Source organism: Trachypithecus francoisi, unplaced genomic scaffold, assembly GCF_009764315.1.
Source record: "Trachypithecus francoisi isolate TF-2019V2 unplaced genomic scaffold, Tfra_2.0 Lachesis_group21, whole genome shotgun sequence".
In the NCBI taxonomy this organism is placed as follows: Eukaryota; Metazoa; Chordata; class Mammalia; order Primates; family Cercopithecidae; genus Trachypithecus; species Trachypithecus francoisi.
In genome coordinates, this window is record NW_022681467.1 from 45232412 (window position 1) to 45376590 (window position 144179).

At 44.9% G+C, this 144179-nt stretch overlaps 1 protein-coding gene across 3 annotated transcripts; it reads right to left on the reverse strand.

Moving 5' to 3' along the window:
- Positions 1-31754: 31754 nt before the first annotated feature.
- On the reverse strand, positions 31755-117939 carry B4GALT5 (beta-1,4-galactosyltransferase 5). 3 transcript variants are annotated; one of them, XM_033186699.1, is made up of 9 exons: positions 117593-117939; positions 55750-55884; positions 46060-46173; positions 42314-42438; positions 41378-41494; positions 39356-39543; positions 38536-38658; positions 35904-36005; positions 31755-34735 (listed from the first exon to the last, which is right to left on the reverse strand). In XM_033186699.1, exons 1-9 carry the CDS (start codon positions 117705-117707, stop codon positions 34588-34590), a joined length of 1167 nt encoding a protein of 388 aa, XP_033042590.1. In that variant the 5' UTR covers positions 117708-117939; the 3' UTR covers positions 31755-34587. The 3 variants fall into 3 exon arrangements, with proteins under 3 accessions (XP_033042590.1, XP_033042592.1, XP_033042591.1); XM_033186701.1 differs by lacking the exon at positions 117593-117939 and adding an exon at positions 110040-110738 and having other exon boundaries at positions 34588-34735; XM_033186700.1 differs by lacking the exon at positions 117593-117939 and adding an exon at positions 70949-70968 and having other exon boundaries at positions 34588-34735.
- Between the last annotated feature and the right edge of the window lie 26240 nt (positions 117940-144179).

Consider the following 144179-nt stretch of genomic DNA (forward strand, 5'->3'; position numbering starts at 1 on the left):
TGTGACCACCCTCAGGCCAAGAAATGTAACTTTGCCTGCCACCCCTAGACACCCCTACAGAAACCCAGTCCTCTCAAAGCCCTGCCCTACTCCCAAAAGTCACCGCTACCCTAAGTTTTATGGATATCACTTGTGTTTCTTTCTTGTTTTACCAACACCGTGAGCAGCCCCAGACACTATATTTTATCTTGCCCACTTTTTAAAAACTTGACGTCTCTTCTAGTTTCTATTCCTCCTCTATCCCTTGCTTTTCCTTACAGTTTATCTGCGCAGTACCTGGGCCGTCTAACCTGCACAGATCCCTGGGTCTGGGTTAGGCTGATGACAACACTGTGTCATGGTTTAACATGTTCTGTCCTCGGGATTTCCTGTAAAATGGCAGCTGGATCCTGAGGCTATACCAGGGATGTTTCCAAGCTTCTGCCCTCAGGGGTTGTGGTGAGAATTGAAGGGGGATGGGTGAGTGTCTGATATCAGCAAGCAGTCCCCAGATGCGGCCGCCAAGGTTGTTTGGAGCTAGGATGCAGCCACCAAGGCTGTTCGGAGATGCTCCCGAGGCCTGAACACGCACAGCCCGAGGGACATCCCGTCTCAACAGTCCATCCTGGACTTCTCTCTCCATCCAGACCCACCCACCCCACTTTGGAAAAGGTCCAGGGCTACGGCTGGCTTGTCCCAGTGGTAGCTGGCAGCAGAATGACCTGTAATTTTAGCTGTTTCTCTTCCCTAAAATTATTTCCCATCTGGAAATGGTTTCCCAACCCTGCCCAGGAAAGAGTTGGTGGTGCATGGAACGTTTGTCTATTTAAAAAAAAAAAAAAATAGGGGCCGAGCACTGAGGCAGGAGAATCGCTTGAACCCAGCAGGCGGAGGTTGTGGTGAGCCAAGATCGCGCCACTGCACTCCAGCCTGGGCAACAGAGCAAAACTCTGTCTCAAATAAATAAATAAAACCAGCCACCAAACGCAGAATCTCTGCAGCCCAGGCTCTGGAGGCCTGGCTGAGTGCCAACTGTTACTCCGCCTTGAGGGGCCTCTGCCAGTGAGGAGCAGAGGGTGAGAGGGTATAGTCAGGGCTCTGCTGCCAGGGTCCCCCTATCCACCCAGTGCATGGACAAGGACTCTGATGCAGGGCCTGGGACAGCCCCAGGCGAGCTGAGAAGAGGGATCCGGCCTAGGGCTGAGTGGCCTGCCCAGCTGCTGCCGCACTCAAGGTCTGTGGGTTATTCTAGGCCCCACAAGGAGTGGAATCACAGAGCAGAAGTTCTTCCTACGGGGATTCTCTTGCAGCTGCTCTGAACATTTCAAGAAAAAAAAAATCCCTGCAGCTAACATCTCCCCATTACCTCACTAATTATCTTCTTTCTTTTTTTTTTTTTTTTTTTTTTGAGACGGAGTCTCACTCTGTCCGCCAGGCTGGAGTGCAGTGGCGCGATCTCGGCTCACCGCAAGCTCTGCCTCCCGGGTTCACGCCATTCTCCTGCTTCAGCCTCCCTAGTAGCTGGGACTACAGGCGCCCGCCACCGCGCCTGGTTAATTTTTTGTATTTTTAGTAGAGACGGGGTTTCACCATGGTCTCGATCTCCTGACCTTGTGATCCGCCCGCCTCGGCCTCCCAAAGTGCTGGGATTACAGGCGTGAGCCACCGCGCCAGGCCTAATTATCTTCTTTCTTTCTTTCTTTTTTTTTTTTTTTGAGACAGAGTCTTACTCTGTCACCAGGCTGGAGTGCAGTGGTGCCATCTCAGCTCACTGCAACCTCTGACTCCCTGGTTCAAGCGATTCTCCTGCCTCAGCCTCCCGTGTAGCCAGGATTACAGGCATGAGCCACCACATCCAGCTAATTTTTGTATTTTTGGTAGAGATAGGGTTTCACCATGTTGGCCAGGATGGTCTTGATCTCCGGACCTCGTGATCCGCCCACCTAGGCCTCCCAAAATGCTGGGATTACAGGCGTGAGCCGCCCGAACTCTCTTCTTTCTAACAAAGTTCTCACAGGCCCCTGACTCCAGACTGTGTAAGCAAGAGTATCTGGCAAGAATATCATGATATTTTTAGCACTTCTTGTACTTATTTTCATTATTATTATTATTATTTTTTTGAGACAGAGTCTCACTCTGTCACCCTGGCTTGAGTGCAGTGGCACTATCTCGGCTCAACCTGCAACCTCCGCCTCCTGGGTTCAAGTGATTCACCTGCCTCAGCCTCCTTAGTAGCTGGGATTATAGGTGTGCACCACCATGCCTAGCTAATGTTTGTATTTTTAGTAGAGATAAGGTTTCACCATGTTGGCCAGGCAGTCTTGAACTCCTGACCTCAGGTGATCTGCCTGCCTTTACCTCCCAAAGTGCTGGACAGGTGTGAGCCGCCGTGCCTAGCCTTATTTTCTTTTCCTTTTTTTTTTTTTTTTGAGACAGATTCTCACTCTGTTGCCCAGGCTGGAATGCAGTGGTGTGATCTCAGCTCACCACAACCTCCGCCTCCTGGGTTCAAGCGATTCTCCTGCCTCAGCCTCCCAAGTAGCTGGGACTACAGGCATGTGCCACCATGCCTGGCTAATTTTTTTACTTTTAGTAGAGATGGGGTTTCACTATGTTGGCCAGGCTGGTCTCGAACTCCTGACCTCGTGATCCACCTGCCTCAGCCTCCCAAAACGCTGGGATTACAGTTGTGAGCCACCGTGCCGGGCACCCAGCCTTATTTTCATAATTGTTTTCATGATAAATGATATTGGTTTTCCATGTTTGCTAATGATATAACGTTTCCTCTGCAGAAACAGGTTTAAAGAAAAACGTGGGCAGAAAGTCCATTTAAAATACACATTAAGGAAAATAAAACACAGATGGCACAAAATCCAAAGCTACCTGGAGTTTGGGAGACTCAGGAGCCATGGGGAAGAGGGCAGACTCCAGATCTAAGGGCCCAGGTTTGCATTCTGGCTGTGACTCTGTGGACCCTGTGATTTTAAGCAAGTCACTTGCTTTCTCTGAGCCACGGTGCTTTATCTGTAAAAGAAAGGAAAATAATAACACCTCCTTCCTATGATGATCTCTGAGAATTCAATAAAACAACGCAGAGAAAACACTCAGCCCAGTACCAGGCACATGGGTTGCATTTAATGCTGTCGGAACACAAAGTGCGTGCTATTTTTATTCCTCTTAGGAAGCTGAGGCCCAGAGAGGTCATCTAGCCTATCCAAGGTTGCACAACTTGTAGGTGGTGGAGGTGGAACTAGAACCTCCAAAGTTCTAATGTGAGGCTGAGATCTGTGCTCTTAAACTGCTATGCTGCTATTGGCAGATCCACCTATCCACCCATCCGTCCGTCCGTCCAGCCGTCCGTCCATCCATCCATCCATCAACCCACCCACCCATACATTCATTCAGTCAGTCAGAATTCATGGAATTGTTCTGAGTTCATGGTGTTTTTTCAAAAAGCAGCAAAGTGTAGAGGTTCCCAGAGCAGGCTCAAATCCCAAGCTGCCATGTACAGGCCATCTGGGCACATTGTCCCACCTCTCTGAGCCTCAGCTTGCCTGTCTGGAAGAGGGGAACATTGATAGCCCTTTGAAGATCCCGGAAGAGGTAGAAGACCATTTTCTGGGACTTCACAGTGTCCTGCATGCCCTGCATCTGACCCCATGCTCTTCCTTTGCCTCTAAGTCTCAGTGACTCAAGCCCTGCCATATGTCTGCCTCATCCTGCCTCCTTCCTCCCTTTCACTCCACTTTAGCCAGACTCGGCTACTGGGGTTCCCTGAACAGCCCCAGGGCCTTTGTACACTTGGTTCCTCCAGCCTGAAATGTCCTTCTGCTTCCACCTGGTAACCATGATTCCTCCCTGAAAAATCAGGTGAGCTTCCCTGTCTGCCCCAGGAGCATCCCCTGAGGCTGAGCCAAGCTCTGCCTTTCTGGGCTCCCCCAGCTCCTCGCTTATCTGACATGAAAAGGTCATGGATGTAGTAACTTAGACAAATTCTTATGCTCTGCCACAGTCCACCATCTTAGTCACAAATGTCTGCTTCCCTTCTTTCATGCAGATACATGCACCCATCTGCAGACGAGGCCACACACGTTTAACACAATCATGGCATGTGATCCAAAGGCATGAGATCTGCCTTCGTACATCCAACATGCAATGGTGGAACAGCATTACCTTTGGCTAATGACCTCCCCTGGACTCAGCTACCACGTCTGCAGAAAGGGGGCAGTAACAGGACCTGCCGCACATCTGCTGTCATGAAGACCACATGAGCTAATATATGTGGGAAGCCCTTAGCACAGGGCCTGGGAGAGCATAAGCACTCAATGCAAGGCAGAAGAAAGGCGTGTGCTGGTATGACAGGGCCCTTCCGACCAGGGCTGGTACTAAGGTGAGAGAAGTGAGGTGCCTACAAGTGCAAAATGTAAGGCAGCGTTCACTCTCAGAGCAGTGCACCTGCCGCTGCGTCCTAGGAGTCACAGAGCAGTCCCGCTCTCCCCCTGCTGGTCACTCTGCAGAATGACGTCCCTTCCCTTTGCTCTCAGGGATCCCTGAGCCTTGGTTTCTTCATCTGTAAGGTGGAGTAGGAGAATCTGCCTCTCAGTTTGCGGGGCAAACAGGAGGCATTCCTCAAACATCAGTGTCCTCATCTCAGTGCCAGCACTTAATGAGCACCTACTATGTGCAAAGGAAGATGACTGAGACAGAATCCCTACCCTTCAGGGGTTTAGCGAGTGGAGAGGGCAGGAGGAAGGCTGGGAACTGTGACTAAAGTAAGACACTTGTCCCTATGCAGCACCTACTGTTTACCTCAGAGCAGTCAGAACCACGGCTCTGGCACCTGTTCATCTACATATGTTTACTAAGCACCTACTGTGTGCTTGACCCCAGGCTTGGCTGTGGATTAAGGGATTTAATGCTATCAGAACACAAGATGGGTGATATTTTTATTCCTGTTGGGAAGCTGAGGCCCAGAGAGGTCATCTAGCCCATCCAAGGTTGCACAGCTTGTAGGTGGTGAAGGTGGAACCAGAACCCCCAAAGTTCTAATGTGAGGCTGGGATTTGTGCTCTTAAATTGCTATGCTGCTATTGGCAGATCCATCCATCCACCTATCCATCCACCTACCGATCCATCTATCCATCTTCCCCATCCGTCCATCCATCCACCTATCCATTCATTCAACAAATATTCGTTGAGCACCTACTGTGCCACTGTGCCAGACACAGTGCTGAGTGCTGGAGAGATGCCAGGGACCAGAAAGACACAGCCCGTCCCTGCCCCCAGCAACTGTTCACACAGAGAGGATGGGCAATAAGCAAGACAAATAAGTAAAATATATGGCACTTGGTGATTCTTGCTGTACGTAAACAATAGGGAACAGGCTATGCATGGCGGCTCACACCTGTAATCCCAGTACTTTGGGAGGCCGAGGCAGGAGGATCACCTGATCCCAGGAGCTTGGAACCAGCTTGGGCAAGATAGCATAGTACAGACCCTGTCTCTACTAAAAACACAAAACAATTAGCCAGGCATGGTGGTTCATGCCTGTAGTCCCACCTACTTGGGAGACTGAGGTGGGAGGATTGCTTGAGCCTAGGAGATCAAGGCTGCAGTGAGCCGCGATTGTGTCACTGAACTCCAGCCCGGGAGACTGAGCGAGACCCTGTCTCAAAAAGGTTGGGCACGGTGGTTCACGCCTGTAATCCGAGCATTTTGGGAGGCTGAGGTAGGTGAATCACTTGAGGTCAGGAGTTTGAGATCAGCCTGGCCAGCATGGTTAAATCCTGTCTTTACTAAAAATACAAAAATTAGCTGGGCGTGGTGGTGCGCCTCTCAGGTACTCCGGAGGTTGAGGCACAAGAATCGCTTGAACCTGGGAGATGGAGGTTGCAGTGAGCCGAGATCGCACCACTGCACTCCAGCCTGGGTGACAGAGTGAGACCCTGTCTCAAAAAAAAAAAAAAAAAAAAAAAGCACAGAAGAGTGAGAGGGTGGGGCTGGAGTGTGTTTGCATTTTAAATCATGGGGTGAGGCCTTGAGGGCCGTTTAGAGACCTTGGCTCTCATTGTGAGTGAGCTGGGAGCCATGGAGGGTTCTGAGCAGCGGAGGAGCCTGGCCTGACTTAGGTCCTTACAAGATCACTCCATGAGGAGGCCAGACTGTTAGGACCCAGGGTGGAGGCTGTGAGCCCGGGGAGGAGGTGACCGCACACAGGATGACGGCTGGGCTTGGTGGGGCAGTGGAATGGGGAAACAGAGTCTGGATGTATCCTGACGGTGGAACCGACAGGATTAGCTGGTGGATGGGACATGGAGGTGGCAGACAGAGAGGAGTCCGGGATGGCTCCTTGAGCCTCTGGGGAGGGTGGAGCTGGCTGCCCTTGAGGCCAAGAAGGCTGTGGGCAGAGCAGGTTTCTGCGGGAGATGAGTGGGTTGCGGATGCATTCACCCTGAATTGCCTGGCAGTGTGGACGTGGAGTTTGGGCTTACCCTCGTGTTGACTGGCACACGCTCGCGGTGCGGTTATCACGCCGCCGGTGTCGTCACCACGCGGGCGCTATAGGGACGGACCTTTCCCAAGGCCTGCTCTTCGGGGACTGCTGCGATGCCCCGTGCAGCCGCCAGGGGGCGCCCGAGCCGCACCGGGGACGCGCGGGAACCGAGTCATCCTCCCGGCGGGCTACCTGTCCGGGGCAGGACGCTTAGCCGCACCCTTGGCTTCCGCCCACTCCTAGTCTGTTGCATTCCTTCTACCCTCCGCGCGCCATGTGACAGCCAAAACTGTCTCTAGACATTGCCAGGCGCCCCCTGGAGGGGAAAATCGCCCCCACGGCAGTCAGAGCCATGGCCTGCTCAGCCACGTTCATTTACTGAGCGCCTACTGTGTGCCTGCGCCTGGACTCCGCAGAGGCTCACGGCGGTTCCTCCTTTTCATCCAGGTTTCTGTTAAGATGTCACCACCTCAGAAAGACCCTGTGCTAGACACGCTCCACTCAATGACCTGAAAGGATCTTGTTGAAATGTTAACTTATTACATTTTTGGTTGTTTGTTGTTGTTTTGTTTTGTTTTTGTTCTGAGACAAAGTCTTGCTCTGCCACCCAGGCTGGAGTGCAGTGGCACAATCTTGGCTCACTGCAGCCTCAACCTCCTGGGTTCAGGTGATCTTTCCACCTCAGCCTCCAAGTAGCTGGGACCACAGGTGTGCACCACCACACCTGGCTAATTTCTTTTTTTTTTTTTTCCAGTAGAGACAGAGTCTCACTATGTTGCCCAGGCTAGTCTCAAACTCCTGGGTTCAAGTGCTCCTCCCGCCTCCGCCTCCCAAAGTGCTGGGATTATGCCACTGTGCCTAGCCTTCTTTGTTGTCTGCCTCCCCTACCCAGCAGACAAACCCCTGCCCTCATGGAGTGCACCTTCCAGTGAGCCAGATGGTCACCTGTTTGAAGTGGTGGCATTCGAGTTGTGCCTTGAAGGACAGAAGCTGCTGATCATCGCGGAATTTGAAGAAAGGTCTTTCCTGGCAGAGGGAAAAGTCAGGGCGAAGGCCTAGGGGCTGCTCAGGTCCCTGCCTGAGGGCATTTAGAGCATCCTGCCCCATGGGTGATGGGTCCCCAGGCCACACACAGCTGCTGGCCGAGAGCCCCAAGTCATCGGGAAGCCATGTGGTGTGGACAGGGGCCGGGCAGTCTGGACATACAAAGGCCCATTGACAGCTGCATGGGAAGGGCCCAGGGCACCCAAGCTGGAAGCTGAGGCAGCTCCCTCTTGTCAACTCCCAAGCAGCTTTGGGTGGGGACAATAGAAAAGCTGGAACTTCTCAGGAGACTCAAGTTTCCCGGGGGTGGGGAGAAAATGCGGGTGGCCTGGTCACTGGGACATGCAGGGCCGCTGTGTGAGGCTTTTGCAGTCCCCCAGCCCTGGTTCTAAGTCTAGCCCTGCCCGCTGCTAGCAGAGTGACCTTGGCTGTGTCATGCTCCCTCTCAGAGCCTAAGTGACTTCATCTCTAACATGGGGTGAAAGCCGGGCACAATGGCTTACGCCTGTAATCTCAGCACTTTGGGAGGCCAAAGTGGTTAGATCACTTGAGTCCAGGAGTTTGAGACCAGCTGAGCAACATGGTGAAACCCTGTCTCTACAAAAAAATACAAAAATTAGCTGGGCATGGTGGCACACGCCTGTAGTCGTACTCGGGAGGCTGAGGTGGGACGATCACTTGAGCCAGCGACGTCGAGGCTGCAGTGAGCCAAGATCGCGCCACTGCACTCCAGCCTGGGCAACAGAGCAACACTCAGTCTAAATAAATAAATGAATAAATAAATAAATAAAATGGGGTGAAAAATAGAAGCAGCCTTCCAGCGATGGTGTGAGACTGCCTGGGTAGAGTAGTGAGAACCAGGCCTGACCCAGCAGGTGTTCAATGGCAGGTGGTCAGCTCCAGCAGTCAGCTATAGTGGCTGGCTGGAGCGGCCATCTGTGGTGGTCAGTGGTGGTGGTCAGTCATAGTAGTCAGCTTTCATAGTTGGCTATTATGACACTAAGCATGAGGACCGTCAGGTGAGCACGGCTGGGGTTTTTGGTCAGACAGACAGGGGTTCCACAGGGCGCCTGCTTTCCAGTGTGGGGTAGGTATGATCTCCTTTTCCCAAGCCTCTGTTTCTCCATCTGTAGGATGGGGATAATGAGAGCCCTACACAGAGCACTGGGACTATAGAATGTTCCAGGGCCTTGGAGGGCAGCCTCAGAAGAGCAGGCCAAGGAAAGCGCAGGTCTCCTGACTGAAGGAGGTCTGCGGAGCCAGTAGGTGAGGAGTGGCTGTAAATGAACAGGAGCTGGGCCTCCCTCTGCGGGCAGGGGGGACGCGTGCGGGCATGTTCCCTGCCTGATAGCAGGAAGCATTTCAGGAAAGGCTCAGCTGAATAGTGAAGATAGCAGAGCAGGAATGTGAAGAACACAGACCTGGGGTCAGCTTGCTGGGCTCAAGGCCCCTGTACTAGCTGTGTGTCCTTGGGCAAGTTACTTAACCTCTCTGTGCCTTGGTTTCCCCACCTGTGAAACAGAGATAAGATCAACCCTACTGGGCTATGGGGTTGATTTGAGGTCCTCATGAGAGAATAGTTTTAGAAAGAATGACAGATGGGCTGAAGGCCTTAAATGATGATGCAGGCCAGGCATGGTGGTGCGTGCCTGTAGTCCCAGCTAGTCAGGAGGCTGAGGTAGGAGGATCGCTTGAGCTTGTGAGGTTGAGGCTACAGTGAGCCGAGATTGCACCACTGCACTCCAGCCTGGGTGACAGAGCCAGACCCTGTCTCAAAATAAATAAATGATGTTGGACTGAGAAAGCATCAGCACTCACCCAGGCTCTGCGGGGAAGGTGGATGTGAGCAGGGCCAGGAAGAGCCAGGAGGAATAGTAGGCAACTCCTGCATGTTTGTGTGAGCACAGTCAGGTGTCAGGGTAGGGGGCAGCCCGAGCAGGAACCCTGAGAATATAAAACAACTCGGCAGCAGTGGCAATGGCCTAGGGGACCCTGAGAGCCACTAACGCAGCCACCTGGACGCACACAGGAAAAACAAGCATTCTGAGATCAGAAGTATGGACTTTGGCCGGGGACAATAGGGAGCCACTGAAGGTCTGGTAGTCAAGGGTCAGGTTCCTCTTACCCTGAGAGTTGATATAACTAGGATACTCCACAACTTCATCCCCAGCACCTACCTCGGGGCCTGCCACATAGTAGGTGCTCAGGAAAATGCTTTTTTTTTTTTTTTTGAGGCTGAGTCTCGCTCTGTCGCCCGGACTGGAGTGCAGTGGCCGGATCTCAGCTCACTGCAAGCTCCGCCTCCCGGGTTTACGCTATTCTCCTGCCTCAGCCTCCCGAGGAGCTGGGACTACAGGCGCCCGCCACCTCGCCCGGCTAGTTTTTGTATTTTTTTTTTTTAGTAGAGACGGGGTTTCACCGTGTTAGCCAGGATGGTCTCAATCTCCTGACGTCGTGATCCGCCCGTCTCGGCCTCCCAAAGTGCTGGGATTACAGGCTTGAGCCACCGCGCCCGGCCAGGAAAATGCTTTTAAATGAAGAAATGCATCAATGCGTGAATGAGAAACTAGCTACTAAAAGCTGGCCTTATTTTGCCCTTCTTCACCCACATAGCACTGGGTACCTCCAGGGACTTACACACAGAGGGACTAGCAAAGATAAATGTCCTTAGTGGGAGCCAGCTCAGGGAGACAGACGCACAGTGAGGAGGCCAGAGTGGCTGGAGTAGAGAAAACAAAGGGAGAGCGGGGAGGGGATGCCCCGCGGAGGTGAGCCGGCTGGACCCCTCAGGGCCTTGTGGATAGGGTATAGGGCTTTCTTCCAAGTGCAGTGGGAGCCTCCAGAGGCTTTGGTGGTTTTGCGTGGGGGTTTTTGTGTGTGTGTATTTGTTTTTTCCTTTTTTTTTCAGATGGGGTGTTGCTCTGTCACCCAGGCTGGAGAGCAATGGTGCAATCTCAGCTCACTGCAGCCTCAACCTCACAGGCTCAAGCGATCCTCTTACCTCAGTCTCCTGAGTAGCTGGGACTACAGGCACGCGCCACCTTGCCTGGCTAATTTTTTAATTTTTTGTGGAGATAGGTTCTCACCATGTTGCCAGGGCTGGTCTCAAAATCCTGGATTCAAGCGATCCTCCCACCTTGGCCTCCCAAAGTGCTGGGATTACAGGCATCAGTCACTGTGCCCAGCCAGTTGCATTTTAAATCCTCCTATCAAAGAGCATAGGCATTGGTATCATCCCCATTTCACAGATGAGGAAACTGACGCTCAGAGATCGAATGATTTACCTAAGGTCACACAGCTGCATAGAGACGGTGCTAGGATTCAGCCTCAGCTCATTGGGCTGTGGGATCTGCAGGGCTGGAGGGGATTGAATGATGCCAGCTGGAGCCAGCACAGGTCCCCATCTGCTAAGCTCTGCCCTGCGACCTCTAGGTGACACTGGGTGTCGGCAGGCATGAAGGACCTACATTGTGGGACTGTGGAGAACATGACCAGGCCCTGATCAGTGGGTCTGCTGAGTCACCAGGCCTGGCCCAAAGCTAACCTCTGGCAGCTGGAAGCTGCCCCAGGGTCCATCCTTGGTGCCCTGCCCAGCAGCTGCCAAGCATAGCCACTGCCACCTGAGCTGGATGTCCTACAGAAGCCAGAGTGACAAACTACTCCCAAATCTGCCCTCCTCCGTTTGCTGTGTGGCCTCTGGCAAGTCCCCTGCCCTCCCTGGCTTGCAGTGCACCTGCTATCTGGCCCAAGCCCCAGGCCACAGTGCCCCTCCCTTTGGGTTGGGTAGAATCCTGGCCAATTGCTGATACTGAGTTTAGACCGTAGGGCAGAAAGGCGGGACAGGCAAGTGCAGGCAGTGGGGAAGCCTGTGGGCCTCACAGGACTAGACTCCTGTGGTGTGGCAGAGGCCAAGGCTGCCCATCAGAACCCCAGGGGCCCAGGCTCCACCCAGATAACACGACACAAGAAGAGAGCCTCCTAAGCAGAACTCGGCTTCTATAAGCAAGACAGATAGATAGGGCAAGCCAGCGAGCATTTGCTGAGGACTTAATATGTGCTAGGCATTCTACAGCTATTCTCTTATTTAATCTTCTTAATAGCAGATGATGATCATGACGCATGGTGATTCTTGTTTCGCAGATGAGGAAACCAAGACCTAAAGAGGTAAAGTCTTTGTTCAAGGTCCCCAAGCCAGGAAGTGGCAGAACCAGAGTGAAATCCAAGTCCATGTCATTCCAGAGCCCCTTTGCCTGGACCTGGAAGCCCCTCAGATTCTAAAGCTCTAATCCCCTCACCAGCACCCCCAGCAAAGTGCAACATTCAGGACTGAGCCTCAAGGGACCAGCCAGGCCTGATTGTGAACCTCGGAGCAAGGCAGGATTGTCAGTGTAGTAAAGTGAGACTGGTGGAGCCTGATGGCCTCCTTAGGGACAGCCCGGGACAATCACAAACAGAAGCTGCCTCTGTGCTGGAGCCTGCCCTGTCCTGGGAACCTCTCCCACCCGGGATGAGTTCACCTTAACATACAAATCACCTGCAGCCCGGGTGTCCCATTTTATGGATACAAAGCCTGAGGCCCAGAATGTCCCTGTAAAGTGCCCAAGGTCACATAGTGAGCAGACCGTTGGTGATACTGGAACCTGGTTGCCTCTTTCGTGCAGCCTCAGTTTCTTTTCCTCCCAGGATCTCCTGTGTTTAAAAAAACATACAGTGTGGCCGGGCGCAGTGGCTCATACCTGTAATCCCAGCACTTAGGGAAGCCATGGTGGGCAGATCACCTGAGGTCAGGAGTTCAAGACCAGCCTGGCCAACATAGTGAAACCCTGGCTCTACAAAAATACGAAAATTAGCTGGGTGTGGTGGTGGGTGCCTCTAGTCCCAGCTACTGGGGAGGCTGATGTAGGAGAATCACTTGAACCTGGGAGGCGGAAGTTGCAGTGAGCTGAGATTACGCCACTGCACTCCAGCCTGGGCAACATAGTGAGACTCTGTCTCAAAAAAAAAAAAAAAACCCAACCAAACAAAAACAAAAACAAAAAATACACAGTGCACTCTCTTGACCCTCATCATCTTCCAGCAAGCACCCCAGTCCTCCATCCTGCCTATGGCTGAACTTCTGGTGGAAGCTGTGCATATTCTCCAACCCACTTCCACACCCAGCCCTCTCCTCACCCTTGCCTTCACCCTCTCCACACCAACACCCTCTCCACACCATCACCCTCTCCTCACCATCACCCTCTCCACACCATCACCCTCTCCACACCATCACCCTCTCCACACCAACACCCTCTCCACACCATCACCCTCTCCACACCCCGTCACCCTCTCCACACCGTCACCCTCTCCACACCGTCACCCTCTCCTCACCGTCACCCTCTCCACACCGTCACCCTCTCCTCACCGTCACCCTCTCCACACCGCCACCCTCTCCACACCGCCACCCTCTCCACACCGCCACCCTCTCCACACCGTCACCCTCTCCACACCGTCACCCTCTCCACACCCCACCCTCTCCACACCCCACCCTCTCCACACCATCACCCTCTCCACACCCCACCCTCTCCACACCATCACCCTCTCCTCACTGCAGCCTCTCCTCGTTGCCCTTGAGCAAGCTTCCATCCTCTGTGTCACCAAATGGCTCTTGGTGTTGTGATCCTTTCTGCCAAGTCCCGGCGTGGGATCCCATGCTCATAGCCACTTCTCAGCAATGTTCGACACTACTGACCACCCTCTCCTTCCCAAAACATCCTTCTTGAAACAGCCTCCATTCCTGACACTAGATGCTCCACGGGCCCTGCCTCTTCTCCTCCTCCTCCCTGGCAGCCCCACTCCATGGCTTTAAACAAACGTGTGTTCTGATACATCTCAGACTCCCAACAGCATCCTTGATCTCTCTCCAGGGCTCTGGACTTGAATGTCTAATTACCTACTTGAAATATCCTAAAAACACAGCTTGGTTTCCCACAAAGACTTATTTCATTCTTCCTTCATCATCCCCACACTCTCCAGTCTTTGTTCCTCAGTGACACCACCCTGTAGCTCAAGCATCAAAGTGAGGTATCACTCTCAAATCCTCTGTTTCCCTCCCACCACCTCCAAAATTTGTCCAGAGTTGTCCATTTCTCTGTAACTCCATGGCCACCACCCTGGTCCAGGCTGCTGCTGTCCTCACCCTTGACCTCCTTGTTGTTTTTTTGCTGGTACTTTTGCTTCCCATGCAGCCAGGGGAACTTTCAGAAACAAATCAAAACATGTCACTTGCCTGCTGAAAACATTCCAGTGGCCTTTGGCTGCTTTTCCAAAAACTCCCAAGTCCTCACATTGGCCTACAAGACCCCATCTTCCTCTCCAGTCTTCCCTCCTCCCTTCCTCCTCAGCCACATTGGCTTCCTTTCACGTTCTCCAGCAAGCCAAGTTCTTTCCTGCCTAGGGGCCTTTGCACTTGCTGTTTCTTCTGTCTGTAACTCTCTTCCTTATGCTCTTTCTATAACTGCCTCTTTCTCTCTTTTATAGCCCAGCTCAGCCATCACCTCTCCAGAGGTCACTTCCCTGATCATCTAATTGAAGGACCTCACCTTCCACCCTGGTCACTCTCAACCCCATCACCCTGTTTATTCCTTTCATAACTCAGCACTGTTGGGAGCTCATTTACTTGTTGACTTGTTTACTGTCTATCCACCTCTCATCCCCAGAATGTTGGTCCCATGAAGTCAGGGATTTAATATCTTTCTTGTTCAGTGCTTTAGATGGAAACCAGGTACACATAGCACAGTGCCTGGCACATAAAAAATGCTCAATAAATATTGGATGGATGGATGGATGGATGGATGGATGGGACGGATGAACAAATGGATGGGATGGATAGGATGGATGGATGATGGATGGATGGTATGAATGGATGGATGTGATAAATGGATGGTTGAGATGAACCGATGGATGAGATGGATGGATGAATGGATGTATGGGTAATGAATAGCTGGGATGGGTAGATGGATAGATGGATGATGTATGAGTGGATGGGATGGATGGATAGATGGATGGATGAGGGATGGGATGATGAGATGGATGGATGGATGGATGGGATGAATGGATGGATGGAATGGAGGGATGAGGGTATGGGATGGATAGGATGGATGAATAGATGGATGGATGAACAGGTGGGTGGGGGATGGATGGATAGGGTGGATGGATGGATGAATGGATACATGGATGGATGGATGGATGGATGGATGGATGGATGAATGGGATGGATGGGATGGATGGATGGATGAATGGATATGTGGGTGGGGGATGATGGATGGATGGATGAATGAATGAATGGGATGGATGGATGGGTGGGTAATGGATAGATGGGATGGATAGATGGATAAATGGATGGATGGATAGATGGATGGGAAGGATGGATGGATGGATGAGTGGATGGGATGGATGGATGGATGAATGGATGGATGGATGGACGGATGAGTGGGTAATGGATAGATGGGATGGATGGATGGATAAATGGATGGATGGATAGATGGCTGGGAAGGATGGATGGATGGATGAGTGGATGGGATGGGATGGATGGATGGATGGATGAATGGATGGGTGGATGGACGGATGAGTGGGTAATGGATAGATGGGATGGATGGATGGATGAGAGGATGGGATGGATGGGATAGCTGGATGGATGGATGGATGGATGAATGGATGGGTGGATGGACGGATGAGTGGGTAATGGATAGATGGGATGGATGGATGGATGAGAGGATGGGATGGATGGGATAGCTGGATGGATGGATGGATGGATGGATGGATGGATGGATATGCAACCCAGATAAGCAAACCTAAAGTACACCTTTAATCATGCCACTCTCCTCAAGAACCTAACTTGACTGACCACTGCCTATGGAATAGAGAGCAAACTCTCCTCTGGGACATTCAAAGTGTTCTGAACTGGTTCCAAAGTGGGGGTACAGTGAGTGATAAGTGAGAAGATAAGTCATTCATACTGAAGCATTAGGAAGTAGATCAGTTAACCATCTGTCTCCTCGATCTGGGTATGAGCCATTTGAGGACCGGGTCATCTTCATCTCTCTGTCTAGACATTGAGCCCCGGGTGGGCAAGATCAGAGGTGCCTGATGAATAAATATATGACTGAGTGAGCAAGTGAGCAAGTGAAAGCAGCCCCACTCTGCCCCAAGAAGCCAGCAAGTGAAAAGCAGGAAGGTTCAGACCCAGAGGGCTGAGCAGTTCAAATTTAGAACAGGAGAGTAGTTTCACTGTTTCAGGTCACTGCTCCTGGCCAAGGTTTTGAAAGTATGTAAAGCCGGGGCTCTGCAGGGACAGGGAAATTGAAACTTACCAGAAACTAGACTGGCAGTGTCTCTTGGGCGGGACTGATTTGAATGCCAATGACCTGATCTTCCAATTATAAGAGTGGCACAGTGTCAGACTAAAAAGCATACTCCCATGTAATTGCAATCAAAGCCACAAAGACTCACACCACTAAGAGTGACACTTCTTGAGTGTCCTGTCCTGCTGACACACTTCTGGTTTTTGCAGACCTTGGGCCCTTCCACTGTGACTCTCTTGGTTTGCAGGTGGAAGAGGGGCAGAGCTGTGAAGAGGAGAGCTGGGGGTCACCTCAGCTCTGCCAGAGGTTCTGTGACCTGCCAGAGGCTCTGCGACCTTCCCTGAGTCATCATCTATGGAGAAAGGGCTTGCCACTGAGTGGCACGTTCTATTTGTACCGCTCTTCTGATCAATCAGCATCTTTGGTTGGGTTCCTTGGGAAACAGACTCAGAGAGCTGGCACACAGGCGGTTTATCAGGGAGCGCTCGCACGCACAGCACCTGCGAAGGGGGTAGAGCGGTGTGGGGGGCGATCACGTGGGGCTGGAATGCAGGCACACCAGAGGCCTCAGCAGTGCTCAGAGGCTGGAACAGCCCTTCCGAGTTGCCTACATCAGGGCCATGAAATGGGGTCCTTAGACCCCCATGTCAACCTGACATTGGACGTGGGCTGCCCCTGTGGAGAAGGCAGTCTTAGGCAAGGCGGTTCTTGGCTGAAGGTGAATCCTGGAGCCTCTGTCCTGAAGGGGACTCCAGGTGGCAGACTATAGTCTCCACTGAAGTCCACTCCTCTTCACTTCCACCGCCTGGAGCCACCCCATCACCTCTCACCTGGATGCAGCCTTAAGCTCCTCCCTGGAGCTCAGCATCCATGCTTGGCCCTTCACCAACACACAGTCCGATCTGCACCGGGCACCTAAAGCCACAGGGGCTCTCCCAGCACAGAAATCCGATCACTTCACTTCACTGCTTGGAACCCTCAAATGGCCTCCCAGAACAAAACACACTCAGAATAAAATCCTGAGTGATCCCTGCCTCCGCCTATGACCTCTCCCTTCACTGTGCTTCAGCCCTCTCTCTCTCTCTCTCATAACAATCCATCATGATGTTCAGTGCTCTCTTTCTTGAGGCAACAGCTCTGTTCCACCGCAGGGCCTTTTGCTCTTGCTGTTCCCGCTGCCTGACGTTCTCTCTTCCCTCAGATCCTCCCATGGCTGACTCTATGTCCTTCAAGTCTCATGTGACATGTCACCTCCTCAGAGGGATATTCCGTGGTTGTCTGATCTAAAGTGGTTCCACATTCCTCGCATGTTACCTGTCTTTTAAACCACTTCTCGCTGTCTGAAACTATATTACGACTTTACTGGTTGACTTCCTGTCTCCTTCCATCAGAATAAACTCCATGGGGGTAGGAATCGTGTCTGCCTGTTCGCCTCTGTTACATGCAGCATCTAAACCAGAAACCAGTGCATTGTAGGTGTTATGTATTTGCTGAATGGCTTAATAATGATTTCATGATTCTGTCTCCTTACTTATTGCTAATCTTGCTCTTTTTACTGTTTGTCGTAATCAGATTTGGCAGGATTTATCTATCTTCTGGTGCTTTCTTTTTAAAGAACACCTTTTTCATTTTATTTATCACTTCTATTTTCTTTTTTCTATTTCATTAATTGTATAATTTACCTTTAATTTCTTATTCCTACCCTTTTGGCTTCTTATATTTTCTATTTTCTTTTCCTTTTTTTTTTTTTTTGAGATGGAGTGTCGCCCAGGCTGGAGTGCAGTGGCACGATCTTGGCTCACTGCAACCTCCGCCCCCCAGATTCAAGCGATTCTCCTGGCTCAGCCTCTCGAGTAGCTGGGATTACAGGCACGCTGTAATTTTTGTACTTCTGGTAGAGATGGGGTTTTACCATCTTGGTGAGGCAGGTCTTGAACTTCTGACCTTGTGATCCACCTGCCTCAGCCTCCCAAAGTGCTGGGATTACAGGCGTGAGCCACCGTGTCCGGCCTATTTTCTATTTTCTTAAGTTAAATACTTAATCCATTTTGTTTTCGATTTTTAAAAATAATAAACTTCTTTAAGGCTATACATTTTCTTCTGTGGGCAGCATTAGCTACGTCTCATACTCTTTGGTATGAAAAGTGTCTGCTTTTTAAGACGCTAGATAAGTTTCCATTTTGGTTCTGATTTTCAGGGGCCATTTAGAAATAATAGCTCTTTTTCAAGAAGTTACAAATTTGAGAATTCTTTTGATAATTTATTCTGAATTGTATTGGATTAGGAAATGAGAATGTGGCTTGGAAACATCTCTACCCTGAAATTTCACTTTGCCATTTACAAACTCTTAGTAGACCAGAGTTTACTTGCTAAGCGTGTTTCCTCATCTGTAAAGCGAGCACAATACATAGAGGCTGAAGACTTATGCCAGGCGCATTGGCTCACGCCTGTAATCCCAACACTTTGGGAGGCCAAGGCGGGTGGATCAGTTGAGAGCAGGATTTTGAGACCAGCCTGGCCAACACGGTGAAACCCCATCTCTACTAAAAATACAAAAATTAGCCAGGCGTGGTGGCGTGCACCTGTAATCCCAGCTACTCCGAAGGCTAAAGCAGGAGAATCGCTTGAACCTGAGAGGCAGAGGTTACAGTGAAGCAAGATAGCATCATTGCACTCCAGCCTGGGTGAAAGAGTAAGACTCCACCTCAAAAAGGCAAAAAAAAAAAAAGAGTTTCTATGGCCACCTGGGCTAGGAGGCTTGTCTTGAAGCCACCTTACCCTAATAAACCCATTGTCCTAACTTATGTTGTATTTATATCTGGAGTGGCCTTGACGCTGTCACTGACTGCTAGAACACCCCAGGCCTGACAGAGCTCCTGACACCAACTCAAATGCTAGTTCCGCCAGGCGCGTGGCTCATGTCTGTAATCCCAGCACGGTGGGAGGCCGAGGCAGGCAGATCACCTGAGGTCAGGAGTTCAAGGCCAGCCTGGTCAACATGGTGAAACCCCATCTCTACTAAAAGTACAAAAATTAGCCAGGTGTGGTGGTGTGAACCTTTAATCTCAGCTATTTTGGAGGCTGAGGTAGGAGAATCACTTGAACCTGGAAGGCAGAGGTTGCAGTGAGCTAAGATCACATCACTGAACTCCAGTCTGAGTGACAGAGCAAGACTTTGTCTCAAAAAAAAAAATTCTTTTGCTGACAGAAATTTGGACCGTACATTCCAGCTGTGATGAACTTATGACACTGCAGCTACATTTTTATTTTTATTAGTCAGTGGATCTACAACCAAAAAGTGTGAAAAAAGAAAAATCTCTCAATGATAGGCAAACAAATCTTAATATTTGGTGGTATGATTTTGTATTTGGTTCCACTGATTATTCTTTCAACAGGAATGTTAGTGGCCTTGCCACCAGCAAGGTTAGCAATCTTGGCTCCCAGTTACTTCTCTTGTAGGTCAGTCTTAAGAACAAGGCTTTGGCCGGGCTCAGTGGCTCACACTGTAATCCCAGCACTTTGAGAGGCTGAGGTGGGTGAATCATAAGGTCAGAAGTTTGAGACCAGCCTGGCCAACATGGTGAAATCCTGTCTCTAAAAAAAAAAAAAAAAATTAGCCGGGCACGGTGATGCATGCTTGTAATCCCAGCTACTCAGGAGGCTGAGGCAGGAGAATCACTTGAACCTGGAAGGTGGAGGTTGCTGTGAGCCGAGATGGCACCATTGCACTCCAGTCCTGGTGACAGAGTGAGACTCTGTCTCAAAAAAAAACATTAAGAAGGCTTTAAGGCTTTAGGATTGGATGTGGTGGCTCACGCCTGTAATCTCAGCACTTTGGGAGACTGAGGCAAGGGGATTGCTTGAGGCCAGGAGTTCAAGACCAACCTGGGCAACGTAGGAAGACCTCGTCTCTACAAATAACTTAAAAAGTAGCCAGGTGTGATGGCGCATGCCTGTAGATTCAGCTACTCAGGAGGCTGAAGTAGGAGGATCACTTGAGACCAGGAAGTCGAGCCTGCAGTGAGCTGAGATTGTGACACTGTACTCCAGCCTGGGCAACAGAGCAAGACTTTGTCTCATTAAAAACAAAATAAAACAAACAAAAAAACAGATAACAAGGCTTTAATAGCAAGAATACTTTAGATTTATAGACGGTATTTTGCTGTGAAGCTGCCGGGATGAAAGCTTCCATTGACCGACCATCTATTTACTGTGTGTGAAGCATTGCACTTGGTAACTCACTGCTGCATTTCCTCTTCACATTAACCTCATGCAGAAAGTCTTACCACCTCCCTTCTCCAAATGAGAAAACAGGATCAGAGAAATGTGACTTTACCAAGAGCACCCAGCTCCTGAATGGGTTCAGCCTGGGGGTGTCTGGCTCTTTCTACATCTGGAGTCTTCAGATTGAGAAGGTTCATTTTCATTTACTCAGCAAATATTTGAGCACCTGCCCTTTGCCTTCCGTCCTGCAGTATGCCCAACTCTGGACTAGGTGAGGGAGCAAAACAGGTGATGGAGATGGAACAGGGAGCTGGAGTGTAGTGTCACCATCTCAGCTCACTGCAACCTCCACCTCCCGGGTTCAAGCGATTCTCCTGCCTCAGCCTCCTGAGTAGCTGGGATTAGAGGCACACGCCACCACACCCGGCTAATTTTTGTATTTTTAGTAAAGATAGGGTTTCACCATGTTGGCCAGGCTGATTTCGAACTCCCAACCTCAGGTGATCTGCCTGCCTCAGTCTCCCAAAGTGCTGAGATTATGTGCATGACCCTCTGTGCCTAGCCTCTATTCCATTTCTGATCATCTGTTCAGGCAGATTGACAGACACAAAAATGTAGTGTCTCTATTGCCCTAAATATCCAGTGACTACTCTTTAGCCTTGTCCCAGGACCAAAGAATGTAAAATTTATTTTTTTGTTTGTTTTTGAGACAGGGTCTCACTCTGTTGCACAGGCTAGAGTGCAGTGGTACAATCATAGCTCACTGCATCGCTCACAGCAACCTCAACCTCCTAGGCTCAAGGGATCCTCCCACCTCAGCCTCCCGAGTAGTTGGAACTACAAATGTAACACCATCATGCCCAGCTAATTTTTATATAAATATATTTTGTAGAGACAGGGCCTCGCCATGTTGCCCAGGTTGGCCCTGAACTCCTGGCTTCAAGCGATCCTCCCACCTCGGACTCTCAAAGTGCTGGGATTACAGGCGTGAGCCACCGTGCCCGGCCCAGGGTTCTATTGTAATGAGCACATCCTTCTTGTGGTGTGTCCTTTCTTCACTGACAGTCCTGCCATTTCTTGTTCCTGTGTAATCTGTCACTTTGTGGCCCTTCCTTTTCCTCTGTGTTGACAGAGCCTGGCTTGTTTAGCCACTCTTGTGTCCTCAGGCGGTTTGATTTCCTTCCATGTTACTGCTACTATGTCTTACATAGCGATGAACTAGGCAGAACACATTGTTATTTTTCCCCTGGTTTGCCTCCCTGTTCTGTAATCCTCTATTACCGTTCACATTTCTATTGATTTTTAGCCAAACTCAGGGGTTGGCAAACTACGACCACCCGCCTGTTTTTGTAAATAAAGTTTTATTGGAACGCAGCCAAGCCTGTTTGTTTATATATTGTCTGGGGCTGCTTGAGCTACGAGGGCAGAATTGAGAAGTTGAATAGCTGAGTGACAGAGACTGCATATGGTCGCTATGAGGGTGGAAAAAACCAGTTTTTCCTCTGCTCTCACACTACAACAATCAACACAAAAGACGTGGGGTTTTTTTGGGTTTTTTTTTGTTTGTTTGTTTTTGAGACAGAGTCTCACTCTGTCACCCAGGCTGGAATGCAGTGGCACAATCTCAGCTCACTGCAACCTCTGCCTCCCAGGTCCAAGTGATTCTCCCGCCTCAGCCGCCAGAGTAGTTGGGACTACAGGCACCCACCACCAGGCCCAGCTAATTTTTATATTTTCAGTCAATATAGTTTTTCACCATGTTGGCCAGGCTGGTCTCAAACTTCTGATCTCAGGTGATCTGCCCACCTCAGCCTCCCAAAGTGCTGGGATTATAGGTGTCAGCCAATGCACCTGGCCACAGAATATCTCTATGACCAAATGTGTGTCTGTTTTTCCCCAAGCACCAAGCAGTGGACACCAGCGGGCCATCCCCCAATTCCACTCTGATGCTGTCTACCTGAAGATAGCCTCAGGTCACACAGGTTGAGGGCTCAGTCCCCAAGCCCATCCCCTCCTTCCCACCAGTCACAAGTCCAGGCTTCCAGAACTTCTGGCTGATCATCTCCAAATGGGGGTTCCCACCACCCGCTCTGTGGGTTTAATGTATTTGCTAAAACGGCTCACAGAACTCAGGCAAACTTACTTTTATGTCTTACCGGTTTATGACAAAGCTTCTTTTAAAGGATGCAGATAAACAGCTAGATGAGACACACGCAGTGAGGTCTGGAAGGGTCCTGAGCCTGTCCCAACAGGGTTGGGGCACACCACCCTCCAGCACGTGGATGAGTTATTGTTCACCTTCCTATAAACCTCCGTGTGTTCAGCTATCTGGAAGCTCTCTGACTCTGTCCTCTTGAGGCTTTTTTTTTTTTTTGAGACAGGATCTTGCTCTGTCACCCAGGCTGGAGTGCAGTGGTGCGATCTCGGCTCACTGCAACCTCTGCCTCAAGGGTTCAAGTGATTCTCCTCCCTCAGCCTCCTGAGTGAGCTGAGATTACAGGCGTGTGCCACCATGTACAGCTAATGTTTGTATTTTTAGTAGAGAAGGGCTTTCCTCATGTTAGTTAGGCTGGTCTTGAACTCCTGACCTCAAATGATCCATCCACTTCAGCCTCCCAAAGTGCTGGGATTACGGGTGCGAACCACGGCGCCTGGCCCTCTTGAGCCTTTTATGGGGACTTCACTGGGTAGGCATGACTGACAGTGTAGAAATGTGATCGGATGGAAAGGGGATGGTCTAACACTAATAGGCTGAGCAGGGAACTCCTGCGAGGCTGTCTGTTCAGCGTCTTCTCCACCTCTCTCTGCTGTGTTCCTTCCTTCAGGGTATTGGGCAGGACCTTTCTGAAATGAGGGTTCTTTTTTTTTTTTTTTTTTGAGACAGAGTCTCGCTCTATGGCCCAGGCTGGAGTGCAGTGGCTGGATCTCAGCTCACTGCAAGCTCCGCGTCCCGGGTTTACGCCATTCTCCTGCCTCAGCCTCCCGAGTAGCTGGGACTACAGGCGCCCTCCACCTCGCCCGGCTAGTTTTTTGTATTTTTTAGTAGAGACGGGGTTTCACGGTGTTAGCCAGGATGGTCTCGATCTCCTGACCTCGTGATCCACCCGTCTCGGCCTCCCAAAGTGCTGGGATTACAGGCTTGAGCCACCGCGCCCGGCCAAATGAGGGTTCTTAAGACCCACAATTAGAAAGGCAGGGGAAGAGGAGAGTCCTTCCTTGGGCAGGTAAAAGGAGAAGATCAGAGAGAGAGATATTCTGTGTTCCAAGGCCTAACGCACCCCCATATTATCACAGAAAACTGACAAGGGCTATCTGAGTCGTGATCCAGGAACCACGGATGAAAGCAGACACGTGTATCCCCCTGCCGCCAACGTCTATGATATTTCCCATCTGGCCCTTTATAGAAAAAGTTTGCTGGTCCCTTGCCTAATGAATTCAGTTCACAAGAGGTTAGATTTTGTATTTGAGCCTGGCACGTCTTACGTAGGGTAGTGAGTCAGTAACTGGAGTGTGTTTAAAGCTGACACTGGAGACATTCGCTGTAGGGGAGGGGGTTTTCCTCACTCTTCCCTCTGCTGGGAGCATGTCTTTGATCTCAGATGCCACCTCCTCCAGAGACGTCTTCCCTGAACACCCAGTCTGAACACTCCACCATCCCAGTCGTTCTTCTGTGTGATTTTTCTCTTTTTTTCTTCTTCTTCTTTTTTTTTTTGTAGAGACAGAGTCTTGCTACATTGTCCAGGCTAGTCTTGAAATTCTGGGCTCAAGTGATCTTCCCGCCTTGGCCTCCCAAAGTGCTGGGATTACAAGCTTGAGCCACCATGCTCAGAGGTTTTTTGTTTTATGGGTTTGTTTGTTTGTTTGAGACAGAGTCTCGCTCTGTCACCCATGCCGGAGTGCCGTGGTGTGATCTCGGCTCACTGCAATCTCTGCCTCCCGGGTTCAAGTAATTCCCCTGTCTCAGCCTCCCAAGCAGCTGGGACTACAGGCATGCACCACCACGCCCGGCTAATTTTTTGTATTTTAGTAGAGACGGGGTTTTGCCATGTTGGCCATGGTGGTCTTAATCTCCTGACCTCATGACCCACCTGCCTCGGCCTCCCAAAGTGCTGGGATTACAGGCGTGAGCCACCCTGCTTGGCCTTCTGTGTGATTTTTCTTCACACCACTTACCATGAGGTGAATCTACTTATTTAGTTATTTTTTCACTAGTTTGGTATCTGTCTTCTCCCTCAAAACTGTAAACTCGGCTAAACGCAGTGGCTCATGCCTGTAATTTCAGCACTTTTGGAGGCCAAGGCAGGAGGATCATTTTAGTGCAGGAGTTTGAGACCAGCATGAATAACACAGCTAGAATCTGTCTCTACCAAAAAAAAAAAAAAAATTTAAAGTTTGCCAGGCATGGTGGTGAGTGCCTGCAGTCCCCACTACTCAAGAGGCTGAGGTGGGAGGATCGCCTGAACCCAGGAGGTCGAGGCTTCAGTGAGCCATCATGGCACCGCTGTACTACAGCCTGGGTGACAGATTGAGACTCTCTATCTCTCTCTGTCTCTCTCTCTCTCACACACACACACATGCACATACCAACTGTAAACTCAAGAGCAGGAATCTTGGTTCTCTCTACTATCCAGAGCAGTGGTTCACAATAGTTGGTGCTAAAAGATTTGTTGGATGGCTGGATGGCTGGATGGATGGATGGATGAAATGAGCCTACCAAGATTTTTTCTTTTTTGGAGACAGGGTCTTGCTTTGTCACCCAGCCTGGAGTGCAATGGTGCCATCATGGCTCACTTGCAGCCTCGACCTCCCAGGCTCAAGTGATCCTCCCACCTCAGCATCGCAAGTAGCTAGGACTAGAGTGTGCCACCATGCCTGGCTAATTTTTATTTATTTTTTGTTTGTTTGGTTTGGTTTTTGAGATGGAGTCTCGCTCTATTGCCCAGGCTGGAGTGCAGTGGCTTAATCTCGGCTCACTGCAACCTCCACCTCCCAGGCTAAAGTGATTCTCCTGCCTCAGCCTCCTGAGTAGCTGGGACTACAGGTGCCTGCCACCACGCCCAGCAAATTTTTGTATTTTTAGTAGAGATAGGGTTTCACTATGTTGGCCAGGCTGGTCTCAAACTCCTGGCCTCAAATGATCCACCCACCTCAGCCTCCCCAAAGTGCTGGGATTACAGGCATGAGCCACCGGGCCTGGCCTAATTTTTGTATTTTTTTGTAGAGACAGGGTTTCACCATGTTGCCCAGGCTGATCTCAAATTTCTGAGCTCAAGCAATCCACCCACCTCAGCCTTCCGAAGTGCTGGGATTACAGGTGTGAGCCATCGTGCCCGGCCGCCTGCCCAGATTTCTTTGCTTTTCAATTTGTCTTTCTTAGAAAAATATGGAAACACCCATGGTTCTCTCTAATTTCTCTCCATCTGACTGCAAGGAAATGAAGTTGCAGGGAAGTGAAGTGACTTCCCCAGGCCATGGGGTTGTTAGCTGTACAAGTGCAACCAGTAGAGCATCTCTCCCAGGCCCTGCTCTTCCTAGAATTCAGAGTGGAAGATGGATACCCTACTCCCACCTATTCCTTACCTCTGAGCCTCCCTACACAGCAGAGACCTCTCTCCTACATGACTGCCACCCACCCTTGTCCTGGAAATAAGTCAAACAGTGGCATCTGTCAGTCCCACATCTAGTCGTAGCAGGGTGCTGAGTGGGGCGGGCATGGTGGCAGAGAAAAGGTATGTCTTGGAGCAGTGAGAAAAGGACTCAGGGCTGTGCTTCCTCAAGGAGTCTCATGGCATGTAGTCTGCCTGGGAAGTTTTCTGCCAGCATCTAGCAGGATGCATTTCACAAGTGGCATAAATCCTCCTTAACTGTTTGTCCTTGCAGCTAGTTTGCATGTGATGGTAAATCTGAATTGTTACTCAGTGATTGTGTTTATTAAGAACAGCCCACCTGCAAGGTACTGTGGCATCGAGGGTACCAGGTTAGGAGGGAACTAGCATTTTTTTTTTTTAGATGGAGTCTCGCTCTTGTTGCCCAGGCTGGAGTGCAATGGCGCTATCTCAGCTCACTGCAACCTCCACCTCCCAGGTTCAAGTGATTCTCCTGCCTCAGCCTCCCAAGTAGCTGGGATTACAGGTACCTGCCACCATTCCCGGCTATTTGTGTGTGTGTGTGTGTATTTTTAGTAGAGACGGGATTTCTCCTTGTTGGCCAGGCTAGTCTCAAACTCATGACCTCAGGTGATCTGCCCAAAGTACTGGGATTACAGGCGTGAGCCACCGCGCCTGACCTCAGCAAAAGAATTTGGTAAGTCTAGAGGTAAAGCTTAATACTGTAAAGATGCTAAAGATGCTGTCTTCCCAGATCATTAATTTAGTGCAACGTCAGTCATGATCCTAAATAGATTTTAAAAACAATTTTTTAAAATATAGAGACAGGGTCTCACTTTGCTGCCCAGGCTGGTTTCAAACTCCTGGCTTCAAGTGATCCTCCTACCTTGGCCTCCAAAGTACTGGGATTACAGGCATGAGCCACTATGCCTGACCCTTAAATAGATTTTTAAATATAACTTGACAAAATAAATCTCACTGGATTGAGAAAATACATAAACATAGCCAAGAAAAACAATTTTTTTTTGAGTCAGTCTCATTCTGTGTCACCCAGATTGGAGTACAATGGTGTGATCATGGCTCACTGTAGCCTCACTCTCCTGGGCTCAAGTGATCCTCCAGCCTCAGCCTCCCCAGTAGCTGAGACTACAAGCACACACCACTGCACCTGGCTAATTTTTTCTTAAATTTTTGTAGAGACGAGGTTTCACTATGTTGCCCAGGCTGGTCTTGAACTCCTGGCCTCAAGTGACCCTTCTGCCTCAGCCTCCTAAAGTACTGGGATTACAGCCATGAGCCACTATGCCTGGCTGAAAATTTTGATGAGCATGGGGTTGTGTAAGTATGTTCATCCTGACAATTAAAAGAGCTGTTTGCTTGGGATTTATGGACTTTTCTGTAGGTATATTACACTTCTATAAAAGTTTACAAAATTTGGGGGAGGATATAGAAAGTAGAAATAAACTTGTCTTTTAAAAACATACTACAGGGCTATCATAATTAAAACTGTAAGGCAAATAAGACAAATAGCTCGATGAAATGGAAGAATCTTGCTACAGAATTTAATGTGTAAGACATGGGGAAATTATAGATTGTTCAATAAATACTGTTGAGACAATTAGCAATCCATTTGGAAAAAATAAATTATAGACCTTCCCTCCTGATCATATCATACACAAAATCCCCTTTAATTCCAGGGGATTAAAGATATAAACAGCATGGTCATTCATGGATGCTAGAAGGATTAATTCATACTGCTTTTTTGTAGGACAATTTGGTAGGCTCCTTCAACATTTAAAATGTGCAGGTGGGGTGCGATGGCTGACACCTGTAATCCCAACACTTCGGGAGGACCAGGCGAGTGGATCACTTGAGCCCAAGAATTTGAGACCAGCCTGGGTAACATAGTAAGACCCCGTCGCTACAAAAAATACACTGATTAGCCAGGTGTGGTCTCAGCTACTGAGACCAGCCTGGGTAACATAGTAAGACCCCACTGCTACAAAAAATGCACTAATTAGCCTGTGGTCTCAGCTACTCAGGAAGCTGAGGTGGGAAGATAGCTTGAGTCTGGGAGGTCGAGGCTGCAGTGACCCATGATCACACCACTGCACTCCAGCCTGGGGTGATGGAGTGAGATCTTGTGTCATAAATATATGTATGTATTTGTGTGTGTGTATGTGTGTGTGTGCAGATCCGTTGCTCCAACAATTTCATTTCTTGGACTCTTTCAAGTTGGCCTACACATATATGTGCCATGGATTGATGTCCATCTGTGTTCACTGTGGTGCATATAATGTGATAGTGGAAAACTGGAAACTACCTCCATGTCCATTAGGAGGGGAATGGCTAAATTACATACATCCACATAAGAGATTACCATGTGCCACAATTCAAATGATAAGATAGGTTCAGTCATTCATGCAACAAATATTTATTGAGCGACTACTATGTGCTAAGACCAGTTCTTAGCACTGCAGATAGAGCAGAGAACAAAACAGTCTCTGCCTTCATGGGGATTATATTTTAGTGGGGTTGACAGCCAATTAACGAAGAACAATAAAAATGTAGTATGAGTCAGAGTGAGAATATTGTGAATCAAAATAAAGCAGGGTAAGGGGGGACAGGGAGAGGGAAGTGGCATTTTAGACTGGGTGCTCATCAAATCTTCTCCAAGGAGATAGCATCTGAGCTTTATTTGAGGAAGCTCTTCATTCACAGAAAAGAGGTCTCCAGAAACATTAAGGAAAAAAAAGAAAAAAGTAATTATGACAACTTATGGTTTTTAAACTATGCCTTTGTTTTCCTAAGCATGCATATAGGTATACAAGTATAGATCTGGACATCAGCCAATGACTGGACATGGTGGCTTACACCTGGAATCCCAGCACTTTGTGAGGCCAAGGCAAGAGGACAGCTGGAGCCCAGAAGTTTGAGACCAATCTGGGCAACATGGTGAAATCCCATCTCTACAAGAATTACAAAAATTATAAAAATTAGCTGAGCGTGGTGGTGTGGGTTTCTAGTCCCAGCTACTTAGGAGGCTGAGGCGGGAGGAACACTTGAGCCCAGGAGGTTGAGGCTGTGGTGAGCTACAATCGTGCCACTGCACTCCAGCCTGTGTGACAGAGACTCCGTCTCAAAAAACTAAAAAATGTAGTCAAACTGCTAACATTAAAGGAGAGGTTTTACCACTTACTTTCCAGCAAGCACATATTCACGTGTTCCTTTTAGAATAGACTTTAGAATAGACTTGAATAGAATAGACAAATTCAACTCTTTGTGAACGAAAGCTATTTAGAGCATATATGCAAAGGAGTTGGGTCAGCAGAAGCAGCTTAGGGGTTAAGAGCATCTGCCCTGGGACAAAAACGTCCCCAGATGGCTCAGCTGCTAGCTTTGTGAACTCAGGCAAGCTGTGGCTTCAGCTTGTCCAGAGTAGCTGTTCCATTTGGGTTTGTACCTAGAAAGGGGAGGCCAAGGGTGCTGCTGAACGCCTGACAATGAGCAGGACAGCTCCCCCATTTGTCAACAGCAACGTGGAGAAGCCCTGCTCTAGAACAAGAGTTGAGAATTCACGGTGTGCAATGCACTTGCCATGGGCCCTGGCACATAGCAAGTACTTAATAAATAGGAACAATTTTTATTACTGGACTTCCCCGAAAACTAAAAAAAAAAAAAATGTTGAGAGTGTGGAGGACGTGGTAGTGCCAGGAATCAATTCTGCTGAATCCCAATTCCAGCAGCTGGCTGGAAGGGATCTCTGACCTCCACGGCAACAACGGTCTTCACGAGGTGTGTGTCTGCCAATGGGATGGCCTATACAGAGCTCCTCATTCCTCCTGTTTGGTTTTTCTGATTTGAATCTCATCTCCTGCCAGCAGTTCAGGGACATTCCCACCAGATCACCTGGTCTCTTGCACAGATTCAGCTCTCCTCTCTCAGATATTCCATGTGGTTCAGAAGAAACACACTCAAGCTTCTCTTGTAGGAAAACCAAAACCCAACCCCACCTCATCCCCCACCCCCAGCTTCCCACACTTCCTGCAGCTCTGACCTCCTCTTTCCACCCCTTCCCAGGAAATCCAAGAGACGCCCACTCTGCTGCTATCTCCTTCCACCCCATCAGGTAAGCAAAACAGCTCCTGCCACATTTCCAACACCTGGCCACTGCCAAGTCACTGCTTCTCCCTGTTCCTCTTGTATTGCTTCTCTGCTGCCTTCAGTGCTGCTGATCGCTCTTCCTCTTGGCCTGCTCGGCCTCCCAACCCTCCTGCTGCTCACTCATCCTCCTTTTCTCAACCAGGTTCTCAGAGTCTAGGCCAAGCCCGCTGCCTTCTCTCACCCTATGCTTCCTGTTCTCAATTCCCCAGCAATCTCACCCACTGCTGGGTCCTCACTAACTCCTCCACCCAAAGACTCCCCAGTCCACCTGTAGCCCCCACCCTGCTGTCTCTGCCAGGTTGTCTCAAAACTCCCTGAACTCAGCAGTCACAACTGATCTTGTATCTGCCCCGCCAATCTGGTCTGACTCTAGTGCCCCCATCTCAGGGAATGGCCCTGTCACCTGTGCAAGTGGGAAGCCAGCAGCTTAGGTGGAGTTCTCCATCCCAATCACCCCTGGCACGTCCTGAGAGCACAACCTCAGCATCTCCCAGTTTCCCCTCCTCCATCGTCCCTGTACCCATCTCACTCCCCGCTGCTTCTCTTCTGCTTCTGTACCATTGCCCGTTCTCTCTGACGCCAGAGCCTTCTCTCAAAGTTGCTATGGAATCTGAATCGCATCACATAGCCCTACCTGCTGGAAACTCTTGAATCCATTGCTCTAAGGGTGAAATGCAAACTCCTCACCCTGTGCTCCCCCCGCCCTCTACTACTGCCACGCTGGCTTCCTCCCTGCCCTGCAGCTGTGTGCCCCACGCTCCTTGTATCCCCCTAGCTCACCTGCTTCCACCTTCCCTACATTCCCACTTGGGATGCCCACCCTACCATGCACTCATCACCTGCAGCTTGCTCTTCTGGACCAGGTATTGAGTATACAATTTTAATCATACCCCCCCAGTGGACCGTAAGCTTAATGAGGCCACTGATCCTGTCTCATTTCCTCTATTATGTCCCCCAGCATCTGACACTATTAATACTGTGAGTGGCAAACATTCAACACATAGAAGCCATGATGACAATCTCTGAGCAGAATTGGGCATACAAACCCTAGACTGATCCCAGAGAACCTTCTGGAATCAAACTCCATCAACCCTCACCACCCCCTTCACCCCCAAGTCTCCTCACCCAAGTGTCTTATGCAACTTTCTTGGTACCACCTGGGTGATTCTTGAAAGAAAACGCAAGTGTAGGCGTGCCTGGGCAGCACCGTGGGCACACGGCTGCTGTTACAATATGTAGTTTGCACTCAGCCCATTCACTCGCAGTGCGGGTCAGGCAGTGTTCACCCCAGCAAGACCTAGAGCTCGGCTGAGCTGCCTGTAGTTGAACTCCTGTAGGAAAGGAAAGGAAAAAGGAAAGACTCCCAAGTACCAAACTGTCCTAGACAAAGAGAAACGACCACCAAGGTTTGGTTCTTGAATATGTATTTTTTACTGAAAAAATCATTCATAAATTAACATACAAAAATGTACAAACACATGAGTAAATAATGCAATGACAAAGGACTAGTTTTGTGAAAAGTGTTTTTTAAAACATCTTTAGATTTCAGTGCAAAAATGTACCCCTGGCACCTCTTAAAACGTAAGAGCAAGCTCAAAAACACGTGGTGATGGAAATAAGCTAGCTACGCTCAATGCCATCGTCAATGGTGAGTGGATACAATCAATCCATGTGGCTGCTGCTCAGCTATTAATGTCTGTGGTAGAGCATCTCTGACAAGAGGACCTATTACGTCAAAATGAGTATTCTTGCAAATACCCCCCATCCGCCCAAAACAGCATGAACGAACGGGGACACCTTTCCCTGCACACAGCAATCAAAGACAAGATTAATTTAAGGGGCCACCCATCAGTAGCCTTTAAGACTTTCAGCCACCAACATATACACAAGGTCACATTTGGTTCCTTTTTTTTTTTTTACATAACAATTTCACGCTATTAACAGAACACGGGCCTGGCTGTACATTTTTAACTATGACATGTCCCATATGATATTCGAGGCCTGGTGGACACGACTGACAGTGCACATCCAGAGATTCCACACTCATCAGACACAGACATGACTGCAAGGGTATCAAAGTGACCCCACCTGAAGCAGTGAAAAGAGAGCTCTCCTTTTGTTCTCAGATCAGTATGTTCTTAAGTCAGGTGTCAGCCTTTTGCCAACAGTGTGTACTTGATGGTAATTATGGTAATGTAGAGCTTCAAACAAGATCGCCTTACAACACTGCCGCATACACACATGACACCCATGACTCAGAATCAGTCTGTCCTGACAAATCCGTCCAAATGACATCATAGTGTTGTCACATTGAAAGCAACTCACAGCCTTCAGTGAGGAAAGGGGAGAGAAGAATGAGAAGGGGAGAAAAGCCGAGGCAGGGACGAAGGCCCGGTGGGGGGTGGGAGTTGCAGGGTGGAGGGGTCTTTATTGCTATATGCACCATAAAACAAAGGAAAACCAAATGAACTTCTGTGTGTAATGTTCCCTTGTGAAGGTATTTTAAAGCACGAAATGCTTAAGTCTTAAAAACATACGCTATAGCTTACCAGCATTTTCAAGGGCAGGAGCCTGCTCTCTCATATGAGCCGATAAGAGCTTTGCAATGCAATTTATTTTCTAAATACCACTCTATTCTTCAGAAGAACAAAAACACAAACAAAAAAAACAAGGCCTGGCCAATCACTCCCACGGTTTGTGGGGATCATATGTCCACAGAACCATCACATGCAACGAAAAAAGTCCTAACCCACACACACACACACACACACACACACACCCCTACACACACCCATGTAAACCATGAAAATCAAGGAAGTTGAAGGCAAACAAGGCAATTAAAAAAAAATACGAAGTACTCTTTAGAAATACTCCTCATCACAATATATAAATATGTTTTATGGAAAAGAAGAAGGGGGAGGAAAACTGGCATTTTCCAGAATTCTGCAGAAGCTAACAGAGACTGCAATTTGAGGGCTTTGGTTTGGGGAAAAACAAAGAGGCACAAATTCAAATACAACTTAGAATATGACTTCAAGGCTGGGTGCAATGGCTCACACCTGCCCATAATCCCAGCACTTTGGGAAGTCAAGGTGGGTGGACTGCTTGAGTCCAGGAGTTCAAGACCAGCCTGGGCAACACGGCAACACCCCATCTCTACTAAAAATACAAAAAATTAGCCAGATGTGGTGGTGTGCACCTGTAGTCTCAGCTACTCGGGAGGCTGAGGTGGGAAAATGGCTTGAGCCTGAGAGATGGAGGCTGCAGAGGTGATCGTGCCACTGCACTCCAGCCTAGGCGACAGAGCCAGAGCCTGTCTTAAAACAAAAAAGAATATGACTTCAAAATGCAGGTGGGAGTGTAAGCAGTGCACCTGGGCTCTTGCTGTCTGGAGCTTTGTTAGTCTAATTTCAAAGCTTCAATCCGGTCTTACCTGGATCCCAGCTACCCCACAGCACACAAGTGTCACCAGCTCCCTGGCTCCTGGCTCCCTATTCAAGAGCTCCTTGGTTCTATGTATCAGTTACTAATGTTGACAAAGAATCTTTACGGAAACCAAAAAGGGAAACAGAGGAATCACTGAAGCCAGCTGGTAATGTAGGCACATTGTTCAGAAACTGTGGCCAAGTTCCACAAGAGAAAAAAGGGGGGGGGGGGGATTCTCATACACATCCCCTCCCCCGCCCCCTGCCCCACCATGCTGATGAAAGGACAGAACACGAAGCCTGGAGAGCCAGGGATGTGTGTGCAGCGAGCCCCAGAGGGCCTGCTTTGGGCAGGAAGCAGCCTGCTCTAACAGCAGCCTCTCGCTTAGCGGAGAGTGGGATGAGCACGTGCGTGGCCAACACGGAAGAGTGAATCCAGAGCAGAAGTCAAGGGCAAGACTCGTGGGGGAGGAAGAAAGGGGCAGAAGCCAGCTCCCAGCAATAGGTCAGGTTATTTTGTTCTTTTGTGACATGCCCTATACCCACTCCCTTCCCAAAGTGATAGCAATTCGGGAGATGATATTCTTCAATCGCATTTTAAGTGAGTTCCTGCACTTGCCAACCAAATAACTGGCCTAATATATAAATCCTCGATTTGAATTGGAGCCAGCTAGAAAATTAAATTTTAAAAAGGCATTTTACATGGCTTATTTACAATTATACTTCTTCAAGAAGTGATTGTTATATATTTATGTCTATTTATCTTTCCCAAACACCCTCCCCTCCACCCTCAATCCCCACCCAAAGAAGGTAATTTTTTAAAAAAATGAAACCAAAGAGAACACGATATAGAAGAATGGTGTGGAGTTTCATTTGCTCTTCCTAAAACGCAGCTGCCCTATGGTGGGTTCGCCTCTGCTCTCAAGGCCAAGAGGCTCCAAGGTCATGTGTAGGGACAGGCTCCACGGCAGGACCACGGCAGGACCACGGCAGATCACAGTTTATCACGGGTTCTGGAGACTGTGGCTAAGTAGGAGATAGGGAGAGAGCAGCGGGACAGACGTCTGTCTTGTGAAAACAGAAAGCCAGTACTGACGAAGGAAGTCCCCAAGCTCACTCCCTCAGTCCCAGCGGCTGATCCAGTGAAGGCGTTTGTGCGTGTGCTGTCACATTTTCCCCCTGAACCCTGTGATCCTTCATGAGACATGGTATTTCTGTTCTCTTGCTGTGTAGACCCTCCCCCCACCCAAAAAAATCTCATCAGACTGCTTTCTTGGTGGTGGTGGGTAAAGCAAACGTACAATTCTCTCCTCTCAGTACTCGTTCACCTGAGCCAGCTCGGGTGTCAGGTTGACAGTTATGTTTTTATACAAGGCGTCGTATGTTATGTTTGCAAAGTAGTTCAGGTTGTTGAGGCCATCCAGCCCTTGCCGTTCTTTTGACTTCCTCAGCAGAGCATACCTGTTTAGGGAGGGAACAGAGAAGAGGTGGCTCTGGGTGAGGATCCATGCCTCTGCAGTCAGAGGATGGAGCAGGGCGTCCCACAGCAAAGGACGCAACCCACGGCAGCACTTCCACAGCACGAGGCGGACGCACGGCCATTCTGCTATGCCAGGCTGACTGCTCTCGTTAGAAACACCTCCTGCGTTTCATGCCAGATGCTTTACTTAATTCTTTCATTTAATGCTCACCCCAGCCCCTGCTAGCAAATGAGGAAACCAAGGCTTAGTAATGTGAGGTAACTAGCCAAGGTCAGAGAGTGGGCAAGTGGGAGGTAAAGTGTTAAAAACACAACAGATGAGAAAGTTCATACTCTGTGTTCAGTGCCATTTTACTCCCATGAAAACAGAATTTCAGCAATTAGAATTGGTTGTCTAGAGCACAGTCTTCCACACAATTCAGAAAAGACACACACACAAAAAAAGAAAGAAAAGGTAACACAGCAACTGCAGTCACCCAGACAGAAGCTCAGGACACCATTCGGAACGGGGGCCTCCGGAAAGGGCGCCACTGCTCTGTCACCTCAGGGATCTTCATCCAAGCCGTTTTTTCCCCAAATTCTCCAAAGGCTACTGGGGAGACCATAATGCTCAAGACATAGGATGAGTGATTTCCTTAGAAGAATCTTACTATTGAAATGTTCACCAATGGTCTGATCCCCACACTGGTCTGCCTCAGAGTTAGAATACATGCAGTAGCTATCAAACAGCATCAGAACGGGGCCTCGGGGTGGGGAGTAGGAGGCGGGGTTGTAATATGGTCTAAGACATCCGGACATGAAAGTATAGGGGATACTTCTTTTTTTTGAGACTGAGTCTCGCTCTGTCGCCCAGGCTGGAGTGCAGTGGTGCAATCTCGGCTCACTGCAAGCCACCTCCCGGGTTCACACCATTCTCCTGCCTCAGCCTCCCAAGTAGCTGGGACTACAGGTGCCCGCCACCACGCCTGGCTAATATTTTGTATTTTTAGTAGAGACGGGGTTTCACCATGTTAGCCAGGATGGTCTCGATCTCCTGACCTCGTGATCCACTTGCCTCAGCCTCCCACAGTGCTGGGATTATAGGCCTGAGCCACCGTGCCAGGCCAGTATAAGGGACACTTCTAAGAGACAGAAATAAATTGCACCAACCTTCCAAGAAACTGGACTTCTCCTCGATGGTGATGAGGAATGGACTTGTACTTTCCTGTGTCACCCTCTGGCCGGCTCACAGAATAGCCTGCATTCTGCACTCTGTCCAAGACCAAGAGAACGAACGGGCTTTTAGATACAATGGTAACAGCCCAGGAGCGACCCAAGCCTACAAGACATGTTACAAGCTTACCCTGGAAATCATACACAGCAATGGCTTTCTCACTCAACTCACTCACTGTGTCATTTTTTAAAAACTGAGTTAAAACTCAATTTTAACTGAATTAAAGTTTTCATGTGAATAGAAAAAATAGGCTGGTTGCGGTGGCTCACGCCTGTAATCCCAGAACTTTGGGAGGCTGAGGCGGGCAGATCACTTGAGGTCGGACGAGACCAACCTGGCCAACATGGTGAAATTTCTACTTAAAAAAAAAAAAAAAATTAGCCAGGTGTGGTGGCACAGGTCTGTAATCCCAGCTACTCAGGAGGCTGAGACAGGAGAATCACTTGAACCCAGGAGGTGAAGGTTGCAGGGAGCCGAGATCGCACCAGCCTGGGTGACAAAAAGAAAATCTGTCTCAAAAAAAAAAAAAAAAGGAAAAGTACGGAAAGAAATGGCTACTTCCAGGGAATAGAACAGAATCAAAATGGGGATTAACACTTAGATGCTTGTATAACCTAATTTTTTTTTTTTTTTTTTAAAGAGACAGGGTCCATTGTGTTTCCCTGGCTGGAATGCAGTGAGACAATCATGGTTCAGTGCAGCCTCAACCTCCCAGGCTCAAGTGGTCCTCCCATCTCAGCCTCCTGAGTAGCTGTGTGCCACCACAACTGGCTAATTTTTTTTAATTTTTTGTAGAGACGAGGTCTCACTGTTGCCCAGGCTGGTCTTGAACTCCTGGGCTCAAGTGATCCTCAAGCCTCGGCCTTGCAAAGAGCTGGGATTACAGGTGTGAGCCACAGTGCTCAGCCTATCATTTGAAATTTTATCAGCAAAATATTACTTATAATTAACAACCAACACATACTTTTTAAAAGCCAAGCTACAAAGTAAACAGATACTAGGTAGTATTTTGCATTGGTTCCTTATTAGGTTACTATTTACTTACTCCATAAAAATATTACTTTATTCCACTCACACACAGGACTGTTCACCCAAGTTTGTACAATACAAGCCTTATGTGATGGTGTAGCTAAATCTGTGTAGACGTATCACCAATATTCCACCCTTCAGTTTGGAGTGCTTCCAATGAAATGGGCATTTAGTACACAGAACACTGGTGAAGTGTTGTTAGAAACTTACAGCAGGAGGGGCACTTAGTTATAATATGCCTTAAGAACCCTATTTGCACCCATTAAAGGACAGAGCTTAAAAAAAAGAGCCTTAAAATGACTACATTCACTTACAGGAATTTTTCCTAAATAGGAATAACAGGCAAAAGAATTATCTACCATATCACACTCTAAATAGTAGAAAATGGAAAATATTCTAAATATACAACAGGAAACAGTTACATAAATTACAGTACATCTATATAATCCAATTAAATGGAGCCACTTAAGATCCTGTTTACAGAGTATTTAATGTTGATATAATAGAAGCAGTAACATCTATTGAGAGCTTATCACATATCAGATATGCCAGAGCTCTATACACATTACGTCATTTAATCCTCACAATCCTGAGACTTGTGATTTTAAAAACTGATACACAGAGATTTTAAATTACTGTTCACTTGCCACTTTTTAAACACAAAATAAACTCAATGAAATGGTAACATGTTACTTCTTTTTGTGGGTAATTTATTTTATTTTTATACTCCTCTGTATTTTACAATGAACATATTCTTTATTAGAAGAAAAAATTGCTAAATTATAATTTGTTTATTTTTGCATGTCAAAGGAGAAAAATGAAAATAGCTGCTTTGTTGGGATATACAGTTTATTTTTTAAGATATTTTTATATTAAGATTTAAGGTATTTTCTCTAAAAACTTGTAAGTGTGTGTGTGTGTGTGTATTTTTTTTTTTTTTTTTTTTTTTTTTTGAGACGGAGTATCGCTCTGTTGCCCAGGGTGGAGTGCAGTGGCGCAATCTTGGCTCACTGCAAACTCCGTCTCCTGGGTTCATGCCATTCTCCTGCTTCGGCCTCCCGAGTAGCTGGGACTACAGGCGCCCCCCACCAGGCCCAGCTAATTTTTTGTATTTTTAGTAGAGATAGGGTTTCACAATGTTAGCCAGGATGGTCTCGATCTCCTGACCTCATGATCCGCCAGCCTCGGCCTCCCAAAGTGCTGGGATTACAGGCGTGAGCCACTGTGCCCGGCCTATGTGTGTGTATTTTTTAAGACAGGTCTCACTCTGTCACTCAAGCTAGAGTGCCGTGGCAGCTCTCTGTGGCCTCGAACTCCCGGGCTCAAGTGATCCTCCCACCTCGGCCTCCCAAACTGCTGGGATTACAGGTGTGAGCCGTCACACGTGGTCAATTTCATTTTTTTCCTTAACCTTTTAAAATGTAGCTACTAGAACATTTTAAATTACACACTTGGCTTGCATTATATTCCTATTGGATAGCACTGGTCTGCAGTCTAAGGTAGCATTTCTAGAAGACACCAAAAGAAGGGCAGAGGTACCTGTTCCAGAGGTCATCATCTTCTCCACCCCAACCCCAGAAAGCATTAGGAAAGCCATTGATTTTCCGAAATTGTTCCACTGTTAAGCCACTCACTCCGCCAAAGAACTCGGTATAAGGAAGCCTAGGAGGAGATGTGGGACATCAATCATCTGTGTGTTATTGGGCAGTTGTTTTCCCTAGAAGGTTCTCATCTGAGGACCAAAAACAGTGCTCTCTGTGCTCCTGACCCAATCCATATGTACTTGCTTCCTCATGCTGACGTGTATCAATCAAATGAGCAAAATTAATTTTTGCAAACCGATTTCTAATAGCTTTAGTGAGATATAACTGACATATCCACACATAATTCGCCCATTTAGAGTATATCATTCAATGGTTTTAGTTTATACACTGAATTGTGCAACCATGACCACAATCTATATTAGCATGTTTCATCACTGTCCCCTGCAAAGCTTTGCACCCATAAGCAATCGCCCCTACTCCCCATATCCTTCTTAGCCTTTTACCTACTTTCTGTCGCTATAGATTTGCTTATTCTGGACATTTCAGATACCTGGAATCTTATGATACATATGATACACCATTTGTGTCTGGCTTCTTTAACTTAATGTTTTCGAAGTTCATCCGTGTTTTGGCACATATCAGTACTTCAATCCTTTCTATTGCCCAACAGTACTCCGATTGTATGGATATACACATTTTCTTTATCCCTCCATCAGCTGATGGGCATCTAGGTTGCAGCTAATTAGATTTCCTCTTCACATCGCTCACCATTCTTTCAGATTTAGCCTCTTTAATTAAGAGGAAATGATACTCACAGATACATATACTTATCCAATTTGGTTGCAAAATGCCTCGGCATCTGTCCACATCCATAATAGTTGCGATCACTTTCTGGTATGTGATCTACATCATGAAAAATCAAACAGTCCCAATCCAAGTCCTTCATTGCTTCTTGAAAGCCAACGTTGAAAAGCATGGCTCGATTAAAGGGTTGGGTACCAACCTAAAAGAAACAGAACTTTATTTTTAAAAGAATCTTGAAGCAAAATCTTTGCTATCTTTGCTGTGCCTAAAGAAGAGTTTATTAGAACCAACTGGAAAAGATCACTGGGCTAGTGTAACCAGGTCCAGCACCACACATCAACTCACAGTGTGGCCCAGAAGTTACTGGACCTCTGGCACAGGCACAGTGGCTCACGCCTGTAATCCCAGCACTTTGGGAGGCCAAGGCAGGCAGATCAGGAGTTCAAGACAAGCCAGGCCAACATCGTGAAATCCCGTCTCTACTGAAAATACAAAAACATTAGCTAGGCGTGGTGGCGCATGCCTGTAATCCCAGCTACTTGGGAGGGTGAGGCAGGAGAATCGCTTGAACCCGGGAGGCGGAGGCTGCAGTGAGCCAAGATCGCACCATTGTACTCCAGCCTGGGCGGTAGAGCAAGACTCCATCTCCAAAAAAAAAAAGAAAAAGAAAAAAAGAAAAAAAAAAGTCACTGGATCTCTGGCCCCAGTTTCTTTAAAAATGTAAGTGGTAGCAAACCCAAGCTTCTCTTTCCCAAGGCTACTGAAGGCAGAAATTCAACCATATAACAGCATTTAGAAGAATACCCCGCTCCACAAAGGTAAGAGACAACATTACCATATCTACTCTTTACCACTTGCCAATCATTCTCTTCTGCATATTAACCAATCTCTAACTGTTCATAAACCAAATCTAATACAAAGAGTGGTTTTTGGTTTTGTCTTGTTTTATTTTTAAGATCTAACTAAGACAATAGCCACTGAGCATGCCAGGAACACAAGCCTATGGACAAAGATTTCAGTGGCTCATGAAGAAATCAGTTCAAATCAGTTGACAGCCTAATTAGTATTACAGCTACATTGACTCCCCCTTGCCACTATCAAAATACCCAACTTAGGACCGGCAGATAGACCGTTAACATTTCCCAGATGCCCGGGCTTGCTGAACAGTGGTGCTCAGCCCTTCTTTCTCACTCCAGTACAAGGCAAGCTCCAGGGTTGACACTTAAGAGCAACTCAGACTATGAGACACAAAAATGCGCCCATAGGGAGAGGTAAGCATGCAACAGACCCTCAGGCTGACCATCAGTGTATTCAGGGAAATCTGTCAACCTTTTATCTATGGACATAGCACTTCTAGTTCAAGGATCACATACTTCAAAAAGCCTACAGAGGCCAAGTCAGTAATGTAAACATATAAACTAGGCCAGGCAAGAGAAAACCACAGTAGGACAGTCACGCTCCATCTAAAGGCAAATAAAAAATATGCAGGATCCAAAAAAAAAAAAAAAGATTTACAGACTGAATTTGCCACGTGGTCTTCTTCAGTTTGTGACCTCTATATCTGGTTCACTACCAATATTTTTAAGATTAAAACAAAACCAAACCCTCAGGCTTAGAGAAGTCTGCAAATGTCCCAGGCCACTTGGTTGATTAAAAGCAGACACGACAAGCACTGAGGTCTCTTGACTCCGAGGCCACACCCTCTGTGCTGTACCTTGCTGCAGCTCTTTATCTTAATGGAAACTTCCTGGGTCTGGAGCCTGTATGCACCAACAAAACCACCATACAAGAGGCCTTTGTTCATGAGCAAACAAAGCTCTCTCCTGGATTCAAGTGTGACCACTACTGGGCAACAAACATCTCAAACTAGGAGCACAGAATTGCTCTCTGCTCCCCCTTCAAATGTCAGGCAACTCAATCCTAAGATGTCAGTTTTATTGGCTCTTCACACCAACAGTGGATTAGCTTGCAGCATCCTAAACTGCTGTCTCAGAAGAGAAAGAAGAAAGAAAGGAAAAGAAAGGACCACTCACTTGTTCAACCACATAAAATGCAAACTGTAGGCGCTGGCGCTGGAGCATGGGAATCAGGTGTCTGAACAGGACGGGGAGGTGCTCGTGGCGATTCCGGAAGGGGATAAGGATCGCCACCTGGAGAGGATCATCGCAAAAGAAGCACAGTTAGGACTCTCAGCTTTCACTCCTTAGCAGGACACCCCTGCAGAATTGCTGACCAACCCATGGGAGTTCTGGGAGGCTGATCACATTGTCCTCAGCTTTCTCCAAACAAAGATCTACGTTGGCAAGCTGGCCCTTGGACCTAGATGAATGTTATTCTTACATATACCATACCTTATGGTACATAGTAGGCCTACAATTTATTCTAGGCCATAACTCATAGGAAAACACACATTCTACACTGTGACAAAAACACATCTATAAACTTAAAATTAAAACAAGCTTCACAAAACAGTATTTCCCCTTGCATTTTAATAGATTCTTGCTAAAAGAATGGACTTAAGCCCGGGTCACAGCTTAACGAAAACTACTGATGTCTTCTAACTATGGTCAGGCAGAAAAACACTAAATCTCAGTGTCAAGTCAGGTAACTTTGCTTTTTAATCCACTAATCTTGTAGTAACCAATGGAGGACAGGCATGAAGCACTGACTCTGCAGATGAGTTCTGCAAATGGGTCAGTAGAGACCACCAATGCATCATCCCCTTGCTTTGTTAATATTCCTGGTAGGAAGACCAAAGGGTTTTGCTCGGTCATCAGAATAATGCAAATTTCTGTGTCTACAAAGAAGTCCTTGTGGAAACCCATTCCTCCAACATATTTCTACATATGCATGGGGTGGTAGGATGAAAATGACAAAATATCATTGGTTAGCTAATCCCATGGTGATTCGCACCAAAGGCAAACCCCAGGTGGGTTTCTCAGCATTTTGACTCTGACTTCACACCCTACCTTCCACCGAGGCATGCAATCAGAAGGCTTCCAGTGACCTCCGAGCTTGATGGTTGGGTCTTTGGAGAAGAGTTCATGAATGTAATCCATTCCGATTTCACTCATGTTTATGTCTATTGGGCCCTCTGAACAGAGAGGGGGAAAAGGGATTAAGAGGTCAGAAAATGATAGGTTTCCCTATGCCCGAGGTTTTAGTCTATGGAGAAGTACAATGCTTTTTCAGCTGATTTGTTTTTAGCAAGGATGGGAGTCCCTTCCTCTGCTTTCCATCTCACTGCATTTCAGTTCCTCACTATTATCAAGGTAAAGAGGCAAATCAAGGAATTGAGACTTTAGAGTTCTGCTTCCATCAGGGGCCAATAAGAAATGAAGACTTTAAGTAAAATAGCAGTTGAACTTTTCTTTTCTTTCTTTTGAGACAGTCTTGCTCTGTCACCCAGGGTGGAGTGCAGTGGTGTGATCTCAGCTCACTGCAACCTCTGCCTCTGGGTTCAAGCAATTCTCCTGCCTCAGCCTCCCGAGTAGCTGGGACTACAGGAATATGCCACCACACCCAGCTAATTTTGTATTTTTAGTAGAGAGGGGTTTCACCTTCTTGGCCAGACTGGTCTCGAACTCCTGACCTCAAGGGATCCACCCACCTGGGCCACCCAATGTGTTGGGACTACAGGCATGAGCCACCACGCCCAGCCTTCTTTTCTTTTGTTTTGTTTATTAATATGTTTTAATAAATAGAGACGGGGGGGTCTCACTATGTTGCCCAGGTTGGTCTTGAACTCCTGGTCCCCAGCGATTCTTCCACCTTGGCCTCCCAAAGTGCTGGGATTATAGCTGTGAGCCCCTGCACCTGGCTGCAGCTGAGCTTTTCTGAGAAGAAGGAGAAAAGCAGCTGAGCTTAGAGTCATGTCTGTTTGCTCCTGATGCAAGTGCAGACACACTACCTCTCTCAATCCATTCACCAGTGGGTCAGGACCCTGAGTGATTATGTCCTAACTCAGAATGCTGGTCATCTCTGACTTAAGTCAGGAAGTGGTACAGTAACAATCAATAAATGCTATTGAAACAATGAACTGATAACACTAGTTTCAGGCCTGTCAACGCCTATTTCTGATACACAAATCTTAGCCTTCCCAAACTAAGCTTACATCTAGATGCAGACAAACGCAGATTTTAAAGGGAAAACCTATGTATGTGTGGTGAGACATGCAAATGAAACAGTAAGGCTTCCAACACAACTTACATACTTACAATTAATTATTCATATATGGATGAGAATATGTTCAAATACCATGCATGACTATTTCTAACATTTTCTTCTATTTTCACTATGTTTGAGCACAAAAGTCAACTTTGCAAATGCAAGATTTTCCTTTTCTTGATTTCACTTTTTTTTTTTTTTTGAGACGGAGTCTAGCTCTGTCTCCCGGGCTGGAGTGCAGTGGCCGGATCTCAGCTCACTGCAAGCTCCGCCTCCCGGATTTACGCCATTCTCCTGCCTCAGCCTCCCGAGTAGCTGGGACTACAGGCGCCCGCCACCTTGCCCGGCTAGTTTTTTGTATTTTTTTTAGTAGAGACGGGGTTTCACCATGTTAGCCAGGATGGTCTCGATCTCCTGACCTCGTGATCCGCCCGTCTCGGCCTCCCAAAGTGCTGGGATTACAGGCTTGAGCCACTGCGCCCGGCCAGATTTCACTTTTTTTAAAAAAAAAATTTTTTTAAAGAAGTGGGGAACTATATAAGAAGTCTAAAAGTATAGGAAAAGTGTAAGAGTTTACTGTCCTTGTTTTAGCTTACACAAGATTCAAAAAACAGAACAAAAAGATCTAAGAATTGTTCTAACTAGCACTTTGTTAAAACAGTAACTTGCAAGGCATGGTGGCTCATGCCTGTAGTCCCAGCTGCTCAGGAGGCTGAGGAATGAAGGTTGCTTGAGCACTGAAGTTCGAGACCAGCCTGGGCAACATAGTGAGACCCCCACCTCTAAGATCAAGCACTACAATCAGTGGGAGATTTATACTAAAAAGGCAAAGTTGATTGCCTAGACAGTCATGTGCTTTGACATTGTCACCAGTGATGGATGGCATATAAGGTGGCTGCCTAAGATCACAATGGAGTTGAAAAATTCCTACTGCTTAGTGATGACATAGCTGCCATAACGTTGTGTTACTCAAGTGTTTCTGGTAATGCTGGTATAAACAAATCTACTGCACTGCCAGTCATATAAAAGTATATCACAAGGCTGGGAGCAGTGGCTCACACCTGTAATCCCAGCACCTTGAGAGGCTGAGGCGGGTGGATCACCTCAGGTCAGGAGTTCGAGACCAGCCCCTGGCCAACATGGTGAAACCCCCATCTCTACTAAAAATACAAGAATTAGCCAGGCGTGGTGGCAGGTGCCTATAATCCCAGTTACTCGGGAGGCTGAGGCAGGAGAATCACTTGAACCTGGGAGGCAGAGGTTGCAGTGAGCGGAGACTACACCACTACGCTCCAACCTGGGCAATAAGAGCAAAACTCCATCTCAAAAAAAAAAAAAAAGTATAGCACATACAATTATGTAGAGTACATTATACCAGATAATGATAATAAACTATGCTACTGGTTTCTATATTAATTATACTATATTTTTAAATCGTTATTTTACCCTTTTTTTTGAGACAGGGTCTTGCTTTGTTGCCCGGGCTGGAGTGTAGTGGCGCAATCATGGCACACTGCAGCCTGTGGCCCAGGCCTAAGTGGGAGGGTTGTTTGAGGCCAGGAATTCAAGACCAGTGTGGGCAACACAGTAACACCCCATCTCTTAAAAAGTAATAATAATAATTTTAAAATTAGCCAAGTGTGACAACAGGCATTTGTAGTCCCAGCTCCTCAGGAGGCTGAGGCGGGAGGGTGGCTTGAGCCCAGGAGTTTGAGGCTGCAGTTTTTTTTAAAAACTTTTAATAAACTTTTTAAAAGTTCACAAGTTGATAAAGTAAAAAGGTATAATAGTAAGGTTAATCTATCATTAAAGAAAGAAGACTATTTTCTGAATAAATGTAGTGCAGCCTAAGTGTTTGGTGTTCATAAAGCCTGCAGTAGTGCACGGCCATGTCCCAGGCCTTCACATTCACATTCACTCCCTCACTGACTCGCCAGAGCAAATTCCATTCCTGCAGGCTCCATTCATGGTAAGCGCCCTACACAGCTGTACCGTTTTTTATCTTTTATACCTCATTTTTTACTGTACCTTTTCTATATTTAGATACACAAATACTTACCACTGAGTTACAGTTACTGCATAGCACCATGCTGCACAGGTTTGCAGCCTAGGAGCAACAGGCCATACCACACAGCCTGGGGTGCAGCAGGCTACACCATCTAGATTTGTGGAAGTCTATTCTAGGAGGTTCCCCCAACAATAAAATCACCTCACGATGTACTTCTCAGAAAGCACCCTCATTGTTAAGCTATGAATGACTGTATTCATACCTTCTCTAGGAAGTTCAAACAGAACCCAAGTTACAAAGGACAAGCAAATGCAAAGGAAAGAGTGAAAAAGTAGAAAAGGGAGAAAATGGCACCCAAGAACACAGGCAATCCTGCAGCAGGCTTTGAAGAGGAGCCAGGAGCACAAATGACTTTCAAATCCCTGTTTCCAATGGCAGGGAGGTATTTATATTCTCTCTATAGGCAGACAGAAAGATCAAGAGTGCCCTCCCCTTTACCCATTTTAAAAGCAGAGGAAGGTAGGCTGGAGCTCTACTCACTCATGGAAGGGAGCCTTTCAGGGCAGGTATGGTTTGCAAAGTAGGTGAAGTCTTCAGGAAGAAATGTTGTAGTTTGCAGGAAGGTTTCACTGTGGTTCAAGTCAAGAGGGTAATCTAGGGAGGTAAAGGAAAACAGCCGATCAGACTGGTATATGTAATCAACCGTGCCATTATTAGATGCCTACCAAGTAAGTCTTTTTCTTAGCTATCAACTTGGTGGAAGGAGACAGGACTCTAGACTATCGCTTTGATGTGGCTAAAAATGTGAACCCATCAATAAAAATGTTACCCAAGTGACATATTTTCACCAGTGTTCCTATTCCTATTGACTTTATATGCTTATATGCAGCACTCAGTTTATAGTAAACTGTAATTCAATGTAATTTTTAAAATAGCAGTCTCCCTCCTCTCATTTCTATTTTCTAGAGGAACCACTTGCCCTTCTTTTGGCCAAGTATTTCAGCATTTATATTCAGTATTCACCTCTGTCAGCCTGTATGGCTAGTCATGATGTTTCTGTTTGCAGTCTTACCTACTGACCTCCCACTATGGGAGGTGAAGACATTATCCCCTTCCTTCTGCCGCCCCTGTCACACAATCCCCTTCCTCTCCCCCGTCTCCCATCAGTCACATATCATAGCTGTGGTTAGGACAATCTTCAGTCTTTGTATTATGATGCCGCTGTTAAGTACTAGTCATCGCTGAGAAATGTGGGAAGTTATGCATCTTATTTTTTGTTTGCTCAGTTTTATATGCAATGATTCTAATTCAACACCACGCCTTTCACAAGACATTTCCTCCTAAGACACGCATTAGGTATTCTCTCAACTTCATCCTCCCAGAGGAGGTGTGGCAGCTTCTGGCTTTATTCCATGCCAAATGTGCTTCGTCGGGGAGGTATTCTCTCGGTGATGATTCCTCCCTTCTGTACTCTGTGCTGCCTTTCTGGAGAATACAGAACAGGAGTTGGATGTGGGACCTCCTGGTCCTCTGTCTCATCTTTCTACCCAGTTTTCCATCTTGCCATTTATCTGCCCTACTTTCCAAGAGATTTCCTCAACTTTACTCAACCTTCCTTTAATCATCATCTCTGCTATGATATTTTTAACTTGGAAGAGCTCTTGTTTCCTGAATGTTCATTTCTTACAATATTCTTGTTTCATGTTTGCAGTCATTTTTCTCTTCTCTTATTGATATCTCTGGAGTCAATATCTTTGGGTCTTTTCTCCTGGTCTGACCAGATTCTCCAGAGAAATCCACTCCAATGTCCTGCCAGAGTGGTACAGTCCTGACTATAAACATCCTGAAACCAAGAAAGAAGAGAAAGAGGCTGGGGCATATGTAATCCCCATCTTTTCAAATACTATGGTCATGCCAGGTATCCCCAGGTTGAGGAGCCTCTGTTTTGCCATCTCTGGGGTTAAGTCTCCAGCTCTTGCCAGGATGAGGAAATGCGTCTGGGTATCTGACTGCTTTTTAACAGCTTTCAATCTCCCTTTTAGTTGCCACCTTTGCTCCTACTTTCAATATTGCTAGTTTCAGAGTTTCTGGGGGATCCTGAGGTGGTTGCTGGTTTTCCTATTGCTGCTTTAAGCAGTCAAGTTTTCTTGGGTTTGTTAAGTCTTTTATCAGTGGCTCTTCTGCTTTCTATCTATTAAGATTTTTTGCTGTGGTCTCTTTTCTTGTTCTCATTCTCAAGGGTTTATCATTAAAAAACCCTCATATATGTATGCCCCTTTAGAGTCATGTTAGTGGATATGAAGAGTGTGAAGGTAGATGTCTTTTTCCTAGGGTACTATAGTTGTAGAGTAGGAGGAGGGCCCTCTAACCTCATTTTCTACAGATGAATAACTGGAACAACATACACAGAACTCAGACCGGGGCCCTGGCTAATGCATGACAGAGCTCCAACTAAACTCTGAATTAGAGATCTTTCCAGTATACTGTATTGTTTTTTTTCACAGAATATTAAATCCTTTTGGATTCATGCTGATTCTATGAAAACTAAAACATTCTGTTCAAATTCACTTTGTACCCTAGAATTCTAGAATCTTCAACTAAGATATTTTTGAAAAAGCACTATGAGCAGGCTTCCAAGAATCAAATGGCTAACACATTGAATCCTTTTATATATGCACAGGGCTGCCTACTCTGCGCTGCCTACTCCGCAAGGACTCTGGGGACAAAATTCAATGAGAGGCAACTTGAAAATTTTAAGTGTCTTAACAAGTGAAGGAACAGAATGCTTTCTGTCCTTTTTAGTAGCAGCTTTCCTGAAAAACATGAAGCCTGCATTTATAGAGAATAGTAGAGACTAATTTATATAAAGACATAAACCAGGCTGGGTATGGTGGCTCATGCCTATAATCCCAGGAGGCCAAGACCAGCCTGGGAAACACGCTGAGAACCTGTCTCTACAAATAATCTTAAAAATTAGCCAGGTGTGGTGGTGCGTGCCTATGGCCCCAGCTACTCGGGAGGCTGAGGCAGGAGAATCACCTGAACCTAGGAGGTTGAGGATTCAACCGCAATGATCACACCACTGTACTCTAGCCTGGGCGACAGGGCAAGATCCTATCTTAAAAAACAAACAAACAAACAAACAAAACATGAATCAAGACAGAACCTTAGAGATGAAAGATTCTGGATGAATCTAATAGGCGAAATTATTTTCCTATAGAAAAAAATTAAAAGACCTCACAAGTACTAGAAAATGTGCCTGTGTTTGTGATATGATCGTGTGTGGCAAGAGACACCGGCTGGAAACAGTGGCACAGTCAACACATTCACTAGAAGGCAATGAAATTCCCAAAAGTATTATACTAAGTATATTTTCATAAATCAACAAAAACAAAGATAATAATCATTCTGGTCAATGACTGACCCAAGCCCTAGAGCTAGAACCTAATCAGGAAACTAGAATTTAAAAAACATGAGGCAAGAGACAAGGTATCTCTAACTCTAATGATTCCACTATTTGGAGTTTCTTTGAAGACAGATAAATTCCTTTCCACTTCCTTCAAACAATCATACAATAAGCCTGGTAGCAGCTGCCATGAAACAAAAAAAAGCATTTATTTTTTCTTCTGATTACTAAATTAATAATACGTCACTGTTTTAAGAATCCTCAAATAGGTGATCACTTGAGGTCAGGAGTTCAAGATCAGCCTGGCCAACATGGTGAAACCCCATCTGTGCCAAAAAACACAAAAATTAGCCAGGCGTGGTGACAGGTGCCTGTAACCCCAGCTACTCAGGAGGCTGAGGAAGGAGAATCGCTTGAACCCAGGAGGCAGAGGTTGCAGTGAGCCAAGATCGCACTGCTGCACTCCAGCCTGGGTAACAAGAGCAAAACTCCATCATAAATAAATAAACAAAAAAACAAAGTCTGCTTTTCAGCAGCAATAGAGGCCTTCTAAAATGAAAGAGACAGAGGAAATTAATTGCTCACGACCTGGTAAAACTATGTGCAGTTATCGTGAGGAGACCGGGTTTTTTTCCCCTGCTAGCTGTCCAGCAATGGGTGGGGTTATACTTCAACCCCTTGGAGAGTTCCAAATACAACTTCTTACTCTTCTAAAACATGTACCTACTGAATGAGGAAAATGCTGAGAGAAAAACAAGCCTGTTGAATTTCTTCGGCCACGGTTTTGCTTTTTAATTTAAATCTAATCTATTTCAAATCCAGATATATTCTTCTTGAAGGGCAACGAAGGCAGCCACTTTTACATTTAGAAAATGGGAAAACAAGCCAGGCACCATGGCTCACACCTGTAACCTCAGCATTTTGGAAGGCCAAGGTGGGTGGATCACCTGAGGTCAGGAGTTTGAGAGACCAGCCTGACCAACATGGTGAAACCGTCTCTTACTAAAACTACAAAAAATTAGCCAGGCATGGTGGCACACGCCTGTAGTCCCGGCTACACAGGCGGGACTGAGGCAGGAGAACTGCTTGAATCCAAAAGGTGGCGGTTGCAGTGAGCCGAGATCCCACCACTGCACTCCAGCCTGGGCAACAGAGTGAGACTTCATCTCAAAAAAGAAAATGGGAAAACAGGCCAGACGCAGTGGCTCACACCTGTAATCCAAGCACTTTGAGAGGCCAAGGCAGGTGGATCACCTGAGGTCAGGAGTTTGAGACCAGCCTGGCCAACATGGTGAAACCCTATCTCTACTAAAAATACACAAATTAGCTGGGCATGGTGGTGGGTGCCTGTAATCCCAGCTACTTAGGAGGCTGAGGTAGGAAAATTGCTTGAACCTGGGAGGCGGAGGTTGCAGCAAGACAAGATCACGCCACTACACTCCAGCCTGGGCAACAGAGTGAGACTCCATCTCAAAAAAAAAAATAAAGTGTGAGTCAAAAGATCTCAAAAAAAAAAAAAAAAAAAAAAAAGATAGAAAATGGGAAAAAAAATGGGAAAACAACAAACTCCTACCTACAGGTTCAAATGGCTGCTGATACCATGGGCTTGCAGACCAACATTTCTGTCCAACAGCAGCTGCTTATTCAGCATTGCTTCACACCAGTGGTTCAGCAGCCTTGGCTGCACATTTAGAATCATCTAGGAAGCTTTCAAAAATCCTAACACCAGGCTGGGTGTGGTGGCTCATGCCTGTAATCCCAGCACTTTGGAAGGCCGAGGTGAACAGACCACTTGAAGCCAGGAGTTTGAGACCAGCCTGGGCAACATGGTGAAACCTCATCTCTACTAAAAATACAAAAATTAGCCGGGCATGGTGGCACCCGCCTGGTGTCCCAGCTACTCAGGAGGCTAAGGCAGGAGAATCACTTGAACCTAGGAGGCGGAGGTTACAGTGAGCTGAGATGGTGCCACTGCACTCCAGCCTGGGTGACAGAGCAAGACTGTCTCAAAACAAAAACAAACACACAAACAAAATTCTAACACTCAGGCTACACCTCAGACCAATTAAATAAGAATCTCTAGCAGTCAGGCACAGACATACATCAGTACTTTGGAATGCTCCCTGGGAATTCCAATGTATAGCTAAGCTTGATATTGGCTACCCTAATACCTAGAGGAGGTAAAAAACCTGCCTTCTCCCTTGTGTTACCAAATCCAGTTGAGAAGGAACCGGAAGTGCTGACCAATGGACCCCAGCAAGAATCACCACTTTCCCCTCCCATCTGAGAAAAGACCAAACACTTGCCTCTCTGCTTGAGAAAAACATGGAAATTTATATATACTAGAAAGATGCCACTGGGACAAATAATCTGTGAAATATAAAGAATTAATTCTTCAAGAGTTAGTCCATTTAAGGATGACGACCTACCTACTGGGAGGGTAGCCACATCAAAGACTACAGACTGGACATCTAAAACCATGGAGAAAGAGGTGAAGATGACCTACTCCACTAACAGATTACAAAGGACACCAGCACGACTTTACTCACTCTGCAGATTCACAATCTCACAAACCAATGGCTTTCAGTGACAAAAGGAAGCTTCTCCTGGTCACTACTTCAGGCTTATTTCCAGATTCACAGCCCCCATCCCCAAAAGTCTGTTTTCATTCAATAATCACCACATTGCTTTTAAACTTAAAGAAAACCAGTATTATTTAAATGTCACCCTGGGCTTTTGAGCTATGCTTGGCCTAATGCAGATGCTGAATGTGGGTATGCGCCTCAGCATTATTTCAGGAGGGGATGGTGCGTAGTCCAGGTTACCACCATTAAGCCAACAGTGCTCCAGGCAGAAGTTATCTGGCCAGAGGTGTCAGTCATCTGACTGTCTCAGCAGTCTTGGGCCCAGAATACCCTCTCTGACTGTGCTAGGCAGACACTGTTTTGAAATGAAGAAGAATGATGGGTTTTCATTCAATACACTTTCAGTGAAATGCTGTTTTCTTTTCAGTACAGGTTGAGTATCCCCTTATCTGAAATGCTTAGGACCACAAGTGTTTCAGATTTCTGATTTTTTCAGATTCTGGAATATTTGCATTACACTTACCAGTTATCAACCCAAATCTAAAAATCTGAAATCTGGAATGCTCCATTGCACATTTTCTTTAAGTGTCGTGTTGGCACTCAAGGTTTTATCACATGTGGATTCTGGAGCAGTCTGGAGTTGGTATTTTCTGATGGGGGATGCTCAACCTGTACTTACTCGCCAAAGATGTGCCAGTGACACAGTAGCTCATCAAGATGGTGACTTCCTTAGAAACATGCTACAACACTTAAAATGTGCTTTCTTGTTAAATGCATTCCTGCATGCATATAAAAATAATTTACCAACTGCTTCCTATGTGCTAGGCAGTGTATAAGGTACTAAGAATACAAAGATGACAAAAGGAATGAAGCCATTACTGGGATTCAGGGGACAGGCCCTGGAGTCAGAGAATCAGCAAACTCTACCTAACCCTGCTGCTGCATCAAGTTCTACGACTTCCGTGTGCCTTGTTCCTTTTATCCCTACAATGGGGACATAGTAGCTACCTTCTGGGTTCCTGTGAGGGAGTACATGAAATCATGTGAGTCAAGTATCTAATAAACAGTAAGAGAGTCCCTGATGGCAAAGATTTCCAATCTATTAGAGAAATAAACACATTTAACAAAAAATAGATTGTTCTAACCAGAGCGATGCAAGGAAAAATTATTTGGGTGTATGATAATTTAAGAATAAAAGCACACCAAGTTCAATAATAATGGGTCACTGGACACACCCTCCAAGGGTGAAACTCACTTCTGTACTCAGTTTTCAAAGACAACAACTCCAGAAGTAGCGCAATCCTGTGTTGCCAGACCAGCAGTGGTGTGGAAATGGGGTCCTGTTGCATGCCCCTCTAACTTCTGAGAGAATTGCCAGTACTGCCAAATGTCCAGAGAGACAGACATCCTAGCCTCATCCAACACTGCAGAAGTATGATATCTGGACTAGATAAATGTCATGAGGACACAAATGTCCCCTTACTCAGTGCTATACAGGGGAGAGTGCTCTGGAAGCGCAGTCAGTACTCCCTGGTTTCTTCACCTAACTAGAAGCAGGATTTTGGCAGGGTTAGGGAAAGAGTCACATGATCAAGCTGCACCATCTTCCCCAAGATTATACGTACTATGTATGAAAAATGGAAACAGCATAAAATCCTGCCTTTACTGACAGAGCCACGTATGAGTCAAGTGAGACTCTGTGCGGATTGTGTGCAAAGCCTACCACCACATGCAAGACGGAAACTGCAGGGTTTCCTCTCCCAGGTATGGTTCAGAGCTCAGGCAACTTGATCCAGTGCGACCACAATTTGTCTAAAAGGCTCTGAAACGTCATTCACTTGCTCTTTGCAAACAAGAAAGGAAGTGTCAAAAGTTTACCAGTTTGCTAACTACAGTCCTCTGTTGCTAAAGTGGTCAGCAGAGGAAACTGGTAAATTAGGATGTGGTCAATTCTTTTTTTTTTTGAGACGGAGTCTCGCTCTGTCGCCCAGGCTGGAGTGCAGTGGCCGGATCTCAGCTCACTGCAAGCTCCGCCTCCCGAGTTTACGCCATTCTCCTGCCTCAGCCTCCCGAGTAAGCTGGGACTACAGGTGCCCGCCACCTCGCCCGGCTAGTTTTTTGTATTTTTTAGTAGAGACGGGGTTTCACCATGTTAGCCAGGATGGTCTCGATCTCCTGACCTCGTGATCCGCCTGTCTCGGCCTCCCAAAGTGCTGGGATTACAGGCTTGAGCCACCGCGCCCGGCCTGTGGTCAGTTCTTTTAAAGAGAGGCAATTCTTTTAAGAGAGGCAATGCTTTCCCTTGATTTCCTATGCACCACAGAGTAATTCACATTTGCAACATTTGCAAAGCAATTTCACATTCAACAGTGAACTTCCAAAAATCTTGTAACTTATTAGAGAAGGAGAGAGGACTGATTTAGAGGGAGAATTTTTTTTTTAATGTAAATATTTTAAAATATTGGGCTTAGACGAAATCATTAAGAAGCCACAGGAGGCTGGGTACGGTGGCTCATGCCTGTAATCTTACAGCACTTTGGGAGGCCAAGGCAGGTGGATTGCTTGAGCTCAGGAGTACAAGACCAGCCTGGGCAACATGGCGAAAGCCGTGTCTACAAAAAATACAAAAATTAGCCATGTCTACAAACAATACAAAAAATGAGCCACGGTGCCTCACACCTTTAATCCTAGCACTTTGGGAGGACAAGGCAGGAGAATCACTCGGGCCTGGGAGGTCAAGGCTGCAGTGAGCCAAGATCATGCCACTGCACTCCAGCCTAGGAGACAAAGTGAGATGCTATCTCAAGAAAAGAAAAAAAAAAAAAGCCCGGGCACAGTGGTACACGTCTGTTAATCCCAACACTTTGGGAGGCCGAAGCAGGCAGATCACCTGAGGTCAGGAGTTTGAGACCAGCCTGGGCAACATGGCAAAAGCCCGTCTCTACCAAAAGTACAAAAGTTAGCCAGGCGTGGTGGCGCACACCTGTAACCCCAGCTACTCGGGAGGCTGAGGCAGGAGAATCGGTTGAACCCTGAGGCGGAGGTTACAATGAGCCGAGACAACACCACTGCACTCCAGCCTGGGTGACAAGAGCAAAACTCCATCTCAAAAAAACCCTCACAAACCCAGAAAGCACATCAGTCCTCAGTTAAAGAAATAAGAGGCAAATCCTGAATCCTTAGCAAAATGAAATCCCAGAATCTATTTTTTAAATAAAAACCATCCCTGGCTGGACTACAGAGGCCTCAAGAGAGCCCCATTTAATCACGTGGAAGTATTACTTCCTTCCTGTATTCAGTTTTTGAAAGAGTTAAAAAGAAAGAGGCCTGGTGCAGTGGTTTATGCCTGTAATCCCAGCACTCGGGAGGCCGAGGCAGGCAGATCACTTGAGGTTAGAAGTGCAAGACCAACCTGGCCAACATGGTGAAACCCCATCTCTACTAAAAATACAAAAATTAGCCAGGCATGGTGGCTTGCTCCTGTAATCCCAGTTACTCAGGAGGCTGAGGCACAAGAATTGCTCGAACTGGGGAAGTGGAGGTTGCAGTGAGCCGAAATCACCTGATGCACGCCAGCCTGGACGACAGGAACAAAACTCCAACTCAAAAAAAAAAGAAATAGCAGTCATCCAGTCACTCTTAATGTATTATGCTATAGTTTAAATGTCTGTCCCCCGCAAACCTCATGCTGAAACGATGACCCCAGTGATGGACTTGGGGCCTATAGGAGGTATCTGGGTCACAGGGGCAGATCCCTCATAAATGGCTTGCTGCTGTTGTGGTAATGAGTGAGTTCTCCTCTATTAGCTCCCACAAGAGCTGGTTGTTAAGAAGAGTCTGGCACTGCCCTCCTCTCACTGCCACATTGCTTTCTCTTACCACACACACAGGCTTCCCCTTCCCGTCCACCAAGAGTAGAAGCAGCCTGAGGCCCTCACCAGAAGCAGATGCTGGTGTCACACTTCCTGTATACTCTACAGAACCGTGACCAAATAAATCCTTTTTCTTTGTAAATTACCCAGCCTCAAGTACTCTTTTATAGCAGCACAAACAGACTGAGTCATATTGTTAACAAAAATGAACGAGGATTCATTTGGCAAGAGCTTTTTTAGCAGTGAAGTAAAAGCCAAATCCCTCTTTTACAATGCACTTTTCCCATTGAAAATAATTATTGCAACCGAATTTACCTTTCTGGGGAGGAGACATTCTAATCAGACGACCTCTTTACTAAAAATATACCTGAGTCATTTACACTGCTGTTCCTCTTGGCATAAGCACTCCGAAGCACCTGCTCATAAACCTGAGCACCGATTGTTCTCACGTTGTCCCGGATCAGAATGCCTTGAGCTTGCATCATGAAGAGGTAGGTGTTCACTGCAGAAAGCAAAAAGGAAGGGGAAAAAGAGGTGGATTCAGAAGCAATCGTTTAAAAAAAAACGTACCACATAGCTATGGATTTTTTTTCTTTTTGGACCTTTAAAGCCTCTTTTAGTTCTTTTAAAACCCTATACGACCAGAGCTCTATTTTCCACACCTTTCAGGACACCAACATCCTTTGGGTAGCTAGTAGGGCTTAGAGGAATTTCTGTCAATATCCAGCAGTTCTAGAAAAACCATAAACTTAAAAAAAAAAAAAAAATTCCATCTGGTCTCCAAATACCCAATCTGTTTTCTAGCACTCTGATCATCAGAAAGACCTTTATGAATTAGTTAAAACTTTTTTTTTTTTTTTTAAAGGTTTCTGCTCTCTTTAAGTTCACCTCAGAATTAGTTCATGGTTCTTCACAGAGGAAGAAACCACTGACTCTCTGCCTGCTAGAAGCACTGAAGCCATGGTCCGGTCTTAGCAACCTTTTCAAAGGGGCAGACTGAGGCTCCAATCACTTACCCTTGGGGGATTTGGAAAGAAAAAGGAGTAACTAAAGAGTATTTGCAGTCCTCACTATCTACCCAGCCAGCCCAAAAGTCCAAAGCAATAGGGAAAGAGCACAGTCCAAGGTCAATTAAAACATGCTCTTAACAAATGAGTGTTCAGATTAACCAGCCAATCTTGTCTTCTTTGGAAAGTGATCTTCACTTGCATATTCCTGAAGTCTCTCTATGATACAAAACTAGAAAGTCACAAACACACCAAAATGCAATTCCTATATTCTACTTGCAAACTCCACTGCTATGCCATCTATTTTCAAGAAACAGTGAGATTTTAAAACATAGTTTCTTAACCAGTCACTCTAATTCCCTCAAATTGCCTTTGTCATTGTGGAAGGGGGATGTGTTACAAGGGTGGAACATTTACAAACCTAAACTCCGTGGGTGTTTGGGGGTGGATTCATCTAACCACTTGCCTAACCTTGGGACCAGGTCCCAGTGCCTCCTCCACACTCAATGTATCTGGCCTTGGGATGTGGATTCTGGCTCTTTGACAAGACACGTGGCTGACATTATGTTTCATCACTATTAAAGCGGTATCCTGTATATAATGCACAACAATGACTGAATGGAATAATGGATGAAGTTTAGAAGTCACTGTATTTCAAGCTAGTGCTTTTGGTGCTTTATACTGGAAATGACAGAGGTGGGGTGGGTTAGCATAATGTCAAAAACTCCACGTGGCCAACATTAAATAGGGACATGAAATCTTTCAAAAGATTTCAAATCATCTCTAAGGTATATCCCAAGCCATAAAATAATAAGCAAAAAGGACCAGTGTTCAGAATGCTTTCAGAAATGAGGTATCGCTTTCAAATGCGGCCTTGCATTGGCTGGGAGACAGCCCTACACTTAACTTCTGGCACAATCGAAGAATAGATCAGAGACTGTGTTTAATTCTCTAGTAGCTAGGAAAGATTTTAAGGAAAAAAGACAGATTCCAATTATTAAAAAAGTGTTAACTGTGCGAAATCTCTAAAAGCAGGAGTAACACCTCATTCTACATTTCCAGCAGATAGCACACTGCTGGTCACGGTAGGGGGCAGGCCACAAATACTTGTTAAACCTAAGACTTAAACTTCATCTAATGTCACATTTCTAATTCAGTCCTGCGGTTTTTTTTTAAATCATTTGGGCTGTACAGTAGGTTCCCACTGCCCTGAAATCTTCCTTTCATCCCCAACATATTACTAAACCAGTTGTCTTACTGAAATTTTTGTATAATGCTTTTATTGTGTTTATTGTATTTATTGAGAATCTTGTGTAAAGCTTTTAGTTAGGTGCCGCCAATAATTCACTACCTCCTTTCCTCTGCACTGCAAAGGACACAGTGGCTTAGTCCCTCCTTTAAACACTCTCCCTTTCTTAGCTTTGAATCCCAACTGGAGGATTTCTCTAGGGCCATCATTCTCTAATGTTTCCCACCCATTTGCCAGAGTGCTTTTAAGAAGCCTATTTCCTAGGTCCCACTACCCAGACTGATGCAGCTGGTCTGAGTGGGGCCCATGAATTTGCACTTGTAACAAGCTCGCAGGTGACAAAATGGTGCTGGACTAAGGACCACACTTCTATAACCACTGCTCTAGGGAACTCTGGCCACATAATAAATGTAAGCAACATTTATTGAGCACTTAATTACATAATTCCTTATCACATTTAATCCTCATAATTATCCTAAGAGGCAAGTAATACTATCCAATTTACAAACAACTTGGAGGCTTCAGTTTCTCCAAGTATCTTCACAAAGGTCAACTGAGAGCACTAGGATTTGAACCAGGTGTGTCTGTGCTCTTAACCACTAAGCTTTTATACCTCGCTCATCCATGTTCTAGCCACAACCTCTCTCTGAAAGATTTCAAGCACCCACATGGCTTAAATAATTACTCTTAAAGAGATAGCTCTCACATCTTCATCTCCCGCACAAAGCTGCCAGATGGATCTTTCTTGATCTCTCTTAATTATAGATTTATCCATACAGTTCCTGCTCAAAAGCCTTCTACGTCTCTTGCCTTTATCCTTGAGCTGCTGCTACAGCAATGGGTCTATTCTTTCTGCTGTGCAAATCCTATTAATCCTTCAAACACCAGTTCACAGACTTCTTGAGGAAGCTTTCGGTACCATGTCAGTCTTCCCCATTCTCCAGTTTCTGAGCTGGTCTATTACAGACTGTCAAAACTTGAATTTGTTTCCATGTTGACTTAGTTCACTAACAACTGTCTCGTGTTAGTCTCGTCATTCAACTAATAAATTCACACAAACCACATATTATTATTTTTTTCTAATTAACCAAAGGAACTAGCACAACGCTAAAAAAATAAAAACTGAGGGAGTAAAGATTGCCAAACAAAAGGAAATAATCACAAATCCACAACTTGGAATTGGATGGGATTTTAAGGAACACTTGTCAATATCATCTAATGCTTCCCACTACTGGGGAACTATGACCTCCAAGAACCCAGAGTCAACAGGGAAAATACAGACACCAGCAAAGAAAACCTACTCTGGTTGGGTCCAAAATGTTTCCCAGTCACTTTTTTTTTTTTTTTTTTGAGACAGAGTCTCACTCTGTTGTTCAGGCTGGAGTACAGTGGTGCAATCTTGGCTCACTGCAACCTCCACCTCCTGGGTTCAAGCGATTCTTGTGTCTCAGCCTCCCAAGTAGTAGCTGGGACTACAGGTGCATGCTACCATGCCTGGCTAATTTTTGTATTTTTCATAGAGAAGGGGCTTCAGCCTGTTGGCCAGGCTGGCCCAGTCACTTTTGCCCACTGGTTCTCTCTCAACCCTCCCCAGCCACCCTCTCCTGCTCAGGCCCCTTCTGTGTGTGCCCCTCCCATATCACAACTTCACAACTTCATCATCATAATCTTATCATCACAACTTCACTCCCCATCTAGGTTGAGCTATCTGAATACTGGCCCAGTTGTCTACACACACAAAGGGTGGTGACCACACGAACACAGTGGTCCAGATGCAGTAGGATGAGCCTAGAAACACACAAACCACCAGCAGCCCTGTTCTATCTGTTACCACAGATCTGTCAAAGCACGCCCCTTTTTGGAGATTCACAATGCACAATAACTCAAGGCCCAGAAATTCCCAGAAGAGAGACGTTTAGTTATCTAGCCTGCCGTTTCCCAAACCAGCACATTAAGTGAGTCTCTGCAGAACTTACTTTGGAAAAATCAGCTTTGGATATTTCTATGAATAGACTTTTTAAACTTCCATTACATGGCTAGGTAATCAATCAATCAATCTTTGCTGAATGTGGTTGGTAAACAGCAGTCACATCCTATTACTAATTCATATCAGGCTTGCTAGAGGCAAAATCCCCTTAATCTTATTAGAGATGCTAAATTGCCCTTCTCCTGTGCAGTGCTCATGCAGTTGGTTATACAGATCAAACTGTAGGACCTTTCAGGTGTCTCTATTAAAAGTCTGGTTACTGGCTGGATGCAGTGGCTCACACCTGTAATCCCAGCACTTTGGGAGGCGGAGGCAGGAGGATCGCTTGAGGCCAGGAGTTCAAGACCAGCCTGGGCAATACAGCAAAACCCCGTCTCTACAAAAATAAATTTTAAAAATACTAGCCAAGTGTGGGTAGCATGCACCTGTAGTCCCAGCATCTCACCCTGGAGATCAAGGCTGCAGTGAACCATGATTGTGCCACTGCACTCCAGCCTGGGTGACAATGAGATGCTGTCTGGTTAACAACAACAAAAAAGCAGTCTTGTTAATAAACTTAGGCCATGGCTCTGGCCTAAACTAGGAAGTACATATGCATACAGATGTTGTTTTCAGTCTAAATTATCTCATTCAAAATTCACATCTCTGTGAAGCAGATATCATCTGGAGTGTTTAATAATTTTAGAATAGGAACTCGAGTCCTCCAGGGGTAATTTGCCCATGGTCATATGGTTAGTGAAGTCAAAACCAGAGAGATGAACTGAGGTGCTGCATACATTTTGATGAGCTTTGTGTTTTTTTCTTTTTTTGTTTTGTTTTTTGTTTTTTTTGAGGTGGAGTCTCCTTCTGTCGCCCAGGCTGGAGCGCAGTGCGGCATCTCGGCTCACTGCAACCACCACTTCCCAGGTTGAAGCGATTCTCCTGCCTCAGCCTCCCGAGTAGCTGGGATTACAGGCACCCGCCATCATGCAGCTAATTTTTGTATTTTGGTAGAGACAGCGTTTCACCATGTTGGCCAGACTGGTCTTGAACTCCTGAACTCAGGTGATCCGCCTGCCTTGGCCTCCCTCAAAGTGTTGGGATTACAGATGTGAGCCACGACGCCCAGTTAACTTTGAAAATTCTGAAAGTAGTACTTTCCAGTAACATAGTCCTGAGCAAAAGTGGCTGAATCACAGTTTGAAAAAACAATTTTAGGCCAAGATCATCCTGGCTAACAGAGTGAAACCCCGTCTCTACTGAAAATACAAAAAATACAAAAAATTAGAAGGGCGTGGCGGCAGGCACCTGTAGTCCCAGCAACTCGGGAGGCCGAGGCAGGAGAATGGCGTGAACCCAGGAAGCGGAGCTTGCAGTGAGCCTAGATCACACCACTGCACTCCTGCCTGGGCTACAGAGAGACTCCGTCTCAAAAACAAACAAACAAACAAAAATTTAAGTTGGTGTGCAGTGGTTAAATCCTCCAGTTTCAACAAGTCTCTACTGAGCCCCTCCTTCACTGTGTGCTTTTTAGGCACAGTACGAGGGCACTGGAGGCCAAGCATGCATAAGGCAACACTGAATAGATAAGTAATGTATAGACAAAACTCAACAAATTACAATGCAGTGTGGTAAATGCGAAGACAACATTTAACACAAATTCACACTTACTAATAATTTGTTTTACACTTTCATGAGACAATATAATTATTATCCAGCCTCAGTATCTAGGAGGAAGGATCTCTCATATATAACCATAATTCAGTTGAGAAAAATAAGCCCCACTCAGGTCTACACAATTAGAAATTTCCATCCAGATGCCAGTGCTAGCAGCCTTGGACCATGGCTTAACTGGACAGTTTTCAGGGCAAAGGACTGGGTTTCCTGCCCTTCGGCCATCTCTTGGCCACACAATGGTGCCTTTCTTCCTCTCTGCTTCTGATTCGAACAGGAAAACCTACTCCTTTCTCACTGATCCTTAATGTGTATCCTTAACGTTTGCTGTGGTTGGCTTGGTAAGCTAAAATAGGGTTCAGAACCAGAAAAGAAACCATTCTCTTCTGGAACACTTTTTACAATCTGTGTCTCCTCCCCAACACATGCAAACATACAACACATACATACTCACACCCAAACACCAATCGCCCTCCTCTCCTTTGGTTTTCTACTTAACGTACTACATATTTTAAAATTTATCTTGTTCCGCATGAAAACATGAGCTCCATTAGGGCAAGGCTGTTGCTTACTTCCTTTAATGCTATACCCCCAGTGGCTAGAACAATGCGTCGGGAACACAGAGGATGCACAATAAATATCTGAATTTTTTTTAAAAAGTAAGTTGAGACAATATACAATTGAGTTTTCTGAACTCCAGGAGGCATGGAGATGGATTTCAAGCCCTTCTCTTTATTTTGTATTAGCCCCCTCCTCCTTTCTGAGAGGAACCCAAAATACTGTAAGTTTACCAGTTTCACTGCACTAAACTGTTTCTAAGAAAAACTCAGTAATTCCTTTCCACCAATTGAGCAGCACTGCCAAAAAGATTAGCTTTCCCCCAAAACGTTCTGTTACTCTCATTCCTCATAAAGCTTTTAAAAACTATGTTCCATACTATAATGCACCAATTTATTCAAAACCGTGTGCAATAATATTTGTAGTAGAAAAACACTGGGGAAAAAAGCCTAAATGACCATCCAAAGGAGACTGGTTGAATAAATTTTTATACTCACTCCCATCATGAGACCATAAAAAAGAATGAGAAAACATCTGTTATAGTCCAAAACTAGAAAGAACTCAGAAGTTAATTAAATTATTTGTAGCCTATTCCAATTCTGGAATTCTATACAGCAACAGGAATAAATAAACTAGAACTGCATGCATCCACATAAATAAATCCCACACTTTATGTGACGCGAAGAAGCCAGACACAAAAGAACACATGTGGTATGATTCCATGCAGATAAAATACAAAAACACACCCAGCTAATCTACAATATGAAAGTCAGGAGAACGGCTACCCTTGGGTGCAGGAGAGTTGAAGGTGGCTTCTGGTCATCTGATTTCTTAACCTGGATGCTAGTTATTCAGATATATTCATTTTCTAAACATTCACCAAGCTTTTTGCTTACGTGTACACATTTTACTGTTATATGTCAACAAAATTTACCTCCCCCAAAAATAAGGTGAGCAAAACCCATGAACTGTCTTCCAAGACATATTATGCTACTTAATAAAGGGAAATTGATTTGCACTCACATATTTTTACCAAAAAAAACATAGGAAGAGTAAACCAGAAACTAATAAAAATGTAGGGGTAGGACTGAGGCCTGAGTATACCTATTATATTTTGGACATTTACATATTAAAAAAATTATCTAGCTGGGCATGGTGGCACACACTTATGGTCCCAGCTACTTGGGAGGTTGAGGCAGGAGGATGACTTGAGCCCAGGAGTTTAAGTCCAGCCAGGGCAACATAGTGAGAATTCATCTAAAAAATATATATATGTGTGTGTGTGTGTGTGTGTATAAAATGGGCAAACCCTAAACTAAATACAAACACAAACAAATAATTCTAATAATACATCATACTGAAAACACAACCCACAGAGAAGTATTCTGATACATTCTTTGAGAGATATATTGTAAGGACAAAAAGAACCATAAGGAATCTGGATCTCTGTTTAGCAGGTCTGTTGATTACAGTCATATTTGAGTCATAATCATGACATGGAAATCAACGGATGCTACAACCCTCCGGTGAAAGGGTTGTTGAAGAGGATAGTCAAAACACATCCTCAATGCACCACCCCACAAATTACACGTTGATCACAACTGACAATTGTAATTTTGCTGCATAAGAGGAAGATCTAGCAGGTCATCCCTTTACCAACTGTCTCAACTCAGCAACCCCAATATTAGAACAGCCTACAGTTCCAGGCTCCTAATGCAATGTAAGATATTTACTTACGATATAATATTCTTGTTAATCTACTGAAGAGGAAACAAGAAGATAAATCTAGAATATGGGATATTCTTTTCTTTCTTAAGAGTTGGGATCTCACTCTGTCACCCAGGTTGGAGTGCAGTGGCATGATCATGGCTCAGTGAAGCCTCCAACTCCTGGGCTCAAGTGATCCTCCCAACTCAGCCTCAGGAAGAGCTGGGACCACAGTCAAGTGGCCCCCCGCCCCCCCAACACAGCTAACATTTATATTTTTTTAAAGATGAGGTATCCAAATATACACACACACACACACACTCTTTAGATTCTTCAGGCTGAAAGAATATAGGATATTCTACAAAATAACTGATCTGAACCAAAAAAAGGCAGGGGCTATTCTAGATTAGAGACATAACTAAACACGATACATGAACTTTGACCAAATTCTGAGTAGAAAAATCAGAGTGCTAAAATAGATATTTTTGAGACAAGTGAGAAAAATTAAACATGGAATGTATATCAGATATTACTAAATGTTAAGCTTAAGTGTAAACATAGTGTTGTGATTATGTAGAAAGCATTTATTCTTAGGAGATGTATATTAAAGTATTTAGAGGTTTAACATCATGATGTCCACAACTTTCAAATATTTCTGGAAAAAAAGTGTGCATATGCACATATGCATGTATGAGCTTAAGTATGCATACAAAAAGTTAAAAGGAAATGTGACAAAATGCTAAAAACTGGTGAATTCAGGTGTAGAGCATATATTTATTGTACTATTTTCTCAATGTCTACAGATTTGCAGTTTTTTTCCAAAAGAAAAAGAAAAAGTTGTTAATTAATGTGTTGCGACTGTCAGGTTAAGTGAGTTACTGTTCTGTTGGACTTCAAGCTTTCTCCAAAAGGCGAAAAGTAAAGTGGCCACTTACTCTCCAGGAGTGGCCAAGTTCCCAACTTTATTTAATGAAGAAACAGAGCAGAGCACAGTGGCTCATGCCTGTAATCCCAGCACTTTGGTAGGCCTAAGCAGGAGGATCACTTGAGGCTAGGAGTTTGAGAACAGCCTGGGCTGTTCCTAGTGAGGCTCCATCTCTACAAAAAAAATTTAAAAATCAGCTGGACATGATGGTGTACTCCCAAGCTATTTGGGAGGCTAAGGTAGAAGAATCCTTTGAGCTCAGCAATTTGAGCTGCAGTGAGTTATGACCATGCCACTGCACTCCAGCCCGGGCAACAGAGCAAGACCTTGTCTCTCAAAAAGCAGGGGGGCGGAAGTAGTAATAATAATAACGAAGAAACATCATGTCCCAAGGACTTTTTACTCTTCTATCAAACACCAGCCACAAAGAGATGATGAATTCTTTTATAAATGTTACAAACTGTAATTCAGATATGCATTCATTCAACACTCATTATATACATATGATGTTCCAGGACCGCCCTCTACTCTAAGGATAAAGAGATAAAGTAAGACACAGTCCTTGCCATCACCTTGCAATGGAGGAACAGGGGAGCAGGGGCCAGGAAAATACTCTCAGAAGAGGTAATTCTAGAATATGGTCCTGAAAGAAGAGCACTGAAGCAGGAGAGGGAGCAGCATAAATGAAAACAAACAGCCATCCAGGGGGAAACACATCTGAGGAGTTAAAGAAGTTTTGTATGGCTGGAGCGAAGGTTATATATGACAAGAACATGAGAGGAGGCTAGAAAAATGGGGGGAGCAAGAGCAAAAGGGCTTCATGCACTATATTTGGGGTCTGAACTTGATTCTCAAAGTCATGACATTGCAGAAATGATCCAGGACTGGATTTCCAGTGGACCAATGAGTAGGTATCAATCGGAACAAGTAAATCTAACCTACTCAAAATTCCTGGCTCCAGATTAAGGACTGAACTTTTTAGTATCCACATCTGAATTCTTGGATGAACTACATAAGACTGTGTGTGTAGAATCCCCCAGTTGGTTAATAAAAGTTGGAGGTCCGAATTTTAGCAAACACTGTACTTTCTACATGAAGCAATGCAGAGGAACACCACATCTCCATGGCATGTAGAGTGGAGGGAAAATGTCGAGACATAAAGCCAGGGACAACTGACCAGAGCCAGAAAGAATGACACTCAGCAAAGGTGCTGCTTGGTGCTCAGGGGGGTCTTGTTCGACTGGGTTTTCTTTCCCTGAATTTACTCACATCACCTATCTTTGTTCTCAATACCCCCGCTACAGACTTAACAAAGGTGGGGTTTATAACAGAGTCAAACAAATCCCAGAAAAACACTGGAGCCAATCTATGGACCAGAGGTTCTACCTCTTTAACATGTCCATGCTTTTGACATAAAGAACAGAGAAAATGGAAGAGAATCTAAAGAGAAGAGAAGCAGAAAATGAATAAATAGAACAGGAGGCTCCCTCTCACGCTCATGCTTGCTGGTGCTCTCTTCTTCCCCCATATACAAAATACACAGATAAGGCACAATAAAAATTAAGGAAAAACAAACAAAATGTGTCATAGGAATGCTGAAGTTCAATTTCTGCCATGCTAGAGTATCTGCAAAAACCTGCATTATCGTTTTAGACCAATATTTTGTGGAAAAAGCAAAACCTGAAAAATAATTGAACACTACCCCCAAACAAGCAGATAATCAGTGTTCACTGCTCTGCACAACAGGTAAAGAAAGAATCTGCTTATTCTGCTTATAAAGAGATGGATTCCTATACAAATAATAATGCATTTATTGAGTCCTTATGTGCCAGTACCTTTCCAAATGCCTGTGTTTTATCTCATTTCATCCTCACAATAACTGAGAGGCAGGTTGTTACCATCATTTTAGAGATGAAAAAACTCAGGTCTGAATACGCAATCTGATCATGTGGAGCCAAGATTTCACAGCAGGCTTTGTCTCCAGAGTCCAGGTTTTTAACAAACGTGCTCTATTGCCTCTCAGATGCTCAATCCCCTGAATCCACAGCTGCTATGCTGCCCACACTTTTCTTTGATTCCTTTTACTTCGATCTTTTTGAAGTGCTTTTTTTTGTTTTTGTTGTTGTTGTTGTTTTTGACAGGGTCTTGCTCTGTCACCCAGGCTGGAGTGCAGTGGCACGATCATGGCTCACTGCAGCCTTAACCTCCCTGGCTCAAGCAATCCTCACACTTTGGCCTCCCAAAGTGCTGGGATTACAGGCGTGAGCCACCCCACATGGCCAGTATTACCTGGATCTTTTCTGTCAACATGTCCTATATTTCAGGCTTCCAATATTCCACTCAGGAGTGGGTGCCAATATTCATACTATAATGCATCCCCCTAATTTTGTAAGTTTGAAACTCTAATGTGAATCAAGAATTTTTGCATTTTAAATCTGCTTAAAATGCTGGATACTCATACTATGCATTGGAAGACATTAACATACATTTAAGAGAGAAAACACAGCTTTTTTAAGATACAAGGAATGTTTGGCAGCAAAATTTATACCCATTGTCTTATCTATTTAAATATTTTGGCGCAACTGTGTGACAATTTTCATACGAAAAGTGTTTAAAGAAAACTGGGGTGAGGGGGGACACATATACACACATTAACAAAGTAAATAATCCAAAAATTATTTTGGGGGAAAAAAATTGATTGAGGAATCTTTTGCTTTCCTAATCCTTCTCATTTGAGGCAGAAAAATCACAAAGTCATTCATAGGTTTCATTTTGCACCCTAGTTACTATTCCCAGCTATTAAAAAAAATCCAAGTGGTAAAAATTAACAGCTATGAAGTACCCTATAAACATTTCCACTGACCTATTCGTCTACCATCTGTTAAATTATTAAACTGCACATAAGATTAGACATGAAAATGCTGTCTAAACAGATATTAGCTGGATGGGTAGCCTATGGTAAGCACTTTACTGATCTAAGCTTCAGCTTTGCTTCCCCCAAAATTCTTAACAGCATGACCAGCTAGCTACCAACCCTCAGAAGTACCAATATCTACATGCACAGCCACATAACCTCAGTATAAGCTTGGGTGGGAGAAAACTGTAAATGGTACTATTCGCACTGAACACTTACATTTATCAAAACATCCCTGAGGAGAATGGGTGGGGTTGGGGGGTGCGTCAGGGTATGAAGGATGTTGCTGATTGGAATGTGCTAGAGGCACAAGACCAGCAGTGCCGCACTCCTCTCTGGAACTGAAACCAGAACAAAGACTTGAACAAAGACTTTGCTCCCCTCCCTCCGCACCCCCTCATCCTAATCTCTGCCCTTCACCCTCCACTCCCCCGACCAATCCCTGTCCCTGATTTGCCTTGTGGTTCCAGCCTCCCGCCCCCACTGACACCTCCTCTGTATGAACACACTTTTGTGACGCCTGCTCATACTAAGCTTTTTTTTTTTTTTGAGGCAATGTCTCGTCCTGTCACCCAGGCTGGATTGCAAACACGGCTCACTGCAGCCTCGACTTCCTTGGCTCAAGCAATCCTCCTGCCTCAGCCTCCCGTGTAACTGGGACCACAGGCGCACACCACCATACCTGGTGAATTTTTTGATTTTTGTACAGAATCTCACTTTGTTGCCCAAGCTGGTCTCAAACTCCTGGGCTCAAGCAATGCTCCTGCCTCAGCCTCCCAAACTGCTGGGATTACATGTGAGAGCCATCGTGCCCAGCCAATACTAAGCTTTAATGTCCCTTTCCTAGTTTTTCCTGGTATCATTCCGCCTCCAAGATTAGAACTGCCTACACCTATCTTTGGGCTCTTTCTCAACTGATATACCAACTTCTATTCATGACCTCTACAAATTTGAGCATGTCTCTCTCTTCAACAGGCTGTAAGCTCCTTAAGAATTCAGATAGTCTGATTCATTTTTTCATCAGCGTCTGATGAATAGTAGGTATTTACCTATTTATTAAAGAATTACATAGGCTGGGCATGGTAGCTCACGCCTGTAATCCCAGCACTTTGGGAGGCCGAGGCAGGCGGATCACTTGAGGTAAGGAGTTTCCAATCAACCTGACCAACATGGAGAAATCCTGTCTCTACTGAAAATACAAAATTAGTCGAGCATGGTGGTGCATGCATGTAATCCCAGTTACTCGGGAGGCTGAGGCAGGAGAATCACTTGAACCCGGGAGGCAGAGGTTGCGGTGAGCTGAGATCGCACCATTGCACTCCAGCCTGGGTAACAAGAGCAAGACTCCATCTCAAAAAAAAAAAAAAAGAATTATAGCTTGGCACACAGATGCTGTGATGGCCGGAGGAGTTGCCTTGCTTTTTTAAGGTACAAGTATACTGGTTTTTCTGCAACCACAAAAGAAAAAGTCTATAAGCCAGAAAAGGTCACAGTGAAACTGATACTTCACCAACTGTGCTGGTGTTCATGTAGACTGGTACAACCCTTTGGGAAAACTATCTGCAAATTCAACAGTAGTCATAAAAATGCTCATACCTTCGGCCGGGTGCGGTGGCTCAAGCCTGTAATCCCAGCACTTTGGGAGGCCGAGACGGGCGGATCATGAGGTCAGGAGATCGAGACCCTCCTGGCTAACACGGTGAAACCCCATCTCTACTAAAAATACAAAAACTAGCCGGGCGAGGTGGCGGGCGCCTGTAGTCCCAGCTACTCGGGAGGCTGAGGCAGGAGAATGGCGTAAACCCGGGAGGCGGAGCTTGCAGTGAGCTGAGATCCGGCCACTGCACTCCAGCCTGGGCGACAGAGCGAGACTCCGCCTCAAAAAAAAAAAAAAAAAAAAAAAATGCTCATACCTTCTGAGCTAGCAATTTCAAGGAAAAGTATCCTAAATATGAGGCTATTCTATGCACAAAGTTTTTAATTCCATTATTTCTAAAAGCAAAATCTTGGGAAATAACTCAAAATCAACAATAAAAGCCAACCAGCAGCCCTCAGTGCTGCTCTGCCTACGGAGTAGCCATTGTTTCTTTTCTTCTCTAATAAACTTGCTTTCACTTACTAAAATAACAGCACATAAACTGTGACACAAAACTTGATGGAATCTTACACATCTTTAAAGTGAAAGCTATGCAACCTTATCACCATATACCTTATGTATAATATTTAGCACAGACTATCACATTTTTAACAACATGAAAAAAGTTCTGCTATATCATGACAACTCTTGCTAAGGAATAAGACATGCATCAGGCTAAAAAAGACTTGAGGAAAATTTACCAACCTGATTTGCTGTTAGGGAGTTAACAGTGACGTGAGATGACTTTTTTCCTTCTGTTTTACCAATGTTCTTTACAACAGTAAATTTTTTTTTTTTTTTTTTTTTTTGAGACAGGGTCTTACTATGCTGCCCAGGCTGGTCTCGAATTCCTGAGCTCAAGAGATCTTCATGCCTTAGCTCCCAAGCAGCTGGGACCACAAGCATGTATCATGGTATCTGGTTGAATGAGGGTTTAAAAGATGCAATTCTATAGCAAAAGCTGAATTTCTTCAACACTGAAATGCTATCTGCCTACAACTAAGTTTCTTCTAACCCCTTGCAAACATGTAACATAAAATGTTAAGTTGACACTACAAACTGCTCATCTAAATGAGTCAAAAGACTGATACCTGCTCTGCCAAAGCCTCACCAACATTTAGAGGCTTTGGCGGAACAAGTATCCCATACCTTGTTGATGGAAACAAATTGATATGACCTCTAGACAGGTTGGCAATACAGATCAAAGTGAAATGTTCATACTCTAACCCAACAGCTCCTACTTTAAGGTATAAAGAAATAATTGGATAAATAACAAGTGTGTTCAAGGCTATTTATCTCAGTGTTATTTATAAAAGCAAAACTCCAACCTATCTACGCACCAAAAGGGTCTAGAAAAAAAATTATGGCAAAATCAGACCATGACAAACTAAGCAATCACTGAAATGATTATTGTTTTAGAAGTACTCACTACTTAAAAATCATACCGTGCAGGCCAGGTGTGGTGGTTCACGCCTATAATCCTTGCACTTTGGGAGGCCAAGGTGGGCGGATCACCTGAGGTCAGGAGCTCAAGATCAGCCTGGTCAACATGGCGAAACCCCATCTCTACAAAAAACACAAAAATCAATCGGGTGTGGTGGTGTACGCCTGTAACCCCAGCTACTCAGGAGGCTGAGGCAGGAGGATCACTTGAACTTCGGAGGCAGAGGTTGTGGTGAGTTGAAATCATGCCACTGCACTCCAGCCTAGATGACAGAGTGAGACTCTGTCTCAAAAAATAATAATAATTTTCTGAGATTATGTCTGCATTTGTGCTTATAAATAATTTACACTAGGAGCAGTAATAAAAGCAGAGATGAAGCTATTGATTGAAGACTGTATATACATTTATATATACTACACAGAGTATATCACATTTGTGTTAAAGACACAAAGGAAAATATATGCCTAGAACGGTTTTAGAAATTACTTATCAAGATGTTCAGTGTTTTATCTCTGTGTGGCAGAATTACAGGCCATCTGCGTTGTCTTTTCTTTGTTACAATGCAACATTTCCATGAACATCAGAACCCTGTAAGATAATGAGGTTCTCTGTTCTAGTGAAAAACCATAGTAACCAAATCCGTTTAAATCAACTGACCCAAAATTTCCAAGTTTCTAAAGTTACTGAGACCCCCTTTTCACACAGCATCTACTTTATGAACACACTTTAGGAATGCTGCCTTTGGGCAGGGTCTTTTTCATTTTTTTTAAAACAATAATCAATACATTTTTGCATGGGGGGGAGCACAAAAACACAACCTTCTGCCTTAATAAGAGTTTCCTCCTCTCTTCATTGCATCAGACTCTAATAATTCCCCTAATCTCAAACTGTGATTCTACCCCCAAATTATCCTACCCCAAATGATTCATAATGATCCTAAAGCTCTTGGTGCTTCCAGCTTTAACTTCATCAAGCAAGTTTCCTCTATCTAGCCTACCATCCAAATGTATTCTTCCACATACTGTTCTTTGGTCTCCCTCCTGATCCTCTTTTGGAAAGATTATTCTTCATGTCCTATGGGGATAATATATTTTAATCACATTATTGTTAGCCTGGAAGTTTGTAACAGACTAATGGGGTTATCTACTCGTTGGGAATTTTAAGTGCTTCCAAGAAGGCACCATTCCAACTGATATTAACACCCAAACTGTCAAACACAGGAAATCAGAGCCATGCTTTCCATAAAAAGGCAAAAGATGCCAGAGAAAGCACTTGAAAATTTCTAGCCTCTAAGGCACACACACTTAGCAAAACAAAGTCTTTCCTTAACACCTTGTGGGTAATGAAACTCTTCCTCTCCTCCAGATGGCTTGTCTTTTGCAAATATCAACTTGTAGTCCTAGAAACGGGTTCTCTGGGCCATGCAGAATGCTGGATTATTTTTCTGTCATCTCTTATGACAGACAGACTCTGTCACTTGATCAGACATAAACTTTTCTTTCTTTAGCTAAGTAATGTTCACATTTTAAAGCAATTCAAGACGCAAGTCCACAGAAACAGAAGGGCCAACCTACTCTACAAAGAAACACTGGAAGAGCATGATTGATGGAAACCTCTAAGGAGTCAGGCAAGGTGGCTCACATCTATAATCCAAGCCCTCTGAGAAGCCAAGGTGGGTGGCTTGGCCTCGGCCTCCCCAAGGGCTTGGATTTAAAAAAGAAAACAAACCAGAAAAAAAACAAACAAAAAACAACAAAATCTTGCAAGGCTACACTCTGAAAAGAAAATTAAACACAAATTCTTCCCACAGATCGCATAACTGCAAAGGGGGAAACATCCATTCACAATGGAGAGATCAGACAGGTACCACTTAATCAAGTGCCCAAACTGGGTATCACCAACACCAGAACAAACTAAGATTACCTTCTGAGTATTCTTGCCAAAAACTTTTAATTTAAATCGAGTCAAGCTCTTAGACTTATCTTCTGGTTTGTAAAAATACAGAGGACTGACCAGGCGCAGTGGCTCACACCTGTAATCCCAGCACTTTGGGAGGCCGAGGCAGGCAGATCATGAGGTCAGGAGTTCAAGACCAGCCTGGCCAACATGGTGAAACCCCATCTCTGCTAAAAATACAAAAATCAGCTGCCCGTGGTAGTGGGTGCCTGTAATCCCAGCTACTCAGTAGGCTGAGACAGGAGAATCACTTGAACCCGGGAGGCGGAGGTTGCAGCAGGCTGAGATTGTGCCACTGTACCCCAGTGTGGGCGACAGAGCAAGACTCCAACTCCAAAAAAAGAAAGAAAAAAAAAAGCAAACAAAAAATACAAAAACCAGAAAACTAGGAAACATATCAAAGTGACACGAGGCAATTCCAGAATGTAGGACATGCAATAAAACTGGCCTGAACTTTTTCAAAGAGTTACTACAATGAGCAATGGATGGGGTGACAAAGCTGCTAAAGACTAAGAGACATAACCAAATGTAATATGTTAATTTGGGGATGGGGACAGCTACGAATAACATTCTGAACACCACTGGATGTGGACTGGATACTAGAAAGTATTATGATCACTTATCAGGCTTTTGGCTAAGATCAAGTATTGAAAAGATTATGAAAGTACTGTTAATTTTCTTAGATGCAATAATAGTACTCTGATTAAACAGGAGAATATCATTTTTTAAAGAGATGTGTGCTGAAGTATTTAAAGGTTAACTGCTTGGATAATTATCAACAATTTAACATGGCTCAGCGGAGAAAGCAGAGCCACAGTTCAAACAAAAAAAGCAAAATAGTAACTGTTGAACTCCAGATGGAGGATACTGTTTTTATTGTGTTATCCTTGTAACTTTTTCGTAAGTTTGAATTTTTTCATAATAAAAAGTTGTGGGGGCCGGGCGAGGTGGCTCACGCCTGTAATCCCAGCACTTTGGGAGGCCAAGGAGGGCAGATCACGATGTCAGGAGATCAAGACCATCCTGGCTAACATAGTGAAACCCCGTCTTTACTAAAAATACAAAAAAAAAAAAAAAAATTTCCAGGCGCGGTGGCAGGCACCTGTAGTCCCAGCTACTCAGGAGGCTGAGGCAGGTGAATGGCGTGAACCCGGGAGGCAGAGCTTGCAGTGAGCCAAGGCTGCGCCACTGCACTCCAGCCTGGGCGACAGAGCAAGACTCCATCTCAAAAAAAAATGTGGGAAAAGTTTGGTTTGGGATGTACACAGATTGCCAACTAAACCTAAATCAAAGTATACTAATATTAAAAATCCTGTAAATGGGCCAGGAATTGTTACAAAGGGAATAAAGACCCTGGCAATGTTCACATAAGAAGTTAAAGCATTCCAGGGTTTTTCTATGCCCATGAAATATTATTTACTCTTTGGAATCAAGAACTGCACTTAGGGCCGGGCGTTGTGGCTCATGCCTGTAATCCCAACACTTTGGAATTACAAAATCCTAGGAATTAGCAACTTTTTTTGGTGAGTCTGCAAATGTTACTGAACAAGCCAGCCACGGGACTGCTCATGGAAGGGGAAGGGAGGCACAGGAGACCAAGGTGGGAGGGTCACTTCAGCCCACTAGTTTAGACAGACCAGCCTGGACAACACAGCGAGACCTCATCCCTATTTAAAAAAAAAAAAAAAGAAGAAGAATTGCATTTAGTCTATACCTATAATGTCATAGGTGAGCTAAAAGAAGTGATAAACATATCCTCCTGTTGTCTCTCAATGGATTTCCACCACTTTCAAGGTCCAAATTCCTCATGCTTGGCATGACTCAGAAAAGTCCATTAAACCTGGCTCCCGCCTCTGGAATTTCAGTTCTTGCCACTCCCAACTCTACCCACAATGGACCGTTCTCTGGAACCGGCTAAGATCTCAGACAATGCTGCTCCTAATGGCTAGGTGCAAAGACACAAAACCTAAGATTTCAAAAGCAAAAATTCCTGGGAAAAATAATCGATCACAACAAAAGCATGAGCTCAGGAAGAAAAGGGAGGGGAGGGGATAAGAGGAGGGATGGGGACCAAACCCAGCTGTGCCTCACTTCCCCTTCCATGAGCAGCCCGGTGGCTGGCTTGTTCCGTGTGCTCAGTAAAATTTGCAGGGACCAAAAAAATCACTAATTCCTAAGATTGCTATTAACTCTCAAACAGAAGTCAATTCCCACGCCCGCACACCCCACAGTCAAGTTGAGAGTTAAAACTCAGAAAACTCAAAGGCCTTAGGATACTGACCCTATGCTGGCAACCCCATAGCTCAGAAATGCAACAAAAATTAAATTACGGTGTCCTGTAATAGATTTACACTTTATTTTTAAATATTAACAAGACTGCCAGAGGGAGTAAGTTTATCAAGGGATAAGAATCCTAACAGTACCTCCTAGTTCACTCAGAGGCCAATTAACATTCCCCACCGCGCCCAACAAGGCTCCTGGGGGTGTTCAAAGTTGCTCATGACCCTGTGGAGCTATCACAGCAGGTACCTCTGCCCCAGAACCTATTATGAGCAATACACTAGGGGCTCAGTGCACAGGGAAACAACACCTGAACTACAACTACCCAAGCAAATATGGTATCTTCGTAGGTTGTCGGGTTTCTTTGGCTGTCTGAAGATGCAAAACCTCATGTGACTATTTGATTTTTAGTCTCTTCTCACCTTGGTCTTCCTTTCTCACTGTTATTTTTAAAATCAGCAACTGGCTAATATTTGAAAACTGTCAGTAGCCAACTGTGCATTTCACAATTAGATCACTGTTCAAAAGGAGCAGAATTTTCAACTCTAGACTTTAGTTCAATAAGCTAGCAAATGGTTACAGGAATGAGTGACTTCATCTTTACAGCTGGGTCGCTGCACTATGAGGCTACACTAAAATATACCTAATTGCTGAATTCCAACATGTCTGGTAGGCCCTCCCGGCACCTTCAAGGTTAGAGTTTTTATTACTGCATCCTCCCCCAACCTAACCCCCAAAGCCAAAGCTTGGCATTTTCGGAATCCCTACACATGAAGTCCACTGATGGAGCATCAGTCCACTGATGGAGCAACTGACAAATCCTTAAGGGATTAAGATATTATCAGGTAAACAGTGACTTTTAAAAATGTACATACATGTATGTGTGTGTGTGTGTGTGTAGAGAGAGAGAGAGAGAGTTATAGGAAAGCTATTAACTATACTATGAATAAAAGAAAACCTCACTGAAAAGTGATCAGGCAACACTGACTACAACCTTCTAAATTCCCCCTAAATGAATCCACAGAAAGACTTTCTTGAAGGGTCTTTTGCTAATTTGCGGTTAGAACACCACACACTCAAAAAAATGATGCTCACAGCAGGACACTAATACTAAGTAATTTTCTGAGATTATGTCTGCATTTGTGCTAAATAATTTATGCTAGGAGCAGTAATAAAAGCAGAGATAAAGTTAAGCTATTGATTGAAGACTGTGCTAACCCCATCAAAAATAGAGAGAGGGATGAATGTGTGCCTTCACAACTCAGCTCAGGATATACTTGCCAACTGAGCTCCTCCTTCCTTAAGAAGGCCCACTGCTCTTGGCTACTGTGCAGGGGCTATGAAGGCCCCATGGTTCTAGGACTAGCGTAGATGCATACAAACTCCCTGAAGTCACAGTAAGGAAGGGGAGGCACAACTGGAGAGAAGCTGGTGAGTTGCCTCTCCGGTCCATGGGGGCATGAGGGCAGGGGGCACAGAACAAAACTACAAAGCAATAGTTTTCACTATTTAAAAGAACAAGTCTAAATGGCACGCACCCTCTGTGTCTGACTGGTACTGCTGTTTTTTGGTGAGTCATGAAGGGCAGTCATGCTGAAAAGCAGGGATACTTCTGTATTCCACCTATGTAATCATTCCAAAATTATGGGATTGGGACATTACAATAACTATGATGTATTGCTTATATTTGTACGTGTTTGAGTGCTTATCTTTAAGTTGTGTTTTTTGTTTTGTTTTTGATGACTTCTTTGTTCTCTGGGGTATTTCTGCAGCCTTTTCAGAAAAACCGTAGGGTATTAGAAAAGGTACAACTTGCTAATGGCATCTGGTGAGCATGGGCTGGAAGGGGAACCACAGGGAACCACAGTTGTCAATAACCACACCTCCTATGGTGCAAACATGACCCACATACAAACTGAAGTACAAGTACAACCCCTCCCAAAAGTCTAGCCCTAAGATAATAGCACAGAAACTAAGCCTAACAAGGTGCTTGGAACCTCTTTCTACCTGCATCAACCACCCTCTGCATACCACCCCCAGCATGACCCCCTGCCTCCAGCTCCCCCAAAGCGGCATTTCCAGGATAGCACTATTCTTTAATCCAGTGATAACTTTGGCAATGGCTAAGGCTTACCATTTTTATCTCCTTTCACACCATTCTCTGAGCCCAAATGCTAGGTGCAAACATTTGTTGGTAATTATGTTAAAGAAAGGCTTCTTAAGAACAAATGGTAAAATGAATACATGAAAACTCTGCAATCTATTTCTGAAGAATTGTCTGCATAAAGAGTGGAAATTGCATTTTTCCTATGCAGCTGAAAGGATAAAACAAAAATTACATATAATCAGAACACAATATAAAACAAGGATCATACCCCCCCAAGATTACATCTGTATTTGGCTGTGAGAGGTGAAATATCTATCTATCTATCTATCTATCTATCTATCTATCTATTTTTGGGACAGAGTCTCACTCTGTCGCCCAGGCTGGAGTGCAATGGCGCAATCTCGGCTCACGGCAATCTCTGCCTCCGAAGTTCAAGTTATTCTCCTGCCTCAGCCTCCTGATTAGCTGGGATTACAAGTGCGTGCCATCATGTCTGGCTAATTTTTGTATTTTTAGTAGAGACGGGGGTTTCACCATGTTGGTCAGGCTGGTCTTGAACCCGTGACCTCAGGTGATCCACCTGCCTCAGTCTCCCAAAGTGATGGAATTATAGGAGTGAGTCATCGTGCCCAGCTTGAAATACCCTTTAAATCATGTTAGCATGTGCTCTACAAAACATGTTCCACCTTAGGACAAACAGCAAACAAACTATTTCTTCAGAACAGAGCGAATGGCAGGGTAGAGAATCAAATGACACTGGAAGTGGGCTTTGATCTCATCCCTCCTGATATGGCAAGCACACAGGGCCTAGAGTCCTGAGCTAAACTAAAAGATGAAGGTCAACTTGGTTATTAATTTTGCAGAGACAGTCCAAGGGAATCAAAATAGAAAAGCAAAACCAACCCTGGAACTCACACAGGATTGGACACATGTCATGGAATTATTTATAGTCCAGGACAGGTGAACAATAATTTGGCTGGACAAGAATGTAGGCCCTTTCCTGAGTTCACTCTCACTGTTCCAAGAATGAAGATGTCTTGCTATTGTAGCTGCAAGATAGGCACCAGCCGTGAGTCCCTATGTGGTGGTGTGCATGCTGCCTCTGAAGGACAAGCCTCATAATTATCTGGCCAAGATATCTTGAAAGAAGCCTACTAATGCATACGATACATAATCACTGAGCCCTGGAAGCCATCCAGGTACTCTTGGGCCTCTGGGAGTTGGAACAGACATGTATCAAGGACACATTCTCTCAAACTTCCTCCTAACACAAGCCTTAATCAAGAAGATTAAGAGTTAAAAGGTTTCATTTACCTTAGATAAAGTAGGTATTAGTACCGTCATTTTATAGAAAAATAAGCTGAGACTCAATCACTGCTTTGATTTGGCTTAATAGCTCACTACTAGGCTTGCTGCTAAGACCTTGAAGATCCTTGGCTTCCCCACTTCAACATAAACATTTTTAGTGCTGTTACTGGTAATGGGGGCTGGGGGGAATCCCTAGGGTTCCTGGAGCACAAAGCAAAGTTGCGTCCAATCTCCTAAATAACATTAATTTAATCCCTTGCCCACCACATGATTACATTAAAAGGGGCTGGGAGTGGGAAGGATATCCTAAAGCCAAGACCCAAAGTTAACCACAATACAAAAGGAGAGAAGAATGGATACTATGATCTTCCTTTTCAACTTTCATTATAGCTGACTGTTCGCAGAACTGCTGGGATGACTCAATAGATTATGGGAAATGGCCTAAAAGGTCTACTGGAAACTAAACTGAACTGTGGCCGCATCTTAAAAATAACCTCTTGCCTCTAATTTTCTTCTCCCCCAATTTTTTTTTACTAAAAAGAGTTTTTTGCTGTTTTATTGTTGTTTTGCAATCACCAGTTCTAAAATGAAGCTAAAAATTTGTTTTCATTTTATCCTTGGTCATTTTCTAGCACCAAAATCAAGAACATTAATGAGTCTTTCCTACAATACCGAAAGCTGGTTAAACAAATACCTTATTTCCCAGCACTCTGGGAGGCCGAGACAGGCGGATCATGAGGTCAGGAGTTAGAGACCAGCCTGGCTAACATGGTAAAACCCCATCTCTACTAAAAAAAAAAAAAAAAAAAAAAAAAAAATTAGCCAGGCGTACTGACACGCGCCTGTAGTCCCAGCTACTCAGGAGGCAGGAGAATCGCTTGAACCCGGGAGGCAGAGGTTGCAGTGAGCCGAGATCCCGCCACTGCACTCCAGCCTGGGTGACAAAGTGAGACTCCATCTCAAGAAAATATATACCTTGTTTCACATGTCAGCTGAACTTTCAGTAGACTTGACTCCTGAACCCCAAAGGAGAGCCAAGTTTTCCTTTAACACATATTGCTGCCATAAAAACTGCTGTTATCAGGCAAAGAACGAATAGGTTATTTAGTAAATATGGAAAATATTTAATAACTGATTTTTTTCAGTATACCTGCCTTGAAGCAACAGAGAAACATTACAGGACTTCGCCCCTAAGCTCAGCAAATTTGTCAAATGAGCAAGTGGTAAAATCACGCTCTCCAAGATACCTCTCACTTAAATACATTTATCACATTTCCAGAAGAAGAAAAGCTACCTTAAACTGTCACTTTTTCAGGTTTTCTATCTATTTCAAATGAGACAAGCTTATCCTTTGATTAAAATGCCATATAATAAAATCAATCAAATCATATTAGCCAGAGAGTCAACAATCCAGCTATTCAATAGCATTATCATTACTTTACTAGCAGCACAAGAGGGCTGCATGGGCTGAAGAGCCACTTCAACAAGCTCTTGGAGTGTTCTGGACACAGAGACCATGAAGTGTTTTGGAACATAAGGCTGAGCTATGGAGCAAAGAATTCCTGTCAGAAATAAGACTCCATATTAGAGGTTGTTTTAAAAAATAATAATAATAGAAGCACTGATGTGTATCCTAAGATGTTTAGCAAAATTAAAACTTAAAAATTTTAAATTTAAAAAGCACTCAAACATGCTGTAACATAGATGAACCTTGAAAACATGCTAAGTGAAATACGCCAGAATACAAAAGTACAAATATTATATGATTACATTTATCTGATGTACCTAAAATAGGTAAATTCACAGAGATGGAAAGTAAAATGGTGATTATTAGAAGTTGGGGAGAAGGGGACTAATAATAGATGGACTGATAAGAGAGGTTGGGGAGAAGGGGACTAATTTTTAATTGATGCAGAGTTTCTGTTTGGAATTAAGAAACCAAGTTCTGGAAATGAACAGTGGTAATGGTTGCGCAATACTGAGAATGTACTTAATGACACTGAATTGTATAGTTCAAATTATTTAAATCGCACTTTTTTTTTTCCAGAAAGTGAAAGCAAATCTATTAAGAAAGTAAAGAGGCCGGGCACGGTGGCTCAAGTCTGTAATCCCAGCACTTTGGGAGGCCAAGACGGGCGGATCATAAGGTCAGGAGATCGAGACCATCCTGGCTAACACAGTGAAACCCCGCCTCTACTAAAAAATTACAAAAAAAAAAAAAAACTAGCCGGGCAAGGTGGCAGGCGCCTGTAGTCCCAGCTACTCGGGAGGCTGAGGCAGGAGAATGGCATAAACTCAGGAGGCGGAGCTTGCAGTGAGCTGAGATCCGGCCACTGCACTCCAGCCTGGGCGACAGAGCAAGACTCCGTCTCAAACAAAAAAAAAGAAAGTAAAGAAATAAAAGAATGGCTACTCCATAGGTAGGACAGCCTAAAATGGCCTATTTCATGTTATGTATGTTTTACCATAATTTTTAAAAACTGTATGTAAAAACTAGAATTATAATTTAGTAAGTTCCAGCACTTTGGGAGTCGGACGTGGGAGAACTGCCTGAGGCCAGGAGTTTGAGACCAGCCTGGGCAACATAGCTAGACCTTATTTCTACCAAAAACAATTAGCCAGGTGTGGTGGCATGCACCTGTTGTCCCAGCTACTCAGGAGGCTGAGGCTGGAGGTTTGTCTGAGCCCATGTGTTTTAGGTTACAGTGAGCTATGATCACACTGCTGGACTGCAGCCTGGGCAACACAGCAAGACCCCATCTCTAAAAAAAAAAAAAAAAAAAAATAGTAAGAAGAACATAGGTGTAAATAATAAACCCAGCCAGAAGGACACTGAGGTTCTGTATTTAAAATTCATGTAAGAGTTCAGAGTGCTATAGGCATCCGTAATCAGAATCAAAGAATCCATACTCCCAAAGTGACAAAACAGCCCCAAACTAGTTTCTTTCATTTTAATGCTACAGGTTCAGACCCTGGACTTCTCGATCTACACTCACTCCCTTGACGATCTCATGCAGTCACATGATTTCAAATACCACCTGTTTGCTGGCCACTCCCAAATTCTTATATTGAGCCCTGACTTCTGCACTGAGCACCAGGTTTGTAGACCAACAGCCTCCCTGCCATCTTCACTCAGAAGCCTAACAGTTACCTCAGATTTGTCCAAAACCAGATCACTGTCCTTCCCACCCACAAAACTGTTCTACTGCAGTCTTCCCATCCTGGTTAATGGTAACTCTACCCTTTTACCCTCATTCATTGTCAGTTCATTCTCAACTAGGCAACCGGTGGCATCCCTTATGATGGCAGTCAAATTTTCTAATTCCTATATTTGAAAACCTCCAAGGAAGGCCTGGTGCAGCGGCTCACACCTGTAATCCCAGCACTTTGGGAGGCTGAGGTCAGTGGATGGCTTGAGCTGAAGAGTTTAAGACCAGTTTAGGGCCGGGCGCGGTGGCTCAAGCCTGTAATCCCAGCACTTTGGGAGGCCGAGACGGGCGGATCACGAGGTCAGGAGATCGAGACCATCCTGGCTAACACGGTGAAACCCCGTCTCTACTAAAAAATACAAAAAAAAATCTAGCCGGCGAGGTGGCGGGCGCCTGTAGTCCAGCTACTCTGGAGGCTGAGGCAGGAGAATGGCGGGAACCCGGGAGGCGGAGCTTGCAGTGAGCTGAAATCCGGCCACTGCACTCCAGCCCCGGCGACAGAGCGAGACTCCGTCTCAAAAAAAAAAAAAAAAAAAAAAAAAAAGACCAGTTTAGGCAACCGGGCAAGACCCTGTCTCTACAAAAAATACAAAAATTAGTCAGGCATGGTGGCTTGCACCTGTAGTCCCAGCTACTTGGGAGGCTAAAGTGGGAGGAGCATCTGAGCCTTTGAGGGTGAGGCTGTAGTGAGCTGCGATTGCATCACTGCACTCCAGCCTGGACAAAGAAGCCAGACCCTGTCTCAAAAATAAATAAATAAATAAACAAATACCCTCCAATGAATTCTCATCTCATTCAGAGTACACATCAAACTCTGGACAATGGCTTACGAGGCTCTAAACCAGGATTCAGAACCTGTGGTGGGTGAATCCTGCCCAGTGCCTGCCAGTGTGAATAAAGCACTGCTGCACCCTGTGCCTCTCTGTGCACTGCCTACTACTGCTTCGGTACTGCAGGCAGAGTTGAGTTGTTGCTATGGACTGCAGAGTCAAAAACATTTACATCTGGCCCTTCGAAGAGTAAGTCTGTCTACACTAGCTCTTAAATGATTTCCCTTATCCCTCTGACCTTATCTCTCTAGCTCTGCACCTCACTCACTCTGTTCCAGCCACACAGGCCTTCTTGCTGTCCTGTCCTGAAGATACCCATGCAAGCTCTCACCACGGGCCACTGACCCAGCTGTTCTCTTTGCAGGGCTGCCCAGACAACCACACAGCTTGCTCGCACACCTCCTGAATACCTCACTTCAGTGAGACCTTTCCTATCACAATATATTTAAAACTGCAAAATTTCCTCTCTCCACTCCCCCAAAGAATCCACCTTCCCCTTTCTCTGCTTCTCCAGAGCACTAATTACCTAAAAGGACACACAAGTTTGTTTTTAGTTTGACCATGCCTGAACACTAGAATATAAGCACCACATGCAAGCAGGAATTTTCACCTGTTTTGTTCATGTATCCCAGTGCCTAGCATATTAGTAGTAGCCCAATAAATACATGTTAAATGCAGTTGAAAAGTTGAATATAAGCTCCATGCCAGCAGGATTTTCATCTGTTTTGTTCAGGTATACCAGTGCCTACCATACAGCAGCAGCCCAACAAATATTTGTTAAATGTAGTTTAAAGAAGTGAGCCTAAGGTAAAAATTCAAGATTCCAATTCTAGGCCAGGCGCAGTGGCTCACGTCTGCAATCCTAACACTTTGGGAGGTTAAGGCAGGAGGATCACTTGAGTCCAGGAGTTTAAGATCAGCCTGGGCAACAGAGGAAGGCCCCTTCCCTGCTGACATAAAAAAATACCATTAGCCAGGCATGGTGGTGTGCCAGTAGTCCCAGCCAGTTGGGAGGCTGAGGTGGGAAGACTGCTTCAGCCCAGGAGTTCAAGGCTGCAGTGAACTGTGACTGCACCACTGCACTCCAGCCTGGTTGACAGAGAGACTCTGTTTCTGGGGAGGAAAAAAAAAAGTGACATAGAAGGACGACACAGGCTTACATACAACAAATACAAATTCTCAACTGAAAGTTAAATAATAGAAGTTATCCTAGAAATAAATTGTTTCGATTTCACAAACAACGTTCTCCTTAGAAGTCACAAACTATCTGCACATAAATGTGTTTTGTTTAGTCTAACAGCTATTTTCTGGTTTTCCTTTTATCTTTAAGCTGAATAAATTGTCAGGTAAATGGTTTAATGGTTGAAAGTATTAATTCTAGAGGAGGGCTAGGCAGGTTTAAAATTCTTTTTTTTTTGGAGATGGAGTCTGACTCTGTTTCCCAGGCTGGAGTGCAATGGTGCAATCTTGGCTCACTGCAACCTCTGCCTCCCGGGTTCAAGCGATTCTAATGTCTCAGCCTCCTGAGTAGCTGGGATTACAGGCACCCACCATCATGCCCAGCTAATTTTTGTATTTTTGTAGAGATGCAGTTTCACCATGTTGGCCAGCCTGGTCTTGAACTCTTGACCTCAGATGATCTGCCAACCTCAGACGATTTGCCCACCTCAGCCTCCCAAATGCTGGGATTACAGGCATGAGCCACTGCACCCGGCCTAGGCAGGTTTAAATTCTAGTCAGCTGAATGACCTTTGGCAAATGATTCATTCCGTGTTTCCTCATCCATAAAATGGGGGTAATAATATCCCTATCTCATTTGTACTGAATGAGTTAATATTGGTAAAACATTTAAAAATAAAGACTGTGGCCAGGCGTGGTGGCTCATGCCTGTAATTCCAGCACTTTGGGAGGCCGAGGTGGGTGGATCACTTGAGGTCAGGAGTTTGAGACCAGCCTGGTCAACAGAGCAAAACCCTGTCTCTACTAAAAATACAAAAATTAGCCAGGTGTGGTGGCGCATGCTTGTAATCTCAGCTACTTGGAAGGCTGAGGAGGGAGGATCGCTTGAACCCAGGAGGTGGAGGCTGCAGTGAGCTGAGATCACATCACTGCTTTCCAGCCCGGGCAACAGAGCAAGATTCCATCTCAAAAAAGAAAAAAGAGCAAAGTAATAGTACCTACCTCACTGAGTCAGACAGAGAAGCAACACACGCAGAGCTCTAAGGGAGTCTCGTATATGGTGAGCACTCATGTGTTAATTTAGAATTTACTTTAATTAAAAAAAAAAAGTTGGTCCCTGAACTGAAAGAGGCCACATACCAAGGACACAAGCATGCAAAATCAGCAAGTGCCATACAGTACTACTGACCTACAACAGAACTAAATCAAGGCAGACTTGCAGACTTAAACGACGCACTGAAGAGCCACGTCCTTGTTCAAATAATTCCATTCCAATTCCCCAGTGAACAGAGGTGGCATGGGGTAGGACTAGAGTTTCACTCAGCTAAGGCAGAGGTTTGAGTCCCGACTCGGCTTAGCTGTGTGATCTTGAGCTCATGACCGAACTTCTTACAGTCTTAGGAGAGTTAGAAATAACAAATGTAGATTCCAGAGTGACTGAAATAGCCTTCAGGAAGTCATAGTTATTATTTGTAAAGCCTTTCAATTTAGAGTAATTTTAGAATTATAGAAAAGTTGTGAATATAGTACACAGAGTATCCACACCGTTATTTTATTTTCACCAATATTGCTATTCTGACTGTGAAGAGACGTAAACAATTTCTAAATTACACCTTAAAAATCCACGACAACAAAGAATACTGTCACTCTAGGAAACTCCTGATTTATGCACTTAAACACACCAGTCCGCATCAGGTGAACTGATTTCCCAAGCTTGTTAAGATGTGTTACACAGTTTAAAGGCAGACATGACTAAGAGGCTAACATGTATATCACAGACCTAGGAATACTTTCTCCATGTTACCGTCTCTAACAGGGACTTCAGCAGGTGCACTGGGTGCCTCCTCTCAACTCATATCATAAACCCAACGGCTTCAAAAATTACTTTCCCTCTACCAGGGCCCTTCACAACACAGTATTTCCTAACCAACAGAAAATGAAAAACTCTGTGACCCAGACAGCCCAGCCTTTGAAAGCAGCAGGGGTAGCAACTGCTGAGCCTCAGAGGTCAGCCTCTGAGTAGCCATCCAGAATGCAATGGGCTGGCAAACAGTAGGGGAGAAATACACTGGATCCAAGCCTGGATCCCAGTGCTCATTGGACAATCATTTGTTCCATTTCCTCAATTATCTGTTTGTCTCCTATAGCTGTCTATCATAAAGGCAAGGTGAAAATATTATTTTAAATTTTACAGAATAGAAATTAGGAACTCAGAAGAGGTATATCCAGACAATAGGTTAAAAAGTAGCAAAATAACAGCTGTTGTCCTGGAAATCAAATATAATTCACACTAACATTTAGATCTGCTTTTAAGAGCTTTCAAAAACCTCATGTTATTAGACATTTTTGGATAGTTTTTAAAGTCTTGTTATTTAACAGTAAGAAAAACGCATCCTCTGAATTGAAGTTTTAGAGTATTTAAAGTGAAAAGCTTGCTACAAGATAAATGTGCAAAAAAGGTAGTATTTGAGCATTGCAAAGGGATTTCTCCTTTCTCCTGAGCTGCTGCTGTAACAATCTCCTCTGACTCAGCACCTAAGAGGCATGATGGGAAGGGAGTACTATAAAAAAGCCATGCATTATTAACAAGGCATTTGGCATCAAAGCAGAATGATTCGGAAAACCGGAAAATGTCTGCAGAATAAAAGAAAGGGGAGCTAACAGCTTAAATTATTTTTGGTAGTGTCATGCCATTCAAAATTGTCCACCCTAAGTCATTTTTCTTCTAAGCTGTCTTTTTCTCCCTTAGTTTTAGCTCTAATTCTGATCTCTTTATGTCCTTCTTCCTACCTTACATTTCAAATGGTTACTACTTACATTCTGAGTGGATTTCTCTGTGTCTGATTGCTCCTGTCAGTTTTAAAGGACTGTTGTACATGCATTAGATCCCATGAAGACAGACTGCAACAGAACCGCTCTGCAGAAGCCCAAAAGATACCACACACAGGGTGTTAACATTTACGACTGCCTAGAAATCAAGAGTCTGTCTTCTCAACCCTAGAATAAGCGACCAAGTGACTTAAGTTCCCAATTCACAGATGGCAAGCCAATGGTTAAAAAAAAAAAAAAATACATTTACTCTTATAACCATTTTAGGGCCCTAGAATTTACTATCAAACTGTCAGTAAAGAATGAAGTTGGGCCAGGTGGAGTGACTCATGCCTGTAACCCCAGTACTTTGCAAGACCGAGGCAAGAGGATCTCTTGAGGTCAAGGGTTCTTGCTATGTTGCATGGGCAACATAGCAAGACCTTGTCTCTGCCAAAAAAAAAAAAAAAAAAAAAAAAAGCCAAGTGTGGTGGTGCACGCCTGTAGACCCAAAGACCCACAAGGCTGAGGTGGAAGGATCCCTTCAGCCCACAAGTTCGAGGCTGCAATGAGCTATGATTATGCCACTATACTCCAGCCTGGGTGACACAGCAAGACCCCGTCTCTACCCAAAAAAAAAAAAAAAGAATGAAGCTGGCATATAGTCCAATGGTCAGAGACAATGACTTGAGTAACTCAAAATCCATTTCTGCTTTTCTGGTATTATATCAAATTAGGAAAACTAATCCCTTCCTGTAGGCAGTAGTTCTCAACTAGGGGTGCTTTTGCTTCCCAGGGAACATCTGGCAGTATCTGGGGGCATTTTTCATTGTCACCACTAGGGGAGAAAGGTGCTACCGGCATCTCTCGGGTAAAGGCCAGAGAGGCTGCAAAACATCCTATACGGCACAGGACAGCCTCAACAACAAAGCAGCCTGTCAACAGCGCCACAGTTGAGAAACTCTGCCTTAGACAAATCACTTAAGTTCTACTGACTTTTTTTTTTTTTTTTTTTGAGATGGAGTCTCGCTCTGTCGCCCAGGCTGGAGTGCAGTGGCCGGATCTCAGCTCACTGCAAGCTCCGCCTCCTGGGTTTACGCCATTCTCCTGCCTCAGCCTCCAGAGTAGCTGGGACTACAGGCGCCCGCCACATTGCCCGGCTAGTTTTTTGTATTTTTTAGTAGAGACAGGGTTTCACCGTGTTAGCCAGGATGGTTTCAATCTCCTGACCTCGTGATCCGCCCGCCTGTCTGGGCCTCCCAAAGTGCTGGGATTACAGGCTTGAGCCACCGCGCCTGGCCCTTCTACTGACTTTTAAATTAACCACTGACATTGTTAGACAGAAAGTACAGTAGTAATGCATAAATGTTAAGTTTATATTTGTTGGTTCACATTTATTGGATTAATAAACAGATCATGCAGAGCGTGGTGGCTCACACCTGTAATCCTAGCACTTTGGGAGGTTGAGGCGGGCGGATCACAAGGTCAGGAGTTCGAGACCAGTCTGGTCAACATGGTGAAACCCAGTCTCTACTAAATATACAAAAATTAGCTGGGTGTGGTGGCAGGTGCCTGTAATCCCAGCTACTCAGGAAGCTAAGGCAGGAGAACTGCTTGAACTCGGGAGGCAGAGGTTGCAGTGAGCTGAGATTGAGCCACTGCACTCCAGCCTGGGTGACAGAGCAAGACTCTGTCTCGGGAAAAAATAAAAAATAAAATAAAATAAACATCATTTATTTTTGATTCCCTATAAACTGAATACTTCTTCCTTAGTAAACGGAGCACAGACTAGCATCACCTTTTCTGCAACGTAAGGAACAATGCACATGTGCAAGATCTGCATAAAAAAGTAGTCTCTGCTTCTGGCTATGACTGAGCAACTTGTGGCAGACCAGAGATTCCTCAGAGAAACAACTCCAACAGCCAGAGAAAATTAAAATTAAAAAAAAATTTTTTTTAAGTCTGAAGACTTTGGAGAGCTGTTGAAGCTACTATGACTTGAAGAGACACAATCTGGAAGGGTAAACCCTGTAGGGGCAAGCCAATATACCACAACTGCTTTGCCCCTCAGGACATTTGCCAACTCTAGGTGTCAGGAAGGAGGCTGAGGAAACAGACAAGCAGCCTTGGAACAGGACCAGAGCCACTATCCACAAGTAGAGAAACCAGCAGAGCTGGTGGTAATATCTCAGGACTGAAGAAAGAAAAATAGAGACAAGGGCCCAGGATTCCTGTGAAAAGAACTGAGTGTTTTCCCCTGAAGATATTTTACAAAATCCCAAAAATGCACAGGTCAGAAGGCTGAAACCAAGCAGAAAGCCTCTGACTAGCACAGCAGGTTTTTTCACCAATCCCATGTACTGGGAAGAAAAAGATTAAAGTTCAGGACACACCGTGGGGGAAGGGCCCCAGTGCTTAGCCAGAACTCCTGCAGGGTACTTCCAAAGAATACAGGCAAACCAAAAAGAGATGGAGCCTGACCAAAACCACACCCTTGCTATGGTAAGCTCAGACAGGATAAATGGAATCAGCCCCCATTCTATTTGCCTAGCAAATGGTGTGAGCTCTCTAGATATTATAAAATCATCTAGGGTCACTACAATTTTTTTTATATACAATGCCCACTTTTCAATAAAAATTAACAGTCATGCCAAAAGGAGCACCAAGGCTGGGCGCTGCAACTCACGCCTGTAATCCCAACACTTTGGGAAGCCAAGCCAGGCAGACCACCTGAGGTCAGGAGTTCGAGACCAGCCTGACCAACATGGAGAAACCCTGTCTCTACTAAAACTACAAAATTGCTGGGCATGGTGGCACATGGCTGCAATCCCAGCTACTCGGAGGCTGAGGCAGGAGAATCGCTTAAACCCGGGAGGCAGAGGTTGCAGTGAGCCAAGATTGCGCCATTCCACTCCAGCCTGGGCAACAAGAATAAAACAACATCTCAAAAAAAAAAAAAACAAAGAGTGTCAAAAGAAAAATCAGGTATCAGGAAGAGATCCATAGACAATATAGACATTAGGAACCATTAACTCATGGGTTTTAATAACTGTTCAAAAAAGTAGAAGGAGAAAATAAAGGGGAAAAATTAGAAAAACAGAGAATTTCACCAGAAGATTGCAATCTATTAAAAAAGTATCAAAAGTTCGAACACTGAGAAATATAGTAACTGAAATTGAGAACTTGGCCGGGCGCAGTGGCCTGTCTGTAATCCCAGCACTCTGGGAGGCTGGGGCGGGTGGATCACCTGAGGTCAGGAGTTCAAGACCAGCCTAGGCAACATGGTGAAATCCCGTCTCTACTAAAAATATAAAACTTAGCTGGGTATAAATGGCACATGCCTATAATCCCAGCTACTCCAGAGGCTAAGGCAGAAGAATCGCTTGAACCTGGGAGGCGGAAGTTACAGTGAGTCAAGATAGCACCATTGCACTGCAGCCTGCGCAATAAGAGCGAGACTCCATCTCAAAAAAAAAAAAAAGAAGGGTGTAATATTTTAATATTGGGCAAGACAGAGCAAAAAAAGAGAATGACTGATCCAAAAGCTATGCCATCAGAAAACATCTAGACTGAAGGCTGGAGGAGAAAGGAGAATAGAAAAATACAGATTTGTATTGAGTGCTAGCCTGAGAAAGAGTCTTGGCAAAACAGTGCTTAGGTATCCATTGGATGATATATGCAGAAATAAACACAGATGCCACCTATTTGACAATTATACAGGATTTATGTTACTTGATTTCCAAGTAACAAAGACAGCAAAATAATCAGAAAAATAATATTTAGACTCAATGAGAAAGACAAGAGAGATTCTTAACATACTGAGGATGAAGAACCTGATAATTCTTAGCTCATTCTCTATCGATCTCAAAGTTAAAATGATCAAGGGAGTGATCTGATTCAACGGATCCAGTTCTGCCCTATGGTAACTACAACTTCACAGACACAAATTTATAACTTTTTTTTTTTTTTTTTGATATGGAGTCTCATTCTGTCGCCCAGGCTGGAGTGCAGTGGCACGATCTCGGCTCACTGCAAGCTCCGCCTCCCGGGTTCACACCATTCTCCTGCCTCAATGTCCAGAGTAGCTGGGACTACAGGCGCCCGCCACCACGCCCAGCTGCTTTTTTGGTATTATTAGTAGAGACAGGATTTCACCGTGTTAGCCAGGATGGTCTCGATCTCCTGACCTCATGATCCGACCGCCTTGGCCTCCCAAAGTGCTGGGATTACAGGCATGAGCCACCACGCCCGGCCTTATAACATGTTTTTTGATACCAATGTGAAAATTTTTAACATTTTTAAACCAACGTTTTATTATGAAAAATTTCAAATATACAGCAAAGTTGAAAGAATTTCACAGTGAACCATTTACTCACAATCTTGATTCCACTATTAACTTGCTTATCACAAATGTATCCATTCATCCATCTTACTTTGTGATGCATTTCCAAGTAAACTGCAGAGATCAGTATACTTCCTGTTAAACACTCCAGCATGCATGCTCATTAATTAAATTTTTTTTCCCTTCTTGGTGAAAAATTTCATGCAATGAATAGGTGTGCATTTGCGGAGTTTGACAAATGCACACACCTGTGTAATCTAAATCCCTATCAAGATATGAAACATTACAATCACTCCTGAAAAGTTTCCCAAGCCCCTTTCCAGTCAATCCCTACCCTTATTTCCCTCTCTCAGAATAAGTGTTTGTTTGTTTGTTTAGAGATGGGGGTCTCACTTTGTTGCCCAGGCTGTCCTGGAACTCCTGGCCTCAGGTTCTGAGGAGCTAGGTCTCTAGGCATACATAGCACAAGTGTTTTTGTTGTTGTTTGTTTGTTTGTTTTTGGGACAGACTCTCACTCTGTCACCCAGGCTGGAGTGCAGTGGCATGATCTCAGCTGTCTGCAACCTCTGCCTCCTGGGCTCAAGCAATTCTCCTGCCTCAACCTCCCAAGTAGCTGGGATTACAAGCACACACCATTACACCTGGCTAATTTTTTTGTATTTTTAGTAGAGACAGGGTTTCGCCATGTTCGTCAGGCTAGTCTTGAACTCCTGACCTCAAGTGATCCACCCACCTCCGCCTCCCAAAGTGCTGGGATTACAGGCATGAGACACCACACCTGGCCACAAGTGTTATTTTTAACCCACGGCACTTTAATCTTCAAGTCTCCGGTGTGAAGAGTCAGTCTTAGAAAAGTAATGTTTAAAAGGGACAAATGGCCAGGCACGGTGGCTCATGGCTGTAATCCCAGCACTTTGGGAGGCCCAGGCGGGCAGATCACCTGAGGTCAGGAGTTCGAGACCAGCCTGACCAACATAGTGAAACCCCATCTCTACTAAATAAATACAAAATTAGCCGGGCATGGTGGCACATGCCTGTAATCCCAGCTACTCGGGAGGCTGAGGCAGGAGAATCACTTGAACCTGGGAGGCAGAGGTTGCTATAAGCTGAGATAGAACCATTGCACTCCAGCCTGGGCGATAAGAGTGAAACTCCAACTCAAAAAAAAACGGGGGGGCCAGGCACGGTGGCTCAAGCCTGTAATCCCAGCACTTTGGGAGGCTGAGACGGGCAGATCACGAGGTCAGGAGATCGAGACCATCCTGGCTAACCCAATGAAACCCCGTCTCTACTAAAAAATACAAAAAAACTAGCCGGGCGAGGTGGCGGGCGCCTGTAGTCCCAGCTACTCAGGAGGCTGAGGCAGGAGAATGGCACAAACCCGGGAGGCGGAGCTTGCACTCAGCTGAGATCCGGCCACTGCACTCCAGCCTGGGTGACAGAGCGAGACTCTGTCTCAAAAAAAAAAAAAAAAAAAGGCAGGGGGATAATTACAAAATAGTAAATGAAACCATATTCCTGAAGCTAAATTAATACTTACATATAAAAAGTTGCGAAAAAAGTTGTATGTTACATCCTTAAATGCATATAAGCCATTTAAATGATCAATCTAATAGCTAATTTTCTTTTTTTTTTTTTTTTTTTTTGAGGCGGAGTCTCGCTCTGCCGCCCAGGCTGGAGTGCAGTGGCCGGATCTCAGCTCACTGCAAGCTCCGCCTCCCGGGTTCACGCCATTCTCCTGCCTTAGCCTCCCAAGTAGCTGGGACTACAGGCGCCCGCCATCTCGCCCGGCTAGTTTTTTGTATTTTTTAGTAGAGACGGGGTTTCACCATGTTAGCCAGGATGGTCTCGATCTGCTGACCTCGTGATCCACCCGTCTCGGCCTCCCAAAGTGCTGGGATTACAGGCTTGAGCCACCGCGCCCGGCCCTAATAGCTAATTTTCAATGAAATATTTAGTCCCACAGAAGGCACACAGATTGATATGTTCAGCATAGGTATTCTTGTTTCCTAAAATTCTATTTTTATGAATTCATGGAGACACAAAATATTCTAGGGAAGACTCCTGACCCTCAAATTGCAATTTATCTATAATTTATATTCTTTGAATATAAATTCAAGGCTTTCCTTGAAGGCTTTCCCTTCTGCATATAACCAAAGGGAATCCTTTCTTGGCAAGAATGGATTGCTGCCTCTGCTGTGAACTGTAGTTACCTGGCTCTAACTGGCAGCCAGATAATTTAACGTAAATTAGCAGATTATGTCTGTGCTCTGGTCCTAGAATATTATTTAAAAGATAGCAGATAAGAGTGGTAAATGATCAACTGGGTGCTTGTTGAAACTTCCTGGAGGGTTAATCTATTATTAATTTTTGAGACTAGCTATAGATGGGAAAAATGAGTCATTCTGATAAAAATGACAGTGCAGGACAATCAGTCAGCTTTAGACACTGCTCCGATATCAAGTACATGCCATACCAGGAGCAGGGGCTCACGCCTGTAATCCCAACACTTTGGGAGGCAGAGATGGAAGGACTGCTTGAGCCCAGGAGTTTGAGAGCAGCCTGGGCAACATAGTGAGGCCCCACCTCTACAAAAAAATTTTTAAATTAGCCAGGCATGGTGGTACTACGTAACTGTAGTCTCAGCTACTCAGAAGGTTAAGGTGGGAGGATCACTTGAACCTGGGAGATCAAGGCTGCAGTGAGCCGCCATTGCCACACTGCACTCCAGCCTGACTGACAGAGTCTCACAAAACAAATAAACAAAAAAACCCCACACACCAAAGCATGCTCTTCTGCAGTATATGGTAGAGTCCACATTTTCTTACAGGACTGAAAATCTGACAGTCACTTCGCCTCTAGACTACACTTTAACATTTTTAGTTAGTATATAAATCTGTTCATATAATGTAAGCTCAATTATGTTTTTGAAAAATTACGCATACTCCCCCAAAATAAGAGCCAGAAGAAAAAGCACCAAAATGTTAACAGTGTGTTATCTTTGGGTTATGAGATTTTAGATTGTCTTTATTTTCCTTATGCTTTGCTGTATTTCCCAAATTTTATACACCGAATGTATTATTTTTATAATCCCAAATAAATTAAAGATACTGGGGAAAAAACAAAACCCTAGGCAGTGACTGACCTGTAATGATCCCCAAATGACTGATTTTATCACACTGTGATTATGAAGCTACAATGCATGAATGCCCTTTGTACCTGATTTATCCTCGCTGCCACTCAAAGGTACATATAACCTGATTCTCCCGGCAACAACACACCCTGGCATCCCACTTACCCCTTGTCTGTAAAGAGGCCTCAGACAGTAATTCAACCATTTAAAAACTATGTCCCTTACAATTATGCTTTCTTACTCTCTTCAGAGTATTCTCACCTACTTTTTTTTTTTTTTTTAACGTATTCACTGTGGTGTGCCTTATAAAAAGAATAGGTATGTTGAGTGTGCTGTTTCTATTTATACACAAACCTCTCACTCCCATCCAAAAGAAAATATCCCAGCCCGGGCAACTAAGTGAGAGCCTGTGTCTAAAAAAAAAAAAAAGTAGCCAGGCATGGTGGCATGTGTCTGTAGTCCCAACTACTTAGGAGGCTGGGGCGGGAGGATCGCTTGAGCCCAGGAAGTCAAGGCTGCAGCGAGCTATGATCGCATCACTGCATTCCAGCCTGGGTGACAGAGCGAGACCCTGTCTCAGAAAACAAAACAAAACAAAAACAATAGAAAATATCTTGGTATCACCATATCATCATCCAATGCCAACTTTATGAGAATTCCTGATGTAAACTGGTGAAAATCCTTGGGGTAACACCTAGACTGGAACTCAGTCCTAGCGCTGGCATTGCTTAGGAGGTTGAGGATATGCTTTAAACCTTTCCATGATTCTATTCTCCCATCTGTAAAACACAGAGGTAGGCCCAATAATTTTGAATTATCCTTTCCACTGAAAACCTGTCACTTCGCCTTTAGACTACATTTAACATTTTTAGTTAGTATATAAAACTGTACATATAATGTAAGCTCAATTGTTTTTGAAAAATTACATAATACCAAAAAAACTTATCCAAAATGTTGCGATTCTTCAGATCCTGTTATATCTTACAGTCATGCGCTGCATAATGACGTTTCAGTCAATGACTAGCTGCATATCCAATCGCAATCCTCTAAGATTATAATACTGTATTTTTACTATAGCTTTTGTTTATATATATTTAGCTACACAAATATTTACTTGCCTACAGTATTCAGTACAGTAACATGCTGCACAGATTTGTTGCCTACAAATAATAGGCTATACCAGACCGCCAGGTTGTGTAATACGCTATACCATCTAGGTTGGTGTACGTTCACTCCATGATGTTTCCACCATGACAAAATTGCTTAACAACGCATTTCTCAGGATGTATCCCCATCCTTAGGCAACGTATGACTGTGTTTGTGAATTCATCTTGAAAATACATCTGAGATTATAATCTCCCCGTAGGCAGAATAGCAATCACAGTAGCAGTAACACTGACTGGATATGCTTGCCACCACAGGGACTTTGCTAAGTTCTTCACTATCAGGTAGAAACTAGTATCAATTCCCATGAAGAAACTGAAGTTGGAACAGAAAGGTCTGGTAACTGGCCCAAAGTCACCAAACCAGTAAGTTGCAGCACGGGGACAAAAGCTAAGAATTATGAGGCTCCGCAGCTCACTGCAGTTTCTGTCTCCAAAGTGCAGGCTAATTCTCTGTCCTAAACAACAGAACATAGTATCTCTACCTTGCTGAGTGTTTCTAAAGGCCCTAAGCTAATGGACTAAGGAAGCTCTCTACATCTGATTTCTAGGAGTCTAGGAATTCTGAGTATAAACATCTTCACAATTCATGGTTACATATCATCAAGAAACAAGCTTACTTTCACCACTACTTTTTTTTTTCTTTTTTTTTTTGTTATTCTTATTACACTTTAAGTTCTAGGGTACATATTTAATACATTTTCCAAAAGCCTGCTGGCAGCAGTGCATGCTTATGCTCAGGTGATTAGCTGGGCCCCAGAAGTTTAGAGAGCAGTGCGAATGAGGTTAAGGTGCCAGTTTGACTCCAGGGCAGGTACACAGCTTTACATAAAGAACAACTCTTTGCATAAGGGGTAGCCTCAGGGGAGGTTCCCCAATCCCAGAAAGCGATCTCACAAATGCCTACCCACAAACAGTTAATGAGGGGAACAAAGGCACAACAAAATTAATCTCTGCACCTAGAAAAGAACTCAAAGTGACAGCATGGACACCTCACTTTTGATAATTAGCCACCTCATTAGATTTACAAAAAATAACAGAAGCGAGATGGCCTGATCAAATAAGCTAGCAGAAGTCTAAGCCACTCTTCCTTGAAAAGCAGACAGCTGTATATGTACTTCTTATTAACACCCGAATTTTCACATTCATTTCCAGAAAGAAGTTAGAAAAAGTATGTTCCTCATACTTCAAAGTGCCCTTTCTGTATAAAGAGACAATGTGTCTAGATGGGAAAAGAATGGGTTTACCTAGGCTTCAGACCTACCTACCATCTCTTTGCGCATCTAACTTTCAAAAGTTATAGTTGGGAAAAGTGTGACTTCCTCTTCCTAAATCAAAAGCAAATCAAAGTCTGGGCACGGGGGCTCACACACGTAACCCCAGCACTTTGGGAGGGCAAGGTTTCGGGAAGGTAGTAACCTTCCTCAAGTATGAGCCCAGGAATTTGAGACCAGGCTAAGCAACACAGGAAGACCTCATCCCTACAAAAAAATTTTTAAAAGTAGCTACTGGTCCTAGCTACTTGGGAGGGTGAGGTGGGAGGATCACTTGGGTCCAGGAGGTAAAGGTTGCAATGAGGTGTAATCACACAACTACACTCCAGCCTGGGTGACACAGCGAGGCCCTGCAGAGAAGAGGTGTGATCATGCCACTGCACTCCAGCCTCAGTGACATGTGACACAGCGAGGCCCTGCCGAGAAGGGAAAAGGAAAGGGAAAGGAAGGCAAGTTTGCTCTAACACAATTGATATACCTGGGAACAATACGAGCATAACCTGAATTCTGCCTTTGCATATGCACAATTTCATCCACAAGGAAAACCCAGAAAACTACATCCAGCTGGACAGACCGACACATACACACACAGACGCATGTGCGCGCGCACGCACACACACACACACACACCCCCCTGAAGCATCTACCAGCACTCAGTTCACCAAGTGGGTGCCACACACATCTGATGTTAAACTCTCAGTGCCATTTCAGATAACCCTCCTTCCACCTCTTCACAATAACTCAAGGTGCAACCCTGCTGATGCTCACTTCCATGAGCAAACCACAGGTTTACTTTTTCAAAGTGCCGTATTTACAGTATTCCTTAACTGTTTAATATGTGAACACCTGTGCTGTTTTCATTAGGTTCTTTTATTTTTGGTGATGAGTAACTAATACAGTTTTTGAATGTTGCACACCTAACTCCAATTTTTTCATAACCTCTATGGCTTTTATTGAACAATCTGGCATAGTGTGGTAATTTTTTTTTCTTGTTTTTTGGAGACAGACTTTTGCTCATGTTGCCCAGGCTGGAGTGCAGTGGCGCAATCACGGCTCACCACAGCCTCTGCCTCCCAGGTTCAAGCGATTCTCCTGCCTCAGCCTCCTGAGTAGCTGGGATTACAGGTGTGCGCCACCATGCCTGGCTAACTTTGTATTTTTAGCAGAGATGGGGTTTCACCATGTTGGCCAGGCTGGTCTTGAACTTCCGACCTCAGATGATCCGCCCACCTTGGCCTCCCAAAGTGCTAGGATTACAGGCATGAGCCACTGGGCCCGGCCAGTGTGGTAATTGTTAGAAATGCTTATGCCATGTTATAGCAGAACCATTTAATATAATCACCTTTGTAGAAAAGAATAACCTGTATGACATCAATGACACTCCCATTCTGTACATACAGACACCTTTCTAAAGGGTGGGGGTGGGAAAACAACACATTGAGTTTCAATCTAATCATTTCCAACAGCTCAGAAGCAAAGAAATAGCCTGAGTTTTCATTATGTCTAATGCTTGCATGTGGGAGCTTCCAAAGGGCTAGGAAAGCCTGGCTCAGCCTAGAGAATGCCACACAAAATTAACTACAGATTTAACTCCTTTACAGATGTAAAAGGCAAGCTGTGTCACACAGCTGTGTATGAAGAAATAAGAGAAATAATCACAGTAAATGTATATGGTTAACGTGACCAGGGCAGCCCAACTCTTTGGTCCTGCTCAACTGATTTGACCTATATCATAACAGACTCTCAATCATTGAAAGTTTACTCACTCTTGACAAACTAGAGACAAAATAACAATCTGGAGAAAAATAATCACTAAGTCCAAACAGGTTTCTGAGAAGAGCTTTACTTCTACTTTGTGTAATTCAATCAAAGAAAGCAAAAAACCAATTAGACACACTGTTGTAACATTTAATGAAATTTGAAATTCATCTATTTAAATTTATTAATAGTAAAGGAATGAGATAAAATAGACTTGACATCAAATGGGCTAGAATTTCCCATGAAGTTTTCCACATTACTGGTAAAGACCGCAGGTATGTTTTCTTTATAGCTTTCAAGAATCCCTTGCCAGAAATAATCTTATATTAAGACACTATATGTTTCATTATAGTGGGGGAAAAGAACTAGACAGGAAAAGATCTTATAGCAAAAAGATTATTCTAGCACAAACACAGAATTAAACTGCTGCCATCCTTTTTGTCACAGCCCAGCAATTCCTGAGGTGCAAAATTTTCAAATATCTGCGTGTATCAGAGGAAGCAAGTGAAAACACTTGTGATGAAAGGATTATGAATAAATTACTGTAATTTCCTTTTATCAAGTTGATTTAGTGGTTTAAAAATACTGTTCAACAGAACAAAGGTGGTAACATTTGTTAGATCCTAATTAAACATGACTCATTCTGGAATGTTTCTGATGACACAGCTTACATAAATAATCTACTGGGACGTCTACTCAAAATTCACAATGAAGAGTCGGTTTTTCACGTATACAATACAACCTGAAACTATAGCTTCAATCTATGCAGATGGTTTTACTATTTTAATTATACAACTAATTAATAATACCAAAATTAGATCGATGTTGTTTAATTTGTGGCTACAGAGGAATGTTACTATTCACAAATCACAAAATCTGTGCCAAAATAAGTCTTCAAAGGGATATTGCTGCCTCCTTTCCCTTGTAAGCTCTGCAATGGGCTTTGGTCAAAGCTGACATAAACAGCTAAAGAAATCAGCAACACAGTCTCAGAAGACAAGGTCAGGGAAGCCAAAAGAACACAGGTGCTACGCACCCAGGCAGTCGTTGTCTGCTCCCAGAGCACCTGACTTCAGCAGCCACAGCACCTGCTCCTCAAGCGCAGTGGGGCCTTCGAGGGAGCACAGCCTGGAAGGTTTACCCTTCGCAGAGCTGCTTGTTCTTGGACTTCTGGCTCTACATTCTGAGGGTTCAAATGAAGGATGGGACAATGGGAAAGCTTAAATCCTCTGGGAACATCACTGCGATCAATGGCTTCAACCCTCCTCTACCACGTACCAGTTCACTGGAGTTGCTACCACTAAGTTTCCTTCTTTATCTGCCCATCTCTATTCCAGTGGAGCCCTGTGATAAAGGGAGGGATTCCAGTGGAGCCCCGTGATTAAGGGATGGCAAAGAGGAATGGGACATGTCTTTTTTTTTTTTTTTTTTTTAACAGAAAAACACTCATTTAGATACCTGGTTTAGTAAGACATCTGAACAAATATGAAACCCAACTATGTAAAAGTTTTAAAAATCCAGGGCCGGGCGCGGTGGCTCAAGCCTGTAATCCCAGCACTTTGGGAGGCCGAGACGGGCGGATCACGAGGTCAGGAGATCGAGACCATCCTGGCTAACACAGTGAAACCCCGTCTCTACTAAAAAATACAAAAAACTAGCCGGGCGAGATGGCGGGCGCCTGTAGTCCCAGCTACTTGGGAGGCTGAGGCAGGAGAATGGCGTGAACCCGGGAGGCGGAGCTTGCAGTGAGCTGAGATCCGGTCACTGCACTCCAGCCCGGGCGACAGAGCGAGACTCCGCCTCAAAAAAAAAAAATAAAATAAAAAAATAAAAAAATAAAAAAATAAAAATCCAGGTTATGAATTAACCTACACCTGTGCTTATATTCCATTCTGTTTAGAAGAAGGGGGATGGAATCCCTTTCACATTTATATTTTTCATGACAAGTCCATGGTCACATCAAAAATTACTTTCGTCTTTAACACAGTTGAAATTATTAAATGTTATCTAGACCTGACCAAATCCCATTTCCTTAATGTTATATTCAGGACAGTGAAAAAAATACTGTTTTCTTTTAGCAAAGTCTGACTTTTAAGGCTCAGTTTTTTCCTGATTAAATAAACTGACCCTGCTTTTGAGGTTAAAAAGTCACTTTTGTGGCCAGGCGCGGTGGCTCAAGCCTGTAATCCCAGCACTTTGGGAGGCCGAGACGGGCGGATCACAAGGTCAGGAGATCGAGACCATCCTGGCTAACACGGTGAAACCCCGTCTCTACTAAAAAATACAAAAAACTAGCCGGCGAGGTGGCGGGCGCCTGTAGTCCCAGCTACTCGGGAGGCTGAGGCAGGAGAATGGCGTGAACCCGGGAGGCGGAGCTTGCAGTGAGCGGAGATCCGGCCACTGCACTCCAGCCTGGGCGACAGAGCGAGACTCCATCTCAAAAAAAAAAAAAAAAAAAAAAAAAGTCACTTTTGTTCATGGGGTCCCATTATACTTTACTATTAAGTTACTTTTATATGTTTGAAAATTTCCAGCTGGGCTCGGTGGCTCATGCCTATAATGCCAGCTACTCGGGAGGCTGAGGTGGGCAGATTACCTGAAGTCAGGAGTTCGAGACCAGCCTGGCCAACATGGTGAAACCCTGTCTCTAGTAAAAACTACAAAAATTAGCCGGGCGTGGTGGCATACACCTGTAATCCCAGCTACTCGGGAGGCTGAGGCGGGAGAATCGCTTGAACCCAGGAAGTAGAGGTTGCAGTGAGCTGAGATGATGGCACTGCACTCCAGCCTGGGGGACAAAGCAAAACTCTATCTCAAAAAAAAAAAGAAAAGAAAAAAGAAAATTTCCATAATAAAATGCAATTCTTAAGGAAAACATTGTTTTGAACATCAAGCCAACCCAAAAAGTAGCTCTTACCTAAAGTGAATTTTCCCTAGTGCCAAATGAAATGCAAATAAACCCCAATCTTCTAATTCACACCAATCTTAAGATTTCTAATACTTTAAACCAGAATGAAAAAGTCAGGTATGCCAAATTAACAATGGAAGAGAAAATTAATCCCACACCAAAGCCAAAACATTGAACTTCCTACCACTCTCACATTCAGACACACACAAGCATGAACTACACAATGAAGGATTCTAGTTGCCCCAACCAGACATCAATTGATGTGGGGTAGTAGCCTAGCTTTTTATTTTTTAAATCTCAGCAATAGAGGCAAGGTTATTTCCACCTTCCATCCAATAGTATGGAGCGCAAGACTAGCTGTTTATTAATAACATGCTTACTTTCCACACTAACCACATGGTTTTCCAATTTCACAAAGTAAATACTTCTTTATCCCTCTTTAGAAAAGATGAAACAACTTATCGTAGCCTAAGCAAAAACCACCTCTCAAAGCAAAGACTGCGAGCAGATTCAAGACATAAAGGTATAGCTTTTCTCATAAATTTGAAACCAACAAGAAAGCCATTAACCTAAATATTTTTCTAATCAAAAATCAGAAATGATGCTGATAGAAACATATAAGAATTTCTATATCTACCCCAGTTAGAATGTACTGGGGTAGATGACAATGACAATCAGTACTGATTGCCTTCTTATTTTTATCAACTTTTTCATCTAGATTTCAGGTTTCAGTACGAGCCAAACCATTCATACATTCATGATTAGCCATTTCAGAGCATTATTGTATACATACTGTACAAGACACAAAGTGCTTAATTGTAACTTAAAAGGTTAAAACCCATCTTGAATCCTAAATGGGCAGAAAAAAACCTCCCACTAGTCATCTGCCCACAAACCAGGCCCCATGTAACCATCAAGCATCTGACTGCATCAGATATGATTAATCTGAAACTGTGCTATGAATCACACAGTAGTCCTCCCCTATCTTCAAGGGATACGTTCTGGAATTCCCCAGTGGGTGCCTGAAATTGCAGGTAGTACCAAATCTAAATACATTGTTTTTTCCTATACATACACACCTATGGTAAAGTTTAACTTACAAATTAGGCACAGTAAAAGATGAACAACAATGTACAAGGAAAATAAACTTGGGGACCCCAAACTCACTAAGTCAAAGAGAAAAGTCAAGGTAGGAACTGCATCACGCAAACCTACCTCCCTCATAATCTGCTCAACAGGAAATTCCTTGTGGACCTCAAGATCCTTACCCTACAACGATTTGCTGAATTTCGCCCTGACAATGTAAACTGACAGCTTATCTTCACAGGTATGGGACAAAGCACAGAACTCAAAGTCATTCCTCTGCTCACCTGAGACAAATACATAATCTGATTGCTTCCTCTGCGCTGTTAAGTATATTTTATCTTATGTAAAAATGCAGATTTTCTGAGCTATAGATGAATGCATAAGGGACTATTCCTCCGCCGCCCCCACCCTCGCCCGCCACTTGTGAATGGCTAACAAAGACTCAAAAGAATGCAACCATTTGCCTCTTATCTACCCACACCTTCTAGAAATTTCTTCCCCTTTAAATACTGAAGCCCTCAAAATCATCTTTGGAGAAAGGCACAGACCTTGGGCCTGGGTGTGTGCCCTTAACCTTGGTAAAATCAACTTCTAAATAGATTGAGACCCGTCTCAGATACTTTTTGGTTTGCAACAAATATAATAATAAAATGGTTTTACAATTTGGTTTACAACAACAATAACAAAATGGAACAATTATAACAATAATAAAAGTAATTAAGTAAAATTAATTTTTCTGAGACAGTCTCACTCTGTTGCCCAGGCTGGAGTGATCACAGCTCACTGCTGCCTCAAACTCCCAGGCTCATGGGATCCCAAGTAGCTGGGGCTGCAGGCATGTACCACCACACCTGGCTAATTGTTATTTGTATTTTTGTAGAAACAAGTTTTCCCCCAGGTTGCCTAGGCTGGTCTCAAACTCCTGGACTTAAGCGATACTCCAGCCTCGGCCTCCAAAAATGCTGGGATTACAGGCATAAGCCACTACACCTGGCCATAATATTAAAATTTAAAACTATTACAAGTAATAAAAGTAAAATAAGCATCAGCTGAACACAAGCACTGTGACACCATGATGATGATGTGATAATCCAGACAACTACTAAATGTGTATACAGCGTGGATATGCAGGACAAAGGAATGACTCACATCCCAGGCAAGACAAAGGGGGACAGAGCAGGATGGTGAAAGATTTCATCACGCCACTCAGAATGGTGCGCAATTTAAAATTTGTGAATTATTTCTGGAATTTTCCATTTAATATTTTCAGACCTCAGTGAAACCGCAGAAAGCAAAACTCTGGATAAGGGGGTGACTACTGTATTCACTATTATTCCTGGCAATTAAGGAATGTTAACTCCAACTGAGAACACCAGATGAATTGGCCCTCAATTAAACACATCTGTCCAGAAATATAAAATTACCCAAAACTGAAAATTTACTAAAGTGAAGCCATGCTCTTTAGAAGACTTAAAGAATAACAGCAATACACTCTGCTTTATCACTGTACCCTTCAAGTCTAGCACACTGTAGGGGTGTTACAAAGAGAATAATGAATTTAGCTATAAGACAATAGCAAAATAGGCAAATGCAAAGACAAGTTCGTAATTTTTTCTCTTTTATCACAGGCACCAGAACATAAAAGTTTTCTAAGTACCCACCCTGCCTTTAATCACCATTTTTATCACTCACGTTTAGATAAATACATTTGCAGTTCAGCTGATATAAGAAAAAAATATGTATCAAATTGCCAAATTTTACTAATTCAGAGCTGTTGGAGGGAGTCCAGCAGCTTTTACATGTTACATTTTTCTATTTCCTCATTTGTCAGCATTTGACATCATTTTCCGATGTTATAAAGGATAATAGAAAAAAAAATCCTGTGCACACATCACACCCCTCCTAGTCACCCAGGGACCATCTTGGCAGCCTGTTTCTCTTCACCACCTGCTACCCTGTGCCTGTGTTGTGGACGAGGAAGGCACAGGGAAACAGAATGTTCTGGTGAATAAAGCATTACTAATTTTCAAAGAATCAGAAGGCAAACGCAAACAAACAAACAAAAAAGCCACTCACAATACCAAACTCAAAGTCATGCCTCATGGTCTTTATGGTAACTACTTAATACTAAACACCAAAACATAAATGATGCTGGTTAATGGAGATTTGGGGCTAAGAAAACACCAAACAGGCTGGGCGTGGTGGCTCATGCCTGTAATCCCTGCACTTTGGGAAGCCGAGGCAGGTGGATCACCAGAAATCTGGTGTTCAAAACTGGCCTGACCAAAATGGTGAAACCCTGTCTCTACCAAAAATAAAAACATTAGCTGGGCGTGGTTGCACGCGCCTGTAACCCTAGCTATTCAGGAGGCTGAGACAGGAGAATCACTTGAACCTGGGAGGCAGAGGCTACAGTGAGCTGAGATCATGCCACTGCACTACAGCCTGGGTGACAGTAAGATTCTGCCTTTAAAAAAAAAAAAAGAGAGAGAAAGAAAATACCAAACAAAATTTACTTTTCCCTATCTTCGAAATTATCATGTCTTTTCATTCCTGTATGACAAAAAATAAATCTTGTGTCACCTGCTGAATCTGAATCTAAATATATAAATAAATAAAAAGAATAATAAATAAAAAACAGCATCAAACTTAAACATGCTAGGGCGAAAGAAACAAAAAAAACCCATGACTCCTGCTTTCTCAAAAATCACATCAATAGCTTATTAAGACCTTCATGGGCAGAAAAAAGAATGGGCACACTGTAGGGAGCAAAAGGTAAGTGGTAATATTTACAAAGTAGTGTATTTTAAAAGCATAAACAAAAGAAAAATAGGTAAATTGGGCCTCATTAAAAATTTGTGTGCATCAAAGGACACTAACAAAAGTGAAAAGACAACCCACAGAATAGAAAATGTTTATAAATCATGTATCTGATAAAGGTTTAATATTATTCAGAATCCGTAAAGAGCTCCTAACAGACCAGGCATGGCAGCTCATGCCTGTAATCCCAGCACTCTGGGAGGCTGAGGTGGGAGGATGGCTTCAGCCCAGGAGTTTGAGACCGGCCTGGGCAGCATAGGGCGATCCCATCTCTACAAATAATTTAAAAATCAGCTGGGCTTGTTGGCACGCACTGGTGGTCTCAGCTGCTTGGGAGGCTGAGCCTGGGAAGTTGAGGCTGCAGTGAGCCATGGTCGAGCCACTGCATTCCAGTTCGAGCCACAGAGAGATCCTGTCTCAAAAACAAAAACAAAACTCCTAACAACTCAACAACAAAAAGACACCTAATTCAAGAATGAACAAAGGACCTGAATCACCATTTCTCCAAATGAAATATGCAAATGGTCATTCCTCATTAAAGAAATGCACATCAAAACTATCATGACTCATTTAAGGAAAAAAAAAAACCACACACACACATTCAAGAAACACCATTTCACAACTGCTGGAGTGTCTGTGAAAACAAACAAACAAACAAACAAAAAACATAATAATGACAAATGTTGTGAGAGTTATTGCTTAACAAGAACACTTTCTGTTTAGGGTGCTAAAATATTTTGGAAATAAGAAATGTTGAAAAATAAGGCTGAGGCCAGACATGATGTCTCATGCCTGTAATCCTAGCTAGTTGGGAAGCTGAGGCAGGAGGATCACTTGAGCCTGGGATGTCCAGATCACACCATTACACTCCAGCCAAGGAGGGAGGCCAAGGCAAGAGGATAGCTTGAGTCCAGAAGTTCGAGACCAGCCTAGGCAACACAGGGAGACCCTGTCTCTACTATGAAGAAAAAAAAAGCATTATAACATTTTTAAAAAGAAAACAATTAAAAATTAAACACCCAGCCAGGCACGGTGGCTCACACCTGTAATCCTGGCACTTTGGGAGGCTAAGGCAGGCAGATCACCTGAGGTCCGGAGTTTGAGCCCACTTCTGGCCAACATGGTGAAACCCCGTCTCTACTAAAACTACAAAAATTAGCCGGGCGTGGTGGCGTGTGCCTGTAGTCCCAGCTACTTGGGAGACTGAGGCACAAGAATCGTTTGAACCCAGGAGATGGAGGTTGCAGTGAGCTGTGACCGTGCCATGGCACTCCAGCATGGGCAACAGAGCGAGAGTCCATCTCAAGAAAACGAAAAACAAAACAAACAAAAAACCTAAAAAATAGTGATTACTGGCCAGGCGCAGTGGCTCATGCCTGTAATCTCAGCACTTTGGGAGGCCGAGGTGGGTAGATCATGAGATCAGGAGATCAAGACCATCCTGGCTAACACGGTGAAACCCCATCTCTACTAAAAATATAAAAAAATTAGCCGGGCGTGGTGGCGGTTGCCTGTAGTCCCAGCTACTGGAGAGGCTGAGGCAGGAGAAAGGCGGGAACCCCGGAGACGGAGCTTGCAGTGAGCTGAGATCGCGCCACTGCACTCCAGCCTGGGCGAGACTCCGTCTCAAAAAAAAAAAAGTGATTACTGCATAACATTGTGAATGTAATTTATGCCACTAAACTGTACGCTTAATTACTTAAATTACCAAAATAGATACATAGCAAATTTTATATTTTACCACCAAAAGAAGAAAAAAAGTACTAAGTAGATTTGGAAAAAATTCAGTCACTTCAAAATCAGGATTAATTAGTTCCTTTCCCCAGTAAATGCAGTGCAACAACCAAGAGGTTGGTCCGCCCAGACAATAGTTTCTTAACTTTCATTTCACTAAATATTTAAGTACATACAACATGCTGGGCATCATCCTAGTCACAAGAAAATTACAATCCAGAAAAATTCCTTCTCATGACTATATAGATTATGAGGATATGGATCAAATGAGTTTTTCTAAAAAAGTTAAAGGATTAAATGCTCTTATTTAAAGCACACAGATTCAGCCGGGCATGGTGGCTCACGCCTGTAATCCCAACACTTTGGGAGGCCGAGGCAGGTGGATCACCTGAGGTCAGGAGTTCGAGACCAGTCTGGCGAACATGGCAAAGCCCCATCTCTACTAAAATAAATAAATAAATACCAAAAAAAAAAAAAAAAAAGCCAGGTGTCGTGGTACTCGCCTGTAATCCCAGCTACTCGGGAGGCTGAGGCAGGAGTATCACACGAACTCAGGAAGCAGGGGATGCAGTGAGCCCTGATTGCACCACCGCACTCCAGCCTGGGCGACTGAGTGAGACTCCATCTCAGAAAAAAAAAAAAAATACAGATTCAAAATAACTGTATCATGAATCCTAAAGCCAGTCTACTATCATCTTTGGTCTATCTGGTTTGACTTCCTTAGGTTGGCAATTCTGTCATTTTTCTGAACAGGAATAAAACATTTTTTTCCTTTTTCAATTACATAAGCGAGACATAACACAGTATTTAGGAAAACACTATCTTATGACCTTCACCAGCCAAGTCTACCGATCAGCAAATACATACATCCTGATCATGAATACAATTTAGGCTTGGTCCCTGAAAGTAGAACTTAAAATGGGATAATGAGCAGCTCTGTGAGGAAAAAATAACCCTGTCTCTCCATCTTTCCAAGCTTATGATTGTTCAACAAGGAGAATTAAGAAGAAGGTTTAAATGTCAATTATCCATACTTTTAGGACTACTTGGGAGGGGGTGGAAAAAGTTACCTCTCTACTGATATTTAAATATCCTATAACTTTTTAAGAAAAATAATAAACAGTTGCGCTCACTAGCATACCCTGGACCCACTGACATGTAAAAACATGACACTGCTATCTTACAACCTACTCTTTCCATTATCCGATACTCCACAATATTTTTCATCTTCATAATTAGGCCACTAACCGCCTAAGAGAACTGTTCATAATTGATGACAGTAACGAAGGTGCCTCAGAAACAATGACCAGGTTCGCTTCTGGCTGCTGCAAAGTACCTGGATAGCTCCGTCACCTGCAAAGGCACAGGAACAATACCCAGGGTCTAATAATTGCTTACTCAAACTAACAAAAGGAGAGGAAAAAAAGGAGGAATTGGAGACGGGGCAGCACTCTAAATTATTTAACGTGATTCCCATGCTTGGGAAAACACTGAATTCATGCAACCAGCAGGGGCCGGAATGCTCCTCAGTATAAAGGGCACCATAAAAAAAGAATTAGGGGATCCAAATGTAATATTCATTTTCATTTAACATCTAACTACCTAGAGGATTGAGGTAATGAGTCTGGGGCTCTATGTCACACTTAAAAGCTGAAGTGTGAAGCCAGAGGAAAGGACTGGCTTAGCAGATCAAAATGGAAAAGGATTAGCCCACAGGACAAAAAATGGTACAAAAGGAAAAAATGGTCTTAACATCCCAAAGATATTTCCAAAAATTCTTTTTGATTTTCTTTTCTCTGACCAAGACAGCACAAATTTCCCCCTGCTTCCTTAGTGACAATGATTTCAAAGATAGATTTCTGTGTAGAGACACCAAGTCTGGAGTTCCCAGGCTGATGTCCAAAAGTAATGGCACTGCACATGGGGGACCTTACCATTCACCCCAAAGACTGAAACTATAAAGTCTGAAGATTACACACAAGCATGTCACCATTCTCACCACAGCACGCTGGGGAGGAGATGAAGTCAATGGGAAATCAGAACTTTAAAAGACAGTGTCTTTACTTGACAAAATTATTCCTTACTTCAAAGGTTCAATTTACGCATGCTCAGAATCATGAAACTTTAGATCTGAAAGGGACCCTAGAATCTGCACAATAGTCCAGTCTCCTCAGTTCACAAAAAACAGGAATAAAAATTCATACCTAGTTACTGGTAAAGTCAGACAGGAGCCCAAACCTAACTCTCAGTTTAATATGAGCATGAGACCAAGAGGGCACCTCCTACAGTTATAAATAAGAATCATATGGCCAGGCCCAGTGGCTCACACCTGTGATCCCAGCACTTTGGAAGGCCAAGGCAGATGGATCACCTGAGGGCAGGAGTTAAGAGACCAGCCTGGCCAACATGGTGAAACCCTCTCTCTACTAAAAATACAAAAAAAAAAAAAAAATTAGCTGGGCATGGTGGCAGGCGCCTGTAATCCCAGCTACTTGGGAGGCTGAAGCAGGAGAGTCGCTTGAAACCAGGAGGCGGAGGTTGCAGTGAGCCAAGATCGCACCACTGCACTCTCTAGCCTTGGCAACAGGAGCGAGCGAAACTCCGTCTCAAAAGAAAAAAAAAAAAACATAAACATAAGGACCTTTGTGTCAAGCTCTGTGCTAAGCCCTTTCACGTGCGTATTCTACTTAATTCTCACAAGTACCCTGAGAAAGGTAGTATCCTCTATTTCAAAACAAAATGAATCTGCCACTCGGAGCTGATCTGAACCTAGATCTCTTTTCAACCATATTGTATGTGCTTCAAGAATATCTTTTTTTTTTTTTTTTTTTGAGACGGAGTCTCGCTCTGTCGCCCAGGCTGGAGTGCAGTGGCCGGATCTCAGCTCACTGCAAGCTCCGCCTCCCGGGTTCACGCCATTCTCCTGCCTCAGCCTCCAGAGTAGCTGGGACTACAGGCGCCCGCCACCTCGCCCGGCTAGTTTTTTGTATTTTTTAGTAGAGACAGGGTTTCACCGTGTTAGCCAGAATGGTCTCGATCTCCTGACCTCGTGATCCGCCCGTCTCGGCCTCCCAAAGTGCTGGGATTACAGGCTTGAGCCACCGCGCCCGGCAAGAATATCTTAATAATTCTCAACTTTGGGCAAGTTAATGACTCAACTTGACTTATATGATCATCTATAAAATGAGAGATGGAGCCAGCCGCGGTGGCTCATGCCAGTAATCCCAGCACTTTGGGAGCCTGAGGCGGGCAGATCACCTAAGATCAGGAGTTCGAGACTAGCCTGACCAACATGGAGAAACCCCGTCTCTACTAAAAATATAAAATTAGCCGGGCGTGGTGGTACATGCCTGTAATCCCAGCTACTAGGGAGGCTGAGGCAGGAGAATCGCTTGAACCTGGGAGGTGGAGGTTGCGGTGAGCCGAGATCACGCCATTGCACTCCAGCCTGGGCAACAAGAGCAAAACTCCATCTCAAAAATAAATAAATAAATAAATTAAATAAATAAAATGAGAGATGTAGTCAAAAGTTTAGAATTCAAAGATCTCCCATAACCGATAACATGACACTCAAATGCTGGGTACCTGGGTAACTCCAGGATTTTAAGTGGATCTTAAAATCCCATTAATTTTTCCTCATGATTTTCTACAAAACATAGCTCCTGTGTAAAGGCAAGCATACCTTTATTGACTACTACCAGAAAGTGAAGAACAGCTGTCCTTTTCCCAACAGTGCACACAGGCCTGCCTCTTCTCTTCAGCCCACACCCAACCTGCTTGCTTACGATTATCTGTTATCTTAGCCAATGGTAACCTCCCTTTTTCTCTATTTTTTTGACAGGCCTCAGCAGCATTACATTGCTCACTTCTTATGTGCTAAGGTTTTCCTTTGCCTTATGTGATTAGATGTGCCCAACATACTTCTAAGATCTAAAAACCAGCAAAATTTAGGGAAGCAAGAAGTCAGCTGTATTCCGGCCTTCTGCTATTTTGGAATTTCTACTCTGAGAGCTCTAAAGAGGCATGGCAACACAGAGCCCCTCTTTCCTGGTGATTATGCACGGTTCCCACTGGCCTATTTAGCTGGAGCGGGGGGAGTCGATGCTGGAACAGAATTATCTGCCGGCTCTAGGTATCCTGGAACAGTAATTAATACTGTTTGAATGGCTGAGACTATCCAAAACCAACATATTTCTACTACTAAAGAAAATTTCAACTCCAAATCCAAGACGTGGCTTCCAATATAGCAAAATCTCCACAAAGAGAACATAAAACATCACCAAAGTCCCGTTCAAAAGTGGTGCTGTTTACTTCCGTAACATCAACCTGTTCTCCAAATATGGCTTTCTCCTAAGAATAGATAACACTATACTCAAATATGTGCACAAGAGTGCATGTGTTGCCGGGCACGGTGGCTCAAGCCTGTAATCCCAGCACTTTGGGAGGCTGAGACGGGCAGATCACGAGGTCAGAAGATCAAGACCATCCTGGCTAACCCGGTGAAACCCCGTCTCTACTAAAAAATACAAAAAACTAGCCGGGCGAGGTGGCGGGCGCCTGTAGTCCCAGCTACTCAGGAGGCTGAGGCTGAAGAATGGTGTAAACGCGGGAGGCGGAGCTTGCAGTGAGCTGAGATCGCTGCCACTGCACTCCAGCCTGGGCGACAGAGCGAGACTCCCTCTCAAAAAAAAAAATAAAAAAGAGTACATGTGGATTAGGAGGGAAAAAAAGGTGTCCTTAACAGGATAAGGCTCTTCAATTTTCTAAAATGAAGTAACCCACATTTCCCCATATGTATTTTGTTCTAAAAATCTCAGAAACTGAGTGTGCTGAGGGATTCAGAGGGCTTTTTCATGTCAGGAAAAAAAAAAGGTTATTTTCAGACTATACTTGACTGGGGGAAATCTGAAATTTTCCTGTGGTTATTAGGAAAAGTTGTATTTGATTATATAAAACATGTATCTTCTCTAAAATTGTTTTTGTTTGTTTGGAGACAGGTTCTCACTCTGGGTGCCCAGACTCAATGCAGTGGTGCAATCATGGCTCATCGCAGCCTCGACCTCCCAGGCTCAGGTGATCTTCCCACCTCAGCCTCCCGAGTAGCTGGGATTACAGGCATGCATCACATCCAACTAATTTTTTGTATTTTTAGTAGAGACAGGATTTCACTATGTTGCCCAGGATCATCTTGAAGTCCGGGACACAAGGAATCCACCCATCTTGGCTTCCCAGAGTGCTGGGATTACAGGCATGAGCCACCTTGCCCAGCCTTTTTTTTTTTTTTTTGTCTAAAATCTTAGGAATGGCTGGGCACAGTGGCTCACACCTGTAATCCCAGCACTTTGGGAGGCCGAGGTGGGCGTATCATCTGAGGTCAGGAGTTCAAGACCAGTCTGCTTGGTCAACATGGCAAAACCCCGTCTCTACTAAAAATACAAAAAAAATTAGCTGGGCATGGTGGTGGGTGCCCATAATCCCATCTACTTGGGAGGCTGAGGCAGGAAGATCGCCTGAACCAGGAGGTGGAGGTTGCAGTGAGCCAAGATCACGCCACTGCACTCCAGTCTGGGTGACAGAGCCAGACTTTGTCTCAAAAAATAATAAAATAAAAATAAAAATAAATTAAAATCTTAGGACCAATGTTTATATAGAATGTAAATAAATTATCAACTTTTTATATATAAAAGCATTTTACTAGCTTTATTGAGGTATGATTTCTTAAAAATTCACTAAAAGATTGACTAAGATGCAGTTCTAGTTTTTCAAATGGCTTTGGGTTTTTTCTAAAGTATCAGGCCATTGAAATCAAGTGACTTGCTCAAAGTCATTTGGTCGAAAGAGGTAAGATTAGAATTACTGGCTCCTGCCTTCCAAAAGCCAGCCATAAATCAAACTTCTCTTGGAACTAAGCAGGCCAAAAATGTCAAAATCATTCCCCATCTTCTTTCTTCAGTAATCAAGGAAAGAGAAAAATTAGTTTAAATGTAGAACAGAATTTCAATTAATAAAATGTCATTGGCCAGGCATGATGGCTCACGTCTGTAATCGGAGCACTATGGGAGGCCGAGGCAGGTAGATCACGAGGTCAGGAGTTCGAGTCCAGCCTGACCAACATGGTGAAACCCCATCTCTACTAAAACTTCAAAAATGAGCTGGGTGTGGTGGCGGGTACCTATAATCCCAGCAACTCAGGAGGCTGAGGCAGGATAATTGCTTGAACCCAGGAGGTGGAGGTTGCAGTGAGCTGAGATTGCACCACTGCACTTTAGCCTGGACAACAGAGCGAGACTCCATCTAAAAAAAAAAAAAAAACTCATCAATGCATAAACAATTACCCCTAACCATGCAGAGGTACCTCTCTTGAAACCAGTAACTGTTTTAACAATTTGCTAAGGTCAGTAATCTCTACACAACTTTGCCATATGATGATACCATAAACTTATTAAGATTTTAAATCAGCACTTCATATGTATACTTATAAATAGCTCGCTTCTGTTATCTTTTGAAAGATCTGATCGGACTGGAGTATGGAAGCACTCTGAGCTCTCAGATTTTTTTTAAGTTAGCGAGTCATAAATAAGTTCAAAAGTTTTCTGCAGAACCCTGAAGGGAACAGGGATATTTCAACATTGCAAATAAAACAAGTGATTAAATAAATGAGAATCATAAAGGCTAGGGGGTAGAGGGCTGAAGAGAAGGGACATCACATTTTTCTGCAACATTATTACCTTGCTCTTTATCAAATCTACCACTTTCTCTCTTTCACTCTCTCACTTTCTGTCCCAACCTTCTCCTTTTAAATTGCCGACATAAAACACTACTTCCAAAATTAACAATACAAACACAACTCCCGGCCAGGCACGGTGGCTCACGCCTATAATCCTAGCACTTTGGGAGACTGAGGTGGGTGAATCACCTGAGGTCAGGAGTTTGAGACAAGCCTGGCCAACATGGTAAAACCCCATCTCTACTAAAAATACAAATATTGGCCGGTGGTGGCAAACGCCTATAATCTCAGCTACTCGGGAGGCTGAAGCAGGAGAATCACTTGAACCTGGAGGGCAGAGGTTGCAGTGAGCTGAAATCACGCCACTTCACTCCAGCCTGGGCAAAAGAGCGAAACTCCGTCTTAAAAAAAAAAAAATCCCGGCCGGGCGCGGTGGCTCAAGCCTGTAATCCCAGCACTTTGGGAGGCCGAGACGGGCGGATCACGAGGTCAGGAGATCGAGACCATCCTGGCTAATACGGTGAAACCCTGTCTCTACTTAAAAATACAAAAAACTAGCCGGGCGACGAGGCGGGCGCCTGTAGTCCCAGCTACTCTGGAGGCTGAGGCAGGAGAATGGCATAAACCCGGGAGGCGGAGCTTGCAGTGAGCTGAGATCCGGCCACTGCACTCCAGCCTGGGTGGCAAAGCAAGACTCCGTCTCAAAAAAAAAAATAAAATAAAATAAAATAAAAAAAATCCCAACGAAGCCATACTTTTAAAACATTAAATGGATCAAATGGGATTATTATGGCTGAGGGCACTTTATATTTTTTGCAAACACACTATTAACAGTCTGTTTAGTAATTTTCCTCATATCCCATTTTCTAGGTGAGATGGTACCCCATTTCACAGATGACTCTCAAGTCCAAGAAAAGTTTCCTTAGCTCTTAGAATACAGGTCACCCATATTAAGTGGCATGAGATCTCAAAAATACTAAGTTAATGGTTAGGCTAAAATGTTGGCTGTGTTACAGTATACATGGACAATTCAAAACATTTATAGCTACATGATTTTTCTGATTTCAAATTCAAGTCTACTATTTCTGAATATAATTGTAATATATTCTTGGAGTGAAGATATCTCTAGCCCTTGAGCACAACGTAGCCACAGGGTATAAAAAGCAAATCAAAAGCAAGCACTGGAAAAAGTTAAACCTAGAAGGAAACACAAGTCCAACACTTTCCACTGTGCCAGAAAGCAGAATTGTCATTGCGAAATTTATTAAAGTGAACTACATGAAACTGCTGATAGGCAACTCTTTTGACCTGCAAAAAACAGAAATTTCATATGGCTCAACCTAATGTTATTTTTATTTTTATTTTTATTTTTTTGAGACAGAGTCTCACTCTATTGCCCAGACAGGAGTGCAGTGGTGCGATCTCGGCTCACAGCAACCTCTGCCACCTGGGTTCAAGCGATTCTCCTGCCTCAGCCTCCTGAGTAGCTGGGATTACAGACACCTGCCACCACCCCCAGCTAATTTTTGTATTTTTAGTAGTGACGGGGTTTCACCATCTTGGACAGGCTGGTCTTGACTCCTGACCTCATGATCCACCCACTTCAGCCTCCCAAAGTGCTGGGATTACAGGTGTGAACCACTGCGCCCAGCCAACCTAATATTATTTTCTAAGCGCATTTTAATAATTGTTCAAATAAGGTCTTCATATCCCAAGGAACACAAACCAACCTTTTATTTCCCCAGATCGCCTTAACCTTGAAAAAATTTGCCACCCCACTGTCCAAAGCTAAACATTCGAAAAATTTAATTTCAACAGAGCTTGTACATCATAGTGAGATCCTGTCTCTACAAAAAAACTGTTTTAAAAGTTAGCCAGGCAGGGTGGTATGTACCTGTAGTACCACCTACTCAGGAGGCTGAGGCAGGAGGATCGCTTGTGCCCATGAGATCAAGGCTGCAGTAAGCTATGAATATCACTGCACTCCAGCCTGGGCAACAGAGCGAGACTCTGTATCAAAAAAAAAAAAAAAATCATTAGTAGGAAGGACAAACAGCTAAATGTAACTACTCCACATCCTTTTTTTATTGTTCCCCTTTCCCACGAACAAAATTTCCATCCTAAGTAGAAGTCCCCTTCAGAAGGCTTACATTCAAAGAGATACAGTACTAATGAAAATGTAACTGCTCTGCCTCTTTTTCAGCTATCAGTGATATAAGATTCTAGGCATGGCAGTAGCTCAGCTTTACACAGGGGTTCCACTGACCTAAAAATCTACTGTTGAGGAATCTTAATTAAATTGATAAGTTCCATTTCTGTTGGAGAATCTGGCTTCTAACCTTTCTATCAAAAGGGTGATTACCATCACAGTAGATATAGTTTTCCATTTAGAGATAGTTGATTTATGGACTCAGACCAGAAGTACCTGTCACTTTCACAAAAGGAGAAAAAAAGGCTTATGGCTCTAAGACTGCCTCTAGGTCCAAATCCCATCTTTTCACACCCATTTTTATTAAAGTCTAATAGCCAACATGCTAATGAACTCTTTTCTCAGTTAATTCCACTAATTAGTTATCTGCTCTTGTTCTGCCAGAATCGCAACCCTTTTACAATCTACTCATCAAATCCATCAGGCCACATATTATACCTTCCTAGAGGGACACTTTCCCCCATGACACTTTGTAAACAGGGCAATCTGATGCTGCCTGTTCTATCTTTCCAGATCTAGTTGATAGTTCAAAACATCAACATTAACCACAAGTAAAATATGCTTTAAAAAATAATCAGGAGACGATCTCCTGCTCTATCTGGAAATTTCTCTATTCAGCTAGTTCTGTGTTGACAGGTCAACAGAGAATAGCACTAGTTATTGCTACAATCCTAAAAGGCATTTCCCTAAAGCTAAACCATCAACCCTTTCCTAAAAGCCATATAATCCAACATGTTTCTAGCAGAATTTACTCTTCCTGCCCCTGCCCCAACAGCATCTTCTGATCATTTTTCACCATAAACTGAGGTTTCCTCATAGTGATGCCAAGTCAGGCAAACACATTCCTTAAGCCTTCCACCTAACTCCCTTCTTCCTCGAAGTTACATGTAATAGCTGCATTTACTTATTTTTAAAACTCTTCAAGCATCAGGTACAGTGGTGAGTGCTTTTAAAGAACAAGTATCTACTTCCATCCTTAACACCGTATGAGATTGGGCTCATATTCCCATTTTACAGAGGAGAAAAGCTAAGGCTTAGTAACCTGCCCAAGGTCATACAGGGCAGAGAATGGAATGCAAGTCTGACCTCTGTGTCCTCCGCTCTTAACCATCATGCTGTCTTTCCTTCTGATCTCTTCCTGTCCTAAATGGTGCCCTGTGGTCTTATAAAAGACTATGCTTGGGGCGGGCGGGGGAGGGGTGGCAGGGTCAGTTTCTCCAGAGACTGCCTTTCCTTTAAAGGATAAGACTTTGAAAAGAAGGAGTACCCATTACATCTTTCCTCCATGCTCCCCCTTCTCACCTGGTACCATTTCCCAAAGGCCCCAGCCATATCCCCTTCTCTAGGGCCAATTTAAACTTCCCCTTTGTCCCCAGAGCAGGCACTATCCAATACTGAAGAACCACTATCCACCTGCAAGGCTAGGAGAGGGCAGAAGTGGAAGAAAGGAGAACACAGACAGCACCCCTTCCCCAGGTCTTCAGTTGAGAAAGAAGCTGTGGCTGAAAGGCTGGGGGCTGGGGGCAAAAGTAACAAGCATGTGCCCTTGTGGATACGCGAAGTAGGGGCAGGGGGAGATGGGGAAGAGGCATGGGACGCTCAGGGGGTTAGCAGGAGACTGAATGGGGGTGGACCTCTGTAAGGAGAAAGGTGGTGCCACCGGGCAGGCAGAGAGATCAGGCCATTGAAGAAGTGAACGTGAGTTACGGAGGACCTGGAGGTGGATGTAATGGGGGAAGTGGTGGAAAAAAGGAGAGGGAGAGGGCTCAAGGGAGCAGGAAACGATGGAGTCACGGGGAGTGCGGGAGGACGGATGGGAGCCAGAAGGTGGGGCGGCCTGAGACCCGGGCAAATGGGCTCGGCAAGGAGCGGGCGCGCCGCGGGGGCTTGGGGTGCGGGGAATGCCGGGAATGGGGGTTCCAGGAGACCCCGGGGACGGGAAGGTGAAGCGGGAGTTCTCGAGCAGAGGAGCGGGACGTGGGAGTTCCAGCGAGGCAAGAGCGGGAAGAGGGTCCCGGAGCAAGGGGCGGACGTGAAGGCACCGTCCGGTTCGCGAGGGCGGCGTTATGAGGGGCGGGGTGGGCCGGAGGCTGGCGCGGGAGAGGAGTCCCGGGAGCCCGTTGGGGTGTGGAGGGCAGGAATGTCCTGGGGTCCCCGAGAGCCGGGCCAGGACTCCAGAGTCTTCGGAGGACCAGGTTGGAGGCCGCCTCCCGGCCGGGGCCCCCAGGAAGGGGCGGGGATTCCCCGGGTCCCTCAAGGCCAGAGCGGCAGCCGACGGGGTCCCAAACCCCCTTCCTACCTATGCCGGGCGCCACATAGACGAAATAGAGCAGCGAGGACGAGAGAGAAAAGAAGAAGAGCGCGGCGAGCAGCGAGCGGCGCGGCAGCCGCAGCAGCCCCCGGCGGGCGCGCATGCTGCAGCCGGGCGGCCGCTCGAGAGCCGGGCCGGGCCTGCTCCCGCCGCTCCCCGTCCGCCGCCTCCTGGGCCGCCGCCGCCACCGCCTGGGCCTCGGCCACCGCCTCCCGGGCCTCGCGGGCCGCCACTCGCCGCCGCCGCCGCCTCGCCGCTCCCAGCCGCCGGCCGCCGCGGGCCGGGCCACATGAAGCGGGTGGGGGCCAGAGCGGCCCCGAGCGGGCGCAGCGGCGGGGGCGGGGCGGGGCGCACGCGCGGGAGGCGGGGCCAGCGCCGCCGGGCACCGTCGCAAAAGACCCGCGCGCTTGCGCTCGCTGCCGACCCCCGCCCGGCCCCCACTGCAGCCCGCATGGAATGTCTCCAAATGGCGACAGCCCCTCTCCCAGTGCCGCCACCGCCCAGGCTTACGGGGAACGTCTCCCAAGTGCTCCGCGCTCGCTCGCCCCCATCTCGGGGGCCAAGGGACCATCTACAAAGTCTGACTCATCTCGTTTGCCCACTGCAGCAGAAGAGTGGGGATTGAAAGGCTTGGGGATTCGGCCTGGTATACACCGTCATTCATTCATTCATTTATTCAATTCACCATTTATTTATTGAATGCCAGATACAGTTGTTGGCGCTGGGCATGCTACAGAGGAAAAAACGATCAAAATCTGTCTTCTTGAAACTTAAATTATGTGAGAGGTAAAAGAAACAAATCAACTAGTAATATCAGGTACTGGTAACACATATGAATACGATAAAACAGGAGGATGTATTGCAGGCAGGCTGGAGTGGTGAAGAAAGGCCTCACTGAGCAGTGACACGAGCTGAGACATAAAAGGGTGAGAAAGCGCCAGCTTTTTAGAATAACCTGGGGAAAAAGCAGTCATACCAGGGGGAACAGCAGGTGCAAAGGCCCTGAGGTAGGAAAAGGGCTGATCTGCCCCCGGGTTGAATCCAAGGCCAACATGTATAAAATCCAGTGAAGTAGTAGGGGAAGTAGGGATGAACTTGAAGCTCTAGTTAGGGTCCACATCCTACTGTATCAGAAATAGCATAATGATAACAATTGTCAATGTCTCTAGACTTCTGCTGAGAAACATGGACTTTACTAATGCCATGAAATTCCCCCACTAGTCTTGAGATGTGTATTGTTATTATTGCTATTGTACAAGTGAGGAAACTGAAGTTTCTGGATGGAAAGGCAATTCACCCAAGCCTTGCATTAAGGGCTCAAATCAAAACTAGCCTGTCTCCCATGTCAGGCCCTTGACCTCTAGGTTGTAACTGTCTCAGCAGTCTGTGTGGCCTCTAATTCTTATCCTGCAGATAAATCGGTACCCTATCCCCATCACCTGGGTGTGGGACCATATCCAAAAAAATGCTTTCAGATCAGCATCAGCTCAAAGGACCTCAGAAGGCAATGAACAGTCCTAGAAATTTATGGCAAGAAGCAGTAGCTTCAAGGAGCTGGACTGAGGAGGCCAGTGTCCCCGGTGTAGACACATCTGAAACTAGGGTACTATCTTGGAATGCTGGAAGCAGTAGGGAGGGGAGAGGACTTTGCAGAGATTCTGTGAGGATCAAAAATAATCCTGATTTATATTCCTAAGGTGATTTCTACTTTTTACAGTGTTTCTTTGATCCTTTAAGTGGGGAGTCTAGAGCCACACTGCCCAGGTTCTCTGACTCCCAGCTTTTCCATTGTTAGCTGTGTGACTTGTGTTAGAGTTAACACAAGTTAAACTCTCTGTGCCTCAGTAAAATGGAGGAGGTTATTAGCAACCTCATCAGGTTGTTGTGAGAATTTAAGTAATACACGCAAAGTGCACGTAGTAAGTGCACTTAGCTGTCACCTAATTCAATGCCCCTGGGGAATGGTATGGTGGAAGAGAAGAGGCTTAAACAACAAAAAAGGAAAGCAGAGAATTTTGACTCAGATAGATGTGAGTTCAAATCTCGGCTTGGCCTCTCCTGGCTGTGTGACTCTGGAAAGTCACTTACCTCTCTGAGCTTCTCTATTCATCACCTGTGAACCAGACCCAGTGCTGCCCACCCCACAGGGATGTGATGTGGATTAGATGAAATAGTGCAGGTAAGGCCCTGGACCAGAAATCCCAGACTAGCCGGAATCATCTAACTTACAAATACCTTGTTGGCCCACACAATGGCCCCTCCCAACCCTCACATCTATGAAACATTTTCAAACATATAGAAAAGTTGAAAGAATAGTAGAAGCATCATCCACACACTCCCTACCTGGATCTGATCATTCTTATCATTTTTCCACATGTATGTATCTATATTCACAGGTTGAAAATTTTTACTTTTTGCTAAATTTTAAAGGTAGGCCGGGCAATTATGCCTGTAATCCTAGCACTTTGGGAGGCAAAGGCGGACGGATTGCTTGAGCTCAGGAGTTTGAGACCAGTCTGGCCAACATGGCAAAACCCCATTTCCACAAAAAATACAAAATAATTAGCTGGGCATGATGGCGTGTGCCTATAGTCCCAGCTACTTGAGAGGCTGAGGTGGGAGGATATCTTAAATCCAGGAGGTGGAGGTTGCAGTGAGCCAAGATAGCGCCACTACACTCCAGCCTGGGAGACAGAGCGACACCCTGACTCAAAAAACAATAAACAAAGTAAGTTGCTGCCTTACTGATACTTCATGCCTTAATACTTCAGCAGCAAATCCTAAGGAAAATTACATTATCCTTCAAAACCACAATAATATTAAGAGAATTAACAATTATACCGTAACATTCTGTAATATCCAGTCTATTCTGGACAGAGAAAGAGAAACCTTCCTACATCTAAACTATGTACCAATGATCAGTCTCTACTTCTGACCTATCTAAAATAAGGCATCAAAACAAATTGGTTATGTTTTAGGCCAGGTACAGTGAGTGGCTCACGCCTGTAATCCCACCACTTTGAGAGGCTGAGGCAGGCAGATCACTTGAGGTCAGGAGTTTGAGACTAGCCTGGCCAACATCATGAAACCCCATCTCTACTAAAAAATACAAAAATTAGCTGGGCTTGGTGGTATGTGCCTGTATTCCCAGCTACTCGGGAGGCTGCAGCAGGAGGATTGCTTGAAACTGGGAGGCAGAGGCAGAGGTTGCAGTGAGTCAAGATCGTGCCATTGCACACCAGCCTGTTGTCCAGCCTGGACAACAGAGTGAGACTCCATCTCAAAAAAAAAAAAAGCAAAATACAAAAATTTTGCACAAAAATTAGGCACAAGAATCGCTTGAACCCTGGAGGTGGAGGTTGCAATGAGCTGAGATCGCACCACTGCACTCCAGCCTGGGCAACAGAGCAAGACTCCATCTGAAAAATAAATAAATAAACAAACTGGTTATGGGTTTTTTTTTGTTTGTTGTTTTTGTTTTTCAGATGGAGTTTCGCTCTTGTTGCCCAGGCTGGAGTGTAATGGCACAATCTTTGCTCACAGCAACCTTCACCTCCCAGGTTCAAGCGATTCTCCTGCCTCAGCCTCCCAAGTAGCTGGGATTACAGGCGAGCACCACCACGCCCAGCTAATTTTGCATTTTTGGTAGAGACAGGGTTTCACCATGTTGGTCAGGCTGGTCTCCAACTCCCGACCTCAGGTGATCCACCTGCCTCGATCTCCCAAAGTGCTGGGATTACAGGCATGAGCCACCACGTCCAGCCGTTTATGTTTTTAGATGGAAGAAAAAGAAAGATGTCAGGGGATCCAGGCATCCCTACCTCAAACTCCTTCCTCCACACCCCTTTTTCATCTCCAAGTTAGGTTTCCAACTCACTAAAGCATGCATTCATTATGTATTCATTTAACTATTCAGTTCCTCAGACAAATCAGTGTATTCTAATCTCTGCTCAAATGTTACCTTCTCAAAAAGACCTTTCCTCTAAAGTAGATTTCCTCTCCCCATCCCAGCACTCTCTATCCATATCCTTCCTCAGCCTAATTTTTCTCCATAGCACTTTTTATCCCCCTGACATTCTACTATACATGTACAGATTTACTTGTTCATTTTCATCTCCCAGATCACAACATAAACTTCACAAGAGCAGAGATTTGGTTTCACTCTCTGCTGTATCCTTGCACCTAGCGCAGTGCTCAGCAGCCAGTGGGCGCTGAATAATTGTTGAAGGATGACAGGTGTGCAGTGAGTGTGTGCTGGGCATGGCAGATGCAAAGATGACTAAGACATTCTTGCAGCCTAGTGACATATGACCAACAGGAAAGTGACTAACTGGGCGACACTGTCATAAGGGCAGGACTCAGCATGGCTGGCAGTAGGGAAAGGTGTCTTGTGAGATTCTAGATGGTCTTTGAAGGGACATTGAGACAGGTTTGCTCAAGGGGCAGTGAGAAGAGGCCTGCCTGGTTGGAGCAGTTAGTCCTGCCAAGGAAAAGAAAGAGGTGAGGGGTGAGGCTGGAGGAGTGAGGCCTGACCCTGTGGCTCAACATGGGCCCTAAAATCAGGCACATCTAGCCACCAGTCTTCCTTCCTCCCTGCCCTCACTCTGTCATCTTGGCAAGTAACTTCACCTCTCGGAAACTCCATTTCAGCATCTGTAAAATGGAGATCAGACAGTTCCTTCTTTCTAGGATCGTGCACAGATTACAAATAGTATCTCTATAAAGTGCCTGATATGTAGGAAGTGCTCAATCCATGGGAGCCATCACTATTCTTAACTTTTTCCTGTGAGCCATACAGAGCCCTTGAAGGTTTTAGGGCAGGGGAGTGGCCTAAAGAAAGGGAGGTCCTTGGTGAAATCTCAGGAGAGCACAAGTGGGGCCTCTTGTGCTTGTCAGCACCCAATTGCAGGCTGGCTGAAATCAAACACATAAAGAAAACAATACAGCAGGGCGTAGTGGCTCAAGCCTGTAACCCCAGCACTTTGGAAGGCCGAGATGGGCGGATCACCTGAAGTCAAGAGTTCGAGACCAGCCTGGACAACATGGTGAAACCCCATATCTACTAAAAATACAAAAATTAGCCAGGCATGGTGGCGGGCACCTGTAATTCTAGCTACTCAGGAGGCTGAGACAGAGAATTGCTTGAATCTGGGAGGCACAGTTTGCAGTGAGCCGAGATCGTGCCACTGCACTCCAGCATGGACAACAAAGAGCAAAACTCCATCTTGAGAAAAAAAAAAAAGAATAAAAAAGAGCCAGGATATCCTTCCCCCTACTTTTCCTTCTATCAAATAACCATCAATGTTATTCAGAGCAGCCGCCCACCAACTGAGTTCTAGAATGAGAAGGAGATGCTCCCGACTCCATTTGGCCAATAATGACATGTAACATGAGCAATAAATAAAGCCTCTGAGATACAGGGTTTTTTGTTTTTTTTTTTAGACAAGTCTTGCTCTGTTGCCCAGCCTGGAGTACAGTGGCATGATCTCGGCTCATTGCAACCTCTTCCTCCTGGGTTCAAGTGATTTTCCTGCCTCAGACTCCCAAGTAGCTGGGACTACAGGCATGCACCACCATGCTCAGCTAATTATTGTATTTTTAGTAGAGACAGGGTTTCACCATCTTGGCCATGCTGGTCTCCAACTCCTGACCTCGAGTGATCCGCCCACCTCGGCCACCCAAAGTGCTAGGATTATAGGCATAAGCCACCGCACCAGGCCAGGGGCTATTTTTAATACAGAAAACCTGGCCTACCCTTACTTATCATAAATACACTCTTCTGCAACTTGCTTTCTCCTGACATTATTTTTATAAGATATTTCCATAATGATACATGTAGCTCAAGTTTATTCATTTTCACTGCTGTGTAATATTTCATCCTATAACTTGGCCTCACCTTTTAAAATCCTTTTTCCTAATGATGTCTATTTAAGTTTGTTCCAATTTTTTCCTCATACTGGTCCATAAATCCTTAGCCACGATTCAAATTGTAGGAAACCTAAAAATGGAAGGCTTTTTATAATTTATTTAGCAGCAAGATCTGACCTGATTTGAACTTCTTTAGTGGCAAAACCTGACCTGAATAGACAGAAAGCTATTTATAATCATTATGCCACTTAATGTGAATATTCATGTGTTCCACTAAGGAAATATTTAGGGCCGGGCGCGGTGGCTCAAGCCTGTAATCCCAGCACTTTGGGAGGCCGAGACGGGCGGATCACGAGGTCAGGAGATCGAGACCATCCCGGCTAACACGGTGAAACCCCATCTCTACTAAAAAATACAAAAAACTAGCCGGGCGAGGTGGTGGGCGCCTGTAGTCCCAGCTACTCGGGAGGCTGAGGCAGGAGAATGGCGTGAACCCGGGAGGCGGAGCTTGCAGTGAGCTGAGATCCGGCCACTGCACTTCCAGCCTGGGCGATAGAGCGAGACTCCGTCTCAAAAAAAAAAAAAAAAAAAAAAAAAAGGAATACTTAGATTTTTTTTTTTTTTTTTGAGTCAGGGTCTCCCTCTGTCGCCCAGGCTGGGGTGCAGTGGTGCGATCACAGCTCACTGCAGCATCAACCTCCTGGGCTCAATCGATCCTCCTGCCTCAGCCTCCTGAGTAGCTGGGACTACAGGCATGGGCCACCACACCGAGTTTAGATTTTTGCTTACAGGATGGACCAGTCCTCTCAAGGGGTATGATAGGAGATTTCATGAATGCACCATACTCTCTTTCAAAATTCTGAGAATTTCTAAAATTCAAAACACGTTTAGCTCCGAGGGCATTGGATAAGGGATGGTGGACTGGCACAAACATGACTGCAATGTATGTGTGTGGCAGAATGTATTTTCCAAAGATGTCCTCAACAATATTTCCTGTCCTCATGCTTTTCTAGAACTTGCTGTAATTCCCCTTCCTGTGAATCTGGGTGGGATTGTGAATCATCCATAACCAGTAAAAAGATGAAAATGGCCAGGCATGATGGCTCATGTCTGTAATCCCAGCACTTTGGGAGGCTGAGGCAGGCCGATCATTTGAAGTCAGGAGTTCAAGACCAGCCTGGCTGGCATGGCGAAACCCTATCTCTACTAAAAATACAAAAATTAGCCCAAGCGTGGTGGTGCATGCCTGTAATCCCAGCTACTTGGGAGGCTGAGGTGGGATAATAACTTGAAGCTGGCAGGTAGAGGTTGCAGTGAGCCGAGATTCTGAGATTGCCCTGTTGCACTCCAGCCTGGGCGACAGAGCGAGTGAGACTCTGTCTCAAAAAAAAAAAAAAAAAAGACGGAAACAATGCTGCACAATTGTGAGGCAATGCAATTTCTTTCTTGATCATTGGGACACTCACCTTTGGAGCCTGGAACCCCCATGCTGTGAAGAAGCCCAGGCCAAGTGGAGAGGCCACAAACAGATGCTATGGTCATGACAGAGGTTCCAGATGACAGCCAGCATCAGCCACCAAGCATTTCAGAGAACAAGGCTTTAGATGTCCCAACTCCCAGCTGTCAAGTCGTCCTAACCCTTTAAATCTTCCTGTCTAAAGCCCCAGACAAGCTGTCCCACTGTGCCCTTTCCAAAAAGATGAGCATGATAAAATGGTTATTGTTTTACACCACTAAATTTGGGATGATTTGTTATGTAGCAGCAGTAGTAACTGGAGCAACACACTCTTTTTTTTTTTTTTTTGAGAAGGAGTGTCTTTTTGTTACCCAGGCTGAAGTACAGTGGCGCGACCTCGGCTCACTGCAACCTCTGCCTCTTGGGTTCAAGCGATTCTCCTGCCTCAGCCTCCCAAGTAGCTGGGATTACAGGTGCATGCCACAATGCCCAGCTAGTTTTTGTATTTTTAGTAGAGACGGGGTTTCATCATGTTGTCCGGGCTGGCCTCGAACTCCTGACCTCAACTGATTCCCCCCACCCCTCTGTCTCAGCCTCCCAAACTGCTGGACAAAGAGCCACCACAATCGGCTGCAACATGCATCTATATGTAATTTGTGCATGGGGCAAAAATGTCTCCAGGGTACATGGTTTACAAGAGAGGATTTGGTGAACAGGTGAGGTATGCAAATCTTCTACTTTACTATTTTCCAAATTGTTCTCCAAAATGGTTGTAGCAATTTATACTCCCAGCAGCAGTGAAGGAGGGCTTCCTTTATTTCCTGCTTCACCCACCGTTACTGTGATCAGAATTTTCCAGGGTTTGGTCCTTCTGCCACCAATCCCCTCTGAAGAGACAGAGTAAGATAAGAGTTAGCAAAGGCCTCCAAGAGTTTTGATTCTGTACAGGACTATGTCTTTGCTGTCAAAAAAAAACCTGACTCATAGCCAGATGTGGTGGCGTGAGCCTCTAGTCCCACCTACTCGGGAGGCTGAGACAGGAGGATGGCTTGAGTCCAAGAGTTCTGCGTTGTAGTGCACTATGTCAATTGGGTGTCTGCACTAAGTTCGGCATCAATACAGCGACCTCCCAGGACCAGGGGACCACCAGGTTGTCTAAGGAGGGATGAACCAGGCCAGGTTGGAAATGGAGCAGGTCAAAACTCCAGTGTTGATTAGTAGTAGGATCGCGCCTGTGAATAGCCACTGTACTCCAGCCTGGGCAACATAATGAGACTCTGCCTCTAAAATAATTAAAACATTAAAATAAAATAGGCCAGGCATGGTGGCTCACACCTGCAATCCCAGCACTTTGGGAGGCCAAGGCGGGCAGATCACCTGAGGCCAGGAGTTCAAGACCGGCTTGGCCAACGTGGTGAAACTCTGTCTCCATTAAAAATTCAAAAATTAGCAGGCCATAATGGCTGGCGCCTGTAATTCCAGCTACTTGGGAGGCTGAGGCAGAGGTTGCAATGAGCCGAGATCACACCATTGCACTCTAGCCTGGGCGACAAGAGTGAAACTCTATCTCAAATAGTAATAATAATAATAATAATAATAATAATAACTGACATATCCCTTTTCTAAATTCTCCTCAGTCTTTCCCGTCCTGGAGAGGAAGGCCTAAGTCATGACAAGATTGCTCCTAGTATTGCCTGATATAACTCATTCTCTCATTCAACAGATATTAGTATTTATCAAGTACTGGCCCTGCCTCTAAAATAATTTAAAAATTAAAATAAAATAGGCCAGGCATGGTGGCTCACACCTGTAATCCCAGCACTTTGGGAGGCCGAGGCAGGCAGATCACTTGAGGTCAGGAGTTTGAGACCAGCCTGGCCTACATGGTGAAATCTCATCTCTACTGAAAAAAAAAAAAAAAAAAATTAGCCAGGTGTAGTGGCGGGTGCCTGTACTTCCAGGTACTTGGGAGGCTGAGGCACAGAAATCGCTTGAACTCAGGAGGTAGAGGTTGCACTGAGCCAAGATCGCCCCATTGCATTCCAGCCTGAGCGATAGAGTAAAACTCTGTCTCAAAAAAAGAAAATAATAATGTTTATCAAGTACCGAACTAGATACCAGACATTTTTCTAGATGGTAAGAGAAAATTATGATGATGATGATGATGATATCACCACCATCTAGGGACCAGGTATTTATTGAACTTTTTAGTCACCCAACATCCTTTCACCTGACTTCTGAAACAGCCGGATTTCCTTCTCTCTTTGTTTTCAGTCTATGTGGTTCTCTGAGGTTGTTAACTCCATTTCCATCTCCAGACATGATATGAACCAGCCTGGCCGGTCAGAATATTATATTCCTTTTGCAACAATGATTGGTTCAGGGCTGAGCAGACCAGCCAGAGCCAATGATACTAAATGTCCAGCTTTCTTTGTGCCTTTGGAGAAGCCAACTTTCTCTTTAGTGCTAGACATAGACATGACAGGTTGTGAGGCCACAGCAATGGCAACTGTTTTATCAACATGTGGAACCTGAGAATGAAATGAGCATATGAACAGACTCTGATACAAACAGCAAAGAGAAATTGAGTACTAATGATATAGTTTGAGTCTTGAATTTACCTAGCCTTGACCTGCCTTTCTTTCCTTCCCCAGCTTTGTATCTTCTGAGGTTTTTAGAAGTGTGTTTTGTTTTGATTTTAATTGAATCATAGCACACATACAGAAAAATACACATTGTAGGTCGGGCGCGGTGGCTCAAGCCTGTAATCCCAGCACTTTGGGAGGCCGAGACGAGCGGATCACGAGGTCAGGAGATCGAGACCATCCTGGCGAACATGGTGAAACCCCGTCTCTACTAAAAAATACAAAAAAAAAACTAGCCGGGCGAGGTGGCGGGCGCCTGTAGTCCCAGCCACTTGGGAGGCTGAGGCAGGAGAATGGCGTGAACCCGGGAGGCAGAGCTTGCAGTGAGCTGAGATCCGGCCACTGCACTCCAGCCTGGGTGACAGAGTGAGACTCCGTCTCAAAAAAAAAAAAAAAAGAAAAGAAAAATACACATTGTAACAAAAGTATAGTTTGCTAAATTTTTACAAACGTAATATAGCATTTAACCAACACTCACATCAAGAAATAAGGACATTATATGATGTATACATGCACATCATATATGTATATGTATGTATATGTATATGATATGTGTATGTGTATGACGTACACGGTCTCCAATTTATGATAGTTTGACTTACCGATTTTTTGATTTCATGATGGTGAGAAAGTGATACATGTTCAGTAGAAATTGGACTTCAAGAAGGCTGGGCACAGTGGCTCATGCCTGTAATCTCAGTATTTTTGCAGGCTGAGGCAGGTGGATCACTTGAGGTCAGGAGTTCAAAACCAGCCTGGTCAACATGGTGAAGCCCTATCTCTACTGAAAATACAAAAAATTTGCCAGGCATGGTGGTGTGCACCTGTAATCCTAGCTACATGGGAGGCTGAGGCAGGAGAATAGCTTGAACCCAGGAGGCGGAGGTAGCTGTGAGCCAAGATTGCAGCACTGTACTCCAGCCTGGGTGACAGAACAAGACTCCAAGAAAAGAAAGAAAGAGAGAGAGAGAGAGAGGGAGGGAGGGAGGGAGGGAGGGAGGAGGGAGGGAGGGAGGAGGGAGGGAGGGAAGGAGGGAGGAAGGAAGGAAGGGAAAAAAAAGAAACTGGACTTCAAGTACCTATACAACCATTCTGTTTTTCAGTTTCAGTACAGTATTCAATAAATGACATGAGATATTCAACACTTCATTATAAAATAGGCATTGTGTTAATTTTATCCAACTTTAGGCTAATATAAGTGTTCCGAGCACATTTAAGGTGGACTAGTCTAAACTAAGACGTTTGGTAGGTTAGATGGATTAAATGCCTTCTCAATTTACGGTCTTTTCAGTTCACAGTGGGTTTAGCAGGAGGTCGCCCCTCTGTATGTTGAGGAGCATCTGTGCTGTTATGTCTGGTTTCTTTTGCTCACCATGTTTGTGAGATTCATGAATACCAATGAGTGAGATTGTAAAACCGTTCATTTTAATTGCTGAATAGTATCCCGTTGTGTGAATACATCATAGTTTACTTTCCAGTTAACTGCTGTCATCTGGCATTTGGATACTTTCTAGTTAGAGGATACTAGGAATAAAGTGCTATAAGCTCCATGGGACAGTGGCTCTGAGGCTTGCGAAATACTCTCTTGATGTAGTGTATTAGTCAGGCATAGCTGGGGGCTCACATGATATCAGCAGCCTTAGTTTCTCTCAATGTCTTAGTTCTGCTTCCCTCTGAGTTAGTTTCGTCAGATTCATGTGTTCCTCCTGACCAGCTCATTCCCAGCTGCTCCAGGCTTCCATTCCCCAGCCAAGTCACTTAGCCAAAAAAAGAAATTTTATAATAAAGTCTCATTGGTCTGGCTTCATTCACATGTTCCTCCCTGAACCGATCCCTGTGACTAAAGGGATGGAGTGTGCTGATTGGACAGAAGTGGTCATATGTCCACTCCCCAACCCGCCCGCACCCTGGAGCCAGGAAGCAAGATCAGCTTCCTGTGAACCACAGGGCTGATGTGGGGAGGGGTGGTTCCCCGAGGGGAAATCAAAGTGCAATTATTCAAGTGGAATTGTTGCTGGGCAGGCAAAAACAACAGATATTTGTGGACCACACCAAGTTTTTTTTCAATGCCTTCATGCCTTTAGGTGCTCTGTTTCTGCGCACGAGGAAATACTTGTTCTCTTTCTCCTCATCCTCTAAGACCCAGCGTAAATATCTTTCCCATCCTGAAACCTCCCAGAAGTTTTGGACTTGATTCTGGATGGGTGTTCTTTTTTTTTTTTTTTTAAGACAGAGTCTCGCTCTGTTGCCCAGGCTGAAGTGCAGTGGCACGATATATCTTGGCTCACTGCAAGCTCCGCCTCCCGGGTTCAAGTGATTCTCCTGCCTCAGCCTCCCGAGTAGCTGGGATTACAGGTGCCCACCACCACGTCCAGCTAATTTTTTGCATTTTTACTAGATACAGGATTTCACCATGTTGGCTAGGCCGGTCTCAAACTTCTGACCTCAGGTGATCCCCCCACCTTGGCCTCCCAAAGTGCTGGGATTAGAAAGGCCTTAGCCACCACGCCCAGCCTGGATGGATGTCCTTAACCTCCATTTACTCTCCTTCTGTTGGAAGAGGCTCAAAAGCTTAAAACAGCATTCTGCAGGCTCTCTTGCAGCTAGGACAGTGGGAAGTTAAGTTCTGTCAGTTAGATTCATTTGCATGAGATCTGGAGGGTGGGAGAGAGGGAGAGGTCATCTTCCTGGAGCTGTGTCAGCTAAGGGAGCAGTTCTGGCAGGTGGGAGGAGCGTGTACAGTGGAGTCCACTGTGCAGTCCCCACTTAGGAGGGTGTGAGGCAGTAGGATGGAGGCCATGCTGGTGGCAGGGACAGCAGCAGTTTGGTAACCTTGGGAGCAAGGACTTGCTGGAGGAAACTTGAAATCAAAAGCCTGAAATGGCCCCTGACTTCTACTCTTCCAGCCCTCCTGATGATTTTGTAAGCACCTATATCCCTGTATTAGATCTTTTTAAATTTTATTTTTTATTTATTTTTAAAAATTATAGACACAGAGTCTTATACTGTTGCCCAGGCTGGTCTCAAACTCGTGGCCTCAAGCAATCCTCCCACCTGGACCTCCTAAAACACTGGGATTACAGGTGTGAACAACTGTTCAGCCTCAAAATTCTTTTTGGGGCCAGGTGCAGTTGTTCCCACCTGTAATCCCAGCACTTTGGGAGGCCAAGGTGGGTAGATCACTTGAGGCCAAGAGTTTGAGACCAGCCTGGCCAACATTGTAAAACCCCATCTCTACTAAAAATACAAAAATTAGCCAGGCGTGGTGGCCTATGCCTGTAATCCCAGCTACTCAGCAGGGTGAAGAAGGAGAATCGCTTGAAATTGGGAGGTGGAGGTTGCAGTGAGTCAAGATCATGCCACTGCACTCCAGCCTGGGCAACAGAGAGAAACTGTGTCTCAAAAAAATACAATAAAATAAAATATTAAAAAAAAAAAAAGCACTTGAATAGCACTTACCCTGTGTCAGGCACTAGTCTAAGCACTTTATTAAAAATTTACGGAGCAGGCATGGTGGTTCATGCCTGTAATCCCAACCCCTTGGGAGGGCAAGGCAGGCAGATCACTTGAGGTCAGAAGTTCAAGACCAGCCGGAACAACATGGTGAAACCCCATCTCTACTAAAAATACAAAAATTAGTTGAGCATGGTGGTGTGTGCCTGAAATCCCAGCTACTTGGGAGGCTGAGGAAGGAGAATAGCTTGAACCCGGGAGCTGGAGGTTGCAGTGAGCTGAGATCGCACCACTGCAATCTAGCCTGGGCAACAAGAGTGAAACTCCATCACAAAAAAAAAAAAAAAAAAAAATTTACAACCTGGCATGGTGGTTCACACCTGTAATCCTAGCACTTTGGCAGGCCGAGGTGGGCAGATACCCTGAGGTCTGGAGTTCAAGACCAGCTTGGCCTACATGGTGAAAATCCGCCTCTACTAAAAATATAAAAATTAGTTGGGTGTGGTGATGCACACCTGTAGTCCCAGCTACTCCAGAGGCTGAGGCAGGAGAATTGCTTGAATGCAGGAGGTGGATGTTGCAGTGAGCCAAGATCCTGCCACTGCACTCCAGCCTGGGCGACAGAGTGAGACTTTGTCTCAAAAAAAAAAAAAAATTTACTTAATCGGCTGGGTGTGGTGGCTCCCACCTGTAATCCCTGCACTTTGGGAGGTCAAAGGGGACAGATCACTTGAATTCAGGAGTTCAAGACCAGCCTGGCCAACATAGCCAAATTTCATCTCTACTAAAAATACAAAAAATTAGCTGGGCCGTGGTGGCATGCGCCTGTAGTCCCAGCTACTCGGGAAGCTGAGGCAGGAGAATGGCTTGAACCTGGGAGGCAGAGGTTGCAGTGAGCCCAGATCGCTCCATTGCACTCCATCCTGGGTGACCAGCAAGACCCTGTCTCAAAACAAAACAATACAAACCACTGAACAAACAAAACCCTTAATCTTTACAACAACATCTTGAGGCAAGTACTACTTACCTCAGAGGAGGTAATCTGGTTCTGCAAAAAGGTTCTGCAAACATTCAACGATTTTATACATGGACAGATGTTCTGCAAATTGTTCAAAATCTACTTTGCAGATGAGGAAATCAAAGTCTAGAAGGATTAAGAAATTAATCCAAGGTCACACAACTAGTTTCTTATAAACTATGTAAGGTTATGGGTAGATTTCATAATGCCATGGGGAATGCTCTTGATGGCAAGGACTGTCCTTAAAGGGAAGCACTGTCTTTTTTTCATCTTTGCACCCTAGTGCTTAAATCAGCACCCTAAGCACTTGATTGGTGTTTGGTAAATATTGGTTGAATGAATGAATGACACTATTTATGAATTCAAGTGAGTCTGCTGTGAAAAGAAAAAAAAACCTAAAGATTAAAAATAAATTCAGAGTATATTTTCCCACTAGAGCACAGGTAAGCAAAGTTATTTTATTAAGAGGCAGATAGTAATTTTTTTTTGAGACAGTCTCACTCTATCACCCAGGCTGGAGTGCAGTCACATGATCACTGCAGCCTGGACCTCTTAGGCTCAAGTGATCCTCCCATCTTAGCCTCCCGAGTAGCTGGGACACAGACTTACAACACTACGCCTGGCAAAGATTTTAATTTTTTTCTGTAGAAACAAGGTGTCATTATATTACCCAGGCTGGTCTCAAACTCCTGGGCTCAAGTGATCCTCCCACCTTAGCCTCCCAAAGGGCTGGCATTAGACTAAATTTTTTTTTTTTTTTTTTGAGATGGAGTCTTGCTCTGTTGCCCAGGCTGGAGTGCAGTGGCTTGATCTCAGCCCACTGCAGCCTCCGCCTCGGGGGTTCAAGCAATTTTCCTGCCTCAGCCTCCCGAGTAGCTGGGACCACAGGCACGTGCCACCACACCCAGCTAATTTTCATATTTTTGGTAGAGATGGGGTTTCACCATTTTGGCTAGGGTGGTCTCAAACTCCTGGCCTCAAATAATCTGCCTGTCTCAGCCTCCCAAAGTGCTGAGATTACAGGCGGGAACCACTGCGCTTGGCCAATATAGTAAATAGTTTTTATTTTACTGGCTATACAATCTTTGGCACAGCCAATTAATTCTGCTATTCTATCACAAAGGCAGCCATAGCCACTATGTAAACAAAGGGGCGTGCTTCCGTTCCAATAAAACTTTATTTACAAAGACAAGCAGCAGACCAGATTTGGCTCATGGATTGCACTTTGCTGACCTTGCCCTACAGGATGAGTTTTAGTATATCAAAAGATTTGTGGTAGCTTACTGTACTTAGTAAAATCATTTTTTTGCTTTGTTTTGAAAAAATTATTTTATTTTATTTTATTATTTTGTTTGAGATTGAGTCTCACTTTGTCTCCCAGGTTGGAGTGCAGTGGCTCGAACTTGGCTCACTGCAACCTCAGCCTGCCGGGTTCAAGTGATTCTCCTGCCTCAGCCTCCCGAGTAACTGGGATTACAGGTGTGTGCCACCACGCCCAGCTAATTTTTGTATTTTTAGGAGAGACAAGGTTTCGCCATGTTGGCCAGGCGGATCTCAAACTCCTGACCTCAGGCGATCTGCCTGTCTCAGCCTCCCAAAGTGCTGGAATTACAGGTGTGAGCCACCATGCCCGGCCCTCTGTAACATGTAAGCAGGGAATACAGAGCTAACGTTTCAATATTTTCATTTTTTTTTTTTGTAAAACAAATTTTATTGTCTAGAAATATATATTTTAAAAATCCCCCACAAAAGATGCTATTCTCTAATTTCCCCGTCTTCTTTTTCTTTCTTTTTTTTAAGACAGAGTCTTCCTCTGTCACCCAGGCTGGAGTGCAGTAGTATGATCTCCGCTGCAACCTCTGCCTCCCGGGTTCAAGCGATTCTCTTGCCTTAGCCTCTTGAGTAGCTGGAATTACAGGCATGTGCCAACACACCCAGCTAATTTTTGTATTTTTTGTAGAGATGAGGTTTTGCCATGTTGGCCAGGCTGGTCTTGAACTCCTGACCTCAAGTGATCCACCCGCCTCAGCCTCCCAATCATTTCTCCATCTTCTCTTCTTTCACACTTCTGATAATAAAGGACATTATTACATATTATTAAAACTTCACCCAGATGTCCAGGCAATGCTCCATCTGTGTATTCTTCTGTATGTGCAAGCTGCATTTCACATAGCCATCTACAGATACCAGGTAGCTCTTGTACTCCATTCCCCATTTAAGTTTCACCATCCATGGCTTTCCTGTTACTCCACTGAGGAAAGATTTGGGATTGAGAGGTAAACTCATCATCGTAACCATAGGCAAATGGTATGGGCAAATGCTGCAGGCCGCTGACCAAGCTAACCAGGCTGACCAGCCTCCTGACTATAGCAGGTACCGCAGGTCCTGAGCCACTGAGCTTCAAGAGAAAACTATGTTCAAGATTTTATAGTACGGAATGTATTTGGTAACATTCCATGATTTTATACCGTAGAAGGCTCAGCCAACATTCCATGATTCCACATAGATGGGGGTTTAGCTAACATTCCTTGAGTCTATACAGATGAGGATGCTCTGTAGACATTCCATAATGATAAGCAAAAAGGTTTTGCAAACATGCAATGATTTTATACATGGACAGATGTTCTGCAAACAGTTCAAAATTCATGCCCCAAGAAAGGATTCTAGCCAGGCACAGTAGCTCACACCTGTATTCCCAGCACTTTGGGAGACTGAGGCGGGCAGATCACCCTGAAGTCAGGAGTTTGAGACCAGTCTGGGCAACATGCTGAAACCCTGCCTTCACTAAAAATACAAAAAATAGCTGGGTGTGGTGATGGGCATCTGTAATCCCAGCGACTTGGGAGGCTGAGGCATGAGAATAGCTTGAACCTGGGAGGCGGAGCTTGCAGTGAGCTGAGATTGCACCACTGCACTCCAGCCAGGGTGACAGAGCGAGACTCCATCTCAAGAAAAAAAAAAGAAAGAAAAGAAAGGACTCTGTAAACATTCCATGATTCTGTATACATGAGGGTGTTCTTCAAAAACAGTTCATAATTTGATTTTTTAATTTTATTTATTTATTTTTTGGGATGGAGTCTCACTCTGCCACCGGGCTGGAGTGCAGTGGCACAATCTCGGCTCACTGCAACCTCTGCCTCTTGGGTTCAAGCGATTCTCCTGCCTTAACCTCCCAAGTCGCTGAGATTACAGGCATGGGCCACCACGCCCGGCTAATTTTTGTATTTTTAGTAGAGAGGGGGTTTCACCATATTGGCCAGGCTGATCTCAAACTCCCGACCTCAGGTGATACGCCTGCCTTGGCCTCCCAAAGTGCTGGGATTACAGGCGTGAGCCACCGCGCCCGGCCAACAGTTCACAATTCTATATACAAGAAGAAAAACTTATTTGTTCTAACACCCTGAAGTTCTGTACACAGGAAGTACTCTGTAAACATTTATGATTTCATTGCTGTGAATAGGCTTTATAAATATTACATAATTCTAATAGAAATGGGCTGTATAGAACTTCTTGATTTTATGCTTTTGTACAGTTGGTGATTCTATAGCTGAAGATCACTCTTCAAACAATTAATGATTCTACCTAAAGGAGGGTACAGGGTTCCCTGAACCTACCTAGAACAAAGGGTGCTCTGTAAAGATTCCGTAATACTAAACATAGGGAACTCTGCCTGCTGTTAATGACAATACGGATAGAAGGGTATTCGGTAAATATGCCTTGATTTCACGGCCCAGTGAGCTGGTTTATGCCTGTAATCCCAGCCCTTTGGGAGGCCGAGGTGGATGGATCGCCTGAGCTCAGGAGTTTGAGACTAGCCTGGGCAACATGGTGAAACCCTATCTCTAATAAAATACAAAAATTAGCCAGGTGTGGTGGTGGGCGTCTGTAATCCCAGCTACCTGGGATGCTGAGACAGTAGAATCGTTTGAACCTGGGAGGCAAAGGTTGCAGGGAGCCGAGACTGTGCCATTGCACTCCAGCCTGGGAGACAAGAGCAAAACACTGTCTCAAAAATAAATAAATAGGCCGGGCGCGGTGGCTCAAGCCTGTAATCCCAGCACTTTGGGAGGCCGAGGCAGGTGGATCACGAGGTCAGTAGATCAAGACCATCCTGGCTAACATGGTGAAACCCCGTCTCTACTAAAAATACAAAAAACTAGCCGGGCGTGGTGGCGGGCGCCTGTAGTCCCAGCTACTCGGGGGCTGAGGCGGGAGAATGGCGTGAACCCGGGAGGCGGAGCTTGCAGTGAGCCGAGATCGCACCACTGCACTCCAGCCTGGGCGACACAGCGAGACTCCGTCTCAAAATAAATAAATATACAAAAATTGGATGGGCGGGATGGCACACACCTGTAATCCCAGCTTCAAAGGAGGCTGAGGCATGAGAATTGCTTGAACCCAGGAGGCAGAGATTGCAGTGAGCTAAGATTGAGCCACTGCACTCCAGCCTGGTCTACAGAGTGAGACTCTGTCTTAAAAAAAAAAAAAAAAAAAAAAAGATGATGAAGCTGTCTACATAAGGATGTAGAAAAGTCTCTAAGATACAGTATTAGGTTAAAAACTAATTGTGGCGGGGCGCGGTGGCTCAAGCCTGTAATCCCAAAACTTTGGGGGGCCGAGGCAGGCGGATCACGAGGTCAGGAGATCGAGACCATCCTGGCTAACACGGTGAAACCCCGTCTCTACTAAAAATACAAAAAATTAGCCGGGCATGGTGGCGGGCGCCTGTAGTCCCAGCTACTCCGAGGCTGAGACGGGAGAATGGCATGAACCCGGGAGGTGGAGCTTGCAGTGAGCCGAGATTGCGCCACTGCACTCCAGCCTGGGCAACACAGCGAGACTCCGTCTCAAAAAAAAAAAAAAAGAAAGAAAAAAAAACTAATTGTGTATCTCTATAAAATTGAATATATATATACACATATACATATGGAGTTGGGCATGGTGGCTCACGCCTGTAATCCCATCACTTCGGGAGGCTGAGGTGGGCAGATCATGAGGTCAGGAGATCGAGACTATCCTGGCTGACATGGTGAAATCCCGTCTCTACTAAAAATAAAAAAATTAAATAAATAAATAAATAAAAATTAATTAATTAAATTAAATAAATATTGTGTCACGGTCTATGTAATTTTTAAATGTTTATTATTTATTTATTTTTGAGACAGAGTCTTGCTCTGTCACCAGGCTGGAATGCAGTCACGGGATCTTGGCTCACTGCAACTTCTGCCTCCTGGGTTCAAGTGATTCTCCTGCCTCAGCCTCCCAAGAAGCTGAGACTACAGGCGCGCGCCACCATGCTCGGCAAATTTTTGTATTTTTAGTAGAGACGAGGTTTCACCATGTTGGCCAGGCTGGTCTTGAACTCCTGATGTCAGGTGATCCACCGGACTTGGCCTTCCAAAGTGCTGGGATTACAGGTGTGATCCACTGTGCCTGGCCTAATATTTTTTTTTAAACATAAAAATGCAAGTGGGCCAGGCATGGTGGCTCATGCCTGTAATCCTAATGCTTTGGGAGGCCAAAGTGGGAGGACTTCTTACACCTAGGAGTTTGAGACTGCCATGAGTTATGATGGTACCACTGCATACCAGCCTGAGGGACAAAGCAAAAACCTGTCTGAAAAAAAAAAAGAAAGAAAAAAGAAAATAGTAGTTACCTACTGCAGGGGGAAGAAAACATCTGAATTATTATCCATTTAAGGATTAAATATAAAAACATTCAATCAAGGTGGCTCACACCTGTAATCCCAGCACTTTGGGAGGGTAAGGTAGGCAGATCACTTGAGTTCAAGACAGCCTGGCCAACATGGCAAAACCTCATCTCTACTAAGAATACAAAAATTAGTTGGGCGTGGTGGCGGGAGCCTGTAATCCCAGCTACTTGGGAGGTTGAGGCAGCAGAATTGCTTCAACCCAGGAGGTGGAGGTTGCAGCTGAGATAGCACCACTGCACTCCAGCCTGGGCAACAAAGCAAGACTGTCTCAAAAAAATAAATAAAACAATGATAACATACACATACATTCACATACATGCAAATCAGTTGATGTTTCTTTGTCAACCTAAAACAAAAGAATCAGAATTCAGTTTTTTTAACTTTTTTTTTTGTTTTTTGTTTTTTGTTTTGAGACAGTCTTGCTCTGTCCCGGAGCTTGGAGTGCACTGGCGAGATCTCGGCTTACTATCCACCTCCTGGTTTCAAGTGATTCTTCTGCCTCAGCCTCCCAAGTAGCTGGAATTACAGGCACATGCCACCACGCCTGGCTAATTTTTGTATTTTTGATAGAGACGGGGTTTCACCATGTTGGTCAGGCTGGTCCCAAACTTCTAGCCTCAAGCAATCCGCCTGTGTTGGCCCCCGAAAATGCTAGGATTACAGGCATGAACCACTCCGCCAGGCTTTTTTTTTTTTTTTTTTTTTTAGGTTTTTAAAAAAAACAGACAGAATCCCAATACGCCGCCCAGGCTAGAGTGCAGTGGAGAATCCAGTTTTAAAGAGTGTATTCAAGCGAGAAGCTGTGAATGGCCACTCAGAAACACAGACTCCAGAGAAATGGGGTGCGTGCTCAAAAATTAAAAGTTAAGGTCTTCCTTATATAGGCAGAAAACAAAGAAATTTAACAGGATTGTGACTTTTTTTTTTAAAGAGATGGGGTCTCACTCTGTTGCCTAGGCTGGAACACAGTGGTACCATCAGGGCTCACTGCAGCTTCAAACTCCTGGGCTCAAGCCATCCTCCCATCTCAGCCTCCTAAGTGGCTGGGATTACAGGCGTGAACCACTGCATCTGGCTGCATTACAACATTTTCTATACAAGGCTCGTTTATGAATTACAACAATTTAATTAGCTATGGTTTGTTTTCTTTTCCATACGATTTGTTTTTATTTCCTTTCTAGTTTTAAAGAGTGTATTTAACATTCCATCTCAAGACAGTGTGATGATAGTCATGAAGTCTTCGTGTGAGCAAGGCAAGAGGGAAATTATCATACACTGAAGATGAACAGTGAAGAGGAAAGGGGTCTTCCCTGGTGCCCTTGAGTCATTTGCAGTATTTTCTTTTCTTTTCTTTTCTTTCCTTCCTTCCTTCCTTCCTTCCTTCCTTCCTTCCTTCCTTCCCTCCCTCCCTCCCTCCCTCCCTCCTTTCTTCCTTCCCTCCCTCCTCCCTCCCTCCCTCTCTCTCTCTCTTTCTTTCTTTCTTTCTTTCTTTTCTTTCTTTCTTCTTTCTTTTCTTTCTTTCTTTCTTTCTTTCTTTCTTTCTTTCTTTCTTTCTTTCGACGGAGTCTCACTGTGTCAACAGGCTGGAGTCAGTGGTACAATCTCGGCTCACTGCAACCTTCGCCTCCCGGGTTCAAGCGATTCTCCTGCCTCAGCCTCCCGAGTAGCTGGGACTACAGGCTTTCGCTACCACACCCAGCTGATTTTTATATTTTTAGTAGAGACAGAGTTTCACCATGTTGGCCAGGATAGTCTCATCTCTTGACCTCGTGATCTGCCTGCCTAGGCCTACCAGAGTGCTGGGATTACAGGCCATTTACAACATTTTCTAAAACAATGGAGGTACAGAAGAGGGCTAATTATAATGAGACAAACAAAGGTAACCCCTGCCTGGCTTACAGCTGCGTAGTTTCAGAGGACTTGGGTTCCACAATCACATTCCCTTAAGGCTTGAAATATTTTAAAATCTCAACAGCTTAGATTTTGGAATACTTATTTTCTTTTTTTTTTTTTTTTTTTTTTTTTTTTGGGACGGAGTCTTGCTCTGCCGCCCAGGCTGGAGTGCAGTGGCCGGCTCTCAGCTCACTGCAAGCTCCGCCTCCCGGGTTCACGCCATTCTCCTGTCTCAGCCTCCCGAGTAGCTGGGACTACAGGCGCCCGCCTCGTCGCCCGGCTAGTTTTTTGTATTTTTTAGTAGAGACGGGGTTTCACCATATTAGCCAGGATGGGGAATACTTATTTTCACACTTCCCTGCTTAAAAGTTTCTCAAGGGCAGCTGTGCCTGACCCAACTGGTTGAATTCTTTTGAGTTTCTGACTGGCCTCTCCAAAGGAGCCAATGAGATAGGCATTTATCTCAGTAAGCAGAGGGGTGACTTTGAATAGAATGGGAGGCAGGTTGGCCCTAAGCAGTTCCCAGCTTGACTTTTCCCTTTAGCTTAGTGATTTGGGGGCCCCAAGATTTATTTTCCTTTCACAACATCATAGCCAAAAGTGGAAAAAAGTTACTGGGTGCAGTGGCTCATGCCTGTAATCCCAGCACTTTGGGAGGCCAAGATGGGTGGATCACTTGAAGCCAGGAGATACAGACCAGCCTGGCCAACATGGTGAAATCCCGTCTTTACTAAAAATACAAAAAAATTAGCCGGATGTGGTGGCAGGCCCCTGTAATCCCAGCTACTCAGGAGGCTCAGACACAAGAATTGCTTGAATCTGGGAGGCGGAGGTTGCAGTGAGCTGAGATCCTGTCATTGCGCTTCAGCCTAGACGACAGGCGAGACTCCGTGTCAAAAAAAAAAAAAAAAAGCGGCGGGGCGGGGAGCAGGGGTTGGGGGGTGGGGGAAGCAGAAGGTGAGAACAATCCAAATACCCATCAACCGGTGAATGGATAAACAAAATGTGGTATAGGCATACAATAGAACATTAGCCAAAACTAAAATAAAATAAAAGGTGAGGCGGGGCTTGGTAGCTCATGCCTGTAATTCTAGCACCTTGGGAAACTGAGACAAGAGGATCACTTGAGCCCAGGAGTTTGAGACCAGCCAGGGCAACATAGTGAGACATCATCTCTACAAAATTAGCCAGGTGTAGTGGTGTGCCTATAGTCTCAGCTACTCAGGAGGCTGAAGTGGGAGGATCATTTGAGCAGGGGAGGTTGAGGCTGAGTGAGCCTCGATTGCACCACTGCACTCCAACCTGGGCGACAGAGTGAGTCCTTTTCTCAAAAGAGGAAAATGAAGAATGATGTACTGAAAGAAGTATGCTACATGCTACAATGCGCATGAATTTTTTTTTTGAGACAGAGTCTTACTCTTAGGCTCAAGTGACCCTCCTCCCTCAGCCTTCTGAATAGCTGGGATTACAGGCATGCAAACCTCTGCATAAGCGGGCATTAATCTTTTTACTTTATTTTTATTTTTGAGACAGGGTCTCACTCTGTCACCCATGCTGGAGTGAAAGTGGCACAATCATGGCTCACTGCAGCCTCCAACTCTTAGCACCAAGACATCTTCCTGCTTCTGTCCTCCACGTACCTGGGACCATGGTTGCATGCCACTATGCCCAGCTATTTCTAAATTTTTTTTGTAGAGATGAGGTCTTACTATGTTGTCCAGGCTGGTCTTGAACTCCTAGGCTCAAGCAATCCTCCACACTTGGCTTCCCAAAGTGCTGCGATTACACGCATGAGTCACTGTGACTGGCCAGGCATTGATGTTGAAAACATTATGCTAAATGAGAGAAGCCAGACACAAAAGGCCACATATTGTATGATTCTATTTCTAGGAAATGTACAGAATAGGCAAATCTATTATAGATGATTAGTTGTCTAAGCCTGTGAGCATGGGGAGAAATGGGGAGTGACTGCTAAATGGTATGGGGCTTCTTAAGGGGGTGATGAAAATGTTCTAAAATTGATTGTGCTGTGGTTGCACAACTCTGTGAATATACTAAAAACCGTTAGATTGAGTATTTATTTATTTATTCAGAGACAGAGTCTTTTTTTTTTTTTTTTGAGACGGAGTCTCGCTCTTGTACCCCAGGCTGGAGTGCAATGACGCAATCTCTGCTCACTGCAACCTCTGCCTCCCAGGTTCAAGCGTTTTTCCTGTCTGTCTCCCTAACAGCTGGGATTATAGGCATGTACCACCACGCCCAGCTAGTTTTGTTATTTTTAGTAGAGACAAGGTTTCATCATGTTGGTCAGGCTGACCTTGAACTCCTGACCTCAGGTGATCTGCCCGCCTCAGCCTCCCAAAGTGCTGGGATTACAGGAGTGAGCCACTGCGCCTGGCCCAGAGACAGAGTCTTGCTCTTTCGCCCAGACTGGAGTGTGGTGGTGCAATCTCGGCTCACTGTAACTTCCGCTCCCCAGGTTCAAGCGATTCTCCTGCCTCAGCCTCCTGAATAGCTGGGACTACAGGTGTGCGCCACCAGGCCTGGCTAATTTTTGTGTTTTTAGTAGAGATGGAGTTTCACCATGTTGGCCAGGCTGGTCTTGAACTCCTGACCTCTGGTGGTCTGCCCACCTCAGTCTCCCAAAGTGCTGGGGTTAGAGGATGAGCCACCACACCCGGCAGATTGAATACTTTAAATGGAAAAATTGTATCTTATATAAATTATATTTCAGTAAAGCTGTTATATGCACATATATTTTTTAATCCAATAAAAAATCTCCCTCCCACTTTTATTCTCCATTGAACCAGTTCCCATCACTACCTGCTCCTTGCCATGCACACACACACACACACACCACACACACACACACACACAGCTAACTACTATTGTTTCTTGTGTTTCTCCAGTTTTTATGTGCATAAATATAAATATAGATAATTTTCCCCCATGCTCTTACACAATAATAGCATAATACTGTTGTGCCCTTTCTTTTTTCATTTAATATTTCAGTGCATTACACTTGCCTTATTCTTTTTATTTAATTAATTAATTAACTTTCTGTAGGGACAGGGAGTCTTGCTATGTTGCCCAAGCTGGTCTCTAACTCTTGGCCTCAAACAATCCTCCCACCTTGGCCTCCCAAAGTGCTGAGATTACAGGTGTGTACCACTGCACCCAGCCTGATTCTTTTTTTTTTTTTTTTCTGTTCTTTTCTTTTGAGGGGGGGCAGGGTCTCACTTTGTCACCCGGGCTGGAGTGCAGTGGCACGATCTCGGCTCACTGCAACCTTTGCCTCTCAGATTCAAGAGATTCTCCTGCCTCAGCCACCCTAGTAGCTGAGATTACAGGCGTGTGCCACCAACCCTGGCTAATTTTTGTATTTTTGGTAGAGAAGGGGTTTTCCCATGTTGGCCAGGCTCATCTCGAACTCCTAGCCTCAAGTGATCCACCTGCCTCAGCCTCTCAAAATGCTGGGATTACAGGTGTGAGCCACCGTGCCCACTGATTCTTTTTAATAGCCACATAATATTCAGTTTTATGAATAAACTATAATTAGTTTATTCTTCTAATAGAAATTTGGTTGTTTCTAATCTTTCTACCTAAACACAGTGTTGCAATATATATACATTATTTTGCACATGGGCAGGTGTGTCTTTAGGATTAATGACTAGAAATGGATTTTCTGGGTCAAAAGGTATATCTTTGTAATAATGATAGGGACCTTGCTCCCAAGGGTTCTGTACCAGTTTACATGCTCACCGGCAACATGGGAGGGTGCTTGATCTTTGCCAGCACAACAGAGTGAGCGTTGCATAGTTTCACTTGGATTTCTTTTTCTGTGATAATTCCAGCATCTTTTAATATGTGTAAGAGCTATTTTTATTTTTCTGGTCATTTCCTTTGCGATTTTCCACTGGGTGTATACTTTTCTTTCTATTTCTAGAAAGAATATGCTTTATGTATTAGGAAGATACAGCCCTTTCTCTTTCTTTCTTTCTTTTTTTTTTTTTTTTTTGAGACAGAGTTTCACTCTTGTTGCCCAGGCTGGAGTACAATGGTGCGATCTCGGCTCACCGCAACCTCTGCCTCCCAGTTTCAAGCAATTCTCCTGCCTCAGCCTCCCGAGTAGCTGGGACTACAGGCATGCACCACCAAGCCCAGCTAATTTTTAGTATTTTTAGTAGAGACGGGGTTTCTCCATGTTGAGGCTGGTCTCAAACTCCTGACCTCAGGCAATCTGCCAGCCTTGGCCTCCCAAAGTGCTGGGATTACAGGTGTGGGGACCACTGCGCCCAGCCAGATATAGCCCCTTCTTTTTTTGTCTTTTTTTTTTTCCTTTTTGTGGAGAACGGGGGTCTCACTATATTACCCAGGCAGGTCTCCAACTCCTGGGCTCAAGCTATCCTCCCGCCTCTGCCTCCCTGAGAGCTGGGATTACAGGCGTGAGCCACTGCGCCCGGCAGATACAGCCCCTTCTATATGAGTTGACATTTTTCCTGGTTTGTCATTTGTGTTTTGACTTTGTT

Excerpts from the sequence above, each read along its gene's own strand:
- B4GALT5 (XM_033186699.1), bottom strand. The coding sequence starts at position 117,707 with ATGCGCGCCCGCCGGGGGCTGCTGCGGCTGCCGCGCCGCTCGCTGCTC. Across the intron at positions 41,495-42,313 it reads ATTGCATGCCTCGGTGGAAG|GTGGCGATCCTTATCCCCTT; the intron begins GTAGGGTGTGAA and ends GATCCTCTCCAG. Across the intron at positions 34,736-35,903 it reads GAAGTCCAGTTTCTTGGAAG|GTATGCTCTGCTGAGGAAGT; the intron begins GTTGGTGCAATT and ends CTCCCTAAACAG.